We start from the raw sequence: 144,179 nt of genomic DNA, 5'->3' as shown, positions 1-144,179 counted from the left end.
AACAGTAGGGAAAGAGGACAAAGGCATGGGACCAAAGACTTAATGGAAAAGGTGTTTTAAGAAGAAAGCAAGAAAAAGCATCCTAAAGGTGTTCTGAGAAACAGTTCCAAGCAGGTCTGGACCACTCATGAGGGTCAGACTGCTTTGAGCAGTGGGCAGGACTGCTTTGAGAAGACTGCTTTGAGCAGGGGAAACAGGGGAGGAATGCTCTGCACCCCACTACCTACCTGACTGCTTGCCCTATCACTGCCCTAATCCTTTTCTTGCTTGGCCTCCTTCCCACAAGGAAAGAAAAGTGATTAGGTGAAGGAACATGACAAAGTGACATTGTTGTTTCAAGGCTGATAGAGGCAGGAACCTGCGTAAATCCTGATCCATTATGCTATCTTTCCCACATAACTGTAAGTAGGACAGTGATCACGAATGGAAGTGAGAGTTGACCTTATCTTCTACCTGGCTCTCTTCTTTGAAACAGGTTGGGCAAAGTGAGTCTGAGAAAAGAAGAGAAAACTCCCTTCTTCTGTTGTCTTCCAAGGTGCCATATGCCAAACCTGTCTAAGAAAAGAGCCAAGAAGAGGGACACTGCAGAGGCAGTAGTGTGCAGCAGCAGCTAAAGACAACATGCTACATACATGTACTTTGAGTTTAATTAAGGGCGCAATCCTAACCCCTAATGTCAGTGCTTTGCAGCACTGACATAAGGGCAATGCAGCTCTGAGGTAAGGGAACAAACATTCCCTGACTTTGAGGAGGCCTCCATGAGTGACACCCAACTGCAGGATGCAGCACATGTCCCATTGGCACTGCTAGGCCAGTGCTTAGGGCCACTGCTAGGCCCTAAGAGCGCAATCCTAACCAACTTTCCAGCACTTGCATAGCTGTACCAGTGGAGCATGTGCTGCATTCTGCAGTTGGGGGGGGCAATCATGGAGGCCTCCTCAAGGCTAGGCAATGTTTGTTCCTTTACCTTGGAGTTGCATTGCCCTTATGTCGGTGCTGGAAAGTGGGTTAGGATTGCGCCCTAAGGCTCCAATCCTGTGCAATCATTCCTGTAAGTCCTATTGAAGTCCATGGGACTTAGGGCCCAATCCTAACCAGCACTAGCACCAGCACTGGGTGCCGCAAACGTAAGGCACGTCTGCGGCAACAGGAGAGGAGGAGCTGCTAGTGCTGGGCAAGCACCAATTGGTGCTAGTTTTCAGCGTTGCATGAACAGCCAGCTGGCACCTACCCAGCACCAGCCGTCAGTGTTTTCGGGGCAGAAGTGAGGTGGGAAGTGGGCGAATGGGGTGTAGGGAGGACGTAGAAAGGGGAGGATCAGCCCTCTGCCATCACATCCTAACCTCCCTCCCAAGCCAGGTGATCCAACACAAGTCTCCTTAGCTCTGCACCCACTCAAACGCGGGCACAGACCCATTGCCACTGGCTGCTGCCTACCTGGGATAAGGGAGCAAATGCTCCCTTCCACCAAGGAGACTTCCAGTAGTATCCTGGCACCCATAGGATCCAACGGTTATCATTTTGGCTCCACTGGAGCCGTGGGCACTGGGAAGCTTAGGATTGGGCTGATAGTTTTCAATAGACAGCAGTAGTATTGGGCGGCATGCGTGTTTATTAAGATTTCCAAGGACTGCCCCCACATTCTTATATTTTAAGTCAACAATTACAAAATAACAACACCAATATGGTATTGCTATGGTATATACCAAAATGTACAAAATGTTTGGAAACTTCAAGAAAATAAATCATTTATGTTCATTTCACACAATTAAGCTTCATATTGTGGTCCTCTGATTCATAACATGGCTGCAGTCCATATACAGGTGGAGCCTGATTATCCACAGATTTTACATCCATGGATCTGGTTCAACGTGGTTCCCCTCCGGGTGCTTTCCTGGGCCTCAGAATGCCTTAAAAGGCATTAAAATGTCACATTCGGGTTCCCTCAGGAAACCAGAAGTCATATTCCTTTGACTCTCAGAGCCAGTCTGAAGCCCACAGAGGCAGTGGTGGAAGCATAGGAAAGTCTAAAGTAGTGATTTTCAACCTTTTTCATCTCATGGCACACTGACAAGGTGCTAAAATGGTTAAGGCACACCACCAGTTTTTTGACAATTGACAAGGCACACCATGCTGCTGGTGGGGGGCTCACATCCCCATTGGCTCAACTAATAAAGGACCCTCCCCCACACCTGGAGACCATTCGCAGCACACCAATGTGTCACGGCACAGTGGTTGAAAATGGCTGGTCTAAAGTATAGCTTCAGTTCCCTTCAGAGGGCAAAAGGGGCTGAAAATCAGATTTGCTTATCTGCAATTTTTGGTGTTCACAGGAAGTCCAGGAACAGATCCCAAGGCCCACCTATTTATGTTTACTGCAGTATTTATATTCTAGAAGAAGCCACTTGGCATTGATTTAAAGAACTATGAAAAACTGGAAGAACAGAATAGTCAGTGACCTTCAAATGATAAGCAAGTTTGAAAGGGATTTCCATTTAGCCTTAAATTTTGCAGGTCTGAGACAAATTAAGTAGTGTGTGTGTGTGTGTGTGTGTGTGTGTGTGTGTAAATATAAAAGACATTGAGTTATTCATATTAAGTATAACTAAAATTGCACACCTGTCTCTGAATCTGTTCAGAACAGAAAGTTATAGCACCATCTATAGTGAATAGACTTGTCATGGAAACAAGATATATTTTCCTTGGCTAACATTTTTCCCTCTGCATGACTCTTCTACATATACAGATAGATAGATATATAAAATTCTTTCTCCCCTCCAATTTATACTTAGCTTTTCTGGCCCCTACTTGTATTTATGTTAATTCTCTTCCCTTTGTATGTAACCTCCCATTTCCCCTCTACCATCCATGACCACTTTTCTCCTGCCTCTCTCTTTTTGTTCCAGATACATTACCACCGGATTTTTACTGAATGCACACTCTAATGGTGTTTCCCCTGCTGGGTTCTGAACAAATATGACTGACCACTGGAGCAATCTGTGTAAACTTAAAATCACGTGCTGGTTCCAGATGGACAAGCTGAGTTGTTTGATTGCTGCAGATTATCTCAAATGAGGGTGAATTATAGCTCTGGTACTTGTTTGTGAGTATTCTTAATAATACAGTGTCATGTATTAATAACAGTGTCTTGCACGTAACAAAAGCAATAGCTGAAGGTACATCTGTGGCTCCATTATGAAGTCATTTGTGCATGGTTCAGAATATAAGTAACAGAACAAGCCAACTTCTAGCTCTCATGCTCCAATTCTATGCGCAAAATCTGTGGGAACTACCTCAAGATGCTATTTATTTAGGCTTATATTAACACTGGACTGCACACTGGGAGTCCAGGTAACAACTAAAGACTGGTTTGCAACAGATATGGGCAGACTCCCCCAGTTTGATTCCTTTCCAGTTTAACAAATTCCTTCCCTAGAACAAGAGCAATTTCTTAACAGGAGTCCACTCTTGGTTCATCATGTCAGTCTGTGCATGCCAAGAGAACCTCGCAATGCTACTTGGGAGTTGTAGTTCAATTGCTGTAATGCATGCATTGAATTTATACTGCAATTATGTAACTTCTTATTTATGTAGCTTAGGGATATTTCTTAAAGTTACATCATGTCACAGGGCTCACAGTTAGCTGCATGTTCATGCTTTGTAGTTGTTAATAGAAGAAAAGTGAAACAGTTAAAAATTATTTTGAATAAACCAAAACTAAGCCTCATCTTTGGATTTGCTACTTATGCAGAACATGGGAAACAAACAAGATGAACTACAGCTGTTGCTACAGGAAAGCAAGTATGATCTAGTAGGCCTTACCGAAACCTGGTGAGATGAGACACATGGGTAGAATGCAGAACTTTGTCTGAATGAAGCAAGAGTATTGAACAGAACACAGTTGAAGCAAGTTGAGTATATATCTCAGACATGGATGGATTAAATAAAAAAGGTATGTACCTGCTTCAAACTTAGCCCGACTGAACCTTAGATTAGTGAATTGCTGCAACTATATGTGACTTTGCCTAAAAGATAGACTACATATCATAGTGATAAAGTGTAAGTGCCCAAACCTATGCAGTGCATACCAGCTCACCGCCAGTGCGCATTGTTGCAAACGTCCCATAAGGCACGTTTGCGGCCTTTAGTGTCAGTGGAGCATTGGTGCTAGCTCAGCGCTGGCCAGCGCTGGACTAGCACCGGTGTTGCACAGCTCAACGGTCGCACGGACCGCCAGACAGCAGAGAGGTAGGTGGGGAGGAGGCGTTCCAGGGTGGGGAAGATGGACGGAGGGCAGGGAGAGGAAAGGGAGGGGTTGTGCCAGGAGTAGGGAGTGGAGCAGGATGGGGGTGGGACTTGTGGAGCTTTGCTTGGGTCGCCATAGAATCAAGTAGCCTCATTATGGGGCTACTCACCTTACCTGGGGGAAGGGGACGAAAGTGCTTCCTGCTGAGCATGCAGGATGCAGCGGCAGCCATTTTGGCACCGCTGCAGCCCCGCATGCCAGACATCTCAGGATTGGACTGCCAGATGTGCAACATAAGAATGCCTAATTTTCTCTGAAAAACTGTGCAATCCATGGCCTGTTTCTTAAAATGGGCTCCTGGCGAAGGGAGAGAGGAGTATTGTAATTCGACCCAGCTCAGAACAGCATTGTCTAATGACAAAACATTTCTGAGGGTACCTTTTAAACATTATTACTAATCCAAAAGGCCAAATGACTACATTAACCATGAGAAAGGATCTTTCTTAGGATTTTAGCTGTTTTCCTTTTAACCCATTCTTTGTTAATCCATTTTTTTTCCTCTAAGGCAGGGCTTTTTAAACTGGGGCATCATGACGCCTGAGGGCCCTGGTCTCTGCCCCCTTAAGGGGTGGGAGCAGGGGGAGGCAACAACATGATACTCAGGATTGCGTCGCTAAGGGGGCTCCAGGGACTGGGATGTACTTACTAGTCTCTGCAGCAGCCTCCCTGGGGTGCAGGGAGCCCTGCGCTAGCTCTGCAGGGCTCCCCAGCCTGCTAAAAGTAAAAGCGCAGTGATTGCAGTCCACCTCCGCAAAACCAGAAGTGGAGCGCGATCAACAATCTTCTTTCTGCACCTTTTTTTTGTTTTCCTAAGCACAAATGGCTCTGCAACCCCATTTACGACTTGCAGCCCACAGTTCTTCTGTCTCCTACACCCCCATTTGTCTTTCCAAGCCACATATCTCTCTGTACTCCTCTTTCTCAGTCTTTTTCTGCTTCTTCACCAACCGGTCACTGCAGTTCCATTTTTAAGCTACCACCCTTTTCTTTGCATCACCTCAGGTCTCTACACTTCAATTTCTTTGCTTCCCCTTTTTTTCTTTCAGTTTCTATTTTAGTTGTTTCTAGTCCCATAAAAACTCTGCCTCATCCTTCCTTGATGAGTTCAGAGGCAACAGCAAACAAGATTTTTCATCTTCCAGTAATTCACACCAAGTCTCGGGCACAGGTAGCTGTGTGCCGTAGCTAGCTGCAAAATCTTACACCAATTCCACAATGGTGAATCCATAGAGAGGATGAGCAATGCAGAGATTCACCCATCCCCATTCTCACTTTTGATGGGCTTGGTCAGGTTGTAGATGCTTCTACAAAGATATAGGAATGGGCTTCAAGCAATGGGTATTTAGTATCCCCTATGTAATTGTGTGTTATTTTCTCATATATAACACAGTTATATCAACAAACTTTATACCTTGTTAAGGAAATTTTTATGGGGAGCTGCTACGCTAAGGATATCTTTAAAGAGGATGCAACTGACATATAACAGGGAGGGGTTTGGACTCCTGATTTAGTCTTTATGATTGTGCATATTTGCTAACTTCTGGTAAAAAATGGGACAATCAACAAACAGAAATACCATCTTGGGTTAGGTTGGAAATGTCTATTTTAGCCCCAATGTGTAAGTGCTCTAGAGCCTATGCATGCTAATACTTGGCAGTTACCTGTGGCACTAAACTTGGTTAGGTTAGCTATGTTTGGAATATGATGGCACAAAAATTTGATTCTGATCCCTATTCACACTCCAGATTAACACTATGGGTTAATCCAGTCTTAAAGATCTCTAGGCAATTTTTACATTGGATCAACTTATTGATCAAGACCAGGAGTTTTTTCCCTTTGGGAAACTATGAGAACTATATGGTCTCCCAATGACTGCACCCTGGCAGTATTTACAATTGCAGCATCTATTAGTTTCCAGATTTGATCCTTCAGCTTTATTGGCCCTGCACTTTTAGATATACTTATCCAGTCCTCTGAAAGGACAAAGCTGGTAATTTGTTTATAAACATTTATTGTCATATAATACACATGAGCTTCAAAATATATGGAATTTGGAGATGGATTGCCCTATCCTCAGTAATCAATAGGATGTGGTAAGCAAGAGTATGCCTGTAATATCAATGGATCTTTGATTAAGTCTAATATGGCAAAAAAAATTATTTTTAGGATATACTGAACACCACAGAGATTATCTTCATATCTCTTTACATTAGCAAAAGGTCAACAAAAGTGGACTCAGCATGTCCTCACAATGGCAAAAAGACATAGTACTTAATTGGAAGGAATGTAGCCCACCCAACCTGTGCTCAATGGACAGATGATCTTTTGCACATATCGGTTTTCAAGAGAATGGCTTATAGACAACAGTTGCGTATAAATTTGGAACTATCAGGAGGCCATTCCCTGACAAAGCACCTAAAACTGCATGCAGCATATAGATACATTTACTTAATGTTGTAGACTATTGATATATCCTTTGAAGTAGGACTGGTAAATCTATAAGGATCACATTTATGTGTTTTTTTGAAGCACAAAATAAAATAAAGTTTAAAAAAACAACAACAGAATCCCCCATGTGCTCCCAGACAGAAAGGAACAGGATCACAGCTGGCCTCTATGAAACTGCATGAAATAGAATGTCATGCCACTTTCCACACTGCTAGTCAATTATCAACCCACCAACCAGCAGGCATGGCTATAGAATGTAGATTTCAAGCTCTCTGAAAAGTCAGCTGAATGGTGGACTTCACTTTCTGACCATTTTTTATTTTTATTTTTTATTTTTGGCAAGGCAGTGAGAAGTAGATTTTCACTGTGCCTGACCTAGGTATCACCAATGCCTTTCATATGCATCCAACTATAATTTCATGGGGCTGCCACCCTTCCCTGTGGCTGTGACTGATGCAACTATGGATAATCCCAACACAGTGGCACCTGCTTACATCCTCCTCCTTCTGATTAGGATTCTGGGAGCTATTGAACAAAATCAAGAGACAGTAATCAAGAGCACACAAACCCACTCATTCTGCAGGTGCTAAATAGTTTCGTTTGCTTGTAAGCGAATTTTGTCACCTGATTGTGCCCCAATCTTAAATCCAAATCAGAATAACCTCCCTCTTGGCTGAAAGTTATCTAAGAGTGAAGGCATCATGGGGAAAAAGATAAATTGTATAGGAGGAGTGGAGGCTGCCAGTAGGATAGGTATGACTCACTCAAAAACATATTTGGACTGATAGTAGTCTGCTCCCCTGCTTGATGATTAGCTTTCCATTTCCCTCTACTGTTATTTTTTCTCAGTTAATCTGATGCATCTGAAGATTTTTTCCAAGCCCCATGCCAACCTCTGCAATGTTTACTAACACCTTATTGTTGTCATGTAACCATAAAAATGAATACATTATTGTATCATAAGCTTCCACAGACCAGAGGCCACTGTCAGACATATGAACTGATCACCCAACTTTTTTATCCACTTTGATCCTAGGCATATGAATCACATTATGGTTCATTATTGTATTGGCAACCTTCAGTCTCGAAAGACTATGGTATCGCGCTCTGAAAGGTGGTTCTGGCACAGCGTCTAGTGTGGCTGAAAAGGCCAATCCGGGAGTGACAATCCCTTCCACACCGGGAGCAAGTGCAGTCTGTCCCTGGTCTGTCTCCCTGGCTATGGGCCTTCCTTCTTTGCCTCTTAGCCTCAGACTGTTGGCAAAGTGTCTCTTCAAACTGGGAAAGGCCATGCTGCACAGCCTGCCTCCAAGTGGGCCGCTCAGAGGCCAGGGTTTCCCACTTGTTGAGGTCCATCCCTAAGGCCTTCAGATCCCTCTTGCAGATGTCCTTGTATCGCAGCTGTGGTCTACCTGTAGGGCGCTTTCCTTGCACGAGTTCTCCATAGAGGAAATCCTTTGGGATCCGGCCATCATCCATTCTCACAACATGACCAAGCCAACGCAGGTGTCTCTGTTTCAGCAGTGAATACATGCTAGGGATTCCAGCACGTTCCAGGACTGTGTTGTTTGGAACTTTGTCCTGCCAGGTGATGCCGAGGATGCGTCGGAGGCAGCGCATGTGGAACGCGCTCAGTTTCCTCTCCTGTTGTGAGCGAAGAGTCCATGACTCGCTACAGTACAGAAGTGTACTCAGGACGCAAGCTCTGTAGACCTGGATCTTGGTATGTTCCGTCAGCTTCTTGTTGGACCAGACTCTCTTTGTGAGTCTGGAAAACGTGGTAGCTGCTTTACCAATGCGCTTGTTTAGCTCGGTATCGAGAGAATGAGTGTCGGAGATCGTTGAGCCAAGGTACACAAAGTCATGGACAACCTCCAGTTCATGCTCAGAGATTGTAATGCAGGGAGGTGAGTCCACATCCTGAACCATGACCTGTGTTTTCTTCAGGCTGATTGTCAGTCCAAAATCTTGGCAGGCCTTGCTAAAACGATCCATGAGCTGCTGGAGATCTTTGGCAGAGTGGGTAGTGACAGCTGCATCGTCGGCAAAGAGGAAGTCACGCAGACATTTCAGCTGGACTTTGGATTTTGCTCTCAGTCTGGAGAGGTTGAAGAGCTTTCCGTCTGATCTGGTCCGGAGATAGATGCCTTCTGTTGCAGTTCCAAAGGCCTGCTTCAGCAGGACAGCGAAGAAAATCCCAAACAAGGTTGGTGCAAGAACACAGCCCTGCTTCACTCCGCTTCGGATGTCAAAAGGGTCTGATGTGGAGCCATCGAAGACAACAGTGCCCTTCATGTCCTTGTGGAAAGATCTGATGATGCTGAGGAGCCTGGGTGGACATCCAATCTTGGGGAGAATCTTGAAGAGGCCGTCTCTGCTGACCAGGTCGAAAGCCTTTGTGAGATCTATGAAGGCTATAAAGAGTGGCTGTCGTTGTTCCCTGCATTTCTCCTGCAGTTGTCTAAGGGAGAATACCATATCAGTGGTGGACCTGTTGGCTCGGAATCCACACTGCGATTCTGGATAGACGCTCTCTGCAAGTACCTGGAGCCTCTTTAGTACAACTCGGGCAAACAGCTTTCCTACAACGCTAAGGAGAGAGATGCCGCGGTAGTTGTTGCAGTCACCCCTGTCACCTTTGTTCTTGTACAGCGTGATGATGTTTGCATCCCTCATGTCTTGAGGTACTCCACCTTCTCTCCAGCAGAGACAGAGGATTTCATGCAGCTCAGTGACGATGATCTCTTTGCAGCATTTTAGGACTTCAGCAGGGATGCTGTCTTTTCCAGGTGCCTTGCCAAAGGCTTTACCCAGGCTTCACGCACTGGAGAGGACACTCCAACTTCGCCATACGGCGTCGGCACAACACGGGAAGCAGCAGTTTACCGGTTATAAGTCTTTGCTCGATTGGCGTAGAGCATGACGCCAGGGGCTGCTTCCGACGGTGGGAGAGATCATTGCATCTCATTGGGCAGCTACCGCCCGCCTTAAGCTGGGCAGTCCCCAGCCAGTAAGGTGTTGCCTCGCCACGGTCCGTTAACCTCATGGGGTGCGTGGGGTTTAGGGTGAAAACCGACAAGCGGATCGACAACTCTGCACCATGCAACAGAAAACAGAAAACTACTGCCCTAAAGCTGGGCACCTGGAACGTTAGGACAATGACACCTGGCTTCTCTGATGACCTGCAAGAAATAGACGACGCACGCAAAACAGCTGTCATCGACATGGAGCTGAGCAGACTGCAGATGGACATCGTCGCCCTTCAAGAGACTAGGCTGCCAGATACCGGATCTGTCAAGGAGAGAAATTTCTCATTTTTCTGGCAGGGAAAACCACCAAACGAAACCAGAGAACATGGCGTTGGCTTTGCGGTCAGAAATACCCTGCTGAAATCCATCATCCCACCTACTGTGGGAAGTGAAAGAATTTTGTCCCTGCAGCTCCAGTCATCAGCAGGACCTATCACTCTCATCAGTGCTTATGCACCGACTCTGTCGTCTCCAGCAGAAGCCAAAGACAAATTCTATGATGACCTGGCCACCACTGTCAAGAAAATCCCTGTAAAAGAGCCATTGTTCATCCTCGGCGATTTCAATGCTAGAGTTGGTGCTGATAACAGTTCATGGCCCACTTGCTTAGGTCAGTTTGGCACTGGGAGGATGAACGAAAATGGCCAACGCCTGCTAGAGTTTTGCTGTCATCACGGTCTCTGTGTCAGCAACACGTTCTTCAACACAAAGCCCCAACATAGAGTCTCTTGGAGACATCCAAGATCAAAGCACTGGCACCAGCTCGACCTGATCCTCACCAGACGCTCCAGCCTTCCCAGCATCAAGATCACACGCAGTTATCATGGTGCTGCCTGCGACACTGACCACTCCCTGGTGTGCAGCAGAGTGAAACTGCAAACAAAGCGACTGTATCACACGAAAAAGGAAGGAAGACCTCGCATTGATACCAGCAAGACCCGGGATCAGAGAAAAGTGGAGGAATTTGCACAAGCGCTTGAGGAATCTCTTCCAGGCCCGGCCGACGCAAACGCATCCAACAGATGGGAACATTTCAAGGTTCATTATAGAACCACATTATTTGTTCCTAGATTTATGAACCACATTATGAACCATTTTGTATATTGGATCAATATGTTAACAATACTGTATGATAGACTTTGTATTTTTTCTACATTTATTCACAACATTTATAGATTTATTTAAAAAAACCAAACGTACCAGCATATTAAAAAAAAAAAACAATAAGCATTGTTACGAAATAAATCAATATCACCTCATTCTTAAGACTTGGTTCTTAAACTAACCTAAACCGTATGTTTAATTTGCTTACCTAAATACTAATTTACTTTTTCCATTTGCTTGTCTTATGTATTTGATTAACTTTTAGTTAACACATATAAGAATTTGCTTAAGTAAATGTTAATTTAGATCTTAACTACCATGTAAACAGAATGTTCCGATTTGCTGTGATACCTTTTTTGCAACTTCTATTAAAGTAACAGCAATAAAGGCATGTATTTTAATTTTTTTTCCAAACTGCAGGTTAGTTGCTGGGAGGGAGGAGACAAACATGCAACAAACTATTCAAGGAAGCACCTGAATCTGTATTCTTGTGCATTCTGGACTGGCCAGGAGCAAACTGTTACCAGGCATGCTTTTAAAAAGCATGTAGCATAGACACAGGGGAATTCTATTGTGCAAGCAAGGATGAAGACCAGTGGCTCATGGCTTATCTCAGTGGAATGGCATGAATAGAGGAAGGAGGTGACGTTAAATGTGCAACAATAGGTAGATTTTATTGTGGGGATTTAAAAAAAATCAAATGCCGTGCAAGGTGTGCTGCAATCTCTCACACAGGCGGACCCTAAATGTCAGCAGGATCTAGGAAAGAAAAAATTTGTACAAGGAAATGAGGGGGTGTGTAATGGCACAAACAAAGGACAGGAGAAAGGAGGGAAGGCAAAACAGGAGAATCAGAAGGGCTACCAGGGGAATAGAGACTCAACCTCAGTCCTTGAGTCTCTTTTCCCCCTGGTAGCCCTTCTGATTCTCCTGTGCTTTTACAGAAGTCCTTTTTACAGTAGTGGAAGAGAAAAGGAAAAGGAGAAGGACTGGGGGAAAGGAAATGAAGAAGTGGAGAAAGAACCAAGGTTCTGGCCATGGCACAAGGCCATGGCCGAGTCCTTATTCACTGCAACCTGAACTAGTGCTATAGGCAAGGAGTGAGCATCTCAGCAGACCAGGAAAGTACTTCATTCACTTGAAGTGGGAGATTTGCCCCTCCCACCATATTGCCCCTCCCACTCTTAACCAATGCTCTGCAACTCTGAGGTGACAAAACAGGATGTGAGAGATATATAGTCTGGATTAGTTAAGAGGAGTCATGCATTGTCAGGCCTCGTCCTAAACTGCTAAAAAAATAGACTCTATACTCATACACACCGCATTCATGCTAAAGGAAGAAAAGATAGATCACTAAGGGCCAATTCTATCCAACATTCCAGCACTGATGCAGCTGTAAGGGAATGTTTTTTGGGGAGCCCTCTGTGACTGCCCCCTCCACTGCAGGGTGCAAGGCATATTCCATTGGCACAGCTGCATCAGTGCTGGAAAGTTGAATAGGATTGGGCCCTAAGCATGCTATCAGTTGGACTGCACATAAGACATAGAAGATAGTCAACTGACAGTAAGGCTTGCTAAAGGACACAGTTTTATCTGCTGAAGTGAGTACAATGTTGTGTGCCGAAGGTGCCAAGGCACAGTGATCTCTTCATTGCAAAGTGGGGAAAAGGCAAAAAAAAAAAAAAAAAAAAGAGCTTGAAAGCAAGCCTAAGTGAGCTAGATTTAGCCTTACCTGGTCCCAGAGAGGGAGGGAAGGTACAGCTGCCTGGATTGCTTTCCTGGGGGAAGGTGCAATGAAAGGCGGCTCAACAGGTACTGAAGCTGCAGCATGCAAAAGGAAGGAGCAGTGACTTGTAGTAGCATTCAAAGAAAGTAGCATTCAATCATTCACATTGGAAAGAGAAGGGAGCGTTCTGACATTGGTCCTTGGTGTGGCTGGCACAACAGTTCTTGGTAGTGGAGGTGCTTGATGCAGCACTAACAGATCACAGAGACATTTACAAAAAGCAGCAGCAGCAAGAACAGGAAGAACACTGACAGTGGAATACTCAAAATTCCCACAAGGAAGCATAGTGACTGGCTCCTGTGGTTAAGAACATAAGAACATAAGAACAGCCCCACTGGATTAGGCCATAGGCCCATCTAGTCCAGCTTCCTGTATCTCACAACGGCCCACCAAATGCCCCAGGGAGCACACCAGATATGCCCCAGGGAGCATACCAGATAGAAATAGAGCACACCAGATAGAGCACATCAGGTTTAGCTCATCAAGACCCTTTCTTTGTTGTCCAAGGGCCTATCCCCTGCTCAAGATAGTTGCCTCTGTTGTTGGGCACCCATCTGAGGCAGCAGCGAAAGAATTCTCTAGAGCAGTGGTTCTCACACATTTAGCACCGGGACCCACTTTTTAGAAAGAGAATTTGTCAGGACTCACCGGAAGTGATGTCATGACCGGAGGTGACATCATCAAGCAGGAGAATTTTAACAATCCTACGCTGTAATCCTACCCACACTTACCCAGGAGGAAGCCCCACTAACTATCAATGTTAAAAGCATATACATAGTAGCCTGTTCAAAGTACAGATCTGTAACATTTCCCCAAATGCTGTCACATACCATGGGAACATCAAGTCTAATATAGTAAAAATAAAATATTGAATTGAATATTACCCACCTGAAATTGGTTCGCAAACCACCTTGCAGGTCCCGATTCATAATTTGAGAAACACTGCTCTAGAGCAGTGGTTCTCACACATTTAGCACCAGGACTCACTTTTCAGAATGAGAATCTGTCAGGACCCACCGGAAGTGATGTCATGACCAGAAGTGATGTCATCAAGCAGGAAAATTTTTAACAATCCTAGGCTGCAATCCTACCCACACTTACCTAGGAATGTCCCATTTACTATCATTGTTAAAAGAATACACATAGTAGCTTGTTAAAAGTACAGGTGTGTAATATTTCCCCAAATTCAGTCACATACCAGTGTAGCATCAAGTCTAATATATTAAAAATAAAATATTGAAATGAATGGGGACTCACCTGAAATTGGCTCATGACCCACCTAGTAGGTCCTGACCCACAGTTTGAGAAACACTGCTGTAGAGGCCCAAATCTTAACTAGTATGCAACCCTTGATTGAATTTAGTTATAATGAGATTAGTGAGGAAAATCAAGGTTGAAGACCTATCTTTTGTGACACTAACAACTCTGTTTACTCTAAAGTCAGGAAACTCCTGGTTTGCTTACAGGTATAAATCTGCTGACCAACCAACGTTTGGCCAGTCATGGAATTTTCAAAAAAAGAAAGAAATACAAGGCTTTTCTTAAGCCTGCCCCCAATTTGTAAATATTTGCACACGCATCCTTCAGCCTCGGAAGACGATAGTATCACGCTCTGAATGGTGCTTCTGGAACAGTGTATAATGTGGCTAAAAAGGCCAATTCCGGAGTGACAATCCCTTCCACACTGAGAGCAAATGTAGTCTGTCCCTGGTCTGACTCCCTGACTACAGGCCTTCCTTCTTTGCTTCTTTGCTTCAGTCTGTTGGCCAAGTGTCTCTTCAAACTGGTAGAGGCCATGCTGCACAGCCTGCCTCCAAACCGGACGCTCAGAGGCCACAGTTTCCCATCTGTTGAAGTCCACTCCTAAGGCCTTCAGATCCCTCTTGCATATATCCTTGTATCGCAGCTGTGGTCTACCTGTAGGGCGCTTTCCCTGCATGAGTTCTCCATAGAGGAGATCCTTTGGGATCCGGCCATTGTCCATTCTCATGACATGACCAAGCCAACGCAGGCATCTCTGTTTCAGCAGTGTATACATGCTAGGGATTCAAGCTTGTTCCAGGACTGCGTTGTTTAGAACTTTGTCCTGTCAGGTGATACCGAGGATGCATCAGAGGCAGTGCATGTGGAAAGTGTTCAGCTTCCTCTCCTGTTGTGTGTGAAGAGTCCAGGACTCACTGCAGTACAGAAGTATACTCAAGACACAAGCTCTGTAGACCTGGATCTTGGTATGTTCCGTCAGCTTCTTGTTGGACCATACTCTGTCTGGAAAATGTGGTAGCTGCTTTACCGTTGTGTTTGTTTAGCTCAGTATCGAGTGTCAGAGATTGTTGAGCCAAGGTACATAAAGTCATGGGCAACCTCCAGTTGTCCATGTTCATGCGCAGAGATTGTAATGCAGGGAGGTGAGTCCACATCCTGAACCATGAATTGTGTTTTCTTCAGGGTGACTGTCAGTCCAAAGTCTTTGCAGGCCTTGCTAAAACGATTCATGAGCTGCTGAAGACCTTTGGCAGAGTGGGCGGTGACAGCTGCATCATCAGCAAAGAGGAAGTCACGCAGACATTTCAGCTGGACTTTGAACTTTGCTCTCAGTCTGGAGAGGTTGAAGACCTTTCCAGCAGATCTGGTCTGAAGATAGATGCCTTCTGTTGCAGTTAAGAACATAAGAACAGTTCCACTGGATCAGGCCATAGGCCCATCTAGTCCAGCTTCCTGTATCTCACAGCGACCCACCAAATCTGGAGCACACCAGATAACAAGAGACCTGCATCCTGGTGCCCTTCCCTGCATCTGGCATTCTGACACAGCCCATTTCTAAAAGCAGGAGGTTGCACATACACATCATGGCTTGTAACCCATATTAAATTTTTCTCCAGAAATTTGTCCATCTAGGCCAGATGCCATCACCACATCCTGTGGCAAGGAGTTCCACAGACCAACCACGTGCTGAGTAAAGAAATATTTTCTTTTGTCTATCCTAACTCTCTTATATCCTCTTATAAGAAATCAGAGGGACCCAGATACTCAAATCCTCTCAACTTCAACTTCATCAGATTGACTTTCACCTACCCACTCCCAGAGCATTCCATGGGGCCAGCTGAAAATCCTTTCTTGGAATATCACTGGTTGGTTTGCAAAGACTTGTGGAAAAGAGCTAGATACTGTTTTAAGAGACAGAGACATTATTTTACTGCAGGAAACTTGGGCAATTAGAGCTATTGAGTTTGATGGCATATATATATATATATATATATATATATATATATATATATATATATATATATATATATATATATATGCCTCCTTTAAAGGATAAATCTGCAACTGAAAAGCAATGGGCATATCTTAGTGGCGTAATCAATGACCTGACTGGTAAATTTCCCTCTTATAAGATTCTAATCGCAGGAGATTTCAATTCCAGGGTGGGGCATAATTCTGACATCTTTCATCAACTTTGGGACTTACCTACTGACACGATATTGCCAGAGACCTGTCTATTCAAAAGGCAATCGAAAGATAGAACAATTAATGCTGCAGGGCTGCTTCTAGCCAAATTCTGTATTACTTATGGCCTTACTTGGCTAAATGGCTTAGACATATTGGGGGATAATGGAGAATTCACTTACATTTCATCTAGAGGTGCAAGTATTATTGATTATATCTTGGTTCCTCCTCAACTCCTTCCCCAGATAGCAAACTTTTGTGTTGGATACCCTCAGTCTAGTGACCATCTTCCTCTGTTGTGTGATTTAGACTATCTCCCAAATCATTATCATAACACTAACACCCAGGAGGAAGAAGGTTACCCAAACATAACAAAAAGAATTAAATGGGACCCAGACTCTCATTTTGTGCATTGATGTGCATTTTGTGCAAAGGAAATCCCTCAATTGTCCACTCTGGATCAACCAGGGATTGTCCACTTTTTCAAGGACTTAATATCTACTCTTTTGAAAGTATTAGGTAAGATCCCCTCATCCTGAAGAGTTGAGAGTGGGCGAGATGACCCTAAGATTGATCAGATCTGCTTATCTCTGAAAACTGCCATTCGCAGCACTTACAAAAAATTTAGAGACACTAACAGTAAAACACTTTTACGCCAATATTTCGAGCTGACTGCCCACCTGAAGGAAGCTGTCAGAGTTTCGATCCATCATATTGCAGAAGCAAGATGGTCACTGCTAATCAATGCTGTTAGATAAAAAAAATGCTAAGAATTTTTGGCAAATTATATCAGGTTGTTTTCATAAAGAGTCAATTGGTACTACCACAATCCCTGCCAAACTGTGGGAACTGCACTTTAAATCAATTTTTTTGATGAATCCAAATCGACCTCTGCTGTTCAGGCATCCATCCCACCAGACCTCCCAGACTGGCCTGCTGTCTCAGTGGATGAGATCATTTCAATTATTAACCAGCTAAAACAGGGTAAAGCAGCTGGCCCAGATGCAATTCCCTCAGACATCTATAAAGCAGGGCCAGACTGGTGGGCACCAATTATCGCGGAACTATTCACAAGAATCAATAAATTTGGAGTAATTCCAGAATCCTGGACCAGATCAATCTTGGTCCCTATTTTCAAAAAAGGAAATAAGAACCTTCCCTCTAGCTACAGGCCAATAAGCCTTTTGGATGTCGCAGGGAAAATGTACGCATCCCACTTTTTGAAAAAACTTTCTTCCTGGATATCTGATTATAACACCATAGGTCCAGAGCAAGCAGGTTTCAGACCAAACAAGTCCACAGTCGACCACAGTGTGATACTGTCCCATTTAATTTTCAAACAGGTGACTCAAAAGAAATCTCGACTCTATGTGGCATTCCTGGATTTAAAGTCTGCCTTTGACTCTATTGATAGGGACAGACTCTGGGAAAAACTTGAGAAGATGGGACTTGACAAAAGATTATTAGAATTAATTCGTGTCCTCCACCTAAACACTTCCTGTCAAGTGAAATTATCCCCACAAAGTGACCTTTCAGCTCCAATCCCGATCAACAAGGGGGTTAAGCAGGGTTGTGTGCTGGCACCCATTTTGTTCACCCTTTTCATCAATGATTTGGCCCCCTTCTTAACAAAGCTTGACTCGCATTGCCCCAAACTGGGATCGGTGGACGTCCTTTACTTTTATATGCTGACGACATGGCTCTGATCTCACGAACAAAAAGAGGCTTACGGAGACTGGTCAAAGCCTGCATTGAATATTTTACAATAAACTCTTTGCAGTTAAACTATGAAAAGTCTAAAATTGTGGTATTTGGGAACTCATGAAAACCACAATCTTGGCTTTTCAGTGGAAAATTAATACAGCAGGTCTTCGATTTCATTACAAGCATTTCTCGTCCTCTCATCGATCAATTGCAATTAATTCATCCAAACCAGTGGTTCAAGCCATAACTCGCTTTTTCTTCTCCTGGGGTAACCAGTTTGTACCAGCTGCTTTGCAAGCTTTCAATGCTAAAATCATGCCGCAAATTTTATATGGCATCCCAGTATGGATGCCGGCATTAAATAACACAATTGAAAGGATTCAATCCAAATTTCTTTACAAAATTTTCAGCTTACCACATTGTGTTCCCTACGCAGCACTCTGCCTGGAATCAGGTCAACACAGACTGGAGTTACATGCATGGTCTAGTTTTTTAAAATACTGGGCCAAAGTCTTTTTCAGGGCTGATCACGACTTGCTGCTAAAGGGGCTGTTGACTGATCCAACGTTAACCCCTTGTCTAGTACTATTTCATAAAAAAAACTCAACAGATGGGCCTTGAGGTCGATCTACAAGGAGCTCCCTCTCCGAGGTTATCACCAGACTTGTGAAAACCAGACTATATGATATAGAAAGGCAAGAGATTCTAGGCGCAGCACAGAAAAAATGTTCCCCTCTGAATTTTCAACTTACAATCACAAGTGGTCAACAACCAAAATATCTGTCCCTCCTAGTGCACCCCCTGGAGAGAAGAGCCTTTACCTTGGCATGTTGTAATGTGACCCCTTCTAATGACTTACATGGCAGATTTAGAAACGCCTCCTGGGAAGATCGTTTATGTAGCTGCAATTTAGGAGAAGTATCATCATCCACACACATTATGTTGCACTGTCCCAGATATCAAGCACTAAGACAGCAATTTCTCTCTCCCTTGCTCCATGCTAAAACAGGGCATTCTGAGAAAGCTATAATTCAATTCCTTCTAGCAGGTGATGTAGAGCATACAACCTTCTCAGACACACAGTTCCTAAATTTGAGTAATCTGAATTGAGTCAAGCTTTCTGTACCAAGTAATCACTGAGTAGATTACATCTTGGCAATATCTGCTGAGTAACTGATTGTTTTCTGTCTTTTAAATAATACATGTTTGTATGTAAAATGTAATGTACATTCGTATCTGTGTGTACATGTAGGTGAGCACATATACATATATTTGTGTACTACTTAGGTTTATATTCTCTCTACGTTTTCCGTACAGAGTCTTCACCTACCAAATGCTTATGCCTAATAAAGGTTTTGTTGACTGACTGTTGACTGATCTAACTCTCCCAACACTCAATTTTAGTGGATGTCCCCTGGTTCTGGTGTTATGTGAGGGTGTAAAGAGCATCTCTCTATCCACTTTATCCTTCCCATGCATAATTTTGTATGTCTCAATCATGTCCCCCCTCAGGAATGTCTTTTCTAAGCTGAAGAGACCCAAACGCCGTAGCCTTTCCTCATAAGGAAGGTGCCCCAGCCCAGTAATCATCCTAGTCACTCTCTTTTGCACCTTTTCCATTTCCACTATGTCCTTTTTGAGATGTGGTGACCAGAACTGGATACAACACTCCAGGTGTGGCCTTACCATCGATTTGTACAATGGCATTATAATATTAGCCATTTTGTTCTCAATACCTTTTGTAATGATCCCAAGCATAGAATTGGCCTTCTTTACTGCCGCCACACATTGGGTCGACACTTTCATTGACATCCACCACCACCCCAAGATCTCTCTCCTGATCTGTCACAGACAGCTCAGAACCCATTAGCCTATATATAAAGTTTTGATTTTTTGCCCCAATGTGCATTACTTTACACTTACTTACATTGAAACTCATCTGCCATTTTACTGTCCATTCTGCCAGTTTGGAGAGAGCGTTCTGGAGCTCCTCACAATCGCTTCTGGTCTTCACCACTTAGAAAAGTTTGGTGTCAGGGGGGAGGGGCCAGCCAGCAGCTGAACAGACATGCCTCTCTCAGGCTCTTGAAAGGCACTGTGTTTTTCCCCAAAAACAGCAGGTCCGAGGAGATCCAAAGATTGTTTGTCAGGAGAGACAAACTCCTCCATGTGATGGCATGATTCCTGAGGAGATAAAGCCCAGCCAGGGGGCTTTCCCAGGAGATTCTGCCATCTTGGTAGCAATGGTGAAGAATTCATTTTGAATCAAGCTGAAGGCCCCTGCAGGGAAAGACATTGAAAGATTTAAGTAAGTGTTATTCCGTCTTTGTATGCCTGGCGTGGACTGAGTAGTTTGATTGCCTGATTTGTTTTTTTGCCGTGAGAAGAGGGGGGGGAGGTTCCTGCCCCCCAGCTCTTTATCGGTGTGAGGAGAAATTGTAGAGGAGATTTACCAAGCTTGCTATGGATATATGAAAATATAATTATAACTTTACAACTTTGAATTTCGGTGGATTACAAATTAACTGTCCTTGAAAAGTTTGTGTATTGGAGCATTTATTGCCTTGGTTTGTTACTATCATTTGGGAGTGCCTGAAGGAACAGCTGGATGTTTTGACATTCCTGCGGTCAGACATTCCTGCGTTGCCAAGGTTACAAGTCTAAACAAGATAAGAGAAATATAAATAAAACAACAGTGCACCAGTGACATCTAATGACATCTAGTGGATTTTAAAAGATATTGCAAGAACTGGATTTGTGTTTATAATTGAAGCAAGGAAGATAATACTCTGAGGACATCTAGTGGCCTTAAATAACATTGCAAGCAGAAGGAAGGAAGAATGAAGATGGCGGGCAAAACAGTGGAAGTCCAAGGCCCGCCAGTGTTGGAGACGGGACTTGTAAAAGTAGTACAAGAGGAACCAAAAGGGAAAGACTGGAAACAGACTGTGCAAGACAACATAGAAAAACTGTTGGTGATGGTACAGCAACTAACAAACCAATCTGTACAGACTCAAGTGAGTGTGGATGCTTTAACGAAATGATTAGATGATCTTAGTAGACAACTGATGGAGGTGAAAATTACATCAGAAGAAAATTAACAAAAGATTGACAGATTTGGACAAAAGATAAGAAAAGATTGGAGATAGAATATTGGAGATAGAAGAAGATCAGCACAATGCAGAGACAACGTTAATGGAAATTCAGATGGATAGTGCAGCTCAAGTGGTAAGGATACAAAATATACCAGAGAAAGGAGAAGATACATCATGACGGATTGTCAGATTAATATCAGAATGGATTGATACACCAATGGAGGAGATATCTAAAGAATTGGACTCAGTGAGAAGAGTGAGCACTTCTTATCTGAGAAAACACAAATTACCAAGAGAAATCCATGTGAAATTTATCAGAACCTTTTACAGAGATAAATTACTGAAGGCCTCACAGAAAAAGGAATGGACAGTGGATGATAACAAAGTCAACAGTTTGAGACATGTTCCATGGAGAGTAGGAGAAAAGAATATGAAAACCTGACAAAAATTTTAAGAGAAAGGCAAATACCATACAGATGGCTTTCTCCGGAAGGTATGTTTTTTCAGTATCAGACACAGAGATATAATATACATTCAACAATGAAAGCAGAAAACTTCTTGAGTACAGTGATGAAAGATGAGATAAGAAAGGAAGAGGAGGAGGAAGAGAAATCGAGAAGAAAAGATCTGAAGACTATAGACCAGAAATGGAGTCGGATGAAAAGAAATCAGATGATTTAGGAACAACAGATGAATCAGAGAGGGAAGAGCTTAGAGGAGCGAGTAAGAGACGCTCACCAATAGCAACAAGAAAAAGAAAAAAAGAGGAAGACCAGTAAAAAGAAACATGATGACTAATGAATAGGGCATTGTTGGGGAATAAAAAATTAGGAGAAGTTTTTGTGGTTTCAGATAAAAAAAAATGTTGCCATTTATGTTAAAGAAAGATTGAGATCAAATTAATATATGCATTATAAGATGGACTATTAGACTTTGCAGATGTAAGAAGAAACAGTAAAACAATGCATGATAAAATTGGGCATAAAATATAGGCCATGATATCACAATAGATCAATGGGAATAGATCTGGAAGTATAAAAAAAAACTTATTAGAGCAATAAATTTTATATTATTTTAGACATTATAGATAAAGAAAAAGATGTATACCTAGTTATTATGATTTTAACTGTAGTGAGGATCTTATATGTTAGATATGGGAAGGATTCTAAAATATTAATGAAAAATGAATTAATAGAGAAAATAATGAATGTGATGGAAATGGACAGACTTTTAGAAGTTTTGGATTAACAATGAAAACCTACACAAATTGAACAAGGGAAAAAACCCTGCTTGGTTGAAAATGAAGTTTTTAGAAATATATGATAGGGCATTTAGATTATTGTATTACACATATATTTTCTTTGATATGATATGATACATGTATGATGAATGAAAAAAGTATATTAAGAGGTAAATTTAGAAGAGGAATTGATCAAGATATGTAATGATTTATTAGTTTTAGTGATATGCCAAAGATATGCCCACTCTGCCAAAGATCTCCAGCAGCTCATGGATCGTTTTAGCAAGGCCTGCCAAGATTTTGGACTGACAATCAGCCTGAAGAAAACACAGGTCATGGTTCAGGATGTGGACTCACCTCCCTGCATTACAATCTCTGAGCATGAACTGGAGGTTGTCCATGACTTTGTGTACCTTGGCTCAACGATCTCCGACACTCATTCTCTCGATACCGAGCTAAACAAGCGCATCGGTAAAGCAGCTACCACGTTTTCCAGACTCACAAAGAGAGTCTGGTCCAACAAGAAGCTGACGGAACATACCAAGATCCAGGTCTACAGAGCTTGCGTCCTGAGTATACTTCTGTACTGCAGCGAGTCATGGACTCTTCGCTCACAACAGGAGAGGAAACTGAGCGCTTTCCACATGCGCTGCCTCCAACGCATCCTCGGCATCACCTGGCAGGACAAAGTTCCAAACAACACAGTCCTGGAACGTGCTGGAATCCCTAGCATGTATTCACTGCTGAAACAGAGACACCTGCGTTGGCTTGGTCATGTCGTGAGAATGGATGATGGCCGGATCCCAAAGGATCTCCTCTATGGAGAACTCGTGCAAGGAAAGCGCCCTACAGGTAGACCACAGCTGCGATACAAGGACATCTGCAAGAGGGATCTGAAGGCCTTAGGGATGGACCTCAACAAGTGGGAAACCCTGGCCTCTGAGCGGCCCGCTTGGAGGCAGGCTGTGTAGCATGGCCTTTCCCAGTTTGAAGAGACACTTGGTCAACAGTCTGAGGCTAAGAGGCAAAGAAGGAAGGCCCATAGCCAGGGAGACAGACCAGGGACAGACTGCACTTGCTCCCGGTGTGGAAGGGATTGTCACTCCCGGATTGGCCTTTTCAGCCACACTAGACGCTGTGCCAGAACCACCTTTCAGAGCGCGATACCATAGTCTTTCGAGACTGAAGGTTGCCAATACAATACAATATTAGTTTTAGTGATATATGATAATGATATATGATTTCCTGCACCCTTTGTGTTTTTTGTGTAGTGAAGTGTGTTATTTTTTTTGGGTTATGTGTTATATGTATTTGTTTATAGTTGTTTTTGAAAAATAAAAAAACAAAAAAAGAGAAAAGTTTGGTGTTGTATGCAAACTTAGCCACCTCACTGCTCAACCCTAACTCCAGGTCATTTATGAAGAGGTTGAAGAGCAACAGTCCCAGGACAGATCCTTGGGGCACACCGCTTTTCACCTCTCTTCATTGTGAAAATTGCCCATTGACACCCACTCTCTGCTTCCTGGCCTCCAACCAGTTCTCAATCCATGAGAGGACCTGCCCTCTAATTCCCTGACTGTGGAGTTTTCTCAGTAGCCTTTGGTGACGGACTGTGTCGAACGCCTTCTGAAAGTCCAGATATATAATGTCCACGGGTTCTCCTGCATTCACATGCCTGTTGACCTTTTCAAAGCATTCTAATGGCTTGTGAGGCAAGACTTACCCTTACTGAAGCCATGCTGATTCTCCCTCAGCAAGGCTTGTTCGTCTATGTGTTTTGAGATTCTATCTTTGATGAGGCATTCCACCACCTTACCTGGTATAGATGTTAGACTGACCAGCCTATAGTTTCCTGGGTCCCCCTTCCTTCCTTTTTAAAAAAATTGGTGTGACATTTGCTATCCTCCAGTCCTCTGGCACTGTGGCCATTCTGAGGGACAAGTTACATATTTTAGTTAAGAGATCAGCAACTTCATTCTTCAATTCCTTAAAAACTCTTGGGTGGATGCCATCAGGGCCCGTTGACTTATTGATCTTTAATTTATCAATTAGGTCTGAAACATCTTCTCTTTAAACTTTTAATTTCCAAAGGCGTGCTTCAGCAGGACAGCGAAGAAAATCCCAAACAAGGTCAGCGCAAGAACACAGCCCTGCTTCACTCTACTTCAGATGCCAAAGGATGTAAAAGGGGTCTGATGTTGAGCCATCAAAGACTACAGTGCCCTTCAGGTCCTCATGGAAAGACCTGATGATGCTGAGGAGCCTGGATGGACATCCAATCTTGGGGAGAATCTTGAAAAGGCCATCCCTGCTGACCAGGTCAAAAGCCTTTGTAAGGTCTATGAAGGCTAAAAGAGTGGCTGTCATTGTTACCTGCATTTCTCCTGCAGCTGCCTAAGGGAGAATACCATCTCAGTGGTGGACCTGTTGGCTCGGGATCCACAATGAGATTCTGGGTAGACGTTCTCTGTAAGTACCTGGCGCCTCTTCAGTGCAACATGGGCAAACAGCTTCCCTACAATGCTAAGGAGAGAGATGCTGTGGCTGTTACTGCAGTCACCCCTTTCGCCTTTGTTGTACAGTGTGACGATGTTGGCATCCCTCATGTCCTGTGGTATCCACCTTCTCTCCAGCAGAGACAGAGAATTTCATGCAGCTCAGTGATGATGATCCCTTTGCAGCACTTTAGGACTTCAGCAGCGATGCTGTCTTTCCCAGGTGCCTTGCCAGAGGCAAGGGATTCCAGGGCCACATTAAGTTCACTGTCAAGCTCCTCCAACACAGGCAGGCACTCAATGTTGTTCAGTGCTTCTTCAGTTACTACATTTTCTCTGGAATATAGCTCAGAGTAGTGCTGCACCCAGTGTTCCATCTGCTGTGCCCAGTCCTGGAGGACCTCACCTGTGGCAGACTTCAAGGCTTCAAGAAATACAAGGCTTTTCATAGCTTGACCCCAGTTTGTAAATATTTGCACATAGTAGCCTCTAAAGAAGACAAATCTATATGCTTAACAGCTAGTTTGCATCATTGCTAAATTCAATAGCAGTAACCTCAGTAGTAGGTTACTTCATGAGCCAATTCAAAGCCACCGGCACTGACGTCATCTGTGCATCAATGATTATAATACTGAATGCAGGCAATTGAAAAGTGGATTGTTGTGGTGGTCTTGCAAGCCCCTTGAGTGAAACAAATGCTAGGTCCCCAGAGGGAGCTTAGGCAGAAAAGCTGAGCACAGAAGTGGTAATTAAAATGCATTTTTGATTTTATCCTGTAAGGCTCCCAGAGAATGTTTTTTGATTGAATTAACAAAGAAATGAACAAGGCAGAAGGCTCCCAAGAACAATATTTGGCTCTACATTGCCATAGTCACATGGGAACAGATACCTAGCCATATCCCCAGCCACTGCTTGTCTTTGTCAGCTGCAGAACCCCAACTAACAAAGTCCAGAATCCCATGAGCCAAGTGGTACACTCAAGCTTGGCTTACACACAAAAGAGCACTATGATGAAAGTTGAGCTCCCTGAAGCAGTTGATGCTCTCTAAGGCAGTGGTTCTCAGAAGCCCCAGAAGCTGCTGCCTGAATAAATGCCAAGGAGTGGGGCTATAATGGTGATTGGGCAGCAATGTCCCGCCAAATAGTAGCTTTTTTAACCCTTGATTTAGCCTAAATCTGCCCTGTCAATGGGTCACGATTCATTGGTGAGTCCCAGACCCACAGTTTAAAAACTACTGCTCTAAGGAACTGGGTTTGGCACTAGGGTGATGAAGTCATCCATTCATACTTGGGCTTACTGGTTTCAGAAAAGCAAATATTTAACACTTCAACTTAACATTACAGTTGACAACCAATCAGAAAAAAGAGGCAATTCTTCTTTTGCACCTTTAACAACAACTTGATCCACACAAATCAGCATATGAAACATTTTATAAAATAAACATAAGCATAACCACCTGTTAGTGTCTTCAGGTCAAGCTGCTGTTAAAAGTACAAAATGACAACTTGATTTCGCTGTAAGACCAGCATACATATGTGCATTAAAATAAGTGAAAATGAGCACTGTAATGCTTTTCCCATGTGCAAATTTAACATACTTTGTTATGTCCCTTGTCTAGTCCTTTTCTTGTCCACTTACCTGATCCAAATGGTGAAGCTTAGGAATACAAATGTGATCATACATCACACAATTCAAGAGTTGGGTTCCAGTAGTCTACAGCTTGTACAAGAACCTAAAAAATAAAAAAATAAAAACTGTAGTACTTGCAGATTTCTGGCACTCTGGTTTATCCAGAGTCTCTTAGGGTTTGCAGCATGATAGTTAGAACTGAGCAGGGTGGACAACTCAACTACTTATCCTTTGTGAATTGATCTCAGAGGAAGTTTCAGCCTAAGCAAAGGAGAGAAAGTTGGAACACACCCAAATCATCCTTGTCCTCATTCTCACCCTCCTCTTCCCCCCCCCTCAACTTTTCTGGGTCCTACTAGCTCTCAAACAAGACTAAGTGAAGGGCTATGTTATAATCAGATTGGGCTTACTTACTGTTAGGATTTGAGGGCCAGGTTGTAAGTGACAGGACATTCACATATATTTTTACACACATCTACTCCATTCACATATAAAGCAAGGGGAGATCTATTCTTCACCCACCTTTCCCACATTAGCTTTAGCACTGCCTTGCTTTAAGCAGTTTTCTACCCAATGATCCCCTTTCCAAGATCAGAGCAGACCACCTAATAGTAAGACAGGGGAGAGACTACAGAGCCAGCATTCACTTGCTACCACTTTGTGCTCCCTTTTTGTATAAAAAGTAGCTACCTTTCATTTCACATGTCCATGGGGTAGACATATACCATATTGTTTGGCTCTGAGATATTCCTGAGTCAAATTTATGCCTAAATATTTTCTAACTTACCCCAATCTTATTGCTTTAAAGAAAGGAGCACTAGATCAAGCCACATAGGAGATGACTTCATGGTCAACTGAATGCTGAAGGCTAGAAAAGGGAACATGGATGATATAGGGCATTGGTGTTCCTGGATGCCGGCAAAGCAATAACTTTCTTCAGGTGCTGGGACACTCATGTAAAGCTCTCCCTTCTTCTCAGCCTCTACTCCATTTGGGAAGGCAAGAGCAAAGTGGAGAAGATGCCTCCGTTTTGCTTTTGCAACCGCAACTGGCTCAGAAGCCAAGGGGGAATGGGTACTTTATATGGGCGTCCCGGCACCTGAAGAATCTTCCCCTCCCTCCAGGAACACCAGTGCCACTGGGACAGCCATGATGGGAAACTCCAATGTGAGGGACAAAACTGAGAAGAAAAATGAGGAGTCTACTCATGGCTTCTGGTATCTGTATATGCACAATGCTCAAAGCATGGGAAACAAACAAGATGAACTACAGCTGTTCCTACAAGAAGGCAAGTATGATCTAGTAGGCCTTACTGAAACCTGGTGAGACAAGACACAGGAGTAGAATGTGGTAACCAAAAGTAGCTTAACATCACAATTATGTGCCTATCTACTCAGAAGTAAGCCCCACTGAGTTCAGTAGGACTAACTTCTGAGTAAACGAGCAAAGGATCAGCTTATTGAAGAAGAACTGACAGAACAGGAGGGCAGGGAAGTAGCACTATATGTTAAAGAAATTTACAGAAGCATGTATCTTTTTATGCTGAGTCACCTATAACCCCCTGGGAAAAGGACAGAATAAAAGGGCTACAATAAATAAATACAATAACAATAACTGTGAGTAACAGTAACTTGCACTCAGGATATTTTAATTTTTTAAGCTATTATTGGTACAGTTCTATGCGTGTTTATTCAGAAGCAAATCCACTGGAGCTTAGTCACATGTAAGTGTGCATAAGATTGCAACCTATGATTTTTTTTTCCCCTAGGTACTGATTTTAGTTAGTCTGGGACCTTCATAACTTAATAGCTACTGCACCCTGTTTTTGTTGTTGTTGTTGTTTATATCTTGCTTTATTTTAGCCACCTTGAGTCCCTCTGGGGAGAAAGGCAGGGTAGAAATAATAATAATAATAATAATAATAATAATAATAATAATAATAATAATAATTTTAGTTTGCAAATATTACTCAAAAAGTTTTTAAAAGCACCAAAAATAAGCACAACATAAAATCCCCAACAGAAGACTATAACAATAAGCTAACATAGCAATAAAGAAAAGCAGCTGAACAAAGATCTCCAGTTTTAAAAATAAAGCAAGGCCACTCAAATAAGGGGACAATCCTATCCAACTTTCCAGCACTGGTGCAATGACAACACAGCCCTGAGGTAAGGGAACAAATGTTTCCATACCTTGAGGAGGCCTCTGTGACTGCCTCCCTACCACAGGGTCTAGTGTATGCCCCATTGGCACAGCTGCACCAGCACTGGAAAATTGGATAGAATTGGGCCCCCAGCTATTGCTCCAAAATTATGAAACTTTCTTCTTTCTGGGGAGGGAAGAGCTATCCCCTTTAACGAGCTGCCAAAGATGGTGCAAACTCTATCTCCCTCTTCAAGCCTTTGGCTGATCTGGTCTTCCTCCGGCCACCATGGTAGCTAAACCTATCATGCTTAACCCCTGCTAATAACCCCTTCTGGTTTTAGAAGTAGGCTACCTCAGAATGAAAAGTGCCAAAGCTGCAGTGTGAGGTGAGGCAGAGCCTCCTCAAAGTGCTGCAGCTGTGTAAGATGAGGCTGAGCCTCCCTTCTGGAGTCCTTCAAAAAGTGTCACCACCATGTGAGGTGAGGCAGAGCCTCCCCATCAGAGTCCTACAGAGAGTGCCACAACCACTGCGTGAGGTGAGGCAGAGCCTCCACTCTGGAGTCCTTGGAAAAGTGGCGCCGCCATGTGAGGTGCAGCAGTCCTTTGAGAAGCGCAACTACTGCTGTGTGAGGTGTGCAAGCATGTGTAAAGCAGGGACCTGCGGTGGGTGGGGAGGCAGGTGAGGCAGAGCCTCCCCTCCGCAATCGTTCGAATAGCTGCGGCGCTGTAGCACCCCTTTCTAGACTGTAAGCCCTCTGAGGAGGCGAGGGAGCCCAGTGTGGTTCATGGGGCACAGACTTCTTTGTGTACACAGGGGCAAAACAAACGCCATCTTGAAACTGGCCACAGTTTTGCGAGCACACACAGGCCTGCCTGCCTGCCTGCCTGCTGCTCCCCTCCCCGGTAAAACGCCTCCCTCAGAGCCTCCGCTGAGGAGAGAACGCTCGCTCAGGCGCGCGCCTCAACGAGTAGCGCGCGCGTTCCCGCCTTCGCAGCGGGCGGGGCACAGAGTGAGTGAGAGTGAGAGAGTGCGCGCCTCGGCTGTTTCACGACAGTCGCGGGCTTTTCCTCGCTTTACGGCAGGAGGTTCTGAGGAGCGCAAGCGGGCTGGCCGGGTGGCTCGAGGTGCGGAGGCTGTCATGGTGAGTGAGAGCAGCCTCGCGCCGCCGGCGCTCTGCAGGGGGTGGCGGGGTGAGGGGAGACCCCAGGAGTCTGCAGGCTCCCCTGAAGTCGTCCCCAGCAAGCAAGCAAGCAGGCAGGCAGGCAGGCGGGCGAGCAGACGTGGCGGACTGGCGGGGGTCCAAGTGCAGCCCTACCTTCCCAAGGGGGGGGAAGAGCCCCCCCCCACAGGACTGACAGATCCATCCTGTTTGGGTTAGGGGATCCTCTTTCCCCGCACACAGCCCCAGAACCAGAGGGTAGCCACTGAAATTGGGTGTCTGTGGAACTCCTGGTCACAAGATATGGTGATAGAGTGCATGGAGGGATGCTCCTTTCCCTCTCACACAGCATCAGAACCAGCGGGTAGCCTCTGAAATTGAGTGTCTGTGGAACTCCTTGCTACAGGATATGGTGATAGAGTGGATGGAGGGATGCTCTTTTCCCCTCACACAACACCAAAACCCTGGGACAGCCACTAAGATGGAGTGTCTGTGGAGCTCCTTGCCACAATATAAGATGATAGATAGAGTGGATGGAAGGATGCTCTTTTCCCTCTCACACAGCACCAGAACCAGTGGACATCCACTGAAATTTAGTGTCTGTGGAACCCATTGCCACAGGATATGATGATAGAGTGGATGGAAGGATGCTCTTTTCCCTCTCACACAGCACCAGAACCAGGGGACATCCACTGAAATTTAGTGTCTGTGGAACCCATTGCCACAGGATATGATGATAGAGTGGATGGAAGGATGCTCTTTTCCCTCTCACACAACACCAGAACCAAGGGACAGCAACTGAAATTGGGTGTCAGTAGAGTTAAGACACACAAAGGAAATTATTTCTTTACCCAGCATGTCATTAGTCTGTGGAACTCCTTGTTGTTGTATGTGGAGATGGCACCTGGCCTGGATGCCTTTAAAAGGGAATTGGACAGATTTCTGGAGGAAAACTTCATCACAGGTTACCAGCTGTGATGGGTATATGCAATTTCAGGGTTTTAGAACTAGTCCGTGAAACTCCTTGCCACAAGCTGTGGTGATGGTTTCTGGCCTGGATTCCTTTAAAAGAGGATTGCACAGATTTCTGGAGGAAAAGTCCATCACAGGTTACAAGCCATGATGGGTATGTGCAACCTCCTGGTTTTAGAAGTAGTCCATGGAACTCCTTGCCACAGGATATGGTGATGGTTCTGGCCTGGATGCCTTTAAAATGGGATTGGACAGATTTCTGGAAGAAAACTCCATCATAGATATGTGCAACGTTCTGATTTTAGAAGTAGGCTACCTCAGAATGCCGAGGACACCAGCATGCAGGTCCCTTGTTGTCTTGTGTGCTCACGGAGGCTTCTGGTGGGCCACTGTGAGATACAGGGTCTAGGTGGGCATTTGGCCTGATCCAGTGGGGCTCTTCTTATATTCTTATCTTGCGCATGTCTACTCAGAAGTAGAAGTAAGTCCCATTATAGTCAATGGGACTGAGTCCCAGGTAAATGTGGGTAGAATTGCAGCCTAAGAGCCCAATCCTCTGCATATCTACTCAAAAGTAAGTCCCATGATAGTCAGTGGGGCTTACTCTCAAGTAAGTTTGGATAGGCTTGTAGCCTGACAGCACAAGCCTGTGCATGTCTACTCAGAAGTAAGTCCTGTCATAATTGATGGGACTTACCCGCAGGTAAATGTGGATAGAATTGCAGCCTAAGTCTCCCCCCACACACATAACACACACTGAATCTTGCACCAGGCTTGTCACCTTCATCTGGAGTCTGTTTTGTTTCTTGCATTTTTATCCTTCCTCCAAAAGAGGGTAGCATACAAACCTGATGCAACTCTGGGAAAGTTTGTCTGGCCCAAGGTCACTCACTCAGTGAGTTTCATGGCTGAGTGGGGGCTTGGAACCCAGATCACTCTAGCCCTAGTGCTACCCAAACTTTTTCGCACCAGGACCCAATTTTGTAAAATGGGTCCTCAAAAAACAAACAAACAAACAAACAAACAAAAAAACTAGAAAGACATATTTTATTGATTAATTAATAATAATCAGGGTCCTTATTACCTTATACCAGCTAACAGTTTTCTTCTGCAGACTGGACAAGCTTGCTTGCAAAGTTATGGTTTTTTTTAATGTTTCAAAAACTTTTTGCAACCCACCAAAATGGCTCACTGGTGGGTCCCAACCCACAGTTTGGAAAGCAGTTTTCCAGCCCTTGTCCAGCACCAGCTGCTATATCATGCTGGTTCTCCATACTAGCACTGCAAATGTGGGTTGACTGCCATTGCCCTTTGCTTTTCAATTTATAATAATCAACATAGGTTGCTTCTATGGTAGCTAGTTTGGAATTACCATCCTTTGTTCACCTGCTTTTTGCATTTGCATCTTTGCCTAAAGATGTGTGCTGAAAGCAAAGTGTCAGTGGAGGATTCCACCTCTATCATATTTAACTAGTCTCTTGTAGAATATCGTACACTATGAACAAACTTGCTCATGCTCCCCATAACAGGGAAAGGAGTATATTCACACTATGTTTGAAGAGATTGTGGCCATAAGGAATGGGAGTGAGAATCTAGGCATTATGCATAGAGCATTGTTTCTCAAATTTTGGATCAGGACCCACTAGGTGAGTCACAAATGAATTTTAGGTGGGTCCCCATTCATTTCAATATTTTATTTTTACAATATTAGACTTGATGCTACCATTTGGGGACTGCATTTGGGGAAATGTACAAATCTGTACTTTTAACAAGCTACAGTGTCTATGCTTTGAACAATGATAGTCAATGGGACCTACTCCTGGGTAAATGTGGGTAGGATTGCTGCCTAGGATTGTTAAAAATGTCCTTGTTTCATGACGTCACTTCCGTTCATGACGTCACTTCCAGTGGGTCCTGACAGATTCTCATTCTAAAAAGTGAGTCCTGGTGCTAAAAGTTTGAGAACCACTGCCATAGATCTTGGGTCTGCCTTTGGATAGTCGTTGAATGGGATCTCCATTCTTTATAAGATCAGAAGCGTACCTAATGTACTGTGCAAGCTTCTGAATTGGACAGAATCCATCAGTAAGAATGAGAGCTAAATTTTGAATAAACATAAAAATGTCTTTATGAATTAAACAATAGAAGTGTGCTCATGTTCTAGTAATTGCACGTATCTGTGCTAGGTTATTTCATCTTAAGAGTAATGATTGACAGTTATTCTGAGTGTGCTTTACTTTCAAATGCAAGGAGTTCAAAACTGCCAATTAAGATACTCCAAAACATACTGTATAAGCTATATCCTATCCATTTTGTGGCAGTTTCCAGATGTATTTTCCTTTTTTATCAGAAACCATTTTGATTGCAATAGGATCTATATTTAAATTACTGTTTTTGCATTCTTATGGTACTGCTTTCTCTTCTTTTTCAGGCTAGTACTATGATAGCCGTTGGTCTGACGATAGCTGCTGCTGGATATGCAGGTTTGTGCTTGGCTTGCGGGCTTTATTTCTGCTTGAATGGGTTGGACTGTTAACTGATAGTAATGCAATAATATAGTGTTGTATTATACATTCTGGTAGTATGTTAATAGCCTCTAAGGGCTACATTGGGTGTGGATCATGTCACCGATCTATGTATTTTAATTGTTCTTAATTGTTCATACATCTTTTTGCAGACATCTATTATTATTATTAAGAATATTGGCTACCAAACCATGATATTCATTTCAACTTTTGTCCCACTCTGTTATCATGGGCTTGGGTTCTGTGCTACATTATTTAGAAATAAGTACATAATACATAAAACTAAGCTATGTTAGGCCTAAATTTATGTTGCTGAAATGGTTTGAGCTTGGCCACACTTCTAAATTAATCTTGGTGGGCAGGAGGTCTGGTCTAGAGAGTAAAGCCTCCGTTAGCCCGAAGATAACATCAGAACGTCGCCAGTTCGAGGACACCAGCAGCTCCCTGAACGGCTGAGAATGGCGAGACCTTGAAGCAGCTGACAAGCCCAGCTGAGTGATTCTACCTGCTCTTGGTGTGAGTAAGAAGCATCTTGGCTGCCCTCCATGTGAGAGATGGAGCTGGTTGTCAGCCTGCATGGGAGAACTGGAGGCCAGAAGTGAGACCAAACCGGGAAGATCCATTCTGAAATGTTGTTGGTTCTTGAAAGAGAGAACTTCTATGATTGTAAAAATCCCCTTGAGGGATTTAGAAATGCCTGCCTATGTAAATTGCCTTGTATAAAGTCAGAGGAGTAATCCAATGACCAGAAAGGCGGTATATAAATACCGAGTTATCATCATCATCATCATCATCATCATCTTTGCTTGGGTTCAAGCCATTTGCTTGATATGGGAATATATGGGAGATAAGTTTGCCTTCTCTCCTGCTTGTGAGCTTTCCAGAAGCAGCTGGTGGCTGCTGTGGGAAATAGGATGCTGATCTTTGGCTTGATCCAGCAGGATTATTCTTATGGAGATTATCAGATGTCATGTGTGGGGCTCCTGAACAAATGGACATCCAAAATTATACCTGGGACCAACAACAAAATTCTGCATCTCCTCAACCTTAGTGCCCAGTTGGCTCAAGCAGGTTAACCTCAAGCAGGTTAATTTCCTCTCTTTTCTCACCACCCATGATGTGTCTTCTGGTGGCCATGAACATGTTCAATTTGCATCAGACTGGATTATTTGGGGGGGAGGGGAAGGGGTGTTCCTTTTTCTTTTTAATTTACAAACATATCTACTTCTGCATACCTAGGAGGTTGCCCCCTTTCATGTTCAAACACTTTACTGCTGTGTGTGCTGTTAGTAAATACAGATGTTAGCAATTGTCTTGCTCCCTTCTGCACTTGCTACCCTCATTTTTTCACATGGCAGCAGGCCCATCTGGCTGCTTTAAGGATTGATATCAATGGCAGAAATTTAGCAGTTCCTATCTCCAGCTGTTGCTGGCAGATTTCCTGCTCCAATTGTTGGAGAAAGAGAGGAGTGATTAAATCATTGTGTCCCAGCATTTACAATCATCCCAGAGGATTCCAGCCTCTGTTTGAGAACCCAGAGGCTCAATCTTGCTGAATTCTGTCATTCCAATGCCACCCAAACAATAATTACAGTAGTTTTTGGAGCTGCTGGAACTTCAGTGATCTATACAGATTTCTGTGGCTGAAGAGTAGCTCTCTTTGTTCAGACATAGGTCACAGATGGTATTTTTTAAAGAAGTGCCCACTCCTTTGTGTGAGGAATTGGGACCTGGAAAGAATGTGGTATATCACATATTGGCAACCTTCAGTCTCGAAAGACTATGGTATCGCGCTCTGAAAGGTGGTTCTGGCACAGCGTCTAGTGTGGCTGAAAAGGCCAATCCGGGAGTGACAATCCCTTCCATATAGGGTCTGAATCGTTGTTGCATAGATTTGGTTTCATAAATCTCAAAATTGCTGTTTTTTAAAAGCTTAACTTGGGTTTCTCCTTGTTGAGTTCATGGCTTATGACCCTTTACAATATATTGTCATTCCTTTTTCAAGTCCAGCACTAATCAGGAGAATTCCTTGGATGTGGTGATGGCATCTAGTCTAGATGCCTTTAAAAGGGGATTGGGCAGATTTCTAGAAGAAAAGTCCATCATAAGTTACAAGCCATAATGAGTATGTACAGCCTCCTGGTTTTAGAAGTAGGCTACCTCAGGGAGCCAGACCAGGGACAGACTGCACTTGTTCCCAGTGTGGAGGGGATTGTTACTCCCAAATCAGCCTTTTCAGCCACACTAGACGCTGTTCCAGAACCACCATTCAGAGCATGATACCATAGTCTTTTGAGACTGAAGGTTGCCAACAGACCTCAGAATGCCAGGTGCAAGGGAGTGGCAACGGTATGCAGGTATCTTACTGTCTTGTGTGCTCCCTGAGGCATCTGGTGGGCCACTGTGAGATATAGGAAGCTGGACTAGGTGGGCCTTTGGCCTGATCCAGTGGGTCACTTCTTATGACTGAATGCTTTAAAAAATGTAAGACCAGGATTCTGACAGACCTATGGGTCATAGAAAAATATATTGGAAATTGTATACAGCACAGCACCTAAATGTTGCCCTTTCCTAGTTTTGGTGGCCTGTTTGTTCTGCAAATGAGAAAAAAAAAGATCAAAGAAAGAATTGGTAAATTATAGTACAGTACTGTAATTTACAGTAAAATGTAAATTATTCTTATCTATTTGATAAATATTACATTCTTCAGGAGTAGAGTATGCTGAATTTCTGAACTCAGGGGTGGCTCCTAACTTCAGTTCAGGATTGTGCCCATGCAACACAGGCGCACTGGCACAGATTCACTGCCTGGGTGAATCTCATGAAGTGGACATCCACTAAAATTGAGTGTTGGGAGGGTTAGGAAAGACAAAATAAAATATTTCTTTACTCAGTGTGTGGTCAGTCTGTGGAGCTCCTTGCCGCAGGATGTGGTGATGGCATCTGGCCTGGATACCTTTAAAAGGGGATTGGACAAGTTCCTGAAGGAAAAATCCATTACGGGTTACAAGCCATGATGTGTATGTGCAACCTTCTGATTTTAGAAATGGGCTGTGTCAGAATGCCAGATGCCAGGGAGGGCACCAGGATGCAGGTCTCTTGTTATCTGATGTGCTCCCTGGGGCATTCAGTGGACCGCTGTGAGATACAGGAAGCTGATCCAGTGGGGCTGTTCTTATGTTCTTAGTCTCTCATTGGAATGCAGTGCTGGCACAAGGTCAAGTTTCAACCAGCATGTCACTATATAAGTAGTAAGAATTTGAATTCTTCCCTTCCTTCAAGGTCGCTATGCACTGCAAGCATTGAAGCTAATGGAACCACAAGTAAAGCAAGCGCTGCAGTCTCTACCAAAAACCGTGAGTTGATTTTCTTCCATTTTTTCATCAAGGTGGATTTTTCTTTGCTTCTGTGATACTATCATTGCCTGTTCTCTGTCAGTGACCCTGAACAGCTGGACACAGCAGCCAAAGTTTGTGGGCGTTCGTGCTTAATCAGAATACCTAGATCTTCCATCAGAAAGCCTATATATGGTAGTAGTAAGGTATGGAAATGAGGCAAATGACTAAACCTCAATATACATGCTTTTGGTTGCTCAGTTCTGTAGAAATGTTTTAGGGCCCAATCCTATCCAAGTTTCCAGCCCCAATGCAGCCCTGAGATAAGAGATTCCCTTATGTCTCGGGCGGATCTGGCCACGGTGGTCCATGCCATAGTGACATCAAGATTAGATTATTGTAACGCGCTCTACATGGGGCTGCCCCTGAAGATGGTCCGGAAGCTACAACTAGTGCAGAATGCGGCAGCTCGGGTAGTTGCTGGGGGTCGGTGGTTTGACTCCATCACGCCGCTATGCCGGCGGCTGCACTGACTGCCCATTCGCTTCTGGGCAGAATTCAAGATGCTGGTTATGACCTTTAAAGCCCTAAACGGCTTGGGACCAGCGTATTTGTGAGACCGCCTTCTTCTGTATAATCTGGTCCGTTCTCTAAGGTCATTAGAAGGGGCCCTGCTGGTTGTGCTGTCATTGAGAGTAGTGAAGGGAATGGCGACCAGAAACAGGGCCTTTTTCGGTGGTGGCACCTGCACTATGGAATTCCTTCCCCTTTGAATTGAGAGCTGCTCCCTCATTACTAGCGTTCCGGCGGGACCTGAAGACTTTTTTATTCAGGAAAGCCTTTGAGGCACCATAAGGGCTGTTTTTATAAATTTATAACTTATGTCTCTTACTGCGTGCTTTCAGTCTGCTGCCGTGTATTTTATCTGTTTTTAATTGTTTTCAAGTGTGTTGTACTTTTAATGTTTATCTGCCTTGTATTTTTTAACTTGATTGTTAGCCGCCTTGGGTGACCTTCGGGGAGGAAGGTGGAATACAAATCCAATAAATAAATCTTGAGAAGGCCTCTGTGACCTTCTCTGTGACCTGCGTCACCACAGGACGCAGTGTATGACTCGTTGCCAAAGCTGCATCAGTGCTGGAAAGTTGGATAGGATTGGACCCAAAATCTCAAAACAGGAAAAAGTTAGGGTGAGGCTGTTAGCAGTGGGAGACAGAGGAACTAACGCCATGAAATCTACTCTTTCATGTAGCATTGTAGAACTGGATTTTAATTCATATCATGCTGTCTGGCACAATCATAGTAATGTTTATGTCATGCCGTCTTGCTTATAAGTGGTAATCTTGCATACTACATTTTTAAAAATACTAAAATCTTTTTTCCCCCCCAGGCTTTCAGTGGCTATTATAGAGGAGGATTTGAACCCAAAATGAGCAAGCGGGAAGCTGCTTTAATATTAGGAGTAAGGTAAAAAATAAAAGTTGATAGAACTAAGACTTTTTAGTTCAAATAGGAACCTCTTCCAAAAGTGCAGAAGCTCCTTATGACCTTCCCAGGACTTTACTGTTTGTTACATCAGATTTAGAGTTTGTATAATCAGAGTGGGGGATATGTTCCAGTTTGCATACCATAGCTTTAGAAGATTTACCATGTGCTTTTTGTCCTTTGGTTTTGCTAAAGGAGTTGTGCCTCAGGTCATGCTGCACGTTCTTGCCTGAATTCTAGCACTGTTAATGGTGAGGTTCTTGAGCTAGTGTTTGTACAGAGTTAAGGATGGATGGTAAGCTTTTAAATCCCATGCTCAGTTCTTTTGGTCATACTCACTACAAGGAATAATTTGCTATGATGGGCTGTTTCTTTTTGTGCTTGCCTCTGATGTTTCCTAAACGTTTTTGCATGTTATACAATGATCTCTTGCTTATGGACAGCAGGAATTCCTGTGATATCTGACAGGCTTATGACCTAAGTTGTATTAGTGCAAATGAAAAAGATGGGGAATGTGTTCTTATCCAAAGCAGCAACCTAGCCCTGACAAAGAGTCCACAGGTTGTTCTTTAGTTTCTTCTCAGCGAGTGTGTGAAGCCCTTTGAAAATGGAATTGATCTAATGTGGGCTTGGGGCTTTTTGTTTACTATCAGTCCTACAGCTAATAAAGGAAAAATCAGAGAAGCTCACAGACGAATCATGCTTTTGAATCATCCTGATAAAGGTAAATCAAATCAGAAAAAACAAGGTTGGTTTGATGTTGTGGATTAGTAGTACTTCTTGCTCATCCAGAATTGGCTATGATGTTAGGACAGATGGGAAGCCTTTTAGGATAGTGCTGACCTCAGCTTGCTGGCAGCCCATGGGCAAAGCCTTTGTGAGAACTCTCTAAATGGGGCATTGAGGGTTACTCAGTTCTAAGCGGTTGGCCGTTGTCAAATGTCTGACCTCTCATGCTACCTTGCTGTAGGGACTGGCTTTGGCTATGGGCGTCCTGTTGCCTCTTCTTATTTAGTTCTTTGAAGGCTATGTGAGTAGTTCAGTCTAAGGAAGGGCTGCCCAAACTCCGGCCCATGGACCATTTGTAGCCCTCAGGGGGCCCCAATCCAGCCCTCCAGGAGCCCCCCATCTCCAGTGGGCACTCGGCCCGCTGGAGCCCTTGCTGCCCCAACATGACGTTGCAGCGGCAGCAAGCAGATGGCTGGCTCTGCAGAGCTCCTGCTGAGAGTTCTGAGGAAGCCCCACCCATCCGGCAAGCAGGAGCATGATGCCACACATGGTTTGTGTGTGGGGCGGATGCGTTAAGAGGGGGAGGGGTTCTGGTTGTGCTCCTTAGTGCAGTTGGAAGGAGGGACAGGCTGGAGAGGACGATTGTTGGCTGCTGGAACGCTAGGTGAGTGCTAGCTTTGAGCTCGGGGGGGGGGAACCCAATCGGAGCAGCTACTGGGTGCCTGGTTCCTTTGCTTGGTTTCTCTTGGGGCGGGGGAGCAGGTGAACGAAGGCACTTGGAGGGTGTGTGTTTGAGAGAGGAAGGAGAAGGGAAGCCAAGTGGGCTTCTGGTTGTGCCCCAGAGTGCAGTTGGAAGGAGGAGGGAGCTACTGGGTGGGAGGGAGAAATGAGGGAGAAATAAATGCCCAGGAAAAGGCACCAAATACGTGGAGACAGTTAGGGATGTGCCTTCACCGAGTTTGCTTCACCACTCCCCCCTAAAAAAAAAGGGACCAAGCAAAGGAGCCAGGCCCCTAGCAGCTGCGTTTGATGCCTCTTCCTGGGTGTTTTTTCCACCCCCTACACACCTGCCCAGGTCTGAGTCTGTGCTATGTTGCTTTCTTTGCTGCCTGTAACCGCCAGGTGCTGATTTCTGCTGTTTTTCCCCATATGCATCACTGCCTTTTCCTGCTGTTAGTTCCACCCCACCCCCCCATTCCTGGCTTGGTTGTTTCTGTTTTTTAAAAAAAATGAAAGTGCCTGGTGCTTCCCCTTTCGTAGCTTGGTTATGCTTATTTCATCCCAGATGTATCTGCTTTCATTTTTTTATTCTGCTCTCTCTGGTGTGGTGGGGGTTTGGGCAGCATGGCTTCTTTTTGGGTCTCTTTTTTGTTTGAAAAATAATAAAAATCCCTGGTGTTTTCCCATTTCATCCCTCACATATTTGCTTTTAAATTTTTCCATGTTTTTCCTTGCCTCTCATGCAGTTATGTGTTCATGTTCAGTGAGGGGGGGCAGGAATGTGGTTATCAGATCCATGGGCTAGTTTTGCCATTTCTGCTGAAATCAAAGTCCTAAGTAATCCATACTTTTTCTTACCTTTGATAAAGTTACGTCTCAATCTTGCTTTATGTGCTGGAGGGGTGGAGGAGAGTGCTTGTATTATAGTTCTCCATGTGTATTATAAATAAGCTAAGAAATTCATTCATATAAGTTCTAATATATTCATGTAAATTTATTTAAATTTGAAATGTGAATTCTATTTTTCCCCTGGCCCCCGACAGTGTCAGAGATGATGTGGCCCTCTTGCCCAAAAGTTTGGACACCCCTGATCGAAGGGGACATTTTGGGGACTTTCTAAATCTGGAAAGTTTCTCACTACGCTTGCTACTGTATGCCAAAGTTCTCTGCTCGAGCAGAAATCATGTTCAAATAGCCTCTGACAATAATGGTTTTTTGTAATCTGTGTCAAACAGAAGCTTTATCTAAGCAGTCAGACAGATGTGTGTCAAAAGGAAGGAACAGATACTCTTGTGGTATGACATCTGTATTTGTCTTTACTAGGAGGATCCCCATACGTTGCAGCCAAAATCAATGAAGCTAAAGACTTCCTGGAAGGTCAAGCTAAGAAATGAAAAGAATCCCACCAGCACACCTCATCAGTGGTTTAAGAATGATCCAACCATAGCTGACCATTTTGACTTGACAAAAAACAAAGCTCAGTAATGGGCCATGAGGAACTCTTGTTTCACAACTCCTTTTTTTCAGAATTGAATCTCAATTGAAACTTTGCTAGAAGAATAATGAAGGTGGCAGGACTTAAGGTTAATTGACTCATGTAGACATTTTGTGCACAATTTTCTGAAGTACTGGGCCAGTTTAAGATTAGTTGGATATGAATGGCTGAAGCACATGCTGCTATGACAGAAGATTTTGCAGTTAGCAAAATATTCCGGTTGGCAGGGGAAAATCCTGTTTTCAGACTTAGGGTATGTTGTTCATCTCTTCCCTATAAGAATAAAGAAGTCTGAAATGTTCTTTTCTGGATACATTTGCACTTACCTTGTTCCTTAACTTCATATATGCATTAACATAACTTTTAAACTCTGAAAACATCATGGTTTCTGGATGCTGAAGTTATTACAGTAATCACCTGTAGATCTGTAATTCAATTGAATGCTTAGATGGACCAAAGTTATTGTGCTAGGGCACTCTGTTGATCTATTGATATTTCAAATGTTCTCATGTAGCCTTTCCATATACCCAGTTTCAACTTATTTTCAGGAGTTTGTGGCACTAAGAACCAATATTGGAATTTTACCAAGCCAACAATGTCTATTGTCATGAGTTCTTAAACAAGACTTTAATCCTGAAGAGGTAAGAGGAGCAGGTACATACACTCTTGCTTATTTGTACTGTTTGTTTTATCCTGAAAGTCTCTAATGATAAAAATGGCTTACACATTTTTGTAATGAACCCTAGGCAAGCTTAGCTTCACAGCCAAAATAGGTAAGGCCTTTTCTTTTTAAGCACAAGGTAGTACAGGTAATTGTTAGAGTCTACGTATTCCTAGTGGTTCAGAGATCCATTCCTACTTTTAGAATGTTCATGTTCACAACTGCAGCATAGGACAGAACTGCTAGTTTCTACCCATCCTGGGAGGGGAAGGGCTCTCAGATGCCACCACACACCTGCTGCCTGTCTAGTCTACAATGGTGGCAACAGAGAGTATCTACCTATTCTCCCTTTCAATTGGTAGCCAGGTAAATCAATGAAATTGAGAGCTGGCCACTAAGTAGTAGGCACTACTCCTGGTCAGCCTTTGGCTTTCCTAATACTCAGGTCTTTGCTTCATCTGTGTAGGTCCTACACCTTGGATACAGCCAATTCATTTCTGCTTAATTACGGTGGTCATACACAGCTACCCAATACTGTCAAAGGGCAACACTAAGGAAAGCTATCACAGCAAGATCAAAGGAGCATACCTGTTTAAAATTATAATTCAGAAGTAGAGATGGCAGATTTCAAATAATCCAACAGCTATAGCAGCAAAGTGGTGAGCTATATAGAGGAAGTGGTTCGTAGCAAGTAGCAAACATGCAGAACTACATCTATTGTCATTCAGCTCTGAGATCCCCATGAAACCTGCTATTGTGTTCAGTTTCTTGAATGGGATTACTTACTACACATGGATGCATTTTAGCTAATTTAAGGATGCCCACCTCTACTGTACTTGGACCACGATACATATCAAGCTATATGAGACAGCAGAGATCTGCAGTCAGATCATCTGTAGTTTCTATTAAGTTTCAAAGCAGCCACAGGTTGAAACAAGGGGTAGTAAAACTCTTCCAGTGTTATTAAAAAAAGATCAGATTTCCCACCATATCATTTAGCTTGACACCTGAAAACTAGTTTTGACTTTAATAAAAATAAGTTACTGTAATAAATTCATTCATGTGTGTGGAAACTACTTAAGGATCAACCAATGGAAGATCAAAGTTTATTTATTTTTCTACCAGCATACAAAAACATATTGCACATCAAACAACCAAAACAAAAATAAAAATACTCTAAGGACTAACATATGTAGTTTATACAGAAGAAACTTTCTGGAAATTGATCTTTTCAGTAGTTCTGGTTATGTCTTAATGGACATGACTAATTCAGCTTAAGTGTTTTAACTAAAGCTATGTTTGATTTTTAAATACTGTACAGTTTAATAAATAAATCAAACAAAGCCTCAATGTAGAACAGTCACTGCCAATGTCACCCAAGATCCCTGCAGATTGAGAATTTAATAAATGTATTCCAGTGGTCTGCAGTCCAGTCCCCCCCCCCACTACATACAGCATTTAAAAAACATGTATTAAAACAGACCAGTTTCCAGACTAAACTAATGGAGAAATTACAATTCAGTGCAAAATACTTTAGACTGCATTTTTTTCTAGTTTTCCTCAGGTGAAGTGGTTGCATATTATTAAAAATGTAACAAAAGCAGCTAATGCTTTCATAAAGAAGGTTACGTTAGGGACCTCCCCCACATCTCTGCCATATTTTGAAAACAAAATAACATTTCCTATAGCCAGCAATTTGTTTTTTATTTAAATGTTACATATACTATTCTCAAGGCACATCTGATGATATTTATAACACAGTAGGTCTCAAAGTATGTTCAACATTGGATTTCTTCAGGATCCTTCCCCTTTGTTTTCCAAAATGGAGGAACTGAAAGTGCGGTGTCAAGACTCGCGATTCATATTTCTATCTTTGGCAAGCTTATACAAGCACTATTGTAAAATGTAATGTAAAAGAACTGTAAACTAGGAACTGTTTATGAAACACCATTCAACACAGCTTCTTCCTGGTTATTTCCATCTTCAGGTACAATACTAGACCTTTCTTCAGGACTATGCTGTAGCTTTGAAGGCTCAGTTCCAGGAACAATTGCAGGGCCATTTAAGGCCTTTTCCGAAGGGCTAATTTCTTCAATCACATCTGTTGCCTTTAGGAGTAAAAAATCCTAAATTTAGTCAACAATTCCACCAGAAACCAGCACACTCACGCCTCCATGTTTTTCACTGCATTTGTTAGCATTGCTTTATAAATTGCCTGTTTTTAATCCAGTTAAAATAATTGTTTCAGAAAGTGTGGCCGTGAACTCAATATATGAATTGTTTATGGGGGGAGGAGAAAGGGAAGATCATCAGTTTTCATTCTGACAGACACTAAGCTTCTTATACAAGTACAGCATATATAGCAAGACATGCCATTTTCTCAATATTCTGAAATTTGCACACATCTGACAAACTGACAAACATCTCTACCTCAATTATGAAGTTTATACAATGACAACATAAAAACATTCAGACTATAGGCACATGGGGTAGTCCCTGAATGCTTCTAGAAATAAAGTATCTTTAGTGTTGTCAAATGTTAAGGAATAATAAAATTTCCCCATTGCGCTTACACAGATCTTACACAAACCACATGTTAACTGCAAATAGCTCAAACACATTCCCTCGATGTTGGTGCTCATTAACAACAACTGTGCGTCAAAATTTTAGTTACATAAATTTTTTTAAAAGTATTTTTCATAGGTATACAATTTCTCTTACCACTTCTTTCTTGTTTTTGGCCAGTGTTTCCCTTGGGAGGTTTCTTTGCCTACTCTGAGATTCTGCTCTTGATATATAATCAGCAACTGTGACTAAGTGGAAAATAAAAAATATTTAAAATTATTAACTGAATTTATGAATTGAGTGATCGCAGATTGGTAGGACTCGCTTATGCGCATGCAAGGATTCACATATGCATTCCAAGGTATTGTCATCTCCCACCCCACTCTCACATCCAGTAGGTCTGGTACAGCTCAAAAACAAGGTTTCTCAAGCGCCCTGACATTCAGCAGTTATTGCTGAGTGACATAGGGCATTAGCATTTCAGGAAGATCCTAAGCACCAGATATATACATAAAACTCAATATGCAGCTCTCCACTTTAAGATTTTCAACATTTAATATAGTATGTTGCTGATTTCTGAAGCATTCTGTAGTCAAATTTTTCAAATCACTCAAATTCCATTCTTCTAGTTTGAGGCAATCTATGCCGAAATCCTGAACCTGCTTACCCAAAACTGATCCCCAAAAATCAATGTCTACTTATTTCTAAACTTATTTTCCTATTTGTCTTAATTTGAGAATACAGTATGATATAAATCATAATGAAACAAGGCAGGATTTTACTTGTGGCTTATTCTTATAACTAGAAAGGGGACTGCAAGTAATTGTAGGGTTGGGAGAAATGAAATTCATGAAGACAGAAGACAAACTGGTCAACCTTGGCCGTATCTCAGGTTCCGTAGTGTCATCCCAACTTGAGACCCTTTAAGGCAGGGCTCCATGGTTGGACTCCCTGTTATTGCTAAGGGGGGGTTAAGTGTGGCAATTTACTGATGGTGCTACAGACTTGCTTGCAGCCAGAGTAATGAGCATTCCATTCTCCTTTGAATGCAGCTTACTTTCTATTTTGATTCCAACACTATAGCAGCAGAAACCAGTATTGCTATAGGTCCAGGTGACCTTTAGTTAACCTTCCAGATCTACAAATATGTGATTCTGCAGCAACAAAGTCACACTTCAATTTTACAACAGCAGAGATTAAGGAAAACAGAAGATGTCAAAATTCAAATTTGTCCCCTTAAATTTTTTGAGAATTCTCCCACTGAAGAGTTTTTATGACATTCAACAAGACAATGCATCCTGTTTACTACAATACTTTCTGCTGTTAATTTGAAATTTCATCTTCTCAAATTATTTTTTAAACATGAAACATCTTGTATTTTTCAATTGTTCAAAGATATTAAGCTGCATGGGGAGCATAGGACAAAGTTATGACAATACTGCAAATCATTATTTCAGTAAAGGTAACATTTTAGGCTATACTTGACTATTCTGAAGTTATTTAGTACAACATCAAAAGGATTTATGGGTGCACACACTTAGAACAGTTATACTGAAAATTAGGGACATTATGCCTTAAAGCTATCTAAGATATTAGTACACATTAAAGAAATGCATCCAACCAAAATATCAAACAAGATCATGCAAGAATTCTTTTTTCTTTAAATTGATTGCAATTCCTGGTGTTCTCACAAGTAATGATCATACTGAATCAGAGCACAGACAGACAAGTACCATGCAAGTTCCCCATATTTGTTTGCTAGAATAATAGGTTGACTAATAACCCTACTCCCAGGAAGAATATCCACAAATAAGCCAGATGGTGCAGGGAAGAGGTAGGAAGTATCTGGCAGTGTTTCTTTTAATAGGCTGTAACCCTGTTTCACTAACATCCACTGATGTTTGACCTCTCACTTCAAAGGTTCTTAAGTCTCCACACATAGTACACTGGAGAAACACCAGAAAAAAGGCACCAGCATTAGTTTCATTAACGGAAATCTAAAAGATATTCCATGGACAGTTTTTCATCCTGCAGTTTGATTAGTTACTAAGCAATCATTATAGGAGGCATCCACATGTTTAGGAGGTAAACAAAACAGGCATGGGGCATTCCTTCATGCTTGTGACCCAAGGCAGCTCACTTCTTCACTCCAGTTACCTGGCTGTCTATCTTCTGCCTGACCCCTGAAGCGACGCCTGCGACTACGATTGCGTCGCTGGGGTTTTTTGTCGCTATCATCTGCAATTGCAAAATTTACGATGAACCATCTCAGTGACAAGTTGTTTCGCTTGCAGCTTAGTACACAATACAAAACACATTGAAAGGAAAAAATTCTTCTGAATAGTACACACTTGGGGAGTAAAAAATAGCATAAGTCTATGTTCAGCTTGGTATCAAGTTAAACATTGGCTTAAGGAGTTAATTTTCCACTTCAATAGAAAGATTTTTCCTCAGTGTGATTTGCATAAACTACACACTATCACAAAATGATGGTTTTCTGAGCATACTCCCCAGTCTTAAAACTACACACACAGAACTCCTACTGAAGGGATCTCAACTTTAAAAGGAACAAGAAACCCAAACTCTCTTGATCTCAACTTCTTGCTTTCCAAAGTTCAACTTAACATTTCAGCAACACAACCACTCCAATCCTAAAGGCAACAAGGTGGATGTCGAACTTGTTTAATTTTGTAAAGAGAAGCCAAGACTCTCCAAGATCAGGGCTAGTTCGTGTGACTTTTTCACTTCAAGTTGATTTCACTTCACAATCAACATGGAAGTATGCCGTTCACATATGCCCTGCTATCCCATCTCTACAGACCAAAGCTAAACTCAACTTATTGACTACATGATGACAAGGTAGCTGGATGTATCTAACAGATTAAAGATACTGGGTTCATGCTGCTTTGTCCTCAGGGTGGATGGCAGAAGATACCTCTCAATGAATATAGTCAAATGAAGTCAACCTTACGTTGCCCTTCTGGATTCCATTTAGCCCCAAGGTATTCTGGTTCCAATATAGGGCAGTTATAGCCGAAACCTTTTAGTACTGCAGGAGGACATTGTCTTGAACCACAAGGAAGCAAGCAGAATAAAATGCTAGTTAAGAAAATGAAGAATAGTTAACCGTAATACCCATTACAATTATACCACCATGGTATGATTCTTGGGGAGGCAAAGTGAATTTGGTGCTGACCACAATCAACATGCATACCTAAGCCATTTTCATTAACTGATGCCGTGTCGGATTCTGTCATTCCATCCATTAAGACAGCATCTTCATCGGTTCTTCGCCTGCGGGATCGTCTACGCCGGTTAGCACTGTGGTGAGATTCGCTGGCATCTGTGTCTGCGGTCTGATCAGACTCTGTATTGTCAAGTAAACTATAAGGATTGCTATCAGGATCTTTCAGCACTAACAAAGGACAAAAAAGTAACCACATGAGAAACAGCAGTAGCAAGTGTTCATTTTATACTGTTTTTATGTAACCACTGTTCAATGAGTAGTCCTCAAAGAACAAGGAATTAGTCTATTCCAGGACATGCACTTCTTGGTCTTATGCATTCTCTAGTATTCACCAAACGGATAAGAAAAGTGTCCTAAGGACCAAGTCCATAAAGAACACCAAGCAGGAAAACGTGTAGAAGTTACTTTCAGAAAGTAATCAGAGGTCCTCTATCAGGAAGATAAAGAAGATTAGTTCAGACTTTAAAGGGGATGGTGTACTTAGGCTCTTGTCCAGAAGGCCCAACACCTTTAGGTGTCACAGAAACCCTGCCAGAAAATGCAGCAAGAGGGCTTAAGTGACAATTGTTCCGTTTCAGATTCACACAAGGAGGTGAACAGAACCTGAATGTCTCTAAGAAGTTTCTGATAACCTCCAAATTCAGCCATAAAATCAGATATCCAATTTAGCATATACCATAATTCTGTGCATACAACAAAGTTCAAAGCTAGGAAAAGTGAAGCCTTCTGCACTGTAATTCTTCATACTTCTTTGGAATCTCTGAATAAGACAGCCAACATTAAACTGTCAGACTGTGATTCTCAAAACAGAAGAATGTCAAAGTATGCTGCTAAAATGCATACCAGAACTGATAGATGACTTCCCACCTCGGGAGCCACCACGCCCACGACCTCCAGAAACACTGCGCCCTCTTCCCCCTGGTGGACGCCTTCTGCTGTCACGCTGATGTCGACTCTCCCTGTCATCATCTCCTGCTAATGACCAATCACTTAGTTCATCTTTCCTTTCAGATTCAGTTTCGGAGGGATTTGACAGTTCAGAATTTGTTCCTGGGGGGGAATAAAATAAGATGCTTTAGATTTTTAGGAGAGGATTAAAAATATTCTTCAAGTCAAAAAGGAGCCAAGGCATGTGCAATCCTCCCAGAGAAATCACAGAAGTCACAGGCAAAGTTTTGTTCCCAAAGGAGAAAGCTATTACCGTTCTTAGTAGAATGGTATCAGTGGCTGACACACAATGAAAAACCTGGTCCAAAAAGCAGACTTGAAATAAGGCAGATGAGAAATACTAGAAGTGAAAGTGTATTCTGGAGCACCAACCCAATGTTGAGGCAGATCAACAGGACCAAAGATGGCCAAGAGCTGATCTGCTTCATCAGTCCTGCAAGATCTACCTTGCCGGAACAGTCCACTACTGAACACCAAGGCAATTCAAACACAAAGCAGTAGCATAAGAAGATTACAAGTGGGAATCATATGAGAATGAATCTGAAGGGACTGTTATTTTATATAACTGTAGGAACATCAGTTTCATACTAGCTTCTGCACTTCAATGCCATCAACAGACCTACGTTTCTGTGTAATTTCACATATTTGCCACCCAACACACATGCCTTAAAATCTAAATTCCAGCTACTAACCAGCTACTTTTGACCATGTGTCTCTCTATGCAATGCCTTGAAAAATCTAACTACTGTACTCTTGTAAAGTCACACATCTCAATAAAGTATTATATAAAAATCACACAAAATTTTCCTATTATACATAAATATTCCTGTGTGTGAAATGAGTCAAGTTTGGTTCTTTGCAATTTGGAGATAATGAAGATAATGAAGCACAAGGAACACTATAAGATGTGCTATAAATACCAACAATTATTCTTCCAAATGTTTAAACACTTTTTCTTGCACCATTTATAGAAAGAATGAGAAATGCCTAATCAAACAAGCAAAAGCAGTTCAACAATTATGTGGTTTCAATACTGCAGCAGGGCAGTGGCACCAGAATCATCTGAACAAGAGGTTATTCCTCATTGCTGCAAGACTGTGGATCTATCAGTGGTTTGGGTCTTAGGTTACTTGCAGGGGAGGAAGGCGGTAGTGTTGAACTGTATCTGTTGATTGTCTGAAACAGGGGTGTCAAACATAAGGTCCACAGGCCCAGTGTGGTCCCTGGAAGCAATTTATCTGGCCACCATTATAATTGGCCTTGCCCAGCATGATAATTGGGCTCTCTCATATCTTGAAATTATGAACAAGATATGGGTATTTTCTCCTTCGTCATTTGCAGCTAATGAGCTTCTGTGTGAGCAAAATGCTTATTCCTGGCCATCATTTGCTTAATGATGTCACTTCTGGTCCTCAGCAGGCACCATGAATGCTAACTTTGGTGCTCTGTGTGAAAAAAGTTTGATGCCCCTGGTCTAAAAGCTTCTATCAAGGGGAAATCTACAACTGTCCTGTGAGGAAGATGAGTAAGAGAAGAAAAAGTCAGCAAGGCAAAGCCTCACTATTACCTCTCCTCCTGCTGGTGCTTGCCAAGTTGAATGGTATTCCTCCTGCCTCAAAGAAGCCAGAGAACCACCAACCACTGAAGAGAAGCAGCAGCCAGTGAGGCATATTCCTCCATTCACCCACCCATCTTTGCTGTTTTAATTATCTCCCTTGGATTGTACACAAGACATTCACTGACCCTTTCCACTGCAGAGCAGTGTAAAAATAAAGCCAGTTTGTTGCCAGAGGGGCAAGTTTTAGCACAAGCCAAGGGACTCCTTGTCTGTCTGTCACGGGTTCACTACTTAGTTGTTGAAACATCACCTTTAAGCCTTGCTGTTATATGTGCTTTATTACTAAATTCTGTATGAAACATTTATTACAATTAATGCTTTTATCTTAAGTTTTTTTGAATATAATTTAATTGATTTCTTCTGGTTTTATTTTGTTTTCTGTAGTGTATTGCTGAATTGTTTTACATAGTGTTATATGGCCAATCTAACGTCTAGTAAAAAATCAAAAAGAAAGCATAATGCAACTATGAATGATGTGAAGTAATCAATGTGGAACTGTGTGACCTCTTGTGGTAGGAGATGATCAGATGTTGGGATACCAAAAAAGAAGAGAAAAGAATAAGGATTTTGTAGCAGGTTGCATCAAGAGAGGCAACCAAATATGGGTGCAGAAAGCCATAATATAATGAACTAGACAGAACAGTGCTCCTAGGAGTCCTGGAGCTCCTTGAGACCCCCTGCAGGTGCTCCATGAATACACCACCAGTGGCTGCCACCTGCTCAGCGCTACACCACCCCATACATGCACTGGCACTCTGGGGCTCTGAAGACTTGACATGCATTAGCAGGGCTCATTGAGACTCCAGTTAGAAGCATGACGGGCTCTGGAAACTCAAACTGAAAAGTTTGAGAACCACTGAACTAGAGTATCACTTCCTGATATCCTCCTTATGGACAATGAAGGAATGAAAAATACTGCTTTGGTAACTGAGAATATTTATAGGTGGAATTTGTGGAAATGCTTCTTGGCTTTTCACCATTTTTCTTGGCTTTTTAAGCAATTGCTTGAGAATAAATTACAGATGGTATGAAAGAACGGTATGAGGAATGATCAATAAATTGGTAACATGAGTGCTGCTGGTCATGTGAAGCCCCAAGTTAAATGCAAGGTAGCCAATACTTAGATGAAAACAGTGAATTGATATTTAAGATGCATTCTGTATCTTAAGACTTAGGTTGAAATAAGTACTATAATAATGACAAGCTCAGTGATATGGGGCTTCACATCATTTCAGCTTCCTGAAATAACTCCCTTGAAAGGGAAACTGAAATAATACCTTTGTCAAACAAAGGTCATTCCCTGATCAGGTTTTGATTTATGGCTCTTCATGTCACCTGAAGGGTGAAGGATCTGTTTAGATGGTCTGCCCCAGGAGACTTATTGATCCAGAAGAATTCTGGGTGCCTATTGGGTAGTTAATCCCCTACGTATCTGGTTATATTGCAAATGCCCTAGTCATTCTGTGACAAGAGATGACAAAGCTATTGATACAATTAACCTTCCTTACCTTAACCATTAAGTGCTGATTTGGCTGAGGATACTGAAAAGCTTAGGGTGACAATTAGATGCAAGTGGAAAAAGACTCAAGAGTCAGTTCAGCTGAAAATAGGCCATAATCAAGCCTATTCTGTGGCAGTAATTGTGAATACTGCTCTGCTGCCACCACTACAAGTTTCTCTATGTCATCTAGTAAAGCTATTTAGGGTTGTGAACAGCTTATTACAATCTGTCCTAGGGAATGTGGAGTTGAGCCCATTAAAACCAATTTGCAAAACATTTTGCACTAAGGTTCCACAATACTAAAATGTATTCAGTGTTCCATCTGGTCAGGTTATGATGGACTCATTTCAGTCTGTTGCTCAAAAACATGGATGGGTGGATTACAAACTGGGTGGGTTTAAAAATTCAAAATATGTTTGGGAAGAAAAAAGATGAAAACTAAACTAAAAAGGAAAAATTAAAAACTGCTTGATTCAGCCATTTTAACTTCAAATTTTTCTGAAACATGCTCATGCAATATATATTTCTCACACAAGGTAGATTTAAAAATGGAGCTCAGAACACAACCTTCCTTATGAGGAAAGGCTACAGCGTTTGGGCCTCTTCAGCCTAGAAAAGAGACGCCTGAGGGGGAACATGATTGAGACATACAAAATTATGCAGGGGAAGGATAAAGTGGATAGAGAGATGCTCTTTACACTCTCACATAACACCAGAATCAGGGGACATCCACTAAAATTGAGTGTTGGGAGTGTTAGGCCAGACAAAAGAAAATATTTCTTTACTCAGCGTGTGGTCAGTCTGTGGAACTCCTTGCCGCAGGATATGGTTACGGCATCTGGCCTAGATGCCTTTAAAAGGGGATTAGACAAGTTTCTGGAGGAAAAATCCAGTATGGGTTACAAGCCATGATGTGTATGTGCAACCTCTTGATTTAGAAATGGGCTATGTCAGAATGCCAATGCAAGGGAGGGCACCAGGATGCAGGTCTCTTGTTATCTGGTGTGCTCCCTGGGGCATTTGGTGGGCCGCTGTGAGATACAGGAACTGAACTAGATGGGCCTATGACCTGATCCAGTGGAACTGTTCTTATGTTCTTATGAAGCCTTGTTCCAGTTGCGTCCTGAGGAACCTTGGAGAGGCCGCATGCATCATATTGCTAAAAAAAGGCTCAGCCTAGCATTCTGAAAGATGCTACAGAAAGCCTACTACAACAATTAAAGGGGAAAAGATGTCTCACAGTACAGTAACTTGTGTGAAACACTGACCACATAGGAATTATGTTCTGAACTCATTAATACCTATTTTTCAGATTTACTGAACCCAAATTAATTCACAAGAACAAAAGAACCACACTGCAGGATCAAACAAAGGATCCATCTAGGCCAGATTCCTACATCTAACCTACTAGATGTCTCTGAGAGTACACAGGATAACAAGATACCTACATCCAGTTGTCACTCCCTTGCATCCAGCATTCAGAGACGGGCTACCTCTTAACCCAGAGGTTGCATACAGTCATCACACAGAGGTTGTAACCCATGATGGATTTTTCCTCCACAAATCTGTTAAATCCCTTTAAAGGCATCTAAAGCGGGTGCCATCAAATCATGCAACAAGGAGTTCCACAAATTAATTACATGCTGGGTAAAGAAATTTTCTTTGTTCTGACTCTCCCACCAGTTGTGGATGTCCCCGGTTCTTATAATGCACAAGAAGGAAAAGAACTTTCCTCTACCCATTTTACAGTCTAGAGTGGATAAAGGGAAGTTCTTTTCCCCCCTCACACAATATGATAACCAGGAGACATGGTTCTCCCCAAATGTTGTAGCCTTTCCTTGTAAGGGAGGTGCCCCAGTCCACTAATCATTTTGGATGCACTCTTCTGCATCTTTTTGGGTTCTACCATATCCTTTTTGAGTTGTGGCGACCAGAACTGGACACAATACTCCACATGTACCCATACCATGGATTTGTACAATGGCATATTAATATTGGCTATTTTATCCTCAATTCCATTTTTTAATGATACTGAGTATAGAATTGGACTTCTTTGCAGCAGCTGCACAATGGGCTGACACATTCATCAAGCCATCCCATTGGAACTGTTAATTAAAAAAAAAAATCTTCCCCCCTTTCAGGTTTAAAAGATAGCATACAACAAGTTTAAAATAGTAATAGCAGAGCTGAAGCCGTTAAAACTGGAGATAAAATAGTTCCACAAGAAACACGCCCATTTTTGTTAATGGATGAAAAATTTAGAGGTTTGCTGCCAAAATGGTTATGTCCAAATAAAGTCAGTAAAGACTAAGCTCCACTGAAATCAGTAAGGCAAGTCAGTCATCAAACGGTCTTCAAAGGGACTAACATTTTTGGATGCAATCTTAACAATGAGGAATAAGCAAGTTATTTACACATTTCACATTCACTATTTTGGATACTCTGCATTTCTAAATTCAAGTAAAATATATGTCAAGAACTAACTTGCAATAGTAACAAATTCACAATGATATCGAAGTACAGAACAGACCCACCACCTGTAGCTGAGCTGCTGCCATTTTCTTGTTCAAAGCAAGGATAGGCGCTGAATACACCAATTAGATAAAAAGGGAATACTATCAAAATACTATCAAAATAGCTCTCATCATTTATCCTTAAACATATGCACAAGAAGTTATGAAAAGTCCGTCTGGATAGGTTTTTTAACCTATTAAAAAGTTAATTCTACAGCCTTTTTCTCACTGAGGTCAATCAGATGCTACTGGGAAGCAGACAAAGCAAGAGATAATGGCATGCCCCTCTCCTGCCATTGCTCCCCTGAAACTGGTATTGTGAGGCATACTGCCCTTGAACTTGGAGATAACATATGGCCATGTCTAGAAGCCATTGATAATTCATGTAAGAGAAGTCTGTCTAATCTTTTAAAGCCATTTGAGCATCCATCAACATATCCTGAGTTAGCAAATTCCATAGGGAGAGTAGTTAGGCACTGTGTGTAATAGTACCTCCTTTTATCCATTCTGAATTTCCCACTATTCAAATTGCATTAGATGACCTCTGGAGTTCCAATATTTCTCTACTGGTTTCTCTACACCAGTGGTTCCCAAACCTGGAGTTGTGACCCAAACAGAGAAAATGGACAACAAAGGAGGAAAAGAAGGACTTGTCCAGTTCTTGAGACCTGGCGTAGGGGAGTGGGGAGAAGTAGAGAGGAAGGACCTCAGTGAGATTGGCTGGGGTCCAGAAATAGGGGAAAATGGGCATGAGAAAGTGAACCTGGACAGAAGGAGTGCAGAAGAGAACCTGTGAAAGAAGATTGCTGGGGGCCAAAAGAGAAGGAATGACAAAGGGACTGCCAGGGGACAAAGACAGGAAGCAGCAGGGAATGGGAGGAAGTGCCACTGAATTGGCAAGGACACCATGGCGAATGTTAAGCCAGAGGTTGTAACCCAAATTACTATTAGTATGTACGAACTCCATGAGCTGCTGGATTGAGAGAAAAGCTGTATTTACATGTATAATTTCATAAGCTTCAACCATGTTTCATTCTCCCAGTCACTTTTTTCTAAACAAAAACCCACAAACATTATATCCTTTCCTTATAAGGAAGGTACTCCAAGTCCTATGATAATTTTTCTGTCTTTTGTACCTTTTCCAGCTCTTCAGTACATTTTCTGGGAGCAGTGACAAGAACTGTACAGAGTACTGCAAATTTAGCCTACAGCTACATTTGTACAAAGTTGTACAAAAGAAGTTGCACAAAGAGTTGTGTAAAGACATTATAATACTACAATTTTATTTTCTATCCCTTTCCCAATGATCCCTAATGACTCCCAACATAGAATTCCCCTTCTTCACAATTGCTGCACACCAAGCACCCACCACAAGCCCCAATCTCTCTTTTCTGGTGGTCACTTACATCTCAGAACTCAATGTACAGGTGGCATTGGGATGTTTTTCCCCAAACTGCACCACTCTGCACTTATTCACAATGAATTACACTATGCGGTTGTTCATTCACCCAGTTTGGAGACTGTGTTCTCTTAAGTTATTTACAATTCACTTTAATTTTCACCGCCCTGAAAAGTTTGACATCAGCAAAAGCCAGTCACCTCAATGCTTTCCTCTACTTTCAGATCATTTATGGACAAGTTTAAAAAGCACTCACCATAGCCAGAGGTGTAATTGGGGCCTCTCCGCCCTCTACCTCTTCCGCTATAAGACCTGGAGCCTTGTACTGAGGAAGGTGTGCTCTCATCAGTGGTATATCCCTTTTCCTTTTCAGGACCTCTAGTAGATGAAGGTCTGAAGCCCATACCAATCTGCCTCAGCTGCTCATCAATCTGGAGCCTCTCCATTCGTAGTTGTTCTACTTCCTGCATTGACAGTTAAACGTTAGCAAGAACAGCATTGCTGTTCAAGTGAAGAATCACATTTTAACAGAACTCAGACAACTCAAGAGACCTAAATTCCATTTTCTAAATAAAATGAATGCTCATGTAATAATACCAGTACAGGTCCAACCTTGTTATACATGGATTTTTTATACACGGATTTGACTCAACATGAATGGCCACTACAAATGAGAAGGAATGTGCTGATCCCTGGAGAAGGGGAAAAATACACCCCTTTAAAATGCTTTTCTTACTGTTGCAGAGGTTTTTATCTCAACAGGATGAGAAGGGCCCTTTAAAGGAAAACAATCCTTTACAATCCTTAGAGAGAGGGCAGCCAGTTGACAATCCATCAGCCATTCTCTCTCTAAGAGAGCCCCTCTCTTCCCTCTGAACAAGTGAAAGAAAGATAATCCTTTCTAAATGCCTGGAGAGAGACTGATTGTTGGATTGTTGTTGTTGTTGTTGGCATCCTTCAGTCTTGGAAGACCATGGTGTCACGCTCTGAATGGTGGCTCTGGAACAGAGTGTCCTCTCCAGTGTGCGAAGCCTGGGTAAAGTAGGTATGGAGGATAGGCTGTAACCCATGCAGCAAATCCCCCCTCTCCACGTCGCTGGAATGGTCCAATGGAAAGGCAGAAGCCAATACGGTTGGTTCCAGCGGCGTCGCAGGAGTTGCCAGAACGTGGCTGTGTTCAGCCATGAACTGCCTCAGGGACTTCGGCTTCGGATTTTGCCTCGAGGTTGACTCCTGAAGCCTTTTCCATAACTGGATGTAGCCACAAGGCAGTGGAGGTTTGGGATCAGAGTTTTCCTTCTCTCAGATGAGCTGTCTTAATGATTGTATCTTAACATCACAAAGGTCAGCAAGGTTGTTTTTAAATCACCGGAGCAAAGAGCCTTTGTTTTTAAATTTGCTTGCCATAGTGTGATTTTTGCCATCTGTGCTAAAGATCCAACACGTTTTTTCCCAAAGCAATGCTCACCTTCAAATAGGCAATGTGGTATTCAAGAAGTACTTGAACATTCCCAATGCTTTCCTTAGTACCCACAAAGACAAATGGAACCATTCCCTACAAAAAATAAAAATACAAAATTCAAATCAAACGCAAATTTCCCTTGCAATCTAGCATACTGCTATGCATGCTAGGCCCTGCTGACTTGTGTGCTGCAGCCTTTCTATCGTATTTATAGACTTCCCTGCACTAGCCCCTGGGCTCTGAAACCCCTTTCCACAGGAGGTCTGGATTACAACTGCTCAGTTTTTAAAGACTCACTTACTCTATCAGGTCTCTGATGAATACCTGCTCCTTTTCCCTAATGTCTCTTCTGGTAAGTGTTGATTTTTTAATAGTTGTATTTTAATCTTTACTGTTAGCCAGACTATACATTTTTAACATAAGTAATACGAACAATATATATTTACAGCATCTACTCATTTTTGCTGCCTCTGTACAGTCATGTTGTTCTGCTGCCTCTGAAATGAAGCACTAAGGTTGTAACAATGTTGACAGAAGTCACACTGGCATTGTCAGAACACACAACAGAAAGTTTAAGAACGAAAGCTTACATCTTCCCTGGGCAGTTTGTTTTCATTGTCACCTTCAATTCGCACTCGTACAACTCCAGACTTGTCCACAATCTCCTGAATAACTTTGCCATTTTTGCCAATCACTTTTCCTTTAACAAATAAAAATGGTTACATTTTCCAATCATCACATGTTTCTGAAGTAAGCTACTGAAAGAGTAGTTTAAGGGTTAAGAACATTTTCCCTTACAATCTCAAAGTAATTGAGTGGGGAGAGAAAGAGCTCAAGTTCTTCAGTTACCGCAAGTCTAACTTGTAGTGCTGGTCATTCTGAAACCAGAAAATTCTCTTCTAATACAGAGGTGGTCACGCCACAAGATGCTGTAGGAGGGTACTGCTTGGGATCAATGCATTTTTATATGGCATTAATCACTGTGCTCTGGTCAGGTAGTAATTCTATTTGGTTGCTATGCTCTCCTCCCTCTTAAGAGACAGCATGGAAAACTGAAAACGAAATTCTTCAAGTAGTTTTTGTCCCCAATTTGACTGCAGTTCTACAGTCAACTTGTTTTCAATACAGGAAGTATTAAAAAGCAGATGCTACAATACTTTATTGTGAAAATGCTTTACAACTGCCTATTGACACAATACCTCACTTTAGATGCAACAATTTTAAGGAAGATTCCCACGTATTAAGTTAGCAACTGTAATAGTGTATTAAGTATAATAAGTGTAGTTACTCTAACACAGGGGTCTCCAAACCTTTTGTCTAGAGGACCGCATCAAATATCTTGTGTGGTGTTGAGGGCATATTTTTTGGTGTAAGCAGAGATGTAACTCAGAAGTGGGAAGTGCTTTTCTTGGGACCAAGAAGCAGGAAGCTGATCCTAAGAAAGGAAAGTTTCTTACCCCTTATTCAGAGCAGGAATGGTTTATAAAGTAGAATTTTTCTTGTCAGAAACAGATCAAGGTCAAGAATAGCAATTCTATCCAGAAACCTATACCAGGTGGAAACAGAAAAGACCCTCTACTCACATTTGGTAGAGGAGACAAAACCTCTCTCTCTCTTTGGATGTAGGCAGACACATTCTGAAAGAGTGACCAAAATAGACTTGCTGTTTTACATCTATATGAAGTTACTGGAGGAGATCACTCAGGGGCTTGAAGTGAGGTGTCATCAATATATTTGTGACACCCAGCTCTATTTCTTCTTTTCAAGGTGGGACAGTGAATGAACTGAACAGGTGCCTGGACTCAGTAATGGGCTGGATAGAGGCTAATGCACTGAAACTCAATCCAGACAAGACTGAGATGCTGTTCATAGGTGGTGCAGTTGAGCAAGGAGTTGGAATGCAGTGTGTTCCAGACAGGGTTCCAGCCAGTTTGTTTTTAGGTGCAATTCAAACTGCTGGTTTTGACCCATAAAGCCAGAGGACAGGATATTGGACAGTCCACCTGCTCTCATATGAACATGCCCATCTGCCAATACCTTCAAACTGATGCCCTACTCCAAGTATTCCCAACATTAGTTTGGTTGGTAGTAACTGACCTTTCCTAGTACAGGAGAGGCCTCACCACTGAATGTCCCCCACAAATATGTTTACAAAGTACCCACTTTGTCATTTTTAGGTGCCAAGGGAAAATTCTCTTCCCTCAAAGTTTTTGGCAGGCTAGGACACATAACTTTATCACAAATACAAAAAGGCACACCATATATCATTACAGATGAGTTACCAAGAAAAGCTAGTTGAGACCACTTAGGACCCAATCCTATCCAACTTTCCAGCACTGGTGCTGCCATATTGCAGCCCCAATTGCATACTGCCATATCACAACAGTTGTTCCCATACCTTTAGGAGGCCTCTGTGAATATCCCTCCACCACAGGATGCAGTGCATGCCCCACTGGCACAGCTGCACCAGCACTGAAAAATTGGATAGGATTGGGCCCTCACTCACTTGTTGAAGCAAGCCTGAGTCTGAATAGAGAACAGTTCTCAGATGTACAAAGCAAGGGAAACTGAGAAAAGTACAATGGACTGTCCTCACCACTTCTAGAATGCTAGAAAACCCAAGTGTCCCTGGGCCAGTAGAGAAATACCAGAATAACTTCCAGCTGTTTTTCCCAAATCTTCCAAACAAAATGAAATTGAAAACATACAGTAGGGATCACAGCATCTTCACCTTCTCCCCTGGTTGAATGCCTTATGAAAAATCATGGAAGTTGATGATTCTCTGTGAAGGTGAAAGATTCATTTCTGGGATTCCTAGTCATTGAGTGAACCAATGAAAAAGTGAGCAGTCTTGTTGTTACCAGATGAGCAAATCTGTAGTCAGATTCAGTTTCTCTTTCAGATGTTGGTTTTCATCTACAGGGAATCTCAGAACAGAATAGAGACCACTCTGTCAAGTCAGAAACATTTTGTTCCCCTTTGCTTGTTGATGACAGACCTTCATGATCACATGACCATTCTAATTAGAATACAGTCCTAGATTTCTTGAACAAAGGCTCTTGAAAGAGAAAGCTCAGAGTTCCAAACAATTTACACCGAATGGAAACACCTAGTCAAACCACTTCCAAGTCTTGAATAAAGACCTTGATTCACTCCAGAACTGCCAAAAGAGAATCATCTTGTGGGTTCAAAGATCCCTTCCCCAAGAAAACTCAGCACAATCAGAAGAGATTAACAACCTCTGAGATAATGAAGACTGAACAAGTCCCTCAGTAACTGCTGATGAAGGAAAATTGGGCTCAACTCCAAATTCTTGGTCCCAAGGAAGGAAACTTCTTCCAGAATATCCCTCAGGTCACATAGACAATATTTTTAGATATATTCAAATTTGCTACAGCAGTCATGCAGCAGCTTTACATGTGTCACTAAAAAGGATGGTAGTAAATTAAATGGTAGTAAATGGTAGCTTAACCATTATGGTCCTGAATAGCTTCTTTCACCCTGATTGAACGTATTTTAGAAGTTTTATCAGTATTACATACCCACAAGACTTCTAGGAACCTGAATAAAGTCCTCCACAAATTCCAAATAGCTTCTAGCCTTTTTCACTGCCTCAGCACTCTGGAAATAAACAGAAACCTTTGAGAATGCAATGTATTTTCCAACAGTTAACACAGTACTTGAGTCAACAAGCATAATAAAATAAAATGACAGGGTTTACAACATAAAAACTTGAACGGAATATATGATTGCAAGAAACACAGTGTAGAGCAGAGGAGCCCAAACCCCAGCCCTGAGGCCACTCGTGGCCCTCAAGGACTCCCAATGTGGTCCTAAGGGTGCCCCCAGTCTCCAATGAGCCTCTGGCCCTCTGAAGATTTGCTGGAGCCCATACTGGCCTGACGCAACTGCTCTCAGCATGAGGGCGACTGTTTGACCTCTTGCATGAGCTGTGGGATGAGGGCTCCCTCCATTGCTTGTTGTTTCACGTCTGTGATGCAGTAGCAGCAGCAAAGGAAAGGTCAGCCTTGCTTTGTGCAAGGCCTTTAATAGGCCTTGAGCTATTGCAAGACCTTCATTCATATATACAAGTTCCATCTTTAATGTAAAGATGTATTTTACATTACAAATTTATGTAAATTTATTCAAAATTGAAATGTAAATTAATTCTTTTTCCCCCGGCCCCAAAACAGTGTCAGAGAGATGATGTGGCCCTCTTGCCCAAAACTTTGGACACCCCTAGTGTAGAGGAATAAGGTGGGAAGGAGCTGTTTTCTCACACTGTTTGGAGGATCGCATCATCTAGAGGAGTGGTTCTCAATCTTTCCCGCCCTGCAATCCACCTTTAGCACAGAGCTCAGCAACCCAGAAGTTATGGTGGTGATGCGACGACAACATCACCAAAACTTCTGGGTTGCTGAGCTTTTGCTTTTTTTTAAAAAAAAAAAAAGGTGAAAAATGCCGGAGCCTCTGTGCAAGAGTTTTCGTCCTGTTCCAGACCTTGTCTCAACGTGCTGTCACTGACGAGCATGTTTTCATCTGCAAGAACTCAATGCAACAATGTCCAGAGCAGGCTGAAGACGACTGTGCACGTAACAAGAATGTAAAAGCTTGGCAACCCAGAAGTTTTGGAGGGGCGGTGGGCAGCATTCGCAACCCAACAAGAATTGAGTTGCCACTCACTGGTGGGTCATGACTCAGTTTGAAGAACACTGATTTAGAATTTACGTGTAACAGTGCAAATGGTTTTAAAAGTGTATATTTCTGTATTGAGATTTATAAATAGGTGAATAAAGTTCCTAACCCAGGACATATACAAACATTTATATTATCAAGAGCCACAGCCTGCCACTTCTGCTCTTAATACTTGTCCCAGCCCCTCCATCACCACACCACTTATTTTTTAGTCACCTACCCAACTTTCTCTCACTCTGCCGATCCTTTCACAATCTCCATTATAGGACCCTGATTGCTGCCACTATCACTTTCTTCAGTGAAAATGTGTGACAGCAGGAGGGGCAGTGAAATATAGTAGCTAAATTTGAGGGATATATGTGAAGCTCAAACTGGCGAGGATCTAACACATGTGGCTCTTAGCCACAGTTCAAGACCACGACCTCTTTTAAACTGTCATAAGCCAAAAACATTTTGCCCAAGTAGCAAAACAAAAATCCCATACACTGCTTGCTGTTTCTCACTAAAAGCAAACCTGGATAGCAGATAAGACATTTATAGAAAAGTCATCTCGTAGGAAGTTTCAGTAAAATCTTTCCCAGACTTAAATCATGGAAAGACATTAATTGCATAGAACTTAAAGTTAAAACTACTCTCTAATCCCAAAATCAGTGAAAATGTATATAAAGTAGCCCTTTCATAATTGTAAATACAAGACGAGTGATTAGTGGTCAAGCATTAAGATAAACAAATGGAATGTTAGAAAAATGTGTGCAGTTTTTAATTTTAAAATTTTCTGTATCTAGTTCCCATTTTTCAAAGCAGTCTCTCTCTCTAACACTCATTCATTGCTAGTGTTCTCCCTACCTAAGGAAAGGTGAAACACTTCAGACCTCCAACCATTTGAAACAAGCCCATTAGGCATTATTTGATTTTTCAGAAGTGCCATAAGGATCTCTTCAAGGATAGGGGCTATTCATCCTACCAACTAATAGGGGCAATTAACCCAAAAAAGCATATGCTCCAAAATTTAGCATTAGTAGTTAAGTAAAAGGATCAGGTAACCATATCCACAAAATACTGTACCTAGGGAAACAGAGAAATCAGCACTTCAGTTTCACCATGGGATGAATGGAATACTTTCACGCTAATAAAAAGCCTGGGTGTGGTGTGTGCATGTATAAAAAGTAGCATGATGTTGACTTGAATGTGCCTGCTGAGACAATTTCTACATTTTGACTCTAGAAACCTGCATGACCACATGAGCAGTATGCTTCAAACATACTGCAAATGCCAGAACAACTGGCAACTGTCACTGGAAGAACAAAGGGCCAGGCAGAAAACACTGACCATCCCTGCTGCATTCCTCTTACACCTATCCATTGATCAAATATATTCACCCAACCATGGCCAAGGGACTCACCTGAGTTTCCTGCCTTTGAGCAGACCATCTGAATGGTAGGATCTTGGCCCCCCAACCCCCATTTTAAAAGAAAAACTATCAAGTTTGAACCAGCATGCATTTTGTTTTGGCATGTATAAAGTTAACCTCCATTTTGACAACACACAGAGGCAAATATGGGAAATCCAGCTAAGCAAGTGATGTATAGGCTGGGCTTATATCTAGGTAGCCACATTAGGAACATAAAACATTTGCTTCCAATTTCACATGCCTGTTTTCATCTATTTGATCTTTGCCCATTTACCTTTTTGTTTCTTAATAAATTGCTGTTATTTTGACAAGTTAGTTGCCTGTTTCTTCCTGACTGAAACTATTGTCCCTTGTTCCCCAATAGGTCACTCAGAGTAATGCTACCATGAATGGGTGCTTAGAAGTTGGGCCAGGTTGTTTGCTCTCCAGGACTCTCTTCCTGCAATCTGCTCCTGAGCTGAGGAAGCCCCAGCAATTGAGCCCATCCCCAGAGAAGGAAATATGAGGAATATCACCCCTGTTTTAGGTATTTTTCCTTGCTTGTGGCAACATCTACCCCTTTTATTCAGATGACTCCCAGTCATCTGAAGAAAACCGAAGGTGCATGTACAGTGCAAAGGCCATTTTTCTTGCTTACTCTCTCATCACTGCACACCCCATATCAGGTTCTATTCACAGGACGCAAGTAAAGGGAGAAAGAGTATAAAAGTAGCAGCAACATTTTCTGAATTATCAAAGAACTTGGCTACCTTCTTTTCAGTAAAAATATGGTGTTCCCATGAAGGCAATTGGAATTTGTGTATTCGTCAAATTCAGACATCAAGTAAAAGCAGAACACCACACAACTAGTACAAATAAGACAACAGATTTTCTTTTACCTCTCCATAGATCCTGAAAGTACCAGTATCTTCCTCAAGCTCAATTGCAGTAACTCCTGGAACTTTCCTGGCTTGCTGTATGTTACTACCATGGGTTCCTATTGCAAGTCCCATTAAATCTTCTCTGACAACGAATTCCTCATGAAATGCTGCTGCAAGCTGTTTTGTGCACTAGAGAGGAGGCAAAAGAATTTTACTGCAATGACAACTTCAAACATGAGCACAGCTAATATCAAAACTGGAATCAGAAAAAATAAACGTTGACAGCTGGGGTAGCATATTGGTTAAGACTAAGCTGTGAATCAGGGGTTAACCATTTGAGTCTTGATTTGCCATGAATTTATGGTGGTCTAAGAAAAGTCACTTTCAGCCTTGGCTCCCCAGCTGCAATATGGGGATAATACTTACTCACTTTACAGGATTGTTGTAAGGATATCAACAAAGTAATACATATGAAGTGCTCTGCATGCTTGAAAAGCATTATATAAATGTTAAGTATTAGGACAACTCACTTCTAAATGCTTTGTGGCTTCTTCATTTCTTGACATGAGCATTAACTTGGTTCGAATGCTGCGCAAATGCATTTCACTCAGTATATTTACTCTTTTCACTGTTGCCTCACTAGCAGACTGCAAAAACACAATACAAAGAGCATTTCCATTTTTAAGGCAATATATACAAAGAAAAGCCAGCAGTGATCGTTCTAGCATTAGACTGGTTACTACTTATTTAAATTTTTACAAATACATTACAGAGCCACATTCCGTAACATGAAGAATAAAGCAGACACATTTTTTAAAAACTTAAATTGAGGTAAGTAGGGATAGAACAGATTTATGAGCGCAATCCTTGTAACTGGATAGCAAAATCTATATTGCTTCAGTGATAAGGTAGAAAGTTTTTGCTCTTAGAGGGCAAAGATAGTGTACGAACTACTTTCTTTGATATAACTTAGTTTACTTTTTGCACAAAGCCATATCTATTTAGGTGCAACAATTAACAGGATGCAATGCAGGCAGCAGACAGATACCAAGTGACATAAGGCAGCACACCTTTGCAGAATTCCCCACTGCATGACAACTATTTTGCTTTTCAAAGTATACAAGAACACTGTGTTGGCCAACACAGTACAGTTTGAATTTTAGCTTTTATCAAACCATCTGCTTATTAGTCTTAACTACAAACCCTGCACAAAATAGACCCTAGACAGGAAGCTTCCCACTAACAAGCAGAGAAGTTACTTCAATGTGCCAAAGTAGTAAGGTGCTTTAGGGGTGGGCTGGGTGAATGTGTTTCTATGGGATATTCTCAAACACAAAATACAACAGGAATCATAAGCACATAACTTACAAAACAATTGGTCTAAAAGAAAATATCTTACCAGTACTACTAACTGAGCTGTATCAGCTTGATAAAATATTCTGCAGGCTCCAACAGCTTTCTTAAAATCCTTATGTGCACTTTCATTAGCACACCTAGAGTCAATTTATAAATTAATTCGGGGTAGTGTTATCAACAAGACACAAGCAGATGCTGTACAAAACTAAAAATACTACAATATTTCAAGGCAAAACAGTCCTGAATGACAAAAAAAAAACCCAAAACCAACCAACTTTTGCACAAGTTAGCCCCACACATACATTATTTACTGGCCTTTTACTGGACCAGTCTTTATTAATGAAACTGGAAAGCTCAAGATCCACAGAATGTTTCCCCACAGAAGAACGGAGAAAGTAAGGTCATTAAAGTATATTGCAAACAACTCAAATAACTTTGTTCTGTTACCAAACATTTATTTTAGTCTCTTCAAGTAGTCCATCACCTTTCCTGCAGCTGAGAATATGCTATTTCTTCCCTGATGTGTTCCTTTCTCGCTTATTATAAAATTCCAGCAAGAGACACAATTTTTCATTTGTCAGATAACTTTATTAAAACTACACTGAACATCACAAGGAAATACAACACTGACAGAACTAAGTTTTAGCAGTTACTTACGCATCTCTCAGATCTTCAGGAACCTCTACTGCACACTTGAAGAAGCTGTTTTTGTCTACAGGTTTATTTTGATTCACGGGCCGAAGTCGTTCAAATGTGACTATTTCATTGTAAGTGGCATCACAGGCAGCATATTCAATGACGTAGAACTGAGGAGGGATGAGAGTTATATCTTTAACTGACTAAGTGACACAGATAAAAAATCTGTACTAATGACCTAGAATAATGGGCAGAAACATTCCAATTGACTGTTCAGATTTTTATCCCCCTCAGAACATATCCATCCCAGACACACTGTGTGATGGGTAGAAACATGAGACATGCATATACTGAGGTTTCTGAAGTCCTAGATATAAAAGAAACACACCCAAGTTATTTTCCTTAAAAATATATTCCTGTGAAAAAAGAATGACACAACTTAAAGTCATGCAAACAAAAGCAGACTAAAGATGTTAAGGAAATATGCAAACATATGGCTGAAGACTGCAAATTTTGTGGCTTCAAATAAGATTAGCATCTGAATCCTACTTTTTCCCTTCCTAATCCCTCTGAGCACACCCCCCCCCAACAATGCTTTCAGCAGTGTCAGTTACAAGTGTCACTTACAAGAATTTGCACCCTGTTCCATGGGGTGGAGAAAAGGTTACCAGACTTGAAAGCATAATTAAAAGACTGCCCCCTTTCTCTTAAAAGATACTGCACACTGGTCTAGTGCTCCCTTCAGATTTGAACTCTTCATATGTGCCTACAGTTCACAAATTTTGTCTGTACTTACCTCCCCCTTCATCATTCGGACTTTTGCTAGCCACCATCCACAAGGCTCTTGGTCATTTGCCCTTGAATAAACCTGAAAAAAAAAATCATGACAGATGTGATGCCTCTTCTCTTATTTCCTTAAAATTCCTCCTCAAAACCGACTTTCTCTACCAAGATTGTTGCACAGACCCTACGCTCTACTGCAACTAAGCCCAAGGATGTGTACATGAAATGATATGTTCTTTCCCCATTTATTCAGCCTCTACTCCCTGCATTCTCAGGAAAGCAGCAAGCTCAGGAGTCACAATGACGGCACTTCCTACTTCCAGTGAGTCCCAGACAGACTGTCATTCTAAAAAGTGGGTCCCGGCACTAAAATTTTGAGAACCACTGAACTTTTATCTGTCTACTGTTTCAGAACTCTAATGCATTCCAAACAATTAGTGCATAAATACCTATAAAATTGACTGCTAAAAACTCAATTCTCTTTATTTGTAATACACAGTACAAAGACACCAACATATTTTAATCATGAAGCAGTCCTCCAATATATAATTTTTGCTAGAATAATCTTTGGATTCCTCTAACAAAATTTGGGAAAAAAAATAGATATGACATGATTTATCTAAAAAGCTCCTCAATGTTTTAAGTCAGGGGTATCCAAACATTTTGGCAAGAGGGCCACATCATCTCTCTGACACTGTATCTATACTTGGTTAATGCACATGACCTAACAAATCAAGAAAAGGCTATATACCAGAAGTGTCACAAACTGTCTATTTTGAAATCTGATATCCGTCTTTGGAGTGCAGTAACACTACAGAGATCAAATTCCAAAACAATCTCCAAAAGAGCAAGTTCCAAAATAAATACCAAAATAAAAACAGATGCTAGGAACTATGCCTCATCTTCTACCCTCAATATTTTTTTCTCCTCTTATATAATATTAAAGTACATTAATAAGCACAATCTTATATACTTCCACTCAGAAGTACGTCCCATAAGTCTCACTGAAATCTATTCCTTGATACATATGCAGCTTTGCAACATGATCCTATGAATGCAAATTAGCATTGTGCTTCCCTTTCCAATTCTGCCCAAATTCACATAAATTCCTATTCCCACTGAAAGTGTTGATCTAGTTCAGGGGTGGGCAAACTTTCAACTTTAGGAATCCTGACCTTAAACAATTGTGTAGGAGAGAAAATTTCAACAGGTGCAGCTTGTCATCTGTGAGATGACAAACTGCACCTGCTAAAAGTCCCTGTTCTATATAATTGTTAAAGGTCCAGGATCCCTAAAGTTGAAAGTTTGCCCAACACTGATCTAGTTTTCAGTGGGGGGGGGGGGGGGCCTGCTTAATCTGAAGAACATAATTTACGGTTTTTATTTTTGTAAACAAAATGCAGGTACAGTGGTGCCTCGCAAGACGAATGCCTCGCACACCAAAAAACTCACAAAACGAAAGCGTTTTTGCGATTTTTTCTGGTGACTCGCAAGACGAATTTTTCTATGCCATGCTTCGCAAGACGAATTTTTTCCATAGCCGTGCTTCGCAAGACAAATTTTTAAAATTAAAAAGTTGAAGTTTTGTGCTTGAAATTTTTGAAATCCTCTGTACAGTATGTATGCCTTTAAAGAGCACTTAATAAACACTTTGTAAACCAAATTTGACTTTGTTCTGACTTTTTTTGCCCATAGGAACGCATTAATTAAATTTCAGTGCATTCCTATGGGAAACCGCGCTTCACAAGACGAAATTTTTGCAATACGAAACAACTTGCGGAACGAATTAATTTCGTCTTGCGAGGCACCACTGTATTTTATCAACTGGATTAGTAGAAGTCCTGAATTCCAAAGGAAAAAAAGACACATGCTATCCCTGTATTAATCTAAAAAGGATCATGACATTTGCTCACAAGACTGTTTAATTTAGATATGCAGAATAAAAAATCCATATTAGTAACAAAATTGTGAAATTAGAACAAGCAGTTTATAGTGAATAGCAAATCTGATGACTTTTTATATATTTCTTTCATTTCTTTTAAAGTCCTTCACAGGGGAAACAGTTGAACTTTTATTGACAATCTTTTTCTAGGTGAATTTACAAGTTTAATTTCATCCTTCATGCCATGGAACATAGAAACCACAGATGTTTTAAAAGTCAGAAAGCATTAAAACTGACACAAAGGTAAGAGATACTGAAAACACTGAGCCATTAACAAGTTATGCAATATGAACTTCATGACCTCACAAACTCAAGCAACAGAAACTATGATTATACAATTACCAATAGTGTGAACGTATAACATTATAGCTTGTCACAGTAAAACCCCGCCACCAAATTCTCACCTGGGAGAACAACAGGGAACGTTCCCCTTAAGCAAGAAGTCCAGGCTATCAAGGGAAGGCCATACCTAGGGAGGCCTCACCCCCAAGCAGAAGAAGTAGGGGATACTTAAAACTAAGGATGGGCGAGCAGGGGGGCTAGGGTGGGACAAAGGAAAGACCCAGTCTGCCTACCCTTGCCACTACGGATCCACCAGGCCACAGGAGAAGGGCACAGGTTGCCAGGCTGCTGACAGTGGACCCAACCACACCCACCCCAGCTACAACCCCAAAGGGGTGGAGCCTTTGCCTCAACCCTTACCCTGGAAAATGCCATGTGGCAGGTCGGAAGGAGCCACTAGTCATCCATTCCCAGCCCCTTCCTATTCTAGAAGACATGAGTTTGGCCCTCAGGGGAAGGCATCGGAGCCATGCCAATATCTGAGCATTGGAGGAGTCACTGGACACTCAAGGAGGCACTGAAGTCCTGCCCCTCCAGAGGACCATGCCCAGCCCTCCACAGACACGGAACAGGCGAACCTGGACCACAAAGGCTTATATCCCCTGGGCATCAGTGCTCTGCCCTAGCGGGAGATGAACAGTGGGGTGGTAAATGTTGGGGAAGGAATGGAAGACCAATAAAGAACTCCTGTGTTAAACTCACCTGACTATCGACTGGTTGGTGGTAAACCCTATCCCATCCACCCCTCCCAGATGTTGAACCCCTTTGCTGCCCCTCTGCGCCTTTGCATCCTGCAGGTCAGTTCCGCCACTCCCCAGGACGTGACACAGCTACATCCATAAGTCACATTTGTAGCAATTTATATATATTTATACAGATATTTATATACCGCCTTTCTTTGGTCATCAGATTTCTCCTCAGACTTTAATCCAAGGTGGTTTACATAGGCAGGCTGTTCTAAACCCCCGTAGGGATTTTTACCATTGAATAGTTCTAGTCTTTCATAGAACTCCTCGTTCCAGCTGGATTCCTTTCCGGTCTGGCCTCTCTCTGGCCCTTTGCCTCCCATGCTCCACTTGATGGCAACTCCTCTCTGCCACCGAGGGTCAGCTCATCAGTACATCAATGTGTCGTCAGTTCTCGGGTACTTCCGGTTGTTTCGAACAATTCATAATTCATTTATATATGAATTTATATTTATATAAATTTATATTAATATTATATTTATATTTATATATGAATTTAAAATTTATAAGTTATGAGAACAAACTATTTGCCAAAGATCAAAACAGGCAAGAAACAAGAGTCTAGAATAAATGTTTCCAAACTTGGAACTACAGTTTATCCCAATCTAGAAGCCACTGCAGCAGCAGGATGCAAATATACATAGAAGAATAATTTACTGCATGCTTCTGTTTATGATGCTGCTGAACTGTGAACCTTATGGGGAAGTACAGTCAGGTATGTATGACAAAGCGTTGCCAATTCTTCCCTATGGAACAGGCTTTTGATATAGCAGATCCAAGTGAGGGAGCCTGTTTGTACACATTGACTACTTTTACTAAACTGAAGATGTGCCTCTCTCCCCCCAAGGGATAAAGAATTTTCCCTACTTTATTTAAAAGATTTTTATACTGCTTTTCTAAAAATCCAAAGCAGTTTACAACAGAGCATAAATACAACAGTGTCCAGATAAAATATTTTTAAAAAACCATAAAACAATTTAAACAACCATAAAAGAGCAGATAATAGCCATAACCATAAAAGATAATAGCAGCATAAAAGTATTAAAAAGTTAAAAAGTTAAGGGGTCCCTAAGGAGTACCTCCCTCCCCAAAAGTCAAGCGTATCAGATGGGTCTTCAAAACCTGCCGGAAACCATGCTTCAAAGAAGCTGCTCTCAGATCTTCTGGCAGCTGGTTCTAGAGGCATGCTGCCACAACCGAGAAGGTCCTACAGACTTACAAATGTTCCAGTTAGGGAACACTTTCAACCCCAACTTCCAGTCTGTAGTCAATCCTGCCAAGTAGGGAAGCTGCTCAGGTGTACTCCCAGCAGCTCTGCAGTGAAAGTGACAGCATCCCAAGTGAAACTGCCAATATTCTGAGTTGATCAGCATACTGGAGGAATTATTGTACCTAGGAACAAAATGACTTATGAACAGCTCGCCCCCCTCCCCCAAAACCAAACATGTTCATAAGCAGGGGAAATTCTGTAAATGACAATGTATAAGTAGATGTGAGAAACTGAGTAGGATAAACTATTCCTTTCAGTCTAGGACTTTCAAGATAAATCACATTACAATAAGGAAAAAACGGAGAATATACTCCACTCCTAAGAATATTTGCCCAGTGAGATAAATGGGATGTAAAGGTCTGTAGCTTTAGCATTCAATATGATCCTATTACTTGATTGCATATATGCAAAGTACTGAAAACAAAAACAAACTTGTAAGCATAGAAGAATATTTGCAAAAAAAATGGGCAAGATTACACAATAGTGCTCCTAATTCATCCATATGTACAATGGTTGGCAACCTTCAGTCTCAAAAGACTATGGTATAAGCCTACAGCACCTGGTATTTCCAGGCAGTCTCCCATCCAAGTACTAACCAGGCCTGACCCTGCTTAGCTTCTGAGATCAGACGAGATCGGGCATGTGCATATGTACAGTAGGGAGCGAAAGCATACCCTTTCCTGCTCTCACACCCACAATGTTTATTCCACTTCTGACAACCCCAGATGTCCATGTAAAGGTGTGATGCTTTGATATCACCTTATTGTATTGGCAACCTTCAGTCTCGAAAGACTATGGTATCGCGCTCTGAAAGGTGGTTCTGGAACAGCGTCTAGTGTGGCTGAAGAGGCCAATTCGGGAGTGACAATCCCTTCCACACCGGGAGCAAGTGCAGCCTGTCCCTGGTCTGTCTCCCTGGCTATGGGCCTTCCTTCTTTGCCTCTTAGCCTCAGACTGTTGGCAAAGTGTCTCTTCAAACTGGGAAAGGCCATGCTGCACAGCCTGCCTCCAAGCGGGCCGCTCAGAGGCCAGGGTTTCCCACTTGTTGAGGTCCATCCCTAAGGCCTTCAGATCCCTCTTGCAGATGTCCTTGTATCGCAGCTGTGGTCTACCTGTAGGGCGCCTTCCTTGCACGAGTTCTCCATAGAGGAGATCCTTTGGGATCCGGCCATCATCCAATCTCACGACATGACCAAGCCAACGCAGGCGTCTCTGTTTCAGCAGTGAATACATGCTAGGGATTCCAGCACGTTCCAGGACTGTGTTGTTTGGAACTTTGTCCCGCCAGGTGATGCCGAGGATGCGTCGGAGGCAGCGCATGTGGAAAGCATTCAGTTTCCTCTCCTGTTGTGAGTGAAGAGTCCATGACTCGCTGCAGTACAGAAGTGTACTCAGGACGCAAGCTCTGTAGACCTGGATCTTGGTATGTTCCGTCAGCTTCTTGTTGAACCAGACTCTCTTTGTGAGTCTGGAAAACGTGGTAGCTGCTTTACCAATGCGCTTGTTTAGCTCGGTATCGAGAAAAAGAGTGTCGGAGATCGTTGAGCCAAGGTACACAAAGTCATGGACAACCTCCAGTTCATGCTCAGAGATTGTAAAGCAGGGAGGTGAGTCCACATCCTGAACCATGACCTGTGTTTTCTTCAGGCTGATTGTCAGTCCAAAATCTTGGCAGGCCTTGCTAAAACGATCCATGAGCTGCTGGAGATCTTTGGCAGAGTGGGTAGTGACAGCTGCATCGTCGGCAAAGAGGATATCACCTACATGCTTCAAATTCAGAGCATGGAGGCCCAGAACACACTTTTGGCATTTATCTGGAATTATGACTACGCCATCTGGAGCACAAAACTGATTAACGTAACCACATGTATTCAAGAGACATACATGAATAACAAATGGAGAGTAAACTTCACCAATGAAGCCCAGAAGGCAGGAGAATGATATCTAGTTCCTATTCATTTACTCAAATACTGGGCATCACTTGCCATGGGACAGCACACTTGATAAGATCTTGTGCAAAGCATCAGCCTGGACAAGATGCTAGAACATCTCACAGTATTTCATTAGTGGGGATATATCATTTGGTGGGTTCCAAGACTTACTCTGGAGTTTAACACACCCAGTTCCTTATTCCTAACTGTTGCCAGGGCATCATACATTAAAGCATGTTTCACAAATCAATGTTCTGGGTCAGATAGAAGGTCTGTATACATCTCAAAGGGACCTTCCAATGATGGAGAGCATGGGGTAGACTAACCTAACTTGCGGTTGAAACTGTACATTATCAATTCTTTATTCAGGATTCTCACACAGCTGTGCATTAAATATTTCATGCCTGGTATACACCTTATAAACAAGACAAAACATAATATAATCCACTGTATTTGAATGAAAACACACAAGTTTTTGTTTTTAAATAAACCTGTACACACTTCACAACTGTATTTAACACAGAGAACATGGGAGGATGCCAAGTCGGAACAAGGTGCCTACCTCCTCTTCTAAGCATAGTACCAAGGAAATCTTGGTGTCCAGCCCAAGTTTTCTAGGACAAACAATCAAATGAAAATGTTCCTGATGACACAGTATGGTTCCAAAGCATATTATCTTAGCATTACTTTATTTATGAAAACCCACAAATCTTACACACCATTTGAAATCCAAATGCCTTTCACACACCAGGACTTTACAAACCCCAGGTATTAGGTTGCCAACGCATCTAAAAAGTTCATTGTTAGACCAAATTCTTCACCTTGTATTTACTCTGCTTGGGTCTCAAGGGTCCATTCCAGATGTTAGCAGCAGTGTTAGCATTGCTACCCTGCCTTCATGCTCTGCTGCCTCTGGAAGTTGACTAAGTATTTGTGTCTCATAGAGGTCACAACAGCAACAGTGTGATGAGAGAATCTGTGAAGGTGGCTGCTGCTGCGGCAGTCTGCCAACAACAGCATGTGCTGCTGCTGCTCATTCCTGTCCCCCCCCCACACACACACTCACAGCTCTTGCAATCTTTCTTCCTCAGGAGAGAGGAAGATTGAGGGAGAGAGTAATATAAGAAAGGCCACTCCTCTTGTGTACACCTCCCATTTCTCTCCATGAATGTGTGTCCTTAAATTAACTCTCTTCCTCAATCTTTTCCTTCCCTGACAATTTCTTTCACCCACAGCTCTCTCTTTTCCCCAGTATTATCTCCAATATCCATTCACGCTGCTCACTTTCTCACAGCTCATTCAATTTCTCCCTCACTTCAAAGGTCTGCCTAGCCCACTTGCACCTCAGAGTCTCTCCTTTTGCTCCCCCACTTCTGCCCACATCACTTGTGGTTTCCACACCGCCTTACCCACAGGCAGCAGCACTCCTGTGCATATCTACTCAGAAGTAGGTGTCACTAAGTTCAATGGGAGTTACTCCTGGTAACTGCATAGGCCTGCAGTCCTAATCTCTTACCTTCCTCCAGCCAAGGCTCTTTGCCCACAGGGCAGACTATCCAGACATATCCAGACATGAGTAGCAGACAGCACCATTGAGAACAAGGTGCTATACCTCCCACTGCCCTGTCAGTGTGGTTGTCCCTCAAGAAAGGGGCATGGTGGTGGCCAATTTCCATGTATTGGGTAGATGGGACAATGGCTAGAGTGCAACATGCTGCAGTTGTGTCCCATCTGGCTTATTTCCTTCTAACCTAGAAAGAGGTGGTGACGGTGTTTGGTTGTACATGTGCACATATATGTTTGCTTCCTCTATCTCAATCTTCAGTCTTGGAGTTATGACCCTAATGGGGTCATGAAGCCTCAGTTCCAATCCAATCACCTTTATTGGCATACATATATAATACATGTGGCAACAGCCAGTTACAAGAGAAAACGTAGATGGACACAGGGTGGTATAAAAACAGAAACTGATACTATAAAATAGGGTACAGAACATTATCTGTAGTAGGCTTAGCAGATAGACTAGGTGTACTTGGAGGACACTGAAACTAATAATTTAGAAACCATCAAAGCCTCAGCTGTGAGGTCACAGCAACTTCCTGGAATATAAAAGTTGAACAACACTGGACTACAGAACCACCAGATAAAGGAGGAACTAACTGGTGTACCCTTTTAGGTACAAGACTGTGTCCTAGTCCTACTCAGGTTCTTAGCTACTGTGCTAAAACAGCTTTCACTAGTGCCAGGCTTCATTAAGAATATTTGGTTACAGTGAACAGCACTGGGAGGGTGTAACAGGAGCGGGCAATGCATGGCAATGGAACTGATCTTGGGCAGACAGGGTCCCAAGAGGAGGGCTGGATCGACGGTGGGTACCCAGTCTCTATTTAAGTTGTGGCATGAAAAAAGTTGAGGACCACTACTCTACCCAACTTCTCTTCCCTGCTTCTTCTTTTTTTCCTTTGTCCCCTTGCCTCTTCCGATACCGAGACATGACAGTATATCGTGGGCCCACAGGCCAGGAACAACCCCAGAACATCTTCCCAGCATCGGGGGGGGGGGTGCCATATCCAGGGTCTCATCAAAATATCTGAGCCTGGTCTCTTCTAAATAACTAGCTGGAGGTTAATAGGGAGCAGACCGTAACCGCCAGGGCCTTCTCCTTTAAGAAAGTTTGGCTGAGGTAGTTCTTAAAGGACCTAATGGGCTTACCGAGGGGAATGGGGGCTCCACATGCCGACCTGCGAGCCCATTAGGTGGTTTAATCTCTTACCCAGCCAAAAAGTTTTTTAAAGTAGATCGCTAGGATCTTCTGTTTTAAAGGGATCTTAGCCCCGCAAAAAAGTCCTTTTAAAACAGAAGATCCTAGTGATCTTCTGCTTTGAAGGGATCTGGGGTAAGTTCTTAGAGAAGCTAAACGGGGGAGCAGGGGATCTGCACCGCCCCAGCCCATTAGCTTGTCTGAGAGTCTACCCCAGCAAAAGATCCCTTTAACCCATTTCTGCACAGCCCACAGATCCCTGTTGCGTATATGCAACACTGGGGAGAAATGGTTGAAAGCAGAAGATCCTATCTACCTTCTGCTTTAAAAGAACCTTTTTGCAGGGCTAAGTTCCCTTTAAAGCAGAAGATCCTAGCGATCTTCTGCATTAAAAAACTTTTCGGTTGGGTAGGAGCTTAAATCACCTAATGGGCTTGCAGGGGAAGGGGTGATCCCCACAAGCCCATCAGCAATTAGGTAAGGAGAAAGCTGCTACAGCCTGGCCCTTGAAGCAAAAAAAAAGCTAGCTAGAAGTTAAAAGGAAGTGGTTAAGGTCCACTTCCTGTTAACCTCCAGCTAGTTATTTAGAAGAGACCAGTCTTCTGGGATGCAGTCTGAAGGTCACTGCAAGCCCCTAAGCTTGTAGTGACCTAGTTTAAGCAAGAATTTTGCCCCTATCCCCTGGTAAGTTTGAATCACACAGGAAGAGGTGCAGGGGACAGGTGTCCACAGTTTCAGGTATCCACAGGGGGGGTCTGGAATTGAACCCCCCCCCATGGATACCAGGATATAACTGTATAGTACTGTGTGGCTTTCTCCCTTAAAGTAACAGAACTGAATGTTCCATTGAATTGCTGAAAAAACGGCAGAAAAGTATTTGCACTTTTAAAAATCTTCCAAAACAAATGCAGCACCAATATAAAGCAACATAAGCAGCTTACTTCAGCACAACACCCTGCTTCCATTGCTGCCAGACAACGTTTTATACTGTTCACTGTCATTTTAAGAGGTACTTCTGGTTTGGAGTTAATGAGCATGCTCAGAAAACTCTACAACAGGGCTCCAGTTCCATGCAAATGTAAACAAAGCTGCAAGCTGCTTGTTTGTAAGCTGTCTGCAATCATTCAAAATGTTCCTCAGACACTTCACAGACCCTCCACAGACACTTTTAAAGCTCCTCTGAGCTTCTCCTGACTGCAGCTACTCCTGATTCCAGAGTGAACCATAGAAAAAACGAGACATCTATGCTTGATTTATTCATAGAAATTTCTCACCTTATAGGAAAGTATATACAGTAATTTGGGATATTTTGCTTTCTGGTTTAATCTATCAATTCTCATTAAGTGGTTTAGAGATCCTCTGCTGCATAAGCAGGCAGGGCAAACTGTTATCAATCTGCCCACCAATCAGAACTCACCTACTTCGGAATTTTCTACCAAATGTCATTAAACAGCAACTTCTATAGATAAGACCCAACTGTAACCTAACAATATCACTTCAAAATATAGTAAAAGAAAATGGAATGCTGCTAGGTAACTGTATGTATAAACTACCCTTTCTCCTAGAAAGTGAATGTGGCATATAAGGTTTTTCTCCCTCTTTTATCCTCACAAACAACCCTGTGAAGTAGACTAGGCTATGTGATCCAAAATCACTAATGAGACACATGACCAAATGGGAATTTGGCCCCAGGTCTTCCTGGTCTAAGCCCAACTGATGGGAAATTCTGATCCACTCCAGGAAAAAATGACAAACACATATTCCAACTTATTTCAATCAAATTATGATATAGAGCAACTTATGGACATTGTAGGAAGACATAAATACAGTGGGCCCTCCTTATCTACAGACTCAGCATCCACAGATGAGCATCTGCAGACGCCAAGCCCCAGCTCAGAGGGCCTCTCGGACACGACCAGAAGTAACTTCCAGTTCGGGTTCACGACTTCCAGCTGTGACCAAGAGGCTGAGAAAGGCCCACAGTCCACTCCACAGACATGAACAGATGTCCCAAGTGCAAACCGGAAGTGATTTCCAGTCACATCCAGGATGCCTTCTGAAGATTCTGGGAGTCAGACACAACCTCCACAGCACCCAGGTGAGTCCCTGCTGCACCTTGACCCTTGCCCCCCACAGATTTAATTATCCATGGATTTTGGTATCCACAGGATGGGTCATGGATCCCCTACACACATCAAAGGCCCACTGTACAGTTTATTCTGCCAAAAACAATTTATATAACAACGGTAACCAAAGTATTGTACCTGTTCCAAATTACCAAAGCATCCATACAGGATTCTACACATGAACACAAACTGTGGGCAACAAGAGAGTATTACTTTCTCCACTGCACTTCATTTACAACTCTTTACTACTGTCCTCTCTACTCTGGCACTTAAAGTGTTTCTCCAATGCTATTACATTTAGGGCTTGGAGAATGCATTGATTGTATTGTATTATTAAAGCTAAGCAAACCTTAGCCCTGCATCAGAACCTGGATGTGAGACTGGCTAAGATCCTCATATAAGCCAATCTGATCTTCCTGAAGAAAGCTTTATTTGTGTAATAAGGGGAGTCCAATTTTATGATTATCAGCAGATAAGACTATTAAAGAAACTTAACAGGTTTTAATATTCAAATAGCTATTTCAAGTTCAAGTCAGCAAAAGTCTACATCAGCGATATTCAACCTTCATCTTACAGCACAATGACAAGGTACTAAAATTGTCAAGGCACACCATAAGCTTTTTGCTCATTTACAAGACATACTGTGCTGACAGCAGGCGGCGCATATCCCTCAATGGCCCTACTAATAAACGACTCTCCCCAAACTCCCGTGGCTCACCTGCAGACCATCCGTAGCACACCAGTGTGCTGGTATACACGAATATTTTAATAAGATTTCTTGGCAATCATTTTTAAGTTTCAAAAGTTCATAACTCCTACAGAAAAAGTAACACCCCATATTAAGTATTGATATTCACAACAAATATGCTTTACTTAAAAGAGAGTCAAAGGAATCTCTATAATTTGCCTTTCCAGCAATTTCACGTGAGTATAACACACAGACCAGCTCCACTGAGAAGGTCCTGTAGTTACTAGGAAAAAAAATCCTCATTTTAATAAATATCCATGGCACACCTGACCAAGTACTGCTCTTGTACAATTCTCACAAATTTCAATGTTGTTGGTGTTAAAGAATAACCTGGTAAAACCACCTACATAAAAGGCAAATCTCAGACTGTCTGGGTAAATTAAATTCCAGCTCTAAACTTTCAGAGAGGCTATAACGTAAGAAAATAAAATATTTGGATTAACTCACCTCCACTTCATCTCCTTCACCAATTTCTTTCTTGATATCAGATGGGGGTGGTAATCTTACTTCACTGAAGGGAACCTGACGTTCTGGTTGCCAACTGAAAATTGACAAGCGTTTTGAATTATGTTAGTGTTAAGATACACCTGACTGATTGTTGTCACATTTAAAAATGAATACTGGATACAGATTCAGTCACCTTTAACACAGAAATTCATTATCAGCTTTGCACATAAATTCAGAAAATTTACCACTCCAACAAATATTTATGCTAATCATTTGTGGTTCAATTACAGCCTATACACCACCACCACACCATTCAGCACCCTTCTTTCAATTCAAAAACTGTTACTGTCTTGGGAATATGGAGACAGTACTTACAAGAGGGAGTCAGTTAAAGGACTATTTACAAGCATGCCTAGGGCCATCACACAAAGTCAGTCAGTTATGTTTCTATTTGGAAAATACTGAATTTAATAAAGAACAACTATAGTTCAAACATTAGGCAACGTTGACAGCCCAATCCTACCAACTGTTTAGTGAGAAACAAATTCAGATGATTTCAATTAAATTAAATCCAAGCAAGTTTTTAGCCTTAAAATGTAACATAATGTAATTAATTGTAATGTAATTACATTTTCAACCTTAAAATGTAATGTAATCTGTATTCATTATCTTTACTTGTCTCCACAGTAAAGTCTCTACAGGTAAACCTGTTTATCCGTGGATTTTCTATCCGAAGATCTATCTCAACGTGGGTCCTCTGGATTTGCATTAAGTCAGACTTGGCCCAATTTGAACCCTCCAAAGACGGCCAGAGCTGCACTCTGGTTGCCTCCGGAAGGCTTTCTGAAGCCCACAGAGGTCATGCATGGCCACCTGCAGCCTCTCCAGGCTTCAGAATGGACCTTAAGGGGGGGAAAAAAGCTACTTCCAGTTTCCCTTGGGAAACCAGAAGTGACATTTTTATGCCTTTCAAGGCATTCCAGGGAAGCTTTCAGCCCCTAAGGGAAACTGGGTTTTTTTTGTGCCTTAAGGGCTATTCTGAAGCCCGCAAAGGCCGCAGGCAGACACGTGCAGCCTTTGCAGGTTTCAGAAAGCCCACCAGAGGTGAGAGGAGCACAGCTTTGGTTGCCTTTGGAGGGTTCAAGGAGTTGAAACCATGGATTTCAGTATACCGAGGCACCACCTATATAATTATAACCTCTGGTTTATGTCAACAGGAACCAGATCTAGTCATGGAATATATGACTTGGTGACATCAAGCCTTGAATACCATAGACTACACATGGGGCTGCCCTTGAAGAGTATTTAGAAGCCCCAACGTGTGCAGAATGTTGCTGTCAGAAATGCAGTCTGAGAACATAATACTTCTTGCAATCTGCATTGACTTTCAATGTGCTTCTGGTCTCAGTGAAAGGTGCTGTTTTCAACCCCCAAAGGCCGGGGACAGGGTACCTAAGGTTATCATTCAACTTGAAAGGGGTGTGCCTTCTGAAGCCACTCTGCTCTAGAATCCTCTGCCAGCAGATGTGCAGCTAACAGGGACTCAGGACTTAGCTTTCTTGACAGACATGCCTAGGCTGTGGAACACCTCCCTGCAAGGCCCACCTGGCTTTTTCCACCACAGCCTTCCAGAATATTGTTGAGACCACAATCTTTCATGACATATAGCCTGCCATAACCAAATTCTTCACTGTATTTGGTTGCCAAAGCTCCTTAGTGTGTTTTGTTTGTTTCCAATTTCAGTTTGATTATTTTAACTATACAACAAACATTTCGCATAATGATTTTCAACACAAGCACCTACTTGTTTTCAAAGACAACTGTGAGCGAATCCTCATGAACATCTTTGATGAATCCCTAGAATAAAGTGCAAAAAATTGTGAGAAAATTAATGCTTTGTAGTAGTTTTAAAACGACCATTTTTACTACAAAGTGGCATTTCCCTGAAACATTGAATACTTGTATACAACTTTTCAGCACAGAAAGGTCTTGAACCAAGGTGAATCTCTTTTTAATAGAAACTCAAAATACAACTATAGATGCTGAAAAAAACAAGGTTTTGCTGAGCAGACATACGCACACAAAGCAATGTAAATATTACAAACGACAATGAATACGCCAACATTCATCAGCTCTAGGCTTAAATCAAAGCTGAATACAGATAAAGAATGCAACCTATGCTTATTATTTTTACCTTTAGTAGAACAAACTAGAAGACATTAATAAGTATTGTTGCATTTATTAGTAACTTCGTCTTCAGTCATTACATTCTAGTATTAAGTAACCTTAGTCAACGTACAAATTTACAAAAGGCACCCTCCTCTTTTTACAAAAGGCACTCAGGAAAAGAAAACCCTACTAAACCTCACAGCAGACAGAACTACTTCAGTTACATGCAAATCACATCACAAACTTTTCTAAACAAATTTAATTATGAGAATTGGAAACAATGAAAATATTGAGGGGGCAAAAAAATTAGAACTTTAAGAACTCTTGAAACATTTTCTAACACGGAATGCCCCACCCACAAACCAGTTCTCTGAGAATTACAAAGCAAAATACAGTATTTAAAAATCAGTTTTAAACAGTTAATAATCATACATTCACTACCAAATTAAACAACTCACATAAATAAAAACCAATCAGCAGTCAAAAGCCTTTCCAACCAAAGACAACCTCAAAAGTTTCCTATCAGACTGAAGAGAGTCTGTGAGGGCAGACATAACTTAAGAAGAAGAGCCCTGCTGGATCATGCCATAGGCCCATCTAGCCCAGGTTCCTGTATCTCACAGCGGCCCACCAAATGCCCAGGGAGCACACCAGGTAACAGGAGACCTGCATCCTGGTGCCCTCCCTTGCATCTGGCATTCTGATATAGCCCATTTCTAAAATCAGGAGGTTGCACATACCCATTATGGCTTGTAACCCGTAATGGATTTTTCCTCCAGAAACTTGTCCAATCCCCTTTTAAAGGCATCTAGGCCAGATGCCATCACCACATGCTATGGCAAGGAGTTCCACAGACCAACTGAGTAAAGAAATATTTTCATTTGACTGGAGTTTTGCTGGCAACTTGCTGGTTTCTGTGCTCAAGTCAAAGGTGCTGTGCTTGACCTTTTAGAACCCTGAATGATTTGGGTTAGGGTGGTTCTGTCCTAATTCTCCCAACACTCAATTTTAGTGGATGTTCCCTGGTTCTGGTATTGTGTGAGAGTGTAAAGAGCATCTCTATCGCCACTCTATCCTACCCATAATTTTGTATGTCTCAATCATGTCCCCCCTCAGGCGCCTCTTTTCTAAGGCGGCCCTGGATCTGGAGCCTCTTGACAGAAACACCCTAACCCAAATCATTCAGGGTTCTAAAAGGTCAAGCACTGACCAGCAAGTTGCCAGCAAAACTCCATGAAATCTCAACGTTTGCAGGTGCCAATCTCACTGGCACCTGCAAGTAGCATAGCTGTTATATTCTTGACTAGCTGAAATTTCCAAACACTCTTCATGGCAACTTGACATAATACAGACATCTTCCTGAAAAGCTACAAGGATATTACTGTACTGATGTAGTTCATAAGGGACCACAACTGGAGAGCAAAACTGCAGCCTAAGATGTCAGCTGAATACCAAGTAGCACAGCTAGGTCCAGGAGAACTCCCAAGCCACAGCCCTAATCTTCAGGGCAAGTATGACCACTACCTACCCTATTTAAACTAGCTTGCCTACCTCAGCAACTCCATCATATCTGGATTGAATTAATTCCCTCTCAACAACTGTAGTTCAGGGACTACTCTGCCCCAGTAGAGTCCACTGAAAACAGAGACATGTGACAAAGTGATCTACTGCATGACCCAAAGCCCTCAGCTATACTGCACCAACATGCAAATGCTACTCTCTCAAAAGACCCATTTGGAAGGTAGCAGTCCAGCCTCTATCTCCTCATGTTCCTCCATCACACAGTCCCTTTACACCAGGGGTGCCCAAATCCCAGCCCAGGGTCCATTCACGGCCCTCAGGGACTCCCAATCAGGCCCATAGGGAGCCCTCAATCTCCAATGAGCCTCTGGCCCTCCAGAGACTTGCTGGAACCCGCACTGGCCTGAAGCAACTGCTCTCAGCCTGAGGGTAACTGTTCGACCTCTTGTATGAGCTGAGAGCCGAGGGCTCTCTCTACTGCTTGCTGGTTCATGTCTGTGATGCAGCAGTGATAGTGAAGGAAAGGCCAGCCTTGCTTTGTGCAAGGTCTTGAGTTACTGCAAGACCTTCATTCATATAAGTTCCATCTCTAATATATTCATTTATGTAAATTTATGTAAATTTTTCAAATTTCCTGCAAAAAAGTTTGGACACCTCTGCTTTACACAGATCAGGAAGTGCAGAGCATACTGAGGACACTTGTAGTGTGCCCCACACTTCCTGTTTTGATTAAAGAGACCATGCAAGGAAAGAGCAATGAGGTAGGGGGCCAGGCTGCTGCCTTCTAATCTACTTCCAGTTTGCTTTAAGCAAGCAAAAAGCAGATCAGAGTAGCTCCATCCACAGCGGGTTGGAAGGAGATGGCAGCAGAGTAGGCAATAAAGGTACACAAAGTGTTTGCAGCTCTCTGCCACTCGACATGAGCCACTCTGTATACTTCATCCATGGACTAGCTGTGGAGAGGTGGTTGCCACCTGTACATCGGCAACACTGAAGTCTAAATCTTTGTACAATCTCTCCTATATCAAGGTAGCCATGTTTGTAAATTATTCAGAGTGCTAAAAATAAAAGCAAACTGAAAAGCTCCAAAAAGCCATTTGTCTCAGGACTGGGAGACAAATGGAAACCAAAAGAAACAGAATGGACAACCAAATGGCAAATGTATTTAAGTGTAAAGTGATAAACTTTGGGGCAAAAAAAATTTACAACTTCAGATATACACTGATGGAGCCTGAGCTGCTATTCAAGAGACAGGAAAGAAATCTTTGGGTCACAGTTGATGAAAATGTTAACTCAATGTCAGACAGCAACAAAGGCAGCAAATTCCACCATGAGGTCATTAGGGAAAGGATTAAGGAGAAGACTGCTAATATTATAGTGCCCCTAAACAAATCCCTCTGTCCATGTGTGGGGTATCCAATTATGATCAATACACCTCAAAAAAGATATTGAAGAGCTGGAAAAGGTGCAAAACATGATAAACAAAAATCAGAGGGTTGGAGCACCTTCCGTATGAGGAAAGGTTACATTTTTGGCTTTTTAACTTCGAAGAAAAGTGATTAAGGGACAACGTGACTGAGATCTGTAACATCATCCATGGTGGGGAGAGATAAACTTTTCTTCTCTCATATCGTTAGAACCAGGGGTAATAAAAAAACCCGACTGATGCAAGATTTAAGTTGGACAAATGGAAGAACTTCTTCATATAGCATGTAATTAGCCTGTGGAATCTGCCAGTCAGATCATACAGTACCAGAATTAATGGATCAATTATTATCCAAGTCAATATAAGGCAGCCATTTATGCCTGGGGCAAATCCATCCACTGAATGATCAACAGAGTGAATTAAAAGGTTATATTTCTTCAAGGAAAAAGTTTCATGTTAAGGCCTAGCAAAAATTCAAATATTCAGAACTGAAGTGATTCAGAGTAAAGCACGTGTGTACACAGGCTATTCGTCACATTTTACAAGGGAAGTCTGAACAGCCAAGTACTCTAAACAGAGTTTGCAAAGGCAGTTTAATCTTGTAGAGTACAATATTCATGCACGAGTACAGTGAAAGCAACTGTTCATGTCAATCTCAAATTCCCACATAAGAACTGTGCAATCTCATTTATGCATGTTTGAATCACTGCTTAGCAGTGCCACATTACAAGGTACACTAAGAATCTCAAACATTAGGGGTGGGTAGAATCTACACCAGCAGACTCAGAATTCTGATTCAGCAGCTCTACCTGCTTTGAAACTTTAAGGGTCTGAAACACAAGATACTTTAATACATTTACAGCCCAATCCTACCAACTGTTTACTAAGAAACAAGTTTAGATGATTTCAATTAAATTAACTCCCAAGCAAGTGTGTACCAAATAAATGCCACTTCCACTGAAACTAAATTGTCATATGCGATCCAAGTCTTATGATAGTTACAGCAATACTAAAGCTGGTCTTTTGATAATGTCTGTCTGTTAAATGACTGCTGCCTAGAAGATCATCACTCCCGTTGTTCCGCTTTCAAATGTATGAGGAAACGCAACTATCATACTTTTCAAAAACATATTGTCACCCAAAAGGGAAAAAAGATTAGATATTTTAAAAGTGAAAAGACACCGAATAAAAATTTAAAGTATTTGACTTCTAACATCTTGAGAGGCTTACTACTATCACAATCAGATATCTTAAAATAACCTTACAGCTACACAACTTGACAGTGAACATAAGATAGAGTGAGGCTCAATCCAAAAAAGACATATGACTCATGGGCAAGAGAAAGCAACCAAACGTAGGGACAGAGGTGATCAAATCAATGCTTTGAAACAGCATGAAAACTTATTTTCAAGATTGCAAACATATATGTGTCTTTTGTTCTTGGCAAAAAGTTTATGACTTCTCCTTTAGAAATTCGACATTGCCATAGTTACCCAAACTTGCACCACTGTACTGTGGATTAGTGCAATGCAATAATCTTAAATACATATTTCCAGGAATTCTAGAATAAAAAACTCTATGCTATCCACGCTCATAGAGAAGATTATTCCTTCTCAATTGTATTGGCCATTCTTGTTTAGTCAAATCCATGTATTAAAAAATATCCATGTACAACAAGGTTGGACCTGTAGTTCTGACAGGACAGCAGTACCATTTTAATCAATTCTATCCAAGTTTTCTAAATAAACAAATGATTCCATGAAGCAACACAGATATACTGAAAAGAGTTGGCTGATGAACATTAAAACCTGCAGGTTTTTCCCACACTGCTGGTCAGGACTGCCACACTGCTGGTCAGGTGGGTCACAATCTGATTTTTTGGAGGGTCAACAAAGGGTGATGTACAACAATAAGCATTACACCCAAAATTAAACACACAAAGGCAGCAGGGAATTCAAAAACCTATTCTACCAATATTTCAATACACTTGTACAAATAAAAGTTTTCAAAAAAATCTAAAGAAAACAAGCAAGGGGGTCTTGTGGACACCTCTCTGGACAAGGAATTCTACCACCTTCATCCCACAAGAACCTATGCCTTTCCACCCCAACTTACAATTTCCTGAAAGGAAACTGCTCTCAACAAATTATCCAGGAATATGTGGACTATCAAAAAAGTGCTGCTGTTCTGTCTGACTTTGCAAAACCAGCAGCAAAGCTGCAAAACTGTAGAGCTCATTAACCAGTAAACACAGAATATTTTCAAGTTTGGGATCTAGCCAATTAAAATTAAAATAGACCAATCAGAATTGGTATTTTGTTCAGGAATCGGGGGGGGGGAGCCAACTGACCCTAGACTTTTTTGCCCAAGTTCTTCATGATAGCTTAATGCTTTGGGATTTGAGATCTATGTTCATACTAAATTCAAAGTCAAATATTGTGAACCAATAAAATGACTATTATAATAATAGGCTTAGAAGGACAGCAGACAGATGCAGGGACCCTTGAGGATGCACAGCATGGAATGCTCCAGATGGACAAATTTTACACATCACTTCCTTATGAACTAGTTTTTCTCTAATATGGTACATGCATCACATGTTTTAAAAGCATTAATTTATTGAGCCTAATTCCCTTTAGTTGGAGTTTGGTCGAACATAAGTTACCTTAGACCAGTGGTTCTCAAACTCTCTGAAAGAGTTTGAGAGCCAGTAAGTCTCTGCAGGGGCGGGGGGGGGGGAGGAGGAGGCAGCGGGGGCAAGGCAGTCCCCAGGATCGTGCCGCCCAGGGGGGCTACAGGGGCTTGGGTGCACTTACCCAAGCCTCCTGCAGCCTCCCCGGGGTATGAGGAGCCCGGCGCGACTTCTGGCAGAGCTCCCCACAGCAGGGAAAGTGGATGAGGAGCAATTGCGCCCCACCCCCGCTAAAGCCGAAGTGGAGCGCAATCACTCCGCAACCACTTTCCCTGTTGCGGGGAGCTCTGCCAGAAGTTGCGCCGGGCTCCCCACACCCCAGGGAGGCTGCAGGACACTTGGGTAAGTGCACCCAAGCCCCTGCAGCCCCCTGAGTGGCGCGAACCTGGGGATCACGCCGCTGCCTTCCCCCCGCCTCTAGGCTGCCCCTGCCCCTTAAGGGGGCAGAGACCAGGGCCCTCAGTTTGAATAGCACTGCCTTAAACTAATGGTCTCTAATACATATACCAAGCCTAGAACAATCTACTCTTATGTACAGCGGCTTTTCAAGGGCTCAAGCAGACACTCTTCCCCACCACCTGATACCTGATTTTTTTAAAAATCTGAATCACAGGGGCTTGCAAACCACCTAGCCCAAACCTGAACTTGATGCAGGAAATTCAGAGCAAGAACCATCTGTTGAGGATGCTATCTAATCTTTTTGGAAGACCTTCAGCCAAGGATAGGTCCATCCTAGCAATCAGTGCCTTTGCTGAACAGGTCTTACTGTTACAAAGACGCCTAATTCAAAGCAGCTGAATTTGCACACACGTGTGCTGAACATGAAAGAAGCTAATTGGAAACGTAATTAGAAGACTATTTGGAAAGCCCACTAAGATGAAATCCTTTGCACATTTATTTAGAATTACATTCCCTCTGGACTCTATGGGGCTTCCTTCTGAATAAATACGCACAAAATTGTGCTATCACTCAAGGTACAATAGTATGACCTGAGCTGGACAATGTACCGCTATGGTCTCACCCTGGTCTAAAACCTACATTGTGAAGTTTGCAGGCCTTGTCAGAATCTGATCCTGCCACTCAGTTTAAGGGGAAGCAAAGAAAAGATTAACATTCACGTTTCTAGAAGTCCATGTACAAGTTTTGTAGAAAAAATTATTTACAGCAAAAATTATTAATAGAAAAAACCAGCATGTTGGGGGGGAAACCAAATAGGATTTCTTAGTAACTCAACATTTTTACGTAATTTTCAGAACAAAAACAATACTACTATAGAATAACTGCAGCATATTTACTAACTGTAGTACTGCAATGTAAACAAAGACTATACAAGCTGCATCAATCTCACGTGGTTAAAATAAATACCACACATGGCAACTTCAGTAGGACATCCCACTCCTACATGCCCTTCAGTGCTAAAAAGTTGTACCAGTATGAATCACTACATTTTTACTGTTCAGCTGTTTCCAATGTTTCAGCTAATGGATTCAGCAAATGTGCCTCAAATTCACAACCCACATAGATGTCTATCTCACTGGGCAGAAATCATTCCCAAGTAATAATTTTTGCTACTTTATCAGGACATAGAAAAGGGGAAGTTGTCAGTTACCACTGGGAATCCCTGCCCCTTAGTTGTAACAGCTCTTGAACATGCAGTTGGTGCATAACTGCTATCATGTTTCAGAAGACAACTTCTGAAGACATTTCCAATTCCAAGCATCACGTGCTCCATCTTGTATATTAGTATTGATAAGCACTAAACCAGAATTTTATGTTAAATGCAGTTTACTAGAACTCAGCTCTTCAAAAGTCAACCCAGTAAAGAGAAATACAAACAGTGAAAATGACAAATGCTAGCAATGTTAGACATAATGACCCCAGACTAGCACAGAATTAGGCATACTTAAGCTTCACTGATAAATGCAACTTTGCAACAATGCAAAAGTTTTGATAGATGCAAGCTACGTTAAAAAATGCTACAGGTAAATCAAGGTGGGGCAGCTGACCTCAGAGGAAGCAAGTTCTCCAAGGGGAACCCCACTTCACGGTTTAAAGGATGGGGGGGATTAGCTGAGAGCACGAACTCAAGCAATGGTCTGTACCGCCAATGTTCTGAGGCAGGACAGTGCCCTTAGTCTGTACCAGTTTTTGGGGAGTAGGGGTGGGATGGGGAGTTGTTTCAGTTTGTCTAGATTTAGCTGTACCCTTACTCTTGCAAACTGGGTAAAGAAACACTTCCTAAAGTGGTAAGAACATAAGAACAGCCCCCCTGGATCAGGCCATAGGCCCATTTAGTCCAGCTTCCTGTATCGCACAGTGGCCCACCAAATGCCCCAGGGAGCCCCTCTTACATTCAGCAGGGGATGAGCAATTGTTCCTATTTACCCCAGCACAGCGCCTTTTCTAGTTGACTGTTTCCTGGTGTTACTTCTACACCTTACGATTCCTTTTGGGACAAGAAACCATTTTATTTTGTTTTGCTATGCAAACCACTTCGTGAACTTTTTTACTGAAAAGAAGAATATAAATATTTTTTATCGGATCTCTTAGACTACAATCCTATACACAATTCCCTTGGAGTCATATACTCATCCCAAAACACTGCAAAAAAGCAAGATGATGATATCACAAATAGTTCAATCCGCTGAAATAGGGAATTTGAAATTTTATCAAAAATTGGTATTATATAAAAAATGGAATTATATCCCACTCAAAAATTCTGCTACTAAATTTTGGACTTGAATTTTGAAAGCAATACTTTCACTCCCTCCCCTCCTCCACCTGCACAGACAAAAACAAAACAAAAAAAATTAAACTTCTGCAGAAGCAAGCAGTTGTGCTAGCTGAAGGGAGCAGCTTCAAAGCCAAGTATATTTAGCAAGCAACAGATATTTGAGCACAATTTACTGAAATAAAAAACTTCAAAATAACAAAATTAAACACTGAGAAAAGCTTTAAGATGAAATAAACATTACAATTCCTCTTCCATAAATGGACTGCTCTCAAATCACATCCCTGGTCCAACCTCCAACTAGTTGATGTTCAAACACATGTTCAAGGTTGTTTTTTAATGAACATATGCGACTCTGCATTTAAAACTATCTTACAACATTTCAAGCATTCCAAGAAACACAAAACTAAAGTGGAGTTTTAATGTGTTTCAAGGTCATAATGCAAGAAAACAGACAAAACAACCCCCAAAACTTTGGGACACAACCAGTACGAAAGGCTACTTGAGTAGTAACTACGTTTTATGGTGAAAGATTTGGCTCTGTTCCAATATGGTATTTTTAAAGATGATACTAAGGCCCAATGTTTCTGTAACTGACCAGAGTTAAAGATTTAACTGCATCCTAATTTGCATGTACATTAAAAAATGTAACAAGTACAAAATAGTAATTATAATAAGAGTCCCTCACAGTTTTACAAAATTGCCACCAATAGCTGCCTGCAACGTTAGCTAATAATAATCCTTTAAATTTCCATCACAGTCACATTATGTATACTTACCACAACACCCAAGCAAATTGGAAAGAGTTTATTTGTAAAAAAAAAAAATTGTGCCAGGGCAGATTACTACTGCTAGCTTCTGGTTAAATGGAATGAACTCACACAGCAAAGATAAAACTAGGATTCACAATGCTGGCTACTATCAGGTCTCCTATAAAGGAACACAGAGGCCACACACCATAAAAAGATCAAGGATTCTCAAACATGCAAAGCTTGGCTTAGGGAGAAAGACTGACAGGCAACAGCTGAGAGTATCCTGTATTGATCCTGTAACATCCTGGCATTCCTGGGAGGGTGGCAGTGAAGGAAGCTGGTGACATAAATAAACTCCAAGCCCCTAAAAGCATTAAGGTTGCCACACATTCCACATTTTTACAAAGAAACTGTTTATTTTAAAACAGTTTTCTGCACTTTGGATTATCAAAACTTCAGAACCATCTACAGGTTCTTGTACTTTAACCCACCTCTCCCCAAGGGTGCAAACATTTCCTATAGCCCACAGCAGTACAGTGGGTCTGCATTCTTGGAAATGACATTCAATGCACCTGTAACTTCAATCAAACATTAGTAAAGACAAAAAAATGGACTTACAATCAAGTGGGTTCCCTCCCCGCCAATCCCCCTTGTGTCTGAAATGAGGGAAATCAAAACACAACCCTTTCTGGTCCATATTTTACACACCACCTAACAGACCCAAACATAAAAAAAAATGCAGGACTCTCTCCGCCCCATAGTGGTTTTAAACTATCAAGCAGTGTAGACAATATTCTTATTATGTTATATAAACCCTGCAGGGTTTTTTCCCCACAGGTTTCAGGCATGTCCAAATCTGAACCAGCTCCACCCTATCCAAGGAAATAAGAAGGACCCAGAATTTGTGCTTTACAGCCTCTACAATAGTTTTTCATAGTGGTTGAAGAATCCCTATGGGGAGTCACTAGCATGTACCTATCAAAAGAGTGGGCTTCATCACCCCACTCGCATGTGAGAGACTCCCAGCCTCACCCCACACGCATGTGTGAGTGTCCCACTCATCCACCCCACTCTCGTGAGACCTCCCCAGTCTCACCCCACATATGCATGAGACCCCCCCAGCCTCCCTATCTGAGGAAATAAGGACCCCAAATTTGTGCTTTACAGCCTCTACAGTAGCTTTTAATAGTTGCCAAAGAATCCCTATGGGGAGTCACTAGTATGTACCATATCGAGAGAGTGGGCTCCACCACACCACTGCCCAGATGCCCCCCTGACTCATCCCACGTGACTCCCCGCCTCATCCCACATGTGCCTGTGAGTGTTCCCTCCAGCTTCACCCCACGTATGCATTAGACCCCCCCAGCCTCCCTTCACATGTGTGTGTGTCCCCGGACTCGCCCCACACACAAGTAACCCCCAATCTCACCCCACACATGTGCGTCCCACTCAGTCTCACCTCACACACACGTGTAACCCCCCAACCTCACCCCACACGCATGTGTGTGTCCCCCAGTCTCTCTTCACATGTGTGTCCCCAAGACTCCCTCAACACGTGTCCCCCAGACTCGCACCACGGATGTGTATGCCCCACTCCCACTACACGCGTGTATGTCTCCCCAGACTCCATTCACACGTGTGTCCCCCTACACGTGTGTCCCCCACCCCAGCCACCCACCAGTTACCCGCAGAGCAGCCCCCAGCACCACCTCCAACCCCCTGAGCCTCGGCCTGAGCCCCAAAGCCTCCCGAGCTCCCTCACCCAGGGCCGGCCCGGACCCTCCCACGCGCCCCACCAGCCCCTCCGAGCCCCCCGCCCCGCGCGACCCTGGGGAAGCGGCCCGGAGAGTACCTTGTAGAAGGCCCCGTTGGAGCCGCGCACTTCCACCGTCAGCTCCTCCATGTTGGGGCCGCAAAGGACGCTGGGAAGGGTTTCTAGAAACGATCTCCGCGGGGGGAGGGGGAGTGCGCGGGGGAGACGGGGCGCCCTCAGGCTCTCCCCTCCTCACACCTGACGCAGGCCGCGCGCGAGGGAAGGGCGGGGCCTGCGGGAGGGGGCGGGGCCTCCCTCGCTCTCCGCCGCCGCTCACGCACAGAGAGGCGGTCACCACACACGGCCGCGCGCGCGCTCCCTGGCTGTATGGCGCGCGCGCAGTCTCGCCGTCGGCAGCTGTGGCCCCGCCCCTGAGGGCCTCAGACGTAGCCACGCCTACCCCTCATCAGGGCTCGGGGCGGCGCCTCAGGGGCGCCTCAGCCTCAGGGAGAGGAGGTGCTGTCTGTCCAGAGGGGCTTCAGGGGGAGCCAGGGATGGGTGGGGAGGCAGGTGAGGCAGTGCCTCCTCACTGGAGTCGAGGGGGGCTTCATGTGGAGCCAGGGATGGGTGGGGAGGCAGAGCCACATCCCGTGACAAGGAGTTCCAGAGTTCTAATTCTCCCAACACTCAATTTTAACAGATGTCCACTGGTTCTGGTGTTGTGTGAGAAGGAACAGAGCCTCCCCCTACACACTTCATCCATCACCATCCCCACATCCCGTGGTAAGGAGTTCCACTGACTAATTCCACGTTGGGTAAAGAAATCTTTCTGTCTGTCCTAACCCTCCCTACACTCAATTTGAGTGGCTGTCCTCTGGTTCTGATGTTGTGTGAGAGGGAAAAGAGCATCCCTCTGTCCACTCCATCTATCCCCACATCCTGTGGCAAGGTGTTCTACCGACTAATTCCACGCTGGGTAAAGAAATATTTTGTTTTGTCTGTCCTGACTCTCCCAACACTCAATTTGAGTGGCTGTCCCCTGGTTCTGGTGTTGAGTGAGAGGGAAAAGAGCAACCACATCCTGTGGCAAGGAGTTCCACCGACTAATCCCACACTGAGTAAAGAAATATTTCCTTTTGTCTGTCCTGACTCTCCCGACACTCCATTTTAGGGGCTGCAACACCCAATATGTGGTTCTTCATACATCCACCCGGCCTTTTCCTTCAAGGGCAAAGGGACAAGACCAGGGGCATGTGGTGGGCGGTTAGGGAGGCAGGTGAGGCAGAGCCTCCCCGCTGGAGTCCTTTGGAAAGCGCTGCCACCGTGGGTGGTGGTTGCTTGGGTGCAACTGGGGTGAGGCTGGGGGGTCTCACACATGCATGTGGGGTGAGGCTGGGGGGACATCTGGGCAGTGGTGTGATGATGTGAACTCTCAATACGGTATATGCTAATGACTCCCCATAGGGATTCTTCAGCCATTATTAAAAACTGTTGTAGAGGCTGTAAAGCATGAATATGGGGTCCTTATTTCCTCGGATAAGGTGATGCTGGCTCAGATTTGGACATGCCTGAAATCTCTGGGGAAAAAACCCTGCAGGGTTTATATACCATAATAAGAATATTATCCACCACTATGGGGCGGAAAGAGTCTGTTTCTTTTTATGTTTGAACCTGTTAGCGGGTATGTAAAATATGGACCAGAAAGGGTTGTGTTTTAATTTCCCTCATTTCAGGCACAAGGGAGGGAGATGGGATCCCACTTGATCATGTTTTTGGCCAAAACAGCCAGTCTAAGCCTCATACAGGCAGCGCTCAAATATGCACTGCTAATGCAAGGTGCAGAAAACCTCTGGAGATGAGGGGACTTCAGGGGTTGGAAGGAGTGAACAGGGACCAGTCGCAGCCATCGCATATTGCATATGCAGGCTGTCACTGGTCAGAACATCACTAAGCAACACTCACCTGTAATTTCCTTCCATTAGATTCCATTATTCATTCCATCTAGTGGCTGAATGTGGTATAGTGCATTCTGGGGTGACACTCCAACTTCACCATACTGCATCAGCACAACTCGGGAAGAAACAGAGACACCTGCATTGGCTTGGTCATGTTGTGAGAATGGGCGATGGTCAGATCCCAAAGGATCTCCTCTATGGAGAACTAGTTCAGGGAAAGCGCCCTACCGGTAGACCACAGCTGCGTTACAAAGATATCTGCAAGAGGGATCTGAAGGCCTTAGGAATGGACCTCAACAGATGGGAAACCTTGGCTTCTGAGCGTCCCGCTTGGAGGCAGGCTGTGCAGCATGGCCTCTCCCGGTTTGAAGAGACACTTGGCCAACAGACTGAGGCAAAGAAGGAAGGCCCATAGCCAGGGAGACAGACCAGGGACAGACTATGCTTGCTGCCAGTCTGGAAGGGATTGTCACTTCTGAATCGGCCTTTTCAGCCACACTAGACACTGTTCCAGAACCACCAGAGCGCGATACCATAGTCTTCCAAGACTGAAGGTTGCCAACTTCAACTTCGGGGTAACAACAGAGGAGCAACTTGGTAGTAGGTCTTTAAAGCTATTTTTCCACTGATGTGGTATTCACTGATTTTTTTAATAACAGGATAACGTGGATAACAGGGCACGACTTGTATACACAAATAGACAACATTTATAACTAATGTGCACATCAATGAGTCAATGCACATATTCCCCACTTGGAAACTATGTGCATTTCCTGGGCAATGTAAAAATATATGTGAAGATTATGCATGGTAGCTGAACAATTTAGGAACAGAGGTGGGTGAAAATAGTGATAATGTAATAAAAACACATTATTTCTGCACTTCTTGTTTTTGTAAAAAAAAACAAACCCCAAATCTGTGAAAAATAAAACTGTTTTATTTGGTTTTTATTAATTATTTAATGGGGAGGTGCATGCGTAATGACTGTTGCTTCATTCGCTGACACTCAACCACCTGCCTAGTACACTTTTAAAGCAATTATAATTTATAATTATAATGTAAATTTTGAATTAAAACACATAACACTGCTTTCTGCGCTTCTATTTTTGAAAAACACTGAAATTCAATAAAATAAAATAAAAGCATTTTATAAAAACACATAACACTGCTTTCTGCGCTTCTATTTTTGAAAAACACTGAAATCCAATAAATAAAATAAAATAAAAGCATTTTCTCCCATCTCTACTTATGAAACATCTCTGATCAATTCACATTCTCCCAAATCTGCTGGTGAATATTGACCAAGCAATGTACAAAGTCTTTTGTTGGCACCAAATCTGTGCACATTTTCCGTGTCATGTAAATATGCACTGATGCCTATGCACATTCATTCAGCTCACATTAGCCACAACAGATAGGCCACCATGAATTTGTCTAATTTTTTAAAAAGCCATCTCAGCTAGTGAACACATCTTGCGACAGTGAATTCCACAAGTTAATTATACATGGTGTTAAGATTAGCTTCCTTTTTTTTCTATCCAGAACATTTCAAAAGAATCTAAACAGAAATGGTAGCATAATACTGTTATTAGGACTAACTGAAAATCATATAGCAATGAGCTAGCTTTTCTAAGACTTTATGTTGAAACAAATTTTTTAAAATGGGGCAGGTGGAGAGAGAAAAAAAATAGACTGCTGTAAGGGGCAAAGTGGAAGCCATATCTGCAATACACTGCAGCAGTAGCAGTGTGACCCACAATGTGCAAAAGAAGGAGATTCTTCTTTTGCACAGTGCCTACAAACTGGAAATCCTGCACTTCTGTGTTGGAAGAAACCGCACAAGGAGCACAGTAAGGAAGCAGGTGGTCCACTTTGTGCTCACTTTGTGCTCACTCTTACTGGGTGGAAAGTGAATCAGTGCAAGTTCTCTCATGGCAGGCTGGAGGGAGACAGTGATGGCAACAGATCAGGGTAAAAGTCACTCAACCCTCTGGGTCTCCCGCAATCTGATGCAACCCACATCACCTCACCTAATAGATGGGCCACCCCTGTGTTGCAGTCTTGAGATGGTGATTCAGGAAGTTCTTTGCAGACTAGTTAGGTTAGATCAGCATTTCTCAGAGTGCATTCTGGGACTCTCTGGGATGCTGCACATGTACCAGTGAGGCTCTTCGAGACTGTATAGGAGTGTAAAGGGCTCTGGAGAGCGAAACGTTTGAAAACCACTAGGTTAGATTGTCATAAGCTGCACCAAAGCAAACTGGAAACAGAGAAACGAACACCACACTTCCTTTATATTTTCAAACACCAGCAATTCGTTCAAATGTGTTACGATACTGCTGATTTCAAAAGAAGTTAACGTAGAGCCCCAAGAAGCATCAGCAAGGCTATATTTGGAGCATTAGTTGTCTTCTGGTCAACAATGATAACAAGACTTGGCTTGGGCTGCTGCAATCTGCATGTGAATTTGTCTGATTAAAGTTGTTTGTGCTGAAATATATACTCCCATAGTATTTAAAAGGCAAACTACACAGTCCTATGCTGGATGTTCAGTGCGACTTACTCCCATAAAAGTGTATAGAGGATTGCAGCCGAAGCATATACAAGCTGATATTGGGGAAAACCAAATATTGCAGCTTGTTCACACACACACACTCTGACATTTTTAGGGAGCTGGACAAAGACTGCAATCCAATACACATTTTCTGAGTATAAGCCCCATTGAGCTAAATGGGATGTATTTCTGAGTAGATCTGCATAGGATTGTGCTGCAAGAAAGCAGCTAGTGGTCCAAGGCCCAATTTGACCTTGGTCCACAATGCATTTATTGTACATTTACATTGGTGTTTATGAAATGCAAGTCCAACAGCCTTGATGTTCAACCCTGCCCCCTCCTCCTCTTCTCTTCTTTAGCCCTTAGCTAGCACTTGGAGAGCAAGTTGACATCTCAACCAATAGGCTGCTCTCAACCAATACACTGGGATCCATGTGTCATTCATGACATGCTTCCATTCTTGGCTATTGTTGGCAATATTTCTAGCTTTGTTGATGGTCAATTGCTGGTTCCTTGGATCTTCCTCAATGCATTTGAGTCACATTTTCTTTGGTGCTACCTGTTGAAGCCTCCAGTAGAGAGGTCACTCTTGCCAGAGGAGCTTGTGTAGCAGCCGACTGGTGTTCATTCCACCCTAGCTGAAGTATTAGAATTTAAGATAACAGACAGCCTGATTCTCAGGCTTAGAGGACCTCTTCTGCCAGCAGGGAACAGGACTTGCCTGGCCTTAAGATAGATCTACAGCCTAAGTGGTTATAGGATAATAGGGAAAGAGTTATTTTGAAATATCTGGATCATTCCAGATCATTTTCTGTTCCTTTGCTACAACACTCATATTTCAAGTCCTAAAATTTGTGCATAAGATACACTGTGGTTTAGAATAGTCTATGCTGACAGGTTTTTCAGTTTGTCTCTGTGACAATGGAATTTTTTTTAAACTGCTGTGCAGGATTGGTACTTCCAAATGAAGTTCTCTTTCCAGCATATGTCAATGAAGCCTGTAGGAGAAGAATGGTCAACTGTTAGGCATTGAATATACTGAAACAGTGGTGCCCAAACCTTTTAGCACCAGGAACCACTTTTTAAAATGACACTCTGTCAGGACTCACCTAACTTTACAAGATTTAAAAAAAGTTTTCACTTTACCAGCTGCTTAAGCCTCTGTTTTTATCCTTTATACTATAGTGGGGGGAAACCACCTTCTGGAGTGCTTATTGAGCTCCACCTTCATCTGATTGGGACCATTCTGGTGGCCTTGCATTCCCCTTCATCTGGCCTCCGATAAGAACCAAGGCACTTTTGCCTACTTGCAAGTAAACAACACGTGTGGCTCAGTTTCGCTTTCCATAGACTCAATACATTTTCCTTGTCAGCTTGGGGGAAATTTGCTTCTCCAGAGTTTTGGGGTGGCTGCATTCATCAGATTGGGACCATTCTGGAGGCATTGTATTCCTCTCAGCCTGTCCTTCCAAGCGTACTGAAGCATGTTCACCTACTCATGAGTAAACATGCGCGTGTTGTTCGATTTCACTTTCCATGAGGCTCAATACATCTTCCTTATTAGCTGTCAGCTTGTCAGTTTGGGAAACACTGCATTTAAACATTATCCATAAAGCTGAGCAAATAAGAGATTAGTTAGAGTAGGGTGAAATGAGATGGGTAATGGGAGAGAAGCAGGAAAAATGGGAATGTGATAGATGAGGGAACAGAGTGTGGGACGAAAAGAGCTGAAAGGGTAAGAAATGAAAAAGCAAAGAATGGAATCATTCATAATCATTTTTCGAAAGCAAGTGTTTTCCAGTCTTTGGATGCTGTGTTTTCACAACAGTCCTTTTCAGTCAGCTACTATGTTGCATATTTAGCAGAAGGGAAACTGAAACTGGGTATTAAGTCCAAAGGAAGCCCAAGTCAGTGGTGAGATTTGCACCACATCTCCAGGCCTCTGACCAATGTTCCTCTAACTTACCACATGGGACTTACACTAAGGACCTTTATGACAAACAGAAATCATGATATTTTGTGCACTTCTCTGGCTTGACAAAAATCCCCCAGAACCATACAAATATTCCTATTGAGAAGCAATTTGGAAATCTCCACACATGTCTGAATCTGAATTACAGGTGCAGAAAGGGCTGCATCCTGCTGCAATTTAAAGATTTCCTGAGTCCATCTCTCCTTTTTTAAATGTAATTTTTATTTGATCAATACTCCTTTTTTGCCTGAAAAGCAACCCCAATTTAAACTACCTTGTGTCTTCAATAGGAATTTTCCTCCAGGTGCTGAATTTTTTTTTTTAAGTCAAACTTTACTATGTTTCATTACTTTTCCCCTCATTCTTTTGAACATCGCTTCTCGGAAAGCTCTGTGTGAACTTTTTAGAAGATGAGCTTTAAACAGTTAGATGCATATGTGGAGCTCAAAGGGCCTTATTTTAAAAGAAATTTGCCAGATATCCAGACCTCTGGTTGGTGATGCCCATTCAAGGATACAGGATCCATCAGCCACATTATTATTTTTACATCTGAACTATTTTTTTAATGCTGCAGATAGACTTGAAACTTACAGGGTCATTTGCCCAGCATGTAATGAAATGTCCTGAGTTATAGATTCTAATTAGCTCGACCATCTTCAATGGGCCTGCACCACCAAGGCTGTCTTACCGATTTCCACTTGGCTTTATCTGTTTCTTCTTTGTTGCGGCTACAACCTGATCTTATCAATCCTTTGATAAGAAATATTTCAATTACCCCGGGGAGAAGCTTTCAGCTTTATGAAGCATTGAAGTCCTTGCCATTTGTTCTTCTGTTGAAGAGCACTTCAAAAGAAGAGTTTCGGAGGAAGTAATCTGATAAAATTAGGATAAAGTCTTGTGGACTTTCACTGCTGATTTTTTCCCCTCTTTTTTGTAATCTGAGTTGAAGAATCTGCCAACTCAGGACAGGACTCTACATTTCTTTACCCTCTAAACAAGGCCTTAATGAGTGGGGTCAGATTATATGTTATATGCAAATACTTAGGAAAGAAAGAAAAGCAGCCTTGGACCTTGGAGTTTTGCACAGAGGAGTGATAGAGGAGTGCTTAGCCCTTTCCCCACCAGCAATTTTCTGCTTAAATGACCCAAGCTGATTCTCCCCATCTGCCACTGAATTCCACATGCATGTGTACCATTTTGAGTAGAAAAACAGCTGCAAGGGGAAAAAATTAATTTGCTGGATATCCAGCTTCCCACCACCACCCAAAGTAGTAGCCTTCTGAAGCTGCTTTCATTCAGATAAGAAAAACATGGTTTGCCCTTGCTTTCCTGGTGTATGTAGCCTGTTGTTTGAATGGATTCATAACAGAAACAGGGGGAAAGGGGGTACTTACAATTTACACTTCCTTTTTATCTGCCCAGGTGGATAAGCCCTATACTGCTCTGGGCCAGGGTATGTTAGAGATCACCTACTCCCATACAATCTGGCTTATCCTCTCAGGTCATCAGAGAAGGCCTTTTTACAAGTGCAGCCGCCTAGGGAGGTATGCGGGGCGGGGGCAAGAAATAGGCCCTTCTCAGTAGTGGCACCAATGCTATGGAATTTCCTCCCCCTTGACTTACGAACTGGTCCCTCTCTTGAAATTTTCCAGCAAGGCCTGAAGACTTTTCTTTTCAGACAAGCCTTCTGAGTCCAGGCCTTTTTAACAAAATTTTTTAAAACACCTTTTAACACCTGGTTACAGGCCATGGGTCCTTTTTATAAATTGCTGCTGGTTGCTCTTTTAAACAATTTATCTGATTGCTGTTTTTAAGATGTCTGTTTGTTAATATGTTTTACCTTGTTTTAAATTATGTTTTTAATGTGTGTTTTAATTATTGTTGTAAGCTGCCTTGGGTCCCTTCTAGGAGAAAGGTGGGATATAAATAAATAAATAAGAGTGTGAGCAAGAAGGCTCAAATTCAAATTTGACGTTCAAATCTCTTCTCAGCCACAAACACACATCAGCATTAGGCAAGTCACCTTTCTGCTTCAGCTCTTCCCCATTCCTGTTAAGGAATAATACTGACCTACCACACAGGAACATTGGCAAGGGTGGCTGAACACTTGAAATCTAGTCATTCCTGATCCTGAGCAGCTGGATCACTGTTACAGGGAATCTATTACAAATTTCCACAGTCTATCCTGTGCAAGTCCTTTTCTATTTTGAATGTCTATTTTGTTTCTTTTTTTGAAGGAGGAATGTAGTCATGTTCCTTTTAAGATTTTCTAGTAACCAGGATGCCTCACATTGTGCATGCCAAATTAAGATTTCAGGGTTGTGTGGACTGCCTTGACAAGTCTGGTGGGTATCAGACTTTGTTTCTGGGAAAGCAGTCTATATAGTAAGCAAGAACAAGTCTCCCAACTGCTCAGAAGACCAAGCCAGGCACTTTTATAGGGATCAGCAGATTACCTCACCCTCTCCAGCCTGTTGTTGATTTGTGTGGCTAGACTCCCTCCACTGGCCACAGCTGCATGATAGCATGTATGTTTAATTCCTCTCATCATTGATCAAAATCCACTGCAGGCACAACTTGGATCTGACAGTGAGTCAGTCAGTCAATCCATTCCAAGCATCTTTATATATGTTCAGATTGTCCATTTACAGTAGGCATGAGCACAGCCTTCAAGTACTTGGTTTTGTACCAGAACTTCAAGATCCATCAACTAGAATCAAGTACAAAATAGTAGATCAGAAAGGCAGGGATAGAATTTTCAAAAGAGTGCCTCTGAACACATGCTTAACCTAGGAATGTGTTTCCAGATCAGAACTGAGCCCACAGAACTTTCACTCCCAAATCCACTCCTATTTTTCCCACAACCCGTTTTCATTTCAGCAACACAATGGGGGGGGGGGGAAGAGTCCTTTTCTTGCTGCATTGTAAAGAATTGTCAGATAGTATTACTGATGTATTAGAAGTCACACAGAGATACAGCAGGAGGTCCTGATCTACCACCTTTTGACCACCCTGAATTTATAGGATTAGGGCTAGAATCCTACAAACTTGGGAGTAAGTTTAATTGAACACAATGGGACCTACTTCTGAGTAGACATGCACAGGATTGCACTGTAGCTCACATATTTGGCTAAGTTGTTACCAAAAAGGGCTATTATGTTTTAAGGGGAATTATTATATTACCCTTTTGGAAACTTCAGGATCGCAGGCTAGATAACAAGACAGCGTAATGCAAAGAAATTCCTTTTTAGCTTGAAAAGAGACTGGGAGAAAGATAACTTTCAATAGGATTATATTTTTATTGCAAAAACACATAGGTATACATAGTGCACATGGAAAAAATGGTAAGTACTTGAATCCTAGTACTCGGATACAGTGTACCTAATTTTCATGGTGGTTGCTTGTGGAGTGTATTTGGTGCATTCCGAGGAGATAAGAAAAGGATAGATTTTAGGGAAGGATTTTAGGGGTCCCTGGTCTGCATAACCCAGTTGCTGACTAAAGATGGGGAAAGAAGGGGAGAAAAAAGGGGGGGAACAGGGAAAAGGTTCCAGACGCAAGATATAGTTACCTGTCCTGAGGAGCAGTTGGATGGGAGGGGGGAAGAGTCCTATTGAGGACCTCTGCCTTGGAGGGCAGCCAGAGAGAGAGAGAGAGGGAGCACATGGCAGCCTTTCTCTTTTAAGGGTTTTTGCTGACCTGAATGACCCAGATGTGGCCTCCTGGATGCGCATGCTTACTACACACAGTGGGACACATGGAGCACGCAAGAAAAACAGGATGATCGGAAGTCAGCTATCAGCCATGCTGGCCTCCTGGGGAGGGGGGGAACTGAAACATTCAATAGACCAGGACCATTTCAAATCTGCATAGGGTACTTAGGCGTGATTAAGCTACAACAATAGCTTGTTGTACAACAATAGCTTGTTGACAACAATAGTCAAGTGCCTTGACTGGGGGATGGGGATGCGGTCACCGTGAGCTTGACTTGGCTTGATTGTCCTGTGTGTTGAGGTTTAATGGGTTTGCATAACAGTGATTGGATCAGGAGGCACTTTTGCATTGCTAGAGGTTGTGTAAACTTGTGACTTTTACCTGGGTTTTGGAAAAGTGTGCTGGGGGAAGTGTGTCCTGTGTTTTGAGGTTTGGCCTACATGAGTTTTCATCCATAATACATAACCAGATATAAAAATTACAACTTAAAAGGAAAAAGAGCATTTTCACATAACAAAGTATCCTCTCATGTTCAGCTTTTGCTTATGTATTCCCACTTTAAAAGTAATCCCACTATGTTAAAAATAAAAAAGTGACCTCATCCTGTCCAGCACATGAACAAATTCTCTGTATCATACCATCCAACATGTCTCAATCAGAAATAAGGACACATGCGTGCACGAGGGGATGGGTCAAGCAGTGCAACAGTTTGGCCTGATAGACACTGCTGGTCCAGCACAATCCACACTCAGATGTGCTACAAGCAGAAATTGGAAATTACTGCATGCAAGCAGATGGCTACAAATAACAAAAGCAGTGGGGCATGTGAAAGCCTTCACCCAAATCAAATACACAAATACACGAATGATGTATTTACACCATTTATGGCCCAAGTCTATCTGGATGCCACACCAACAGAACACAGATGTCATAGTCTAAGCTTATTCTGGCAGTGCCACATTCACAGTTCCCATTTGCTGGGAGGCTAGAGACTCAGAGGTGTTTGAAAACTGTTGTTTATTTTACTCAGAAGTAAACCCATTGTGTTCAGTAAGACTTAGGGCACAATCCTAGCAGGTCTACTCAGAAGTAAGTCCTATTTTATTCAATGGGGCTTGCTCTCAGGAAAGTGTGGTTAGGATTGCAGCCCATGGCTGTTATCCTATTTTTACTCACCAGAAACAAACACCTCTAGCTATACCACATGACATGGAGTGCATGATCTGCTGGTGCAGCGGGGAGAATATACTTGGGCCAAAAGACCTGTAACCTTAAATGATTCAGAACATTATAACAGATTTTATTACTGTGTTTTGTGATATTTGATGGTGAGCTGCTTTGCCTATAGAAAGGCAGGATATAAATTATGGGCAGAAATAAATAAGGGCCCAATCCGATCCAACTTTCCAGCACTAGTGCAGCCACAGTGCAACCCTGAGGAGGCCTCTGTGACTGCCTTCCCACCATAGGATGCAGTGTACACCTCATTGGCACGGCTCCACTGGCACTGGAAAATTGGATAGGATTGGGCCCTAACTTTACACACATCCTGTGCAAAACTTTTCCCCCCAAAAAATCACTTTACAGAATCCAGGTCCTTTTGGATTTCCATCTTGTGTTTCTTCTGTACCACCACTGGAGTACTGTTGCCTAGAAGGTACTCAGAAGACTAGCTTGGCATTCTGCTTTCTCAGGGAGGACCTTCTATGGGGGAGAAGTAGTTTCTACAGCTGTTGCTTTTGTGCCTTTCTTTCCTCTTCTCTCGCATAAATAAATGATGACTGTCAGCTCATGCTTTCTTTCTTAAGCTCCCAAAAAGTGTCATGGCACTGAAATGGAATCCCTCATTATTGTCTCTATCTTGCAAATTAATTTGTGGCTGTAGTTGACGTCTTAAGTGCCTCCTGAAAAAGCTGGAACATGCATTCCAACAATCAACTCATGAAGAGAGTTAGAAGTTTAAAGAAGATAATCTTTCAGTTGTATGAAAATTCTGTCATTCTTGCTTTACTGTTTTTAAGCTTTGTATAATGCTCTCTCTCTCTCTCTCTCTCTCTCTCTCTCTCTCTCTCTCTCTGTATCTGTTTTTTTTTCCAGCCTTCCAGAAAGTTTCAGTTCCCCTAACTCATAATGCTAATGGGCTGAGGGCGAGGAGGGACTTGAACAGTGTGTGCAAAGGCAGAGGAATTGCTCAGACTGAGAACGAGGTCTATAAGAGCTTCCACTAGCAGCAGAGCAGCACCAGCCTCCTGGGCGAGGCTATCACGACATGCAAAGCATGTGTCATGTCTGTGCTCACAGGGATGCTGTTCTGCCAGGCAGGCAAAGCAAGACACGTGACTGAAGCCATATGGTGCAAAAGTCTCCCCTCATGTCACAAAAGGGAGTCAAGGCTCATGATTCCAGCATTGTTGGCTACCTAAGTAAATTCAAAATGTGCCCCAGAACTCTTCGTAATGGTGATGCAAGAGGTTTGAAAGTTTGCTCTTAGCTTACACAGAACAACCCTGCCCTACCCCAGGTATATGGTGTTGGAATCTGCAAGCAATACCTCCTGCAGGAATCTGGAGAGCAGTGTAATGTCCAGTCACCTGAGACCCGTCCTCTCTATGGTTTCTGCAGGAAGCATGGTTCCTCACTTTTATTTCCTCCCCCCCTTCTCACACACCATCTCTTTTCTCTCCAGACCTCAAAGGAAGAGGATGTGTGCCCTGCTGGACCTCCTTGCCCAACCTCATCACACTCACACTTAAAAGAAACAGCTGGAGGGTTTCCTAGTATTCCTAAAGTATTAGAGCCGCTGATCCTAATCCAAAGATGCATGTAATCTATGATGGACTGCAGGGACTTGTGGTGGGTGGGGAGGTGGGACACCTGCCTCCCCATCCACCACACATCCCTGATGGACTATAAGTAAAGTATTTCTTTTTAAACTTGAACCAAGCCTCCACTCCTCTGTTCATAATATCAGTAATACATTCCTCTGTATTAGGAGGAGGGCAGGAGGTCTGGTCTAGAGGGCAGAGCCTCCGTTTGCCTGAAGATACATCCACAGATCGCCAGTTCGAGGCTACCAGCACCGTGAATGGTGAGACCTTGAAGCAGCTGACAAGCCAAGCTGAGTTATTCCACCTGCTCTTTGGTGTGAGCGAAGAAGCATCTTGGCTGCCCTCCATGTGAGAGATGAAGGAGCTGCTTTTCAGCTTGTGTGGGAGGAAACTGGAGGCCAGAATGTGATACCAGATCAGAAAGATCCATCTGAAATGTTGTGGTTCTTGAAAGATAGAACCTTTCAATTGTAAAAATCCCTACGGGGATTTAGAACAGCCTGCCTTTGTAAACTGCCTTGAAGAAAGTCTGAGGAGAAATCTGACGACCAAGAAAGGCCGTATATAAATACCTGTATTATTATGTATTATTATTATTACTGATAGCAGCTAGCCTGGGTGATGGGCGGTATCCTTTTACCATAAGAAGAGGATCTTCTGTTGATTATTACTCTGCTATTTTGCCCCCTCCCCCTTTCCCAACAGGTAGCACAAGTGCAAAAGCCAACTCTATGTGCCTCTTCTTCTTTTCTGGGTTGAAGGAATTGGGGCAAGGGGGTCATGGAAGTCCCCAGTGCAATCTGAAGTGGTACAATCTATCACCTCATGTTCTGCTTTTGAAAACTAGGCCTCTGTGGCAAAAATTTCTTTGAATGGTATTTTTGCCCCGCAGGCTGATGCATGTCCCCTTCCTGCAGTCAATCCAAGCAGGCCTGGCCCAAGGGGAAATGGTACCAGAAGTGCCACCAAAATTCTTCCATCACCACCCATTTTTAATGCTGCCACCCATATGCTGTCTACTACCCCCACCTCCTCTACGTCAATTGAGAGAAGGTGGACAGGACACTTCTGCCTCCTTCACTCTCCCCCACTGTCTGTGTGCTTCCTGCCGTCCCCACTTCAGTTTAGAGGAAGTTGGTGAGATAGAGTGGAAAAGCTATCTTGTTTCCCTTCTGCCACCCACACATGCCGTGCCACACCTCATCCACCTCCTCTGCTTCAGTTTAGAGGAGGCAGAAGCAGTGGCGATAGAAGCAGCAATCCGATGCATATTTACACAATAAGTTCAGCTCATTGAGTTGCGCAATCGAGAAGTTAATTTGTTAACTGGCTGACCAATGTATATACTGTAGATTTGTTTGTTTTATATGCCAATGGTTGGTTGGCAACCTTCAGTCTCGAAAGACTATGGTATAAGCCTACAGCACCCGGTATTCCGAGGCGGTCTCCCATCCAATTACTAACCAAGCCTGGTCCTGCTTAGCTTCCAAGAGCAGACAAGATTGGGCATGTGCAGGGTAACCAATAAGCCCAATAAAGGATTCTATATCTATCTACACAATAAGTCCCTTTGAGTTCCGTGAGACTTACGTCAGGATAAGTGCATACAGGCATTCCCTTGTATCCGCAGATTTACTTATCCATGATTCTCCATGCCCCCAGTGTCCATTACCCTCATTTTTCTTTATTAGCTTTGGAAGCATGCATTTTTTGCTTAACAGAGGAAAAATTTTTGCTTAACTGAGGAACGCGACATGCAGGCAGGCAGGCAGCCTGCACACTAGAGGGAGGAGACTAACTGAACATTGACAGAAAACTTCTTGTTCCTCTGTTAAACAAGAAAATGTGTGCTTCCAATGCTAATTAAAAAAAGAAGGTAATTTGCACAGGAGGGGGATAGAGTATTGTACTTCATATAGGGCAGTGTCTCCAAACTTCAGCCCTTGGTGCACCTGATGATGATGTCCAGGCATGGCACAGTGGTGCTGAAGGCTTACCATTCCAGCACGAAGCGATCCATTTTCCTGCTGTAAATTTGAAGAGCCTCACATCTGGAAGACGATTCCACCACTGATCACCCCAGGAGGCTCTGTGCCCTGCTTTCCCGGTGGAATCATCTCCCCAGAACGAGGCTCTGCAAATTTACGGTCACAAAAATGGCTCTGGCACTACTGTGCTGCTCATAGACGTGATCATTGGGCGCACCACATCCTGCCCATGGACTGGAGTTTGGAGGCCCTTGACTAGGTATCTGTGGAATCCGATTTGGAGGGTATCAGGGATGTCATTTTTGGTGGTGGCTTGATGGTTGTAAAATTCTCTTCCCAGGAAAATCCACTTAGCCCCTAACTTCTTCCTTTTAGATGGTTTCCTGAAAACCTTATTGTTCTAAAAGGCATTGGCATCACTAGGGTTTGCATCACCTGGTACAGGAGACCAGCGTGTCACCTCCATGATGGACCTCCTCCCATGTAGTGGGCGTGGCAACAACTCGGGTGGTGGGCGTGGTGATATACCATTGACCCTCCCCCGCTGGTTTTCTGGCTATAACTTTTGAAAGAACACAGATATTTCAATGCGGTTTGCTTCATTGCATTCTGCATGAAATCACACATTGATTGATATATAACATGATGGTATTATTCCTACAAAACATGATTTTAGCAATTTTGGTCACTAGTAGTGTCACACACCCCCCCCCCCCGCAAGGGCATCAACTTATTAACACCTTGTTGGTTCCATACTATGTCATAAAAACATCTCATTGACTGTTCGAACAATCAGTCTCATTAGTCCATTTTGAATTAAGGAAATGTACTTTTTTGTTAAATAAGACAGTTGCATTTTCGTTTTCTGGTTTTTTTGCCATAATTTTTGATAGAATGGAGATATTTCACTCTGATTTTTTTCATTGCATTCTGTTGTAAATCACACATCGAATGGTATATAACATGATGATATTATTCCTACAAACAGTGATTTTGGTCACTAGTGGTCACTGCACCTTGGAGCGTCACCCAGTGCAGCCTGCACCCCCCTAGTGATACCACTGCTAAAAGGCATTTTATGACTGTTGCTGGCTCTTAGTACTTTGGTTAAACCTGGATTTTTATGCAGATTTATTTGAATTTTTATTTTGATTGTACATTAATTACATATAGCTCTGTAACAGCCCAATCCTAAGGAGCAGCCCAATCCTGAGCTGCCCAGGGCGCCCCTGCTCGGCAGCACCACGAGGGCTGCCGCCGCATCCAGCGCCTCCTGCGCTACTGCAGGAGGCACCTCTGGAGTAGGGGACGTTCTTCCTCTTTCCCCAGATAAGGGAGGCAGCCCCGCAATGGGGCTACAATAGGGCCCTTTGGGCGCCGCTAAAGTAAAGGCGCTCATGTAACGCATGCAGCCTCCATGAGTGCCAAGGATCTTGTGGAGTGGAGCTCTGCAGGTCCTCCTCCTGCCCACCCCTGGGCACACCTCTGGCACGCCCCCCTCCCCGCATCACGCTGGCCTCCCCACCCCCTCCCCGCGTCATGCTGGCCTCCCCCCTCTCCGGAACCCCCCGTCCCTGCCCCGTTTGCCATTCTGCAGCCTGGTGGTGGCAGGCACCGCCGAGCTGTGGAACGCGGGCGCCCACCAGGCGGTGGCTCAGCGCTGGACGGAGCTGAGCCACCTCCAGCGGGAGCCCAACGGTAAGCTCTGCAATCGTGCCTTACGGCACTTTTGTGACTGGTCCGTGTCGCAGAGGCACGGTGTGGACCATAGGACTGGGCCCTAAGTCACCTTGGCAAAATTATATTTTTTAAAGATGAGGTATAAATATATGTGAAGCTTGTTTAGCAATATTGAAAAAAGTGCTATATGATATACTATATTCAGCAACTAATCTTACTTGATTCTGTGGTGTATTTAATTTCCCTGTAGTTAATCTTCCAAGATAAATATTTTTAAGTGGTTCATCATGAGCACAAATGAATATAGCAAATATCATCATGACCAGGAGATAATTTTTCTTCTGGGTATTTTGTTCCACTGCTGCCATCTAGGGTATAAAAATGCAGTAGAAAAAAAATTTCATTAATGGGCATTTGAATTGACAAGGAGCAAGCCACACTCCTAATTGGGAGGGTTGGTTGGTCCCATCCCCCCATATTTTGCTCTGCAGCTTCCACCTGGAATATATACAGCAATATATATTATGTCCTCTGACTTCCCCAAATGCAGCCAGATCGACAACTCAGGCAAACTGAATGTTGAATTAAAAGTAACCTGATCAAGTCAATGTAAATAGGGTTGAACAAACAAAAACTTCATTTCCCCTGTGTATGGATTTTAATTTTAGGTTGGTAGGAGCTTGTCAGAGTTGGCTTGCGCAACTTTTCTTAATACCTTGCTCCAGTGTTCCCATTTCAAGAGTAGTGGGGTTCAAGGGGGATGTATACCTTGATAGGTATCCCAGGTGCAGCAGCTGGGTCCATAACAGGTAAGAAGAAGGGGGAAAGCCAAGCAGTGATGGAAGTCACAGAAGCACCCAGAAGGGGTGAGTGAGAGACTCCTGCTATGGCAGCCTAAAACAATTTCTTTGAGTGTTAGTGAGGCCTCCTTGGGAACAATGCACCCCTCCTGAGTAGTGATCTACTTGTTATGAGGCAAAGGAGCCAGGAAACCAGTACAGCTATATCAACCTGTCATGAAAAAATACCAAGAAATGAATCAAAATATACAATTGAATAAAGATCTGAATATACAACACAAATCAGCAATACACTTTAGTATTTAACCACCTGTACCATATTATACTATAAATACCGAAGTGAACTATACTAAATACAGTGGGCCCTCTTTATCCCTGGGTTTGGACCCATGGATTTGACCCAACACAGGTTCTGATCCATGTCAGGAGGGCCTCCTGGATGTGACCGGAATAGTCTTCCAGACACATCTGAGAGGTGCTGTGAGGTACAGGGAAGCCACATGAAAGCCTTTCTGGGTCCCTGAAGGCCTCCTGGAGGCTTTAGAAAAGCATTTCCAGTTTTTGGCCAAAACCATAAATGCCTTTTTAAGACCTCTAGGAAGCCTTCTGAGGCCTGGGGAGCTGCTTCATGACAATGCAAAGCACTTCCAGTTGTGTCCAGAGGCAGTGGTGTTCCTGGGGGTCCCAGTGCCCAGGGCAACCCCCCCATTTTCTGCCTCCCTACACCCCATTTTTGCCCCCCACATCCTCTTCTCCACCCCCCTGCCCCTTACCCAGAAGTAATTGCAGTGATGTCATCATCACCACAATTACTTCCACACAGCTACCTCCTCCTTTGAATAAAAGGGGGAATGGAGGAGGCAGCTGAGGCCCAAATGGAGCCTTCTGTGCCACTTGTAAGCAGTGTGGAGGTCTCCACTGGAGCGGTTTGGGGCCACTGGGAGCAGCCCCAGACCACAGCAATGGAGACCTCCACGCCAAAGGCTCCATTGGGCCTGAGAAGTGGCACGTGTCTCCTCCGAAATCGGAGGGGGCTTGCGCCGCTTCCCCTCTGCCTCTGAGGGATGCCCTCAGAGGTGGAGGAGGGGTACCCAGGAGCACTGTGGAGAGGCAGTGAGAAGCTGCCTCTCTGTCAGCGCCTCAGCACCAGACTGGGCCATACCCTCTCCCCTCCTCCTTTATAGGAGGATAGGGGTGCCCTAGAGCGTCAGCGTGACGGGGGTCACATCTCCCAATGTGCTGCCTCTCTAGGATGCCACTTTCCTCTCCTCCTATAAAGGAGGATGGGAGAGGGGGCAGCCCAGTCCGACGTTGAGGCGCTGCCGGAGAGGCTTCTTCTCATTGCCTCTCCACAGTGCTCCTGGGCACTCTTCCTCCGGCGGGGGAGGGGTGAGGCTTAAGGAGGCCCCCCCGGAGGTTCAGCGCCCGGGTCTTTTGCCCTGTTTGTCCCCCTCCAGGTACGTTAGTATCCAGAGGTTCTCTAATGGCCCTCACCTTTGGACTGAATTATCCGTGGGTTTCAGTATCTGCAGGGAGTCCAGAAATGGATCACCTGTGGATTCCAAAGGTAAATCGTACAATTATGCTGTATTATAGCTACTGGTTGGCCATTCTTTTTGTTAGGCAAATAACTAGTTAAGGGTGCAATCCTGACTCCCCATTAGACTGGTGCAAGTCCCTTGTGCCGGCCCAGGAAGGTTGCAAACGTGCCATAAAGCACATTTGCACCTCCTCGGAAGTCAGGCAGTCTGGCACAGGGACTTGCATCCAGCCTCTGCACCGACTTGGGGAGGGAGGGTTGTGTCAGCCGAGCTCGGCTGACACAGGAGTCTGGGGAGGAGGCAGGAGGGAGGTGTTCCAGGGCAGGGGAGGGCAGATGAAGAGTGGTCCAAGGGGCAGTCGGCCGGGAGGTGAGGCTGGGACCTGGCTGTTATGCTGGATCCCAACCTCGTTCCCCGAGCAGCGCGGAGCGGCTGCAAGGCACTGACTTGTACTACCTTCTGAGGAGACCCATTGGGGCCATGGTGGCTTACCCATGCTAAGGGGATGACTTTCCTGGCTGAGCCACTTCTGGTCCTAATCTTGCGCTGGACACAGCACAGACCTCCTGGCCTGCACTGTTCCAGTGCAAGATAGGATTGCGCTGTTAATCTTCCAGGAGGATTGGGTGATGTTTCCATAAGGAGAATTAATAGTTAGACTATCCCACACATCTGTTTGCTATTAAAGCTTGGAAGTGAACCCCCAGCTAAGGGGAGAGGCTAAGCTAGGTGGTATGGTCCAATGCACCCTGGGTATGAGGAAGCTTGGGGTCTGTGTATATGCATACACATCCAACACCCCCTAGCTCATCCCCTCCCCTGCTTACCACGAAGGCAAATAGGTGTAATGGCTGGTGAGCAGAAAGTATCACTCACCATTCCTGCCCTGGCATAGTCTTAGCAGTGGTGGGTGTATCACTTCTGCTGGGGGTGTTCAAGGGTCGGCCTAGCCTGGTGGGCCTTCTGACTGTGGGCCCACAACCAGTGCCTCACCTCGTCAACTTCTGATGCCAGTACTGCCAACATTATGCATTACCTGGAGTATTGTGTCCAGTTCTGGTCGCCGCATCTCAAAAAAGACATAGTGGAAATGGAAAAGGTGCAAAAGAGGGCGACTAAGATGATTACGGGGCTGGGGCACCTTCCTTATGAGGAAAGGCTATGGTGTTTGGGCCTCTTCAGCCTAGAAAAGAGACGCCTGAGGGGGGACATGATTGAGACATACAAAATTATGCAGGGGATGGACAGAGTGGATAGGGAGATGCTCTTTACACTCTCACATAACACCAGAACCAGGGGACATCCACTAAAATTGAGAGTTAGAACAGACAATAGAAAATATTTCTTTACTCAGCGTGTGGTTGGTCTGTGGAACTCCTTGCCACAGGATGTGGTGATGGCGTCTAGCCTGGACACCTTTAAAAGGGGATTGGACAAGTTTCTGGAGGAAAAATCCATTATGGGTTACAAGCCATGATGTGTATGGCAACCTCCTGATTTTAGAAATGGGCTATGTCAGAAGGCCAGATGCAAGGGAGGGCACCAGGATGAGGTCTCTTGTTATCTGGTGTGCTCCCTAGGGCATTTGGTGGGCCGCTGTGAGATACAGGAAGCTGGACTAGATGGGCCTATGGCCTGATCCAGTGGGGCTGTTCTTATGTTCTTATGTTCTTATGCGTGAAGGCCCAGATTTTTAAAACAGTTCTTATTTAAATAACAATCATTAACAATATAAAACAATCAAGCTAAAAAAAAACAACCCTCAGGCATTAGTATAATATTAATGAAAATGAACAATGTGGATAAACATTGTTCTGGAAATTATTAATCCAATAATTTATTAATTCATTTTTGTACTAACTTGAACAAACATTAATTATACTAATAGAATAATAAACTTCAGCAGTTTATTATTAAATATATTTTTATACCTCTTTTCAATAACAGTAGTTCACAAACCAGTTTACACAGCAAAAAGAATCAATAAATAGTTCCCCGTCCCCAGAGGGCTCATGGTCTAAAAAGAGGGGCAGAAAAGATACCAGCAGTAGCCAGTGGAAAGATGCCAGGCTGGGGTGAAAATGGACAGTTGCTCTTCCCCTACTAAATGTAAGACACCACTTTAAAAGGAGCCTCTTTCCCCAGTTAGTTCTCATATAGTCCATTAGTTTAATCATATGCAGAGTGGCCCAGATATTGTTTAGCAAATATATAATAGATGGTGGCTCGCTTTCTAAAAGAAGGCTGTGAAGCTGTTTGGCTATTAGTATCTGCACTACAGTTAATAAATTCAAAACCAATTTCTGATTATCCTTTGAGAATGAATTCTTTATGTATCCCAACAAGTCTTACAGCCCGATCCTAACTCCCCCCTCCACTGATGCAGACATGCTACTGGAGCACATGCAACATTCTGCAGTCCTGGAAGTCTCCTCTGGCTAAGGGAACATTTGTTCCCTTGCCTGGGGGTAAGCTTTTGTTGCACTGCTGGGTCTACCCAGACCTGTGTTAGTGATTAAGTCTGAGTGAACCCAGGAAGGCGGGATGGGCAGCCTAATCGAACCAGTGCTGGCATAGTGGGGCCACACAGCCCATGCTGTACCCTATGCTGGCTAGAAACAGGCTGGAGCTCTCCTCAAGGTAATAGAAAGAATGTCCCCTTACCCCAGATAAAGCCCCAACATGCTCAATGAGGCTATTCAGATCTGCGCCAGCAAAATCGCTGGCACATGTCTGAGGAACCCTGTGTCAGGCTTTCAGGCCTGGGTGGGGGAATAGGATTCAGCATAAGCCAGTATCACTTATCCCACCCCCCTCCCAGGCCTAATCTCCACCCACCCTCTTATGCCCCCCCCCACCCCTGTGCTACTCAGTGGGAACTTACCTGCTCCATCAGTTGTGCAACCTGGATCCAGTGCTGGTGGGGTGGTGCAGGCATTCCTGACAGTGCAGCTTATTCTCCAGGTGTCGCAAATGTGCTTTATGGAATATTTATGACACCCTAAACTGGCATAGCGGTTGTTGTGCTGGCACTAGGAGAGATTAGGATTGTGCTGTGACACTGGGAAAGGGTATAGAATATCAGCAGTGTTGCTGCTGCTGATACTACCCCTTTCCTGGCCTTGATACACACTCCCCACCATCCCGGTCCCTGCCCCATTCCTTCCCCCACCCTGTTAGATTATACTCATGGGCTCTCTCATAACCATACCCATTTGTCAAGACAGATAGTTTCTCCCAAATCTATTTCAGTTAAACATTTGACTTAATTTTAACAGACCTTCATCAGGTTTTACATCCTGTCTTTCTTTCTTGCTAAACAGACACAAACTGGCAAACAGTCTAATAATAATAATAATAATAATAATAATAATAATAATAATAATAATAATGTAAAATACAAAGCACAACAATCAAAGCTGCAAACAATCATAAATTACTATGAAGACAGAGCCAACTGAAACAGTCTTAAGACCTTGCTGAAAGGAGGGTTCAGATCTTAATTCTAAAAGGAGAGATTTCCATAAATGCTGGGGTGCCACAAAGAAGGCTCTCTGCCATCAGCTGTGCCTCAGAAGATGACAGCGCATGTAGGAGAGTCTCTCCAGATGATCTCAGTGGGTGGGTGACTTTCTGTGGAAGTAGAAATCCTTACGATACCCCAGCCCTAACATGTGAAGGGGTGTAAAAGCCAAAACTGCAGTTTGAATTATTCTCAGAACCAAAATGGCAGCCAGTGTGGTTGGCGGAGAAGTGGCCCTCAGATCAAACCAATTAACCCCTGCCAACTACACCGGCCATCATATCCTGCATCAGTTGCAAGAGAAGCCCCACACAGAGTGTGCTAAAGTAGTTGAGGCTCAGTGTCACCAGTGCATGAAGTACTGTGGTCAAAATGCAAATCAGATAACTTGTGGGTCACCCTTTGCACTTACTGATCAGATCCCTAGAAGGCACATGAGGACTACTCCTTGCTAAAAAAACATGGTAAAATATTACTGACAATTTTTATTCTATCTTTGTTAAAAGGTTAGATCCTCAAACTGTGGGTCCCACCAGAGGGTCATGACCCAATTTTTGGTGGTTTGCAAAACTGACAGGGCAGATTAGGCTATGTGCATCAAGAATTAAACTAGCCACTACTTGGGGGATCACTGCTGACCAATCACAATTATAGCCACGCTCTTTGGCATTTATAAAGTAGGCAGCAGCCTCTAGGGCAACGTGTCAAACATAAGGCCCAAAGGCCAGTTGCAGCCCTTGGAAGCAAATTCTCCAGCCCCCCCCCCCCCGTTCTAATTGGGCCTCCCAGCATGATAATTGGGCTCTCTCACATCTTGAAATTATGAACATGATTTGCACATTTTGTCTTCTGTAATTTGTAACTAATCAGTTTCTGTGTGAGAACAAAGTGAACAAACAAATATTCTACCCTTGTATTGGCAACCTTCAGTCTCGAAAGACTATGGTATCGCGCTCTGAAAGGTGGTTCTGGCACAGCGTCTAGTGTGGCTGAAAAGGCCAATCCGGGAGTGACAATCCCTTCCACACCGGGAGCAAGTGCAGTCTGTCCCTGGTCTGTCTCCCTGGCTATGGGCCTTCCTTCTTTGCCTCTTAGCCTCAGACTGTTGGCAAAGTGTCTCTTCAAACTGGGAAAGGCCATGCTGCACAACCTGCCTCCAAGCAGGCCGCTCAGAGGCCAGGGTTTCCCACTTGTTGAGGTCCATCCCTAAGGCCTTCAGATCCCTCTTGCAGATGTCCTTGTATCGCAGCTGTGGTCTACCTGTAGGGCGCTTTCCTTGCACGAGTTCTCCATAGAGGAGATCCTTTGGGATCCGGCCATCATCCATTCTCACGACATGACCAAGCCAACGCAGGCGTCTCTGTTTCAGCAGTGAATACATGCTAGGGATTCCAGCACGTTCCAGGACTGTGTTGTTTGGAACTTTGTCCTGCCAGGTGATGCCGAGGATGCGTCGGAGGCAGCGCATGTGGAAAGCGCTCAGTTTCCTCTCCTGTTGTGAGCGAAGAGTCCATGACTCGCTGCAGTACAGAAGTGTACTCAGGACGCAAGCTCTGTAGACCTGGATCTTGGTATGTTCCGTCAGCTTCTTGTTGGACCAGACTCTCTTTGTGAGTCTGGAAAACGTGGTAGCTGCTTTACCGATGCGCTTGTTTAGCTCGGTATCGAGAGAAAGAGTGTCGGAGATCATTGAGCCAAGGTACACAAAGTCATGGACAACCTCCAGTTCATGCTCAGAGATTGTAATGCAGGGAGGTGAGTCCACATCCTGAACCATGACCTGTGTTTTCTTCAGGCTGATTGTCAGTCCAAAATCTTGGCAGGCCTTGCTAAAACGATCCATGAGCTGCTGGAGATCTTTGGCAGAGTGGGTAGTGACAGCTGCATCGTCGGCAAAGAGGAAGTCACGCAGACATTTCAGCTGGACTTTGGATTTTGCTCTCAGTCTGGAGAGGTTGAAGAGCTTTCCGTCTGATCTGGTCCGGAGATAGATGCCTTCTGTTGCAGTTCCAAAGGCCTGCTTCAGCAGGACAGCGAAGAAAATCCCAAACAAGGTTGGTGCAAGAACACAGCCCTGCTTCACTCTACCCATATTCTACCCATCAAATATTCTACCCATCATCTGGTTATTGGTGTCACTTTCTGCCTAATGAAGTCACTTCTGGCCCTCTGAAGGCGCTATGAATGCTTTTTGGCCCACTGTAAGAAACGAGTTTGACACCTCTACTCTAGGGCAACTGAAAAGTTTAAGAACCACTGGATTAGACTATCTAATTAAAGCTGAAAACACAGATAAATTTAATAGAGCAGGCCCCTGTAGGCTACCCTGGACCAAAACAAGTTAGGAGACCAACGTTTTAGCCACCTGGGTGGCATATTTCCAAGAAGTCTGATGATGATGAGTCTAGAGCCTAATTTAGCCCAGGTTCCTGAGTTTCCCATCCTTGTTTTGTCCAATTCTAGAAAATTAAAATATAAACCTAAAAAAACCCACCAGTTGCATTTTTCTATCAGCTTGTAATTGGACATGTTTTTAAAAGGTACACAGGTATTTTTAAACAGTGCTTGAGTGATAAATGGCGACCTTGGCTGAATGGAATGCCTGAAGAAGTTCTTTGAAGCCTGCAGTTTGATGAGCTCAGAAGCTTTAGAAGTTACTGAGACAAATGGAGGCCATTCTGGCTTTAAAGTACAGACTTGCTTCAAACATCAGTGAGTGACTGTCATGAAACTGGAGTGGCCATTAAAACTTCAAAAGTAAAAGGGTTGACTGACCTGGATTTCACTTTCCATAGGTCAAATATTTGCTACCAGAGCAGCTCATCAGCTTTTCTAATTCTATTGTCTCAACCTTTTTAAGAATCAACATTTTTTTTACTGAACTTCAATAAACTTTTTTTTAAAAAAATAGAGATAAAATACTATATTAGTGTTAACTTTTCGCTGTTGCAGTCAGCTTAAATCTGCAGTTCTAAAAAGGCAAAGCTGGCCTCCCATCTAGGCACTCTTTACTTGGGAATAAACCTCACTGAATACAATAAAACTGGCTTCTCAGTAAATTTGTGTGAATGGGCAACAAAACATACAAAGGTAAGTGAGCAAGGTCTGTGGAACTTAAAAGCCAACCTAAGGAGGCTGTCATAATTTTTATTTATATATTTACAATATTTATACCCCCCTTGTCCTAAAGAAAGTCCAAAGTGGCTTACAATATTTAAAATACATGGAATTGAGTATACAATTTATATAAACATATTTAAATATATTAAGCAAGCAGGATATATATGCAGTTGAGTAAATAACAGCAGCCAGCATATGGGCAGCGCAATTCGAACTTGTGCTGGAACATGGAGGCTGGCAGGCTGTCCCCATATCCAGTCTGGGACTGAAAGCGGCTCAGCCTGGGGCAAGGGGAATGGCTTCTCCTTACCCCTGGGAGAGCCACTGCATCCCCAATGGGGCTACTTGGATCTGAGCCACCTCAAAAGGTGATGCAGATGCCAGCAGCCTGGAGCTGTGCCAGGTTGCCCAGGAATGGGGTCAGAATCCAGCTCCACCCACCCCCGCTCTCCCGCCACCTGCCCACAGCCCATCCTCCCTGCCACCCCAGACCCCCGCACCTCTTAGTTGACACTCATTTTAACTACGAGCAATAATATTTTTTTATTTACTTACAAAATCTCCATCTATTTCTCACTATTTCTCATCACGAAGCAGCCGTAATGAACCTTCATTAATGCTCTCCTTCCTTTCCTGCATTCCCCCCCCCAAAAAAAAAACATTAAACCTTTTGATTTTTTGGGAATTCTTTATCAGCTAAGACACATTTCTCTCCCTATATTTACACCTGCTTGTAAACTGGGGGAGCTCAGCTCCTTGAAAACCCCAGAGCTGAGCTGTTTTCAGGGTAATTAGCAGCTCTGATTTTTTAATACATTTGGGAACTTTAGGCAATTAGTTATCTGATCTTGCCATGACCTGTGTTTACATTGGAGTCTCTGCCCAGCCCTTCTTAACCCACCAAAAATCAGATTATGATCTGCCCCTGGGTCCCGACCCACAGTTTGGGAACCACTGCTCTAACATCTATGTCAGAGAAATTTCTTTGGGGCTCCATTTTAAATCCAACCACAGTTATTTCTCCTTGCTTTGCTGATATTCTGAGAGGAAAAATTTCACATTTTCTTGTGTCCAGTTAGTTTTCCAGTTTCTCTGCTGTAAAGAATCATGATCTTGCATTACTCATACTGCTCTCTGTTGTGTTTTTTTTAAACTTGTAGCACACTGAATGTTGGTTTAGATGTGATCCCTTTCCAACGAGCTACTCCCAAACTGCCCAAACTGTTGATGGTGGCTGGCTAGCTAGCTGTTTGTTTAGCTAGCATTTTATATGTCATCTTTCTGTTACTAAAGTAACAACCATGCAAGATTTCCATAACAGAGAGAATTACAACAATAAATCACAATAAACAGCAACAAGAACAGAGCAATCAAAACAATCCTGCAGTGATCTTGTCCTGCAAGAACAGGCCCACCATACAAGTTCCATCAGGGCTGTGGTACCTTAAGCACTTAAAGCGAGCAACTTGCATCAGCAAGAACCAAAGGAAGAATGAGATATTAAATACAGGTTGGCCCTCGGTGTCCACGGGCAGATCCTTTCCTGGAACCCCACAGATATAGATTCAGTTGATGCGGAGGTCCCTCAAAGGACCTCCCAGATGTTACCAGAAGTGTCTTTTGGAAGTCTCCATGAGGCCTTCTGAGGTGCAAGGAGGCTGTACATGACCTCCCCATGCCTCAGACGCTGGCCAGAGCATTCAGAAAGAAGTGCCTCTCCGAAGGATCCAGCTGGCCTTCTGAAGTGCAGAGAGGTCCAGACATGACTTCCTCCTGGACATGACTTCCGGCTGTGTCCTCTGAGATCCTCCAGCACAGGCTTGCAATCCACATTGAGTCAAATCCGCTGATTGCAAACTTGCAGATAAGGAGGACCAGCCTATACTTAAAAACCCAGACTACTCTTCCCAGACTCCACCTCCCTGCCTGGATAGCCAAGATGTTTAAAACTCTGGGGTCTTACGCTACTCCAGTGTGTTCTGTAAGGACCATTGCTGGCACTTACGGGCACACAAAGGGGAGCACAAATCTTTGGGCATGGGAAGACTCACTCTTAAGGGGCTTTGACTCTGGCTCTATAGGTGCTCGTTCCGAGGTTCCAGTTCTAGGGTCCTTGGCTCCAGCATCTTTGCCTTGGCTGGTTGGTCTAAGCCCAGTTTCTAACCTGATGTTGAGGGGTAAGAGTGGGCCCAGGGTTGGTCTTTTTGACCTGTCTGTTTCCCCTTCCTCAGAGTCAACTTCTGAGCTACTTTGTAAAGTTGGGGTAATGACCAGCAGCAAATATGAACAGAACAGATTTGATCCAGCTGGTAGCTTAACCCATTTCTGCCCAGCCCACAGGTGTACACGTTTGATCCCTGTTGCGTATATGCAACGTTGGGCAGAAACGGCTTAAAAGCCTGCCTACATAAAAATGCTTTAATACAATAGTGAAACGCCATCAGGGTTGAAGCAAAATGGTTCCCTTTGAGAAGGGAGATCCAGAGACTGGGCACAAGCACAGAGCTGGCCCCATCAAATTAGCCTCTGAGGTCCACAGGATGTAATGAAGGGCCTCTCCAGCAGATAGTGACCTATAGGCAGGTGCACATGCAGAAAGGAAATCCTTCAGGTATTCCTGGCACAGTCTGTGAAGCCAACTATGGGATCATGATTTCGGCTCATGAAAAAGTATCTGTTTTTGTTCTGACGCTTTGGTGCTGTGTAGAAGGACTGAACCAAGGGTGCACAAAATTTATTTCATTTTATTTATTTTGAGAATGTATGGACTGTTCTTTAATGTAAGCTCTGATGGTTGTATAGTGTTAAAATTTAGTATTTGCATTCTTAGTTACTAGAAGAATGTTTACACCTGCACTCATGCATGCAACTTACAGCACCTTCAGACAATGACTTTAAAATGTAAGAGATTTATATCCAATACACATTTGATCTCTGTGGTCCAGACACAAGCCCAGGACTTTTATCCAGGATTATGCTTTTTCTGTAGTCGTGTCCTCACTGCTTGCCCATAGAGCTGCCTGAAGGTGGAAGCCAGGCTAAAGCTGTAGGACCTTGGTTTCATGATGGCTGGAGCTCAACGGAGTCGGTAAGGTACTTCTCCCAGGCTCTGTCGCTTTCCTGATGAGTAGAGGTGTGATTTTTCAATGACAACAAAATGAAAACACATAACATTGCTTTCTGCTTTTCTCATTAAACCCCCCCCCCCAAAAAAACCCCAAAATCTTCAAAAAAATAAAACCATTTTCTAAGACCTAATTGACTGTGTATTGACTGTGGCTGCATCTGCTGACACTATACCACCTATATCACCCACTTAGTACACTTTTAAAGCTCTCATAATTTATCATTGTAATTTATAAAAATGAGTCCTTGGAATAAAAACATAACACTGCTTTCTGCACTTCTTCCTTGGGGGAAAAACAAAATCTGCAAAATAAATAAATAAATAAATAAATAAAAACATTTAAGAACACTTACTAATGAGAGACAAGCCCTAAAGGGGTAGATTCCTGCTCTGGAGCATGGTCTGGAGCATGACCTCTCTGCTAACTCTTGTCTGTACTGCTGTAGGGGGTCAAACCAATGTACCCTCTAGTCCAAAATCTTGACTGTGGCTAGATGCAGATGCTTCAGAAAATTTTAATTGCATTGGGCAATATTCTATTCAACATGTCATGGATAATGTTAACAAATGGTTAGAAGCTCAGCTATGATCCCCTCCCCCAAATTCTTAAGCTTGAGAGGGGAGGCAAAAACAGAAAGTAACAGAAAGGGGGAGGAGTTAAGCAGCTGTAAAGGGTATATAAGGGTTAGCTACTAGCCATTCTGAGTAGGAAGCTGGAATTAGCAGAGAAGAGCCCTCCCCCACAAAACCCCACATTATTATACTGTATCGTATTATTGAACTAACTGAAATAAATATTGCTACCGAAGTTGTAAATAAATCCAGTGTTTTTGAAGATCTCCACTAATTCTGCTTTCATTCATGCCTCATGTTCTAGTGGAGCACCAGGTTACTTGGGATTGAGCCAGACTCAGGGGCTGAAAACCCAGAAGGGAAGCATAAGAACATAAGAACAGCCCCACCGGATCAGGCCATAGGCCCATCTAGTCCAGCTTCCTGTATCTCACAGCAGCCCACCAAATGCCCCAGAGAGCACACCAGATAACAAGAGACCTGCATCCTGGTGCCCTCCCTTGCATCTGACATAGCCCATTTCCAAAATCAGGAGGCTGCACATACACATTATGGCTTGTAACCCGTAATGGATTTTTCCTCCAGAAACTTGTCCAATCCCCTTTTAAAGGCGTCCAGGCCAGACGCCATCCAGCAAGTTTCTGGAGGGTCAGAGGCTCATTGGAGACTGGGGGCTCCCTGAGGGCCGCATTGAGAGGCCTCGAGGGCCGCATGTGGCCCTAGGGCCGGGGTTTGGGCACTCCTGGTATAAGGCATTCATATGCCCCATTGGGGTATATAATGGCTCACTGCTAAATCATGGTCTGAACACTTTCCAGAAAAGTATAGCAAAGTCTATAGATTATTTCCCATTATACAGAGGTTTAGGGGCAGGGATTTTATTTCCAAATAAGAAGTGAAATCTGGGCTGAACAAGAAATAAGGACAGCAGTCATAATTGTTGAATTATAATATGTCTGCTCCATTCAAGAATAAAGCTGGGGAAAATTTGATATTAATATCAAAAGGAGATTGTAGGTCGGGGAAGCTGAACTGTCCCCCTCCACCACCTTTGATTTCCACAATCCCCAGTGGTGTCATTAGGATTGCCGTCACCTGGTGCGGGAGGCCAGTGCGTCACCCCCATGATAGAACTCCTTCCATGCAGTGGGCAGGACAATGACCCGGGTGGCAGATATGGTGATGTACCATTGCTCCTTCCCACTGATTTTTTGGCTACACCTCTTGATAGAACACAGATATTTCAATGTGGTATTTTTCCATTGCATTCTTCTATAAATTACGCAATGAATGGTATAAAACATGATGGCATTATTCCTACAAATTGTTATTTCAGTGGTATCACCACCCCCCAGGGTGTAACCTTACTAACACCTTATTGGTTCCATGCAGTGTCATAATGACACCTCATTGGCTCTTTGAACAATCAGTCTCATCGGTCTGTTTTGAATTAAGAAAATGTCCTTTTTGTTACATTAGACAGATGCATTTTTGTTTTCTGGTTTTTTCACCATAACTTTTGATAGAATGGAGATATTTCACTCCAGTGATATTTCACTCAATATTGATATTGATATTTCATTCAAAATTATGCATTGAATGGTATATAACATGATTGTATTATTACTAGAATCCGCGATTTTAGCAATTTTGGTCACTAGTGCACGTCACTGCCCCCATTTTAGTCACCTGGTGCAGCCCACAACCCTTAGTGATGCCACTGACAATTGAAAGGTACTTTCCTTCCAAACTAGCTCACTTCCAACTCCAGCCTATCAGAGACAGGCTGGGGGAAGTAGAGTTTGGTAACTTACTACAGATAGGTCAGGTGAGAGAGATTGGAGGATTAGTTCTCCTCACCCCCCTTTTGATGTTGAAAGCAAACCCACTCAACCAGACTTCATTCACAAATAGATTAGACACTTGGGGCTACCTTAGACTGCAGCTCTTGAATTTTTCCAGTTTATTGATTTCAACTTTGGTCCTTTCAGACTCCACAGCCATAATGAGGCCCAAAGTAGAACTGTTTAAAATGGAACACTATTTCATATCTTTCAGTTCACCTTGGAAGGTGAGGTATTTGCTACTGTGCTGGTCCCAGCAAAAGAAAGACAAGGGTAGGTATGATGAGAATATGCAGTGACTCAGGTTGATGAATGAACCTGAATGAAGCTGCTGTTACAATGAATGGTTTATTTTTATCCAAAGGATAAGTGCCCTACATGTTTCAAACTGTTATTGATCAGAGTTAATAGCTGCTTCTTGAATTACCAAATGGGAATGCTATCTCAACATGATATAAGTTGATTTAAAAAATTACCTGCTGAATCACATGGTTCAGTATTATGTTTCCAACACTGGTCAGCCATCTCGGGGAATTTTACAAGCATGGTATGCAGGAGAGGGCCCTCCCTTGTGGTTTATCCCCAATTCACAGACAAATGCACATAAGGGTTTCATTTACCTATGATAGCTAACAGTAGCTGATAGACCTCTTTTTCATGAATGTAAGAAGAACACTGCTGGATCAGGCCAAAGACCCATCTAGTCCAGCTTCCTGTATCTCATAGTGACCTCAGGGAGCACACAGGGCAACAAGATATCTGCATCCTGGTGCCACTCCCTTGCATCTGGCAGTGGTGGTCCGAGGGGATCAGGGGGACCAAAAGGCCATACATGTGGGCCCTATGGGATGACACTGCTGTGCCCCCACTGCCACTGCCCCGTGGGATGCCCCCTGGAGCCGTTCTGCGGTCCACAGAGGCGCAGCACTGCATCCCCAGGTTCTCCAAAAGCCTGAGGCCTGTAGAGCGCTGCTAAACAGTACTGCTTTTGTTGGAAAACTGGAAGTAATGTTTAATGGCGCTCTAGAACCCCTGCTAATTGGGTAAGAGGCACTTTTTCAAGTGGGTGCTCCTTTTTTTAGCAGGGGGAGAGTAACTGGCCCACCTCACCCCAGCACTGTCTGTTCTAGTGGCTGTCTGCTGGTATTCCTTGGCATCTTTTTAGATTGTGAGCCCTTTTGGGACAGGGAGCCATTTAGTTATTTGATTTTTCTCTGTAAACCGCTTTGTGAACGTTCAGTTGAAAAGCGGTATATAAATACTGTTAATTAAATTAATTAAATTAGAGGCCTCAGAAGGCTTTTGGAGTGCTTGGGGACATTGCGCAAGGCTCCATATGGCTGGTAAGTCTTCTCTTGGGGGGGGCATGTTGTGGTCCTGTACCCGGGGATAGCACAGGGGTGAGGTCTGCAACTGGTATCTGTCATTCTAAGATAGTCTACTTCTAAAACCAAGAGGCTGCACATACTCATCATGGCTTGTAACCTGTGATGGACTTTTCCTCCAAAAATCTGATCAATCCTCTTTGAAGGCATCTAGGCCAGATGCTACCACCACATCCTGTGGCAAGGAGTTGCACGGACTAATCACATGCTGGGTAAAGAAAAATTTTCTTTTGTCTGTTCTAACTCTCCCAACACTCAATTTTAGTGGATGTCCCCTGGTTCTGGTTTTGTGAAAGAGGGAAAAGAACATCCCTCTATCCATCCCCTGCATAATTTTGTATAAGATATGCCCCGTCCCCCCCTTAGGCACTTTTTTTCTATGACCAGTGGTTCTCACACTTTTAATACTGGGAACCACTTTTAAGAATGAGAATCTGTCAGGACCCACCAGAAGTGACATCATGACATCATCAAACAGGGCAATTTTTAACAATCCTAGGCTGTAATCCTACACATACTTACTCAGGAGTAAGTCCCATTGACTATGGGCGCAATCCTAACCCCTTATGTCAGTGCTTTCCAGCACTGACAAAAGGGCAATGCAGCTCTGAGGTAAGGGAACAAACATTCCCTTACCTTTGAGGAGGCCTCCGTGAGTGACACCCAACTGCAGGATGCAGCACATGTCCTATTGGCACTGCTATGCCAGTGCTGGAAAGCACTGACATAAGGGGTTAGGATTGCACCCTATCATTGTTAAAAGTATGTACTTAGTAACCTGTTCAAAGTACAGATCTGTAACATTTTCCCAAATGCAGTTACATAACATGGCAGCATCAAGTCTAATATATTACAAATAAAATATTGAAATGAATGGGGACCCACCTGAAATTGGCTCATGACCTACCTAGTAGGTCCTGGCCCACAGTTTGAGAAACACTATTCTAGACTGAAGAGCCCCAAACGCTGTAGCCTTTCCTCATAAGGGAGGTGCCCTGGACCAGTAATCATTTTGGTCGCTCTCTTCTGCACTTTTTCCATTTCTACTATATCTCTTTTGAGATATGGCGAACAGAACTGGACACAATGCTCTAGGCCTTACCATCAATTTGTTCAATTGGCCATTTTATTCCCAATCCATTTTATAATGATCTCAAGAATGGAATTAGCCTTCACTGCTGCCACACATTGGGACAACACTCTAATTGAGCTGTCCACTGGCACTCCAAGATCTCTCTCCTGATTTGCCATGGACAGCTCAGAAGCCATTAGCCTATGAAGTTTTGATTTTTTGCCCCAGTATGCATTACTTTACACTAACTTACATTGAAACACATTTGCCAGTTTGCTGCCCATTCTTCAAGTTTGGAGAGACCCTTCTGGAGTTCACCAGCCATTTGGTCCCTTCTGGTCTTCATTACCCGGAAGAGTTTAGCATCATCCTTAAACTTGGCCACTTCACTGCTTAACTCTGTCTCCATTAAATTTGTTTTCATGAATAATCAAAACATTGGTAATGATGCACTAAAATCTGAAGTAATTTCACTGGCATGGCCTCTATCCATAACACTCTGAGAATGGCAGTTCAGCGATGGTACTAGGTGGATCTCTGTGAATGCTTAGCATCAGCACAAAGTGATGCTTGCCTAGCTCCTTGGACAGAACCATTTCAGTTAATCAGTTCAGTACTGATTTGGGTTAGTAAACATGCCGTTTGGTTGTGAACATGTCCTGTTGGATTTGCAAACAGGTAGGCTGCATTTAAGTTTGTCATAATACAGGTACTGTTTTATGTGCATCTTTCCCACAGCAAGTTTCCAGCTTCCTTTACCCAGGAGTGTTGAGACTGCAAGCCAAAAGGGTGGGGAACTGTCACACTGTGACTGTAAACCACAGTTTAAATGCAGAAACCAAGGGATTCTACTGATTCTGGATCAATACACATGGAGTAATATTGAGGTCAGGGGTGGCATCACAGACCAATCAAGTCAGGAACTGGCTGAAGGCTCATGCCCATCAGAGACCTTACCTGTCCAGGACAACTTCTGAATCCTCAGTACTAGTGGCAGTGCCCAGTGCACCATCAGGGGCCATGTGGAGGCACCATGGGAGGCCCAGTTCAGGCATCTGCCCTGGGACCTCCAGCAACCCAACACCAGCATTGTGTGATACATTTTTATTTATTTATTGAAATGATTTATATTCTACTTTTCCCTCCAAATAATCAGAGCTCTCACGGCAGTGTAACATGCTCTCCATGTCCAGCAGTAGAAGTTTCTGGTGAAGTTACAAGGTGGGGTTCAGTCAACTTTGCTAGTTACTACTTCTCTTAGAAGTTCTAGTGTAACATCAGGTAAACTGGGATCAATCTTGAGCCTCCCGTAGCAGCTGCAGCTGCTGGTGATGGGGCCCCCATAATGTTGGGAGTATAGGAGAAAGGAGGCACCCAGTCCATGCATCTCTCCATGCACCTTTGGGTGTCTCCCAGATGGCTAGGAGTCTCTTTTTCTGGGGTTTAAGGAGATCAAGATGCTACTGTTCCAGTTGACTACACCAAAGGTGGGAAATTCCAACCAAGTCCCCTGTACTTCCTCTTGGCCATGATCAGGTGAATGGACAGGCATGAACACTGCTCAGTGGAGTGCTGGTATTTTCCTCCTTGCACTTTGCTCTACTAGGGACAGATGCCAACCATGATGTCACTTCCTGGTACATATTTCCTGTGAATATGCAGGTTACAGGGATTGCATAGTGTACAAACTGTACAGCCCCACCACGTAGGGGCTTTATATTAGGGAGAAGGGACAGTGGCATAGCTAGAGGGGGTGCAAAGCACTAAGTTTTGCAGGGAGCCCCACCGTAGCTTGCAAGTGGCCCCTTCCCCTCCCCTTCAGAGCCATTCTGGGCATTAGAGCAAAACTGTTGCAGTTACCCTTTGGGGAGCAACCAAAGCCCAGGGGTCAGGTTGCTGGATATAGGTGCGAGAGCAGAAGCAATGAATGGTCAGACAGAAAATCAAGAGACAGCAGACATATTGAGGGTTGAGAGTGCAGAGAGAGAGAGAGTAGCTGATTCTACTAGCCTCCTCCTGCGTTTTTATTGTACTTGCAACATTGCTACATTTAGTTCTCAGATAAAGCCACATTAGAATCTCATACAGGGCTGAGAACAATTGGTGCTTCTTCACAGAGTGCTGTATCAGCTATTGTCGCACTTCAGCCTGGGAACTAGCATCCCTGTCGGTTTGCCAACAAGGGAGGGTTTGCCCGCAATTGCCATCGCACCAAGGCTTTCTGTGTGCTTCTGCTTAAGCACTTAAAAACACCACACAAAACAGAATGGCTCCAAAGGGGAGGAGCAGGGGCTGCTTGCACACAGCAGTGAGGCTCCCTGCAAAACTTAGTACTTCGCACCCCCTCTAGCTATGCCACTGAGAAGGGATTCTGTTCAACACACAGCTGTGTGTGAAATTCATCTGAAACCTTCCCTTCTCAGTTCTTGTTCATTTCCTTTTTGCGCATGCCTGGAAAGACTGCTCACACATTTTCTCTGGTTGTTTTTTTTTTTTGCACTGACCTGGTCTTTGCCATTTGTTCCTAGTGGCATAGATGCATACGAATGGTATGCATCTATGATGAGAACAGGAATATGTTTTCTTTCTCTCTTTTTGAATGGAGAGAACAGGATTATGTTCTCTCCCTCTCTCTCTTTTTAAATGGAGGCTACTCGTGTGTTCACTAGGGTTTCTGCATAATGAAGTGCTACTAGACCGAAGAATCACTTGTGGCAGGTAGCAAAGAAATTTCAATAAAGTAAACTCTCAGTATTATCAAAATTATACATTTGGGGCTGTTAGCATGGCCTAGAAAAAGATGAGGACAGGCTCATCTCATTAAATGAGAAGAAATAGTGGAATTAGCTTGAATCTAATTACAAACCACACTATCTAATGTAAAAACATGACTGTTTTTTCACTCCCATTCATTTTGGCTAGTAATTAGTTTTGGCCTCTAAAATGCCACCCTTTAATCATCCAAACACAGATGTGATTTGCCGTGCAATTTAATCTTGCTTTAATGAAGAACTAATGGACGCATCGCAAATTACTTTCCCTGTTGGAGAAAAATTCTATTTCCTGCTTTTCAAAAGATCAAGAGTATCTTGCGATAATAGCCCAAGCGGCCCTGGCAGCCTCGTCGCGCAGAGCAAACAAGCTCTTTTACTCAACTCCCAATTCAATGGAGAAAAAGAGGCTACAATTAGCAACAAAGCAGGGGAAACGCAGCATTACAGCCGAATCACTTTCTGCAGCTCAACCCCCTGCAACCACTGCCTTGTTAGAGCCAGGTCTAAAGTGTCAGGAGCGAACAATGCGCTATGATAAATTACTCTCTTCAAACAGCTGCACTGCTAATTTTCAATTATACACACAAATGGCTCTCAGATTGGAAGAAAATGGAGTGCATGGGGGAGAACGGTGGTAGATTTCTGTGTTTGTTTGGTGGGGACAGTGAAGGAGGGAGAGTGGCATCCCTCCCAAAAGGAAGCCAGTGCATGCAAGATCCATGTTCTGATACCAGTTGATGAGCCACCCCAAACTGTATCATATGAAGCTCTTCTCTCTCACTGTCTTCCTATGGCTGCGTCCCGATGATAAAGCTTCAGAGATCTGGAGATACTACATGTGCCCCTGTGGTGCTTTTTGATCACATCATGATCTTTTGAGTCCCACCATGGTCTATGGACAAACTGGAAGGTTTTTGTAACACATGAAGGTTTAGTTTGGAAGGTTTTTGTATCACATGAAGCAGTACCTCGAAGGAACCACCAGCACCAGCACAATTAGAAGTGCTGCACTGGACATGTGTACGATACACTAGATGTGTGCGCTGGAGATGAGGAACAAAAAATTACCAATCCCTCCATGCACCAAGTACTTGCTGTAGTTTTTCTTTAAAATCTTTGGTAGTGGAATAAAGGCAATGTACACATATGGGCATCACTGCAGTCAGATTCTCCTTTCTCCTCATCCTTATTACATCTGAACAGTTAACAGGCTGCCAATATTGCATTTGAACCAAAAAAAATTATCTGTACATAGCACATGTACCTGTTATCTACAAAATGTGGATATTACTTAACATGATGACTGCTGAGGATGAATGGGTCGTTCATGCTATTGATTTTGAGTGTGTGGTGAAGTCAGAACTGAAAAGGATTTGTGTGTGTGGGGGATATCTCATGCAACTTCTCCCATTTTGAATTTGCTTACAAAAATGCAAATTTATATTCTTACATTTATTCACCACCAGCACCCACTCCCAATTAAAATTACTCCTGGATTCAGGAATCACAGAAGCAGAAAAGAACAAGCGCACAAATATTGAAATTTAACATTGTTTATTTTCATTGCAAAATTGACGTTTCTAACCACCAGCTACAAAAGTTCAACTGAATGCAAAATTTCAGCAGATGCAGCTTGATGTCAAGCTACACCTGCTAGAATTCCCTACTTTACACAATGGTTAAAGGTCCAAGTCAGTTGAAAGGTTGGCCACCACATATCTAGGCACAGCTGAACCACTCAATCTCTGCCTTTCCCTGCCTTGCCAGCACACTCTCTAGTTTTAGTATTGTGTCTCTAATGTAAGTGTAAGTCCTTGGAACTGCTATATGCTCCTCAACTCCCTTGAGTAGTGAAAAGCTTCAGCAGTAGCTCAACTCAGGTTTTGGTTTCCTTTACCGGTGATTATGGCATTTTAGTAATACAGTATTTGCTTTGTTTACAAAAATACCAGTAAGCAGGCAAATAACATGTGTGACTCTACCAGGGGGCAGATCCACTAGATCCATGTTAGAACAGACAAGAGAAAATATTTCTTTACTCAGCATGTGGTTGGTCTGTGGAACTCCTTGCCACGGGATGTGGTGATGGCATCTGGCCTGGACGCCTTTAAAAGGGGATTGGACAAGTTTCTGGAGGAAAAATCCATTACGGGGTACAAGCCATGATGTGTATGTGCAACCTCCTGATTTTAGAAATGGGCTATGTCAGAATGCCAGATGCAAGGGAGGGCACCAGGATGCAGGTCTCTTGCTGTCTTGTGTGCTCCCTGGGGCATTTGGTGGGCTGCTGTGAGATACAGGAAGCTGGACTAGATGGGCCTATGGCCTGATCCAGTGGGGCTGTTCTTATGTTCTTATGTTCACTACTCTACATTAGGTTCCTCAAGAGACCACCTTGCATCCCAAGATGCCTTTAACTCTCAGCTCTGTCTCTGAGAGCAAAACTGCTGCTTCTTCACATACATACCTTATATCAGCCCATTCCCTTTGCTGGTGGGCATGGATGGTGTCACCTTCCCCAAAGTCTGCTAGCTTTCCACATTCCCAAAAAACTATCCCCTAGCACAGTGGTTGTCAGCGTTTTTTGTGCCAACAAACAAACACAAGAGACTGGGGACCCACTATTGTTCCCACCCCTTCCCAGGACTTGCCCACCTTCTACCCCTGCCCTTTCCATTTCCCTGTACCTCTTGTGACTTCACAATAGTCCTGTGAGGTAGCAGCCCCCAAATGAGGGCTTTGCGACCCATGAGCAAAGGGTCATGAGGTAGCAGGCCCCCATGAGCCCCCGAGTGAGGCTTTGCGACCCCATTGGGGTCACGATCCGCAGGTTGAAGAATACTGCCGTAACAAATAACTGCAGTAAAGAAACTCCTATGGAACATTCAGAAATATTGAAATTTATCCAGTCCTGATCAGGGTACCATATTCACAGTAATCAGTCAACAAATGCTTTGTGGGCTTGTGTTCCACACTGCAGCTGTACCCTGCAAAATGTCTCCCCCGTGTGATAACACTTGGCATGTCTTTGTAGCTCTTAAAGTGGTTGTCAGAATCTTTTCTTTCTCATCCTTGACCCCAAATCCAGCTTTGTGCCTCGCTTAGTATGCATAACGTTAAAAGTCAATTTCATGATTTCACAGTAACACATTTGTTTTTGTAATCAACGTAAGAACCAAACCTGCTGGTAGTTATTTTCCTTTTTGGTTTTAACGAAGTGAATGTTTTAAAATCATCAACATTGGACAAGTCAATTACAAAAACCTAACAGGTCTAATATCAAACATGCAGTGGGAGTGCTGGCTTCAGGATTTTTAGAGCCATTGAGCATGGCACCACCGATGCTCTCCCTCGTTTATCTAGTAGAGGCAAGACATGGAAACGGAGAATTTTGGAAATCAAGAGGGAGGACAGGGAAACGGTCTCTAACCTGCCTGGCTGCTGTATGTGGATGGCAATGCTGTTGAGCAAAATGTTGCTCTAGAGCAGCATTTTCCAAACTGTGGGTCAAAACAGTCAGGGAGGACAGTTGCTCAACTGGCAGTATAAAAAGAGATCGTATGTGTACCCAAATGCAGACGTGTAGAAACCTCCCCACATGATTGGAAACTGCTTTATGGGCATTCATTCTCCCCAGATAATGTCATCTGAAGAGGACTAGAGCAGGGCTAGCTAACATCAGATTTGCAGGACCGCCTTGGTTTTTTTACTAGAACCCTGAGGTCCACTAACCAATGCCAGGTGCAAAATGGCCTCCATGTGCACAAGTACAAGTCTAATGACAACAACAGATTGGGGATTCTATGTGTCTAGAAATTCTTGCTGTTGCTTTTATTGTTAGACAACTGGAAGTCAGAAACCCTTGCTGATATCCTGCAAATCACTCAGCAATCTACAAGAAGATTACTGGTTTTTCTGGTACCATGACTTTCACTCCAATCCATGGCTACAGTGTCTTTTTTCAAAGATAACAATTCTGTAAAGCTCCTGATTCAATGAAGTGGTATGAGAGACTAATCTACATAAAGTTTCATATTCTACCCCAGAGGTGCCCAAACCCTGGCCCCAGGGCCATTTGCAGCCCTCGAGGCCTCTCAATGCGGCCCTCAGGGCGCTCCTAGTCTCCAATGAGCCTCTGGCCCTCTGGTGCTTTGTTGGAGCCCACACTGGCCCAACGCAACTGCTCTCAGTGTGAGGGCGACTGTTTGACCTCTTGCATGAGCTGTGGGATGAGGGCTCCCTCCACTGCTTGCTGTTTCACATCTGTGATGCAGTAGTGGCAGAAAAGGAAAGGCCAGCCTTGCTTTGTGCAAGGCCTTGTATAGGCCTTGAGCTATTGCAAGACCATTCATTCATATAAGTTCATCTTTAACATATTCATTTATTCATATTCATATTCATATGTAAATTTATTCAAATTTTAAATGTAAATTAATTCTTTTTTCCCCCTGGACACAGTGTCAGAGAGACTATGTGGCCCTCCTGCCAAAAACTTTGGACACCCCTGTTCTACACTACAAACTTACAGTATATGAGTGCGTTACAGCAGTTTAACAGTCATGGGAAAGATAATCTGATGCAGTGGTTCAAACATTTTAGAGGCCACTGCCTGATTTATAAATGCCAGGGGCTGTGGCTACAATGGTGATTGGGCAGCAGTGTTCCCGCCCATAGCAGCTTGTTTAACCCTTGATGCACATTGCCTAATCTACCCCTGTCAGTTTCGCAAACCACCAAAAATGGGTTATAACTCTCTGATGAGAACTGCTGCCCTAGTGCTTCAGGGTTTCCTGAGGAGAGAGAATGATTATTCAACTAGTTTTAAGTTTACACTGTATTAGTTTACCCACAGAGTCCTGGCATTTTTACTCAATGTTCTCGGCACCTGTTTGGGGTTTGCCTCTGCCTCTGCCTTCTTTGCCTCCAGTAAGACCACAACAAAACCATGAAAACCAGCTGACAAACTAAACATAGCAGCATGTTTGGCCATCAAAAGCCAATGTTAAAAAAAAAAAAGGTCTCGGTTTGCCCCAGGAATACAGCCGGGAGCTCAAATGCAATTTTAAATTCTGTTGAAGAAAGTTGCTTGATGGCCTGTTGAGAGCTAGCATTTTGGGAGCATGAGGGCTGGAAAGTGCTCAGACAGAAGAACTATCAGTCATGTGAGCCCCCACCTGCAACACTCAACACTTCCACATGGAGGCTGTACACAAAGCAGTGGCATAGCTAAGGCAGTGCAGGGGATAGCAGTTGTACTGGGCAACAAGCTTTAGGAGGGCAACAAGCTGAGCTTGACACTAGTGGCCAAAATTGTAAAAATCTTGGTACATATGAATAATATCATCATGTTATATATCATTGGAAAGGTAATTTAATGCTGAATGCAATGAAACAAACCACATTAGAATGTCTATATTCTATCAAAAGTTATGGCTAATTAACCAGAAAGCGAACACATAACTGCCTTATGGAACAAAAAGTGGATTTCTTTAACTCAAAACTGACCTATGAGACTGATTGTTCTGAAAGCCAATGAGATGTTATTATGATACTGCATGGAACTAATAAGGTGTTTGTATGAGTCAGCTCTCATTTCCATGTATCATAATACAGCTACTCTTGCTAACTGATAAAGAGGCACTTGTTCAAGTGGTGCTCCTCTTCTATTTAGCAGGAAGAGAATAACTGTCCCTCTTCACCCCAGCACAGGGCCCAATCCTATCCATCTTTCCAGCACCGGTGCAACCTCAATACAGCCCCTAGGTAAGGCAGTAAATGCTCTCATACCTTGAGGAGGCCTCTGTGACTGCCTCCTCACCAAAGGATGCAGTGCATGCCCCTTCGGCACAGCAGCACCGGCACTAGAAAATTGGATAGGATTGGGCCCACAGTGTCTCTAACAAATAAGGGGTACACTTTTATTTATTTATTAAATTTGATTTTGTCCTGGGGGGGCTACAAAATCTTCTTTGATTCCAGGTAGCAGATAGATACCTTAGCTATGTCACTGGCTGGGGGGAGGTGGCAGATCAAGTGGGTGGTGAACTGCAGGGGAGAGGAGGCAGGTTTCCCCCCAATTTGTACTTTTAAAAAAGCCCAGGTATGATGTCACTTCTGGCTGTGACATCACTTCCGGGGCATCATTTTGAGCTCCGCACCGGGCTACACATTCATTAGCTACGCCACTGACACAAAGCTACTGTAATCTGAAAGAATAGCCCAGGTCAGATGTAACAACAAATCAATGTTTGTTTTTAAAAGCATGAGTCATAAGCCTTAGGCTCACACACTCCTCCCTCCCCTCCCCGTCTCCTCCTCACATAAGATGGGGAAGCTTGAGTTTATTGCTTGTTCCATACTGGTTTTCCATTATGTCCAAATTTGTGAAAATGTGGTCAGATCATGGTTTGATATTCTGACTCATTAACTAACTATGGGCCCAATCCTAGTCTTTGCACACCTGCTCACTGCCTGCTCACTGCCAGTGCGCACTGTTGCAAACATGCCGTAAAGCCATTGCAGGCCCTAACACTGGTGCTCCGCTGCTTGCCCACTGAGCAGGAGGCAAGGTAGGTAGGGGTGTGGTAGGTTATGGGTGTGGGAGGTAGGTTATGGGTGTGGGAGGGAGGTGGGAAGGTGGGGAGGAGGCATTCCAGGGCAGGGGGAGGCAGAGGGAGGGCGGGGAGAGGGCAGGGAGTGGGGCCGGAGGGAAGTGGGACCTGTGGAGCTTTGCTTCACCAGATCCAGAGTCTCCGTATCAGGCTGGCCGCCCGACACAGAAGCTCTAAATTCTATGCTGACCTTCACGTCAACATAGAATCAAGTAGCCCCATTCCAGGGCTACTCGTTTTACCCGGGGGAAAGTCCCCTTCTCCTGAGGAGGAGGCAGCGGCTGCGTGGAGTGGTCAGGACGCAGTGGCAGCCATTTCCGGCACTGCTGCAGCCCCGTGTGCCAGGCAGTTCAGGATTGGGCTGTATGTCTTGAACAAACCACAATTTCCTGAATTTGGACAAAATGGAAAGCAGCAGTTTCCTACAAATTGTTAAAGGAGGCTTTAAATTTTCTTCTCTTAGATGTGAATGGGGTGGAGCATACGAGCTCAAGGTTCATGCCTGCCTCTGCTTGTAACAAAAAAGAAAAAAATGAAATCTTGTGCTACAATAAATATGTTAGTCTTTAAGGTACCACCAGATTCAAAGTACAAGCTGTTTCCCATTTCCCAGTTTCCCAGTAAACACATAAAGTGTTTACTTTTCCTTCCATATTTGGTCGCAGAAATCAAGGAGTTCCATTAAGCTCTTGAAAACCGAAAGAAAAATTATTTCTTTAAAAAAAGTCATCAGCTTTAAAAAACAAAACAAAAAAAAAACCAGGATTTTTCCCGCTGAGTGCCAGCAAGTCTGTCTATAAGTTTCTCATGTTGACTTGCAGCTGAAGGCTAAAAACAGCTTATACTGATTTTGTTTGTTTGGAGGGCAGATGATAAAATGTTCCACCCAAATTAGTAATGACAATTTTTGTCTCCAGAAATGTACATGCAAGTGGAATGGTGTTTGTTGTCGTTTCAACATCTCTGCCATTATTGAAACAGAAGAGCCAGTACTAATGCTTGCTGTCATATTTTTAAAAAACAAAAATGAGGCTTTTAAGGAGTCGTCAAGGTTTTCAGTGCTGATCATTCATTTCTGACTCGCTCTTAGGAGAACACCCTCAGCAAAAACAGTCAAACAAAAGCTAACTAGAGCTCTGGTCTCTAATCTGTTTAGGAAACATATTGTATGAATTTCTAACTTGAGAGTTTCTCTGAAACACAAGGAAGTATTGAGGTGATTAAAAGGTATACAGACCTCTCACATAGCCACACAGACTGCCTGCAATGGAGTAGAGTCTAGACAGAATATATTTCCTTCTTTAATAATTTTCCAGAATTTGTACCTTTATGTCCAACCCAATTCACAACATTCATCCCTCTAAACCAGTGTTTCTCAAACTGTGGGTCGGGATCCACTAGGTGGGTTGCAAGCCAATTTCAGGTGGGTCCCCATTCATTTCAATATTTTATTTTTGATATAGTAGACTTGATGCTACCATGGTATGCGACTGCATTTTGGGAAATGTTACAGACCTGTACTTTTAACAAGCTACTATGTATATTCTTTTAACAATGTTAAAAACATAAGAACATAAGAACAGCCCCACTGGATCAGGCCATAGGCCCATCTAGTCCAGCTTCCTGTATCTCACAGCGGCCCACCAAATGCCCCAGGGAGCACACCAGATAACAAGAGACCTCATCCTGGTGCCCTCCCCTACATCTGGCATTCTGACTTAACCCATTCCTAAATGGGTTAGTAAATGGGACTTACTCCTAGGTAAATGTGGGTAGGATTGCAACCAAGGAGTGCTAAAAAATTTTCCTGCTTGATGATGTCACTTCTGGTCATGACATCACTTCCGGTGGGTCCTGACAGATTCTCATCCTAAAAAGTGGGTCCTGGTGCTAAATGTGTGAGAACCACTGCTCTAAACTGATCAGAGGGCAGATCAGATTCCTTCCGGGGCTGGGGAGAAATGGAGAAGCATGAAACTTACAAGTCATGGTGAAGGCAGTGGGTGTGGCTGGTGGCTCTCAACCTTATTTCCCAGAAACCTGTCTGAGAGATCTGTGTCATGTTTTGGAGCAGATATTTTCAGACAAATGATAACTTTGCCTCACCAAGATTTCTGCAGCAAAGATCTGAACATTTGCTCAAACTCTGTAGTTAGATCAGCAAAAGTGTATAAATTACGTATTCTGTATACATTCATGCTGGTTCCAACAACCATTTTTTAAAACCTGGGATGACAGAAAGGGGAAAAAGGGAGAAAACTGAATAAGGGCTGGAGAGCAATAGGGTTTGAGTCAGGGAAGGGTCTCTGTCTATACTAGAATACTCACACCAGAAACCTAACTGGAGGGAAATTAGGATGTTGCTGCCACCGAAGTGGTATAGTCCAGACACTGGCTCTTCCTAACTTCCAAACTGCTTTAAGAATTCAAACTGTTTCCTGACTGTCCAGGCTGTCTAGAATGCCTTCTAAGGCTTTGGAGGGCCTTAAAACTAAAAAATAATAATAAAATAAACCCAGAAGTGACATTTTAAGACTCTCCAGATGCCCTCTGAATGCCTCTGGAGGTCACACAACTGGTGGGGGGGGCAGCACTTTCAGGTTCACCCTTGAGCAGCACAGTGGCCAGGAATGGTACTGGTCCTGTGTCCCCTGCTTAAACCCCGCCCTGCCTCCCGCTTCACCCACCCTTGAAAAATTGAGGAAGAAAAACTTGAATGAGATGAGAGATGGTGGGCAAGCAAGGACAGTATATACCTTGCTTTTTTTGGGAATGAGATGATATACAGTAAGGTTCTAGAACCCAGAAAAGCACCACATGACTGCTACTTCAAAAACCTTTAATGGCATCACAACCACATGACTATAATCCTACACAGAAGTGCCTGCCCTACATCAAGCTGCTTTTCTTATTTACAATACAAAAAGGACAAAAATATAAAATCATCAGTGTCTCAGCACTGTGAAAGGTTTGTCAGGTGGTCACAGGTTTGTCAGGTCTATTCTGCAGTGCTGCCTAGTTGTTGGAATGCCTTTCTAGAGGAGATCCATTGCTGCTTCTCACTTGCAGGGCAGTTCAGAGCAATTATTTCACCAGGCTGCTGACTGGCTGCCTTGTGTAGGATTTGGTCCGTAGTTGTGCATGAGTCTATTTGTTTTAAGTTGCTGCTTATTTTATTAAGTTGAACATTGCACTGATGCTGCTTTAGATTGCATTGTTAGTATCTTGTCAACTGCTTCAAATATCTTATATACAGTGGCAGGCTAAATATGATGCGTGTGTTGTTTTTTTTCTGTGTTAAAAATGTTTGCAATGGAACTACCTGTTCATGGAAAGAAACCATAGTTCACATTTGTAATTTCATCAGTGGTGGAAAGTAGTAAGATTGGGAACAAACAGTAAAATGTATTTGTTTTTCTTAAAAGCCTCTCTGAATAGGCCCCGACTCCTAAATAAAGCCTCACTGCTGAACAATTCTAACTTGATCAGCCAGAGATTATTCAGCAAAATCTATAGAGCTCACTGACCTTGTTTATACGTATTTTGCTGGGAAACATTGCATAAGGATGAACTCTTCTCCTGCAGTTATCAGGTTGGTGTATTAGAGACAAGCTGCAGCTTTTCAGGATGTCCAATGTTGGCAAATTTCTGTTCTGTTTTCTTTGCACAAATATATTGATAGTTCTGATTTCAAAGACAACCCTATTCGTTATTGAGGCTTGAGATCTTTCTGAACCCCTTTCAGCTTAAATACCGGTAAGTAATTTAAAACTATTCAGAGTCTTATGTTTGAGACAATTTGCAAACAGCCTTACATGGTATGCTCACTCTGTTGTGAAAAAGTAGAGTGGCTTTTTAAAAATGAGATCTTTATTCTTTAAAAAGGTCTTTGTCTTTATTCTTTCTTGAATTTGTGAAAAAATAAAACCATTTTCAAACACCCGCAGTTATAAATAAAAAAGTCTAGAGCATGGACTTATTTAGCATAGCAGTATTACCTGTTCTATGCTGACTGGCAGCAGCTTTGTGGCCTTGTAGGCAAGCGTCCTTCCCAGCCCTACCTGGGACTTTCCAACCACAAGGACTCCAGATGTTGAATTCTCACAACCGTGGCCATTGGGCTTCTGCATCCTGCAGGGTTGAGTTGTCCCCTGTGGTTTTAACTGCATGAAAACACTGAGAGAGGTCAGCGGGGGGCTTGGGTTGGGTTGGTATTCCGATTACACTCAATTCTAGATCTCCATTCCATTGGGTACTAGGAAGGCTATGGAGGACCTGAAAGGAGTTATCTAGAGTTGGTGATTGGACAGGACAAAGAAGAACAAGCCCTGCAACCCAGGGTATGGATCATTACTGAAGGAACATGTTTGCAGTTTGAGAGTGCTCCTGAACCCAGCTCTGCACTGGGTTCTAGGATGCCCAGGTGTCAGCTATGGCTCAGTATGTTGTTGCACTGGCTGCATCCTTTCCTGGATTTGTCAGATCCAACCATAGTTGTTCACCCATCACATTTTGATTATGTAATGCACCCTAACCCTACCCTCCATTCAAAAGCTTTGGCTGGTGCATAACGTTGCTCCATGTATCCTGAGGGCACAAGGTGTGATGAGCATCTCATGCATGCTTCTGCTTCTTCAACAGCACTAATAGTTGGCAACCTTCGGTCTCGAAAGACTATGGTATCGCTCTCTGAATGGTGGTTCTGGAACAGTGTCTAGTGTGGCTGAAAAGGCCAATTCAGGAGTGACAATCCCTTCCACACCGGGAGCAAGTGCAGTCTGTCCCTGGTCTGTCTCCCTAGCTATGGGCCTTCCTTCTTTGCCTCTTTGCCTCAGACTGTTGTCCAAGTGTCTCTTCAAACTGGGAGAGGCCATGCTGCACAGCCTGCCTCCAAGGGGGCCGCTCAGAGGCCAGTGTTTCCCACCTGTTGAGGTCCACTCCTAAGGCATAAAACATACAACATACAACAAACCTTTATTAGGCATATAGTTTTACAACTAATATCTCCAAACAGTCATGTATGAAGGTATATATTAAAAGAGAGATAGGAAATAAGAGTTAAAACACACCAGTTTGCTTACACAGTTACTCCAAGTTGCTTAGAACCAGCAACTTAGCCCGATTCAAGTTGCTCACATGTAGAAATTTAGCAACTGGAAGGGTCACAGATTCAAATTCACCTGCCAGCAAAAGTTGTAAAGAGGTGATCTCAGAGAGACCTTTTTTGTTTCCAGATAATGAGGGGAGATACTGGTCTCTGAGCACCTGATTAAAAGCACAATGCAGAACTATGTGTGGAAGAGAGTCTACCTCTCTGAGGCCACAATTGCAAAATCGTTCTTCCTTCGGGGCATTTCTAAATCTACCAAGTAGGTCATTAGAAGGCAACACGTTGCATTGGGCTAATGTAAAAGCCCTCCTTTCAAAGGGGCACTCTAAGAAGGACAGGTATTTTGGTTGTAGACCAAAGGTATTGTTAAGATGGAAATTTAGGGGTGAACATTTTTTTTGTGCTGCAGCCAAAATCTCTTGCCTTTCTATATCTATTAGTCTTGTTATCAAGAGCCTGATAGAAGTCTCAAGTGTAGCAGCTCCTTGTAGATCTTCCTCGAGACCCATTTGTCTAATTTTCTTATTGAATAGAGCTAAGCAAGGAGACAACAGCGAGTCAGTCAATAACCCCTTTAACAATGGATTTTGGTCAGCCCTGAAGCACACTTTGGCCCAGTATTTTAAGAAACTGGACCAAGCTAGAAACTCCAGCCTATATTGGCCTATCTCCAGGCAAAGTGCCGCAAAGGGAACACAATGCGGTACACCTAAGATCTTGTATAGAAAATTAGAATGTATCTTTTCAATTGTATCATTTAATGCTGGCATCCAAACAGGAATGCCATACAAAATTTGAGGTGTAACTTTGGCATTAAAAGCCTGGAGAGCAGCTGGAATGAATGAATTACCCCAAGAGAAGAAAAAGCGAGTAATAGCCTGAACAGCTAGTTTGGATGAATTAATTACTGTAAGACGATGGGAAGATCAGAAATGCCGGTAGTGAAACCGGAGACCAAGATACTGAAATTCCTTTACTTGTTGTATTGTTTTACCATTGAAAAGCCAAGACTGTGATTTCCAAGAGTGCCCAAACACCACAATCTTGGACTTTTCATAGTTTAGCTGAAGGGCATTGTTGGTAAAATATTCTATGCAGGCATTAACCAGTCTCCTTAATCCTATTTTAGTTCGAGATATCAGGGCCATGTCATCAGCATACAAAAGGAGAGGGATATCCACTGAACCTAATTTGGGGGAATGCGTATCAAAGTTTGCTAGATAGGGAGCCAGATCATTAATGAAGAGATTGAACAGGGTGGGAGCAAGAACACACCCCTGCTTGACCCCCTTGTTGATTGGAATTGGGGCCAAGAGTCTGCCCCTCGGAGATAATTTCACTTGGCATGAGGTGTTTAAATGAAGCGCACGAATTAATATTAATAGCCTTTTGTCCACTCCCATCTTCTCAAGTTTATCCCAGAGTCTATCTCTATCTATGGAATCAAAGGCCGACTTTAAATCTAAAAAGGCCACATATAGTTGGGCTTTATTTTGAGCCCTTTGTTTGAAGATTAGGTGTGATAATACCACACACTGATCAATTGCATACTTATTTGGCCTAAAACCCGCTTGCTCTGGGCCTATGATGTTATGGTCCGAGATCCAGGCAGAAAGTTTCTTAAGTAGATGGGAAGCATACATTTTCCCTGCCAGGTCTAAAAGGCTGATTGGCCTGTAGCTGGGGGGAAGTTTTTTATCCCCTTTTTTAAAGATGGGAACCAAGATAGATCTAGTCCAAGTGTCCGGAAGTACCCCAAATTTATCAATTCTAGTGAAAAGTTCTGCAATTATTGGGGCCCACCACTCTGGTGCTTCTTTATAAATATCAGGAGGAATTGAGTCTGGTCCCGCTGCTTTACCCAGCTTTAACTGCTTAATGAGTGAAAGAACTTCATCCACTGAGACTGCAGGCCAATCAGGGAGATCTAACGGGAGTGGCATATTAACAATGGAGACAGGTTTAGATTCATCAAAGAAGATTGATTTAAAATGTGCTTCCCACATTTTAGCTGGAATTGCTGTGAAACCAAATGAGTTTTTATAGAAACAGCCTGATAGAATTTGCCAAAAAATCTTGGCGTTTTTAGATCTCACAGATTTAATTAAATGTGACCATCTCGCTGTTGCATTGTGGTGTAACGAAGTTTTAATAGCTTCCTTGAGTTGGGCAGACAGCTTAAAATATTGTAGTAAATTTAATCTACTATTAGTTACTCGAAATTTATTGTAAGCACTGCGTACAGCGAACTTCAGTGTCAAGCAAGTCTGCCCAAGCTTGGCAGAGTTCTTTCTCCCACCTTCTGTTCTTTGAGGTGGAGGTATCCAGCCCAGTTTGTTCTGGAGAGTTGATATTAAAACCTCGAATAAGGTCACAATCCCTAGTTGGTTATCTGGATCCAGAGTAGACAACTGGAACATGTCCTCAGTTTGTAGTAGTGTGCAAAAGGACTCTTTAGTGGCTGCATCCCATTTAATTCTTTTAATTGTGTCAGGGTGACCGTCCTCCACCTGAGAGTGGGAATTGTGGTGGCAATCTGAGAAGTAGGCCAAATCACATATTAAGGGTAAATGGTCACTAGACTGTGGGTATCCAACTCTAAAATTCACTATCTGTGGGAGAAAATAAAAGGGAACCAGAATGTAATTAATAACACTCATACCTCTAGTTGAAATATGGGTATACTCTCCTTTATCCCCCAGATAATCTAGGCCGTTTAACCAAGTGAGGCCATTGGTAATACAGAATTTAGCCAAAAGAAGCCCGGCTACATTAATTGTTCTGTCTTTTGACTGCCTTTCAGAGAAACAAATATCTGATAAGGTCATATCAGTAGGCAGAACTAATATTTGATGGAAGATGTCATTATTTTGTCCCACCCTGGCGTTAAAATCCGCAGAAATTATTGGTACGAGAGAAGGAAATTTGCCAGTCAGTTCATTAAACATGCCACTAAAATATACCCACTGCTTTTCGTTTGCTGCTTTGTCATTGACAGGTAGCATGTACACATTTATAACCATAAGGCTTTGGTGTGGCAGCCTCAGCTTAATTGCCTGGATTTTACAATAGCTATCGGCCATAAACAGCAACTGATGCTTAAAAACTGGTTTCACTAATATGGCGAGACCGCCAGCAGGACAACCTTTTGCTGTGCTCTTCCGCGCTGGTAGTGATGTTACAGAGAACCCTTCAAACTCAATGGGTAAGGTAGCCCATGTTTCCTGTTGCAATATAACATCTCTATCCCTTAGGATATCATCTAGCACTTTCTCCCGTGACTTTGCTGACCAGCCAGCGATATTCCAAGACAGGATTTTCAGTTGACCTTGGAGGGCTTCAGGGAGTCAATGTGGAAGCAGTCAGTCTGATGGAATTAAGGGAATTTGAATTTCTGAGCCCCTCTGCGTGCTTGAGACAGGTGGTTGTAGCTCTGGCTCAAGCATAATGGTCTCCAGCAATCTTAGCTTGGTTTCCAATCCATCCGGCAGATTTGTCTCTTCTAGAGCATTGCCTGTTGCTGCTACGGCTGGGGTTCCATCAGGAACAAGACGGATCAATGGTTGTTGACTTGGTTGGATATCCACTGTTGAAAGCTGGGAGAGTTGTGCCATGGGTTCCTCTAAAACAGTAGAGGCAGGTTGCTGTTTAATTTGAATAGATGTATTGGGCATCTCCATCACCACACCCTCCATTTTATCATCTAGACAGCAGTGTTCGCTATCAATGGCCTCTTTTGGTGGAGGGAGCAGATGGTTAAGGGGCTGTTTCTCACACTCAGTAGCCCAGGCTGAGCCAACTGGAGGAGGCACTGTAGAGGGAGAGCCCCCGAGTGAGAGGGAGTAAGGCATGCTTCCCCTGACTGGGGACTCCTGATGCATCTCAGTCTGATAGGTCGCCCTTAAGAAAGGGTCTTTGTCTGAGGAAACCATTGGAGAGTCCCGTAGAGAAGATGTTCTCTCACATGAAGTAAGGCGATGTGTGGTCTGCATCATATCTGACAGCTCCTTCCAGAGCAGTTCCACTTTCTGCACAGTCTGTCATTGTTCCTGATGAGGTAAGATTCTGAATGCCTCCAGGGCCTTCCTAGTCATCTTGACCTCATCCACATCCAGTTGAGGCAACTGGTCCATAAGCTGGGAGCTT

At 43.1% G+C, this 144,179-nt stretch overlaps 2 protein-coding genes across 3 annotated transcripts; one reads left to right on the top strand and one right to left on the bottom strand.

Annotated features, from left to right (window-relative positions):
* The first annotated feature begins 29,494 nt into the window (after window positions 1-29,494).
* DNAJC19 (DnaJ heat shock protein family (Hsp40) member C19) lies at window positions 29,495-41,446 on the top strand. The gene is made up of 6 exons (XM_066622375.1): window positions 29,495-29,571; window positions 32,993-33,044; window positions 36,369-36,442; window positions 37,812-37,888; window positions 38,560-38,630; window positions 40,679-41,446. The coding sequence occupies exons 1-6, from the start codon at window positions 29,569-29,571 to the stop codon at window positions 40,747-40,749; spliced, it is 348 nt and encodes a 115-aa protein (XP_066478472.1). The 5' UTR covers window positions 29,495-29,568; the 3' UTR covers window positions 40,750-41,446.
* A 1,159-nt stretch (window positions 41,447-42,605) lies between these two features.
* Window positions 42,606-92,216, bottom strand: FXR1 (FMR1 autosomal homolog 1). 2 transcript variants are annotated; one of them, XM_066622372.1, is made up of 17 exons: window positions 91,962-92,215; window positions 80,623-80,675; window positions 78,819-78,912; window positions 66,519-66,590; window positions 65,744-65,892; window positions 65,130-65,223; window positions 64,261-64,377; window positions 63,749-63,919; window positions 60,307-60,385; window positions 57,355-57,464; window positions 56,771-56,857; window positions 55,559-55,766; window positions 48,167-48,373; window positions 47,291-47,491; window positions 46,234-46,314; window positions 44,233-44,324; window positions 42,606-43,619 (listed from the first exon to the last, which is right to left on the bottom strand). In XM_066622372.1, the coding sequence occupies exons 1-17, from the start codon at window positions 92,010-92,012 to the stop codon at window positions 43,449-43,451; spliced, it is 2,037 nt and encodes a 678-aa protein (XP_066478469.1). In that variant the 5' UTR covers window positions 92,013-92,215; the 3' UTR covers window positions 42,606-43,448. The 2 variants fall into 2 exon arrangements, with proteins under 2 accessions (XP_066478469.1, XP_066478471.1); XM_066622374.1 differs by lacking the exon at window positions 46,234-46,314 and having other exon boundaries at window positions 91,962-92,216.
* Between the last annotated feature and the right edge of the window lie 51,963 nt (window positions 92,217-144,179).

Source organism: Tiliqua scincoides, chromosome 3, assembly GCF_035046505.1.
Source record: "Tiliqua scincoides isolate rTilSci1 chromosome 3, rTilSci1.hap2, whole genome shotgun sequence".
In the NCBI taxonomy this organism is placed as follows: Eukaryota; Metazoa; Chordata; class Lepidosauria; order Squamata; family Scincidae; genus Tiliqua; species Tiliqua scincoides.
The sequence above is the reverse complement of the archived record's forward strand: the minus strand, read 5'-3'. Positions and strand labels throughout refer to the sequence as shown.

What these genes read in the sequence shown, in the direction of transcription:
- FXR1 (XM_066622372.1), bottom strand. Translation starts at nt 92,012, where the DNA reads ATGGAGGAGCTGACGGTGGAAGTGCGCGGCTCCAACGGGGCCTTCTAC. An exon ending in TCCGAATGATGAAGGGGGAG is followed by an intron (nt 65,893 to 66,518) that starts GTAAGTACAGAC and finishes ATCCCTCCTCAG; the next exon opens with TTCTACGTCATTGAATATGC. An exon ending in AAGCCACAAAGCATTTAGAA is followed by an intron (nt 63,920 to 64,260) that starts GTGAGTTGTCCT and finishes CCTCCTCTCTAG; the next exon opens with TGCACAAAACAGCTTGCAGC.
- DNAJC19 (XM_066622375.1), top strand. An exon ending in GCTTTAATATTAGGAGTAAG is followed by an intron (nt 37,889 to 38,559) that starts GTAAAAAATAAA and finishes GTTTACTATCAG; the next exon opens with TCCTACAGCTAATAAAGGAA. An exon ending in TTTGAATCATCCTGATAAAG is followed by an intron (nt 38,631 to 40,678) that starts GTAAATCAAATC and finishes TGTCTTTACTAG; the next exon opens with GAGGATCCCCATACGTTGCA.